This window comes from Lycorma delicatula, chromosome 2 (assembly GCF_047948215.1).
Source record: "Lycorma delicatula isolate Av1 chromosome 2, ASM4794821v1, whole genome shotgun sequence".
NCBI lineage: Eukaryota > Metazoa > Arthropoda > Insecta > Hemiptera > Fulgoridae > Lycorma > Lycorma delicatula.
Window position 1 is genome coordinate 55,173,522 of NC_134456.1, and position 144,179 is coordinate 55,317,700.

The 144,179-nt window shown below is 32.7% G+C and overlaps 1 long non-coding RNA gene across 1 annotated transcript; it reads left to right on the forward strand.

The window, feature by feature from the left end:
• Window positions 1-31,285: 31,285 nt before the first annotated feature.
• On the forward strand, window positions 31,286-99,214 carry LOC142320177 (uncharacterized). Its single transcript, XR_012755309.1, has 3 exons — window positions 31,286-31,347; window positions 32,608-32,815; window positions 99,016-99,214. It is a non-coding gene; the product is annotated as an uncharacterized LOC142320177 (long non-coding RNA).
• Window positions 99,215-144,179: the final 44,965 nt, after the last annotated feature.

Below are 144,179 nucleotides of genomic sequence, written 5' to 3' on the forward strand. Positions count from 1 at the left end.
GGTCGTCAGTAGATCGAAGATGACCCTCGTCTAGGAAGGCATACATTCGACTTTCACTGATGACAACCGCGTTCAGAAAATCAACGATTGCAAATCGGCAATTGATTGCCAGATTTGCCATTTTAACTAAAAAACTGAACATGCATCGAGTTACAGCAAAGTGTGTTCCTGGTTTGACGGCCGAACAGCAGAAGAACATCGAGTGGACGTTTACCGGCAACTTCTTAAACAAGCCGATGACGATGAAACATTCGTGGAAAGGATCATGATTGTCCTCCGTCAGCCTCCCTATTTTCTTATTTCCAAAATTAAAATCGGCGATGAAAGGACGCCGTTTTAAGGCTATTGATGACATAAATAACTGTTAAAATACAATATTAAAAATCGTAAACAAAGAAAAATAATTCATAAGCGATTTAACACTACTATTGTTTCGAGCAAAATAATCGTTTAATATGACAGAGAAAAGACTTGTTCCAAGATCAACGTACTCCACCGTAAAGAATTATTTAATACCACTGTTAGGTACAATACAAGTCCCGACATTGCAAGAAAACATTCTTTCACGTTTTACCACCCTATGTCACGTCACACGACAGCCAAGTTCTAACATAAGATGAAAGAAAGTATAAGTGAATTCGATAATAATTTAACAGAATGTAATCAAGATAATCATTACTTTTACTGTATGTTTTTTAAAAAAAAAATTAAATAGCAATTTGGATTTTTTTTATCGGTCAGTTATAATCTCCATAAATCAAATTCGCGTAGACTTACAGCGGAATTAGTTTGAAAAAATAAAACATGGAAAGTACCATAAAGAAATACCCACGTGTTTTAGTACTAACGACCTCGGTCTCTTTCATTCAAAAGGAAAGTTTCCTTCATATTCGTATAAGCTGCAAAATTCATGTTGTCACCCCCAACACGCCTTAAGCTCACAATGTGAATTATCACAAAAAAATCTGATGTGGACACCAGATTTCCTTGTACGCCTATTAAATTACATATACACATATTTTTAAAATTAAAAGTATATAAAATTTTATTTCATTAATAACTTCTTGATATTTTTTTTTATTGTTATAATTGAATTATTTATCGTTATTTGAAACTCAACCACCAAAGAACACCGGTATCCCACGATCTAGTATAGAAATCCGAAACATAGCAAGGCAATATTGATGGTAGGGAGAGCCGATCTAGGTTTAAAATAATTGTTTTTTTTTTAATTTCTTTTTAAAACCTTTATTTATTTAAAATTTTCATAATAATGACAATAAATGTTAGTCATAATTCACCCCCTTCCCACCGAAAAAAATTCTTTGCTAACTTTTGGTTGTACATTTTTTCACTAGAATTTTTTTTAGTTTCCTCCATTTAATATAGTAAACGTAGAACTATAAAAAAAAAAAACATTTTGAAATGTGATTTTGGAAATGAGGGAACAGGTAAAAAATAAAAAATACCGAATATTTGAATTTTTTAAACTATTTTTTGGTTTATTTAAATTTATAATGATAATTTTACAAACCATCATCGATTACCCCAACCCCAAAAAATTATGGTTTTTTCATATACAATTATTTTTCCATTATATAAAAATAAGAAACCGATGCCAGGAAACTTCGTTGTAACCAATGTCACTTTGTCGTTGTTATATGCGTACCTCGATAACAACGCATACGTAAATTAATTGTTTGCAATTCTTCGTAAAATGTCGACGGTCAGAAGTAGGCATAATAAAGAGTACATTTCATATTAATGGTTTCTATTTAATTTTACAAATTCAATTAGTTCAATTCAATTCGAAACATTCAAAATTAAAAAAAAAAACTAGTTTAAAAAATTCTTGTTTTTTTTTTCTTACCTTAATTTTTATTGATAAAATTTACTTTATATTACATTTTCTAAATTCAATAGCCCGTTTGTACGAAAAAAGCTGCATCTAGATAAAAATAAGAAAAGGAACGCCGAAATAAACTATTAAAGCGATTAATATGAGAACGTAGGCTAAGGATGTGTAAAGAAAGCGAGAATATTTATCGGGAAAATTAACGTAACTAATTTTAATTAGAAAATCAAACAAACAAATTTGTTTGAGATGATCAGGCCGGCCGTATATCTCGATGTTAAGCAACGATGAAAAGAATAAAATGAAAAATATTTTCAAATAGTTTACGCGGATGAAGTATTTTTTCGTTTAAAATATCTACCAAAAATACATAGAACGGGATTACCACTAGAAAATAGAGTAAGCGTTATCAACCAGAAACGACCCGGTTTGTGAAGAAAATAACAAATTGAACATACAAATGTATATAAACAAAACATTAATAATATGTGGGAGCGTTTAAATAACTTTTTAACTGTTCTGCTTGGAAACGATCTATTTTTTTACGGTTATCAGAAAAATATAACGTTATGAGGTAATTAAGTGTAACTTTGATGTCTTTAAGTATATCACACAAAAATAATTTTATTATGTTGTTCAAGTTTTACCGTTTAGACAAACACAGCAAACAACATTCAAGGTTATGACTTTTAAAAAGAGCATCATTAAATAAGATTATCATCGATTGAATGCTGTAACCGATCTAACAATGTCTACAGTATTATCGTTAATACTTTTCATTCATTCACAATTTTTTAAGCATTCTTTATATAGAGTTTTATAATAACCTGATGAAATAAATAATTATCAAATAAATTATGTAAAATTATTACAACGAGGATAAAAGTGGATTATACTTCTTTTTTTTTTACCGAATTTATAATAAAATTACAACAAAGAACAAAAAATTGCAATAACACCTTTCAGTAATAATAATAATAATAATTTATTTTTTTTATTTATTAGTTTGTATTTTTTGTGCAATAGGACAGCCTTTGTGTATTACACAATAGTACATAAAAAAGAATATCTATATACATTAAATATAAATTAAAAATGTCAATATAAATTAAAAATACAAATTTTAATCATTAGTTCATAATAATTATTAGTCATTGGTTCATAATCATAGCTCATATAATTATTAGTTCATAAAAATAAGAGTAATACTGGTGTTTTAATTATGTTACACAATTATATTATTATATGTCTTTGCATAAATACAAGATTACAGATAAACATATACACTTAATTAAAAATACACATAATTCAGGAAACAAAATTAAATAATATAGTTTAATAACAATAATAACATTAGTTACAATTCAAAAATTTACATCTTATCTCCTTCATCCAATTACATTTAATTAGAATTTCAGTTACTTATACAGCACTGTCAATATATATATATACATACACACACACATATATATATGTGCAGGTAAAAGAGACACAAAAGAAATTTACGTCATTGTTATACAATATAATTGATTTTAATTATTAAAATATTTATTTATTTATTAATAGAAAATTGTTTTAATTTATATAACTTAACTACGGTCAAGCAGAAGAGGGTTAGTGAAGTTCTGTAGTAATCTAGTATTATGGGTTTTTATACTTTTAATATCTATATTATATCGGAGTAAAACCTACTCAGTTCAAAAACGAAATTCTTCCTCGGTTGAAAAAAGTCTATTTTATCATATTTTTTTACAGCAGTTAAAGCGCATCTTTAAGAGATAATGTGTAGAGTATGCAAGAGGACAAACGTTTTGAATATTGCTTCCGGGTGTACGTAACTGTATTTCGTTTTCGATGTATAGTCTCTTCAAGAATTCCAGGTTGAGGTTTTATATTCAAACTGGCTTCGAACAAGTGACTTGAAGAGTAAGACACAAGGTCGAGGATCAACAAAAGGTCTCGCAATCCATTTCAACAGACCAAGATTTCTCTTCGCTCGGCTCACAATCATGTCTGCGTGTTTAGAAAGGTATAGCTTGGAGTCAAGGAGTATGCCTAGGTCGGTGACGGAGTTCACAGTATTAATGGGAAGAGAGTTTATTAGAGTTTATTAGAGAGATTATACCAAGCAATGTTAGTTTTTCGGGAGAACGGAATATGTTTAATTTTTGAGAAATTTAGCGGCATGTGATTTCTCATTGCCCACTGGTAAATATGGTTAATATAGCGTTGTAACATTAGGTGATCATGTAAGCTTTTAATCTGAAGAAATATTTTAAGGTATTCGGCATACATACTCAGACCAACAGAGACGGATTCAGTAATATCATTTATAAAAAGTAGAAACAGCAACGGACCAAGGTTGGAACCCTGTGTAACTCCAGAGATTGCAGAGAATTCTCTTTGGGAAGAGCATCCAGCATACCTAACAGCAAAAGTTCTGTTATTCAAGTATGAAGAGATCCACTTGACAAGACGCTCATTGAACCCAAATTCAGCCAACTTCTTTTGGAGCAGGTAATGGGGCATTTTGTCAAATGCTTTTTGAAAACCAAAATAGATAGCATCCACCTGACCTTGAGACTCAACAACAGGACCAATTTTATTAAGGAAACAATTGAGGTTTTTTGGTTGTGGAACGGAATTGCATGAAGCCGTGTTAAGAAGCGTAGATTTTATGTTGGATGTTTTGAGGTATACGAGATGTTAGGATTGATTCAAAAATTTTAGAAAAGGAGGATAGGACGGAAATAGGGCGGAAATTAGAAATAAGGGGGACACTAGGTTTGGGAATTGGAGTAACGATCGCCTTTTTCCATAGGCTGGGGAAGGTACCTGATTTCAAGCTCCAGTTGCACAATGAGGCCAGAATAGGAGCGATCACGCTGCTGACGCATTTAATAATAAATGGTGGTATGCCATCAGGTCCACTGGGCGCCTTGTGATTAATTCCGTTAATGGTGGTTAATACTAATTCGACGCTGACATAGGGTATATCAAGCTCAGCACACTTCATCCGATCTTTGGACGTTGAAGAGGTATCCGCTTGTACATCCTCTGGAAAAGACTGAAACACAGATTGAAAGTACTCCCCAAAACGAGTACATAGCACTTGAGGATCGGTGACTGGTTCATTATCGATCAGAGGTGCAACTACTCTTTCTGGGTTAGATCTGTGTTGTGAGACGTATTTACAAAACCTTGAAGGCTTAAACGTTAGATCGCTTTCGATGAACCTTGCGTGGTTATAATTATCCCTAGAAAGCATCAGTTTAACTTTCTTTCGTAGCTCTGAAAACGAGCGATAGTCAGAAGTAAGTCTCGTTAATTTAAATCGTCGATGTGCTACTTTTTTCTTCTTAATCAGCGCTATAAGGTCGGCTGAAAACCAGAACGGAAACTTAGGCGATCGACGACGAGTGATGGAATATTCTTGGCTATAGCTTTTCTGAACACCTGATGGAAATTCGTCACAGCTTCGTCCAGGTTAGGACACAGAAGAACATTGGCCCAATCTGCGTTCGTCACGTCTATAAAGAAAGATTTAAAGTCTCCCTTTCTGAAATTATACGTGGAACGATTTGTAACATGATCATGAATGAACGAAGAGTCGTGTAAGATTATTGAGAACGGAGGATGATGTTTATCCGGGTGCACAACACCGTCCGAAGAAAGAGTTGACACAGTTACATTCGTCAATACAAAATCTAGGCTAGTTCCTTGTGCAAAGTTATGGTTATAAAAACCTAGGTTCAAAAAATCGACTAGATTGAAGATGTGGTTAGATCGACGTAAAATATGATCAATGTTATGTTACTTTACTAGCAGACCCGGCAATGCTTCGCTATTGCTAGATTTGTGTGTGTGTGTGTGTGCGTGCGTGTGTGTGTGTGTGTGTGTGTGTGTGTGTGTGTGTGTGTGTGTGTGTGTGTGTGTGTATGTGTGTGTGTGTGTGTGTGTAATATATATAAACACACAATTGAAAGTTTGATATAACATTAAAAAAATGAATATTACGGAACTTCACTAAATTTTACCTCTCACTTTATAAAAGTTAGAACGTAATTAAATCCAATGGGCAAAAAAATAGCACCACCTATTGGATGTAATTCAAACCGCTCACTAAACACAGTAATCGGTAGAAAATAACTGTTTAATAAAAAGAGATACGGCTATAAAATCATCACAGTTAATAGTGAACATAAAGAAACTTACAAAACATTACGGAACTTCACAATATTAACCTTTTACTTAATAAAAGTCAAAATGTAAATAAATCTAATTGTCAAAACAGCACTAACCATCGGATTTAATTCAAACTACTCTCTAAACATAGTACTCTGTTCAAAATACCCCTAACTTAATTTCTACTAATCAGATCGAGGATTTCAATAGCTTTAAACCTTCTACGAACAACGCGGACCACCTTGCAAAAACCTGCGCGTAAATTGGTCCAGTAGTTTTTTAGTTTATAGCAGACAATTATACAAACATTGCCATTTATGTATATAGAAGAAGAAAGTTTGTATGTTTGTTTCGTAAATATCTGGACACCCTCACCACCTAGCGGGTAAAGTTTTTGCAAAACGTTATCTTTTCTCGTAACTAATATATTCTGAAAATAAACCAAATCGGTTCATAAATACAATTTTTCTAAATATTTCAACCCGAGCGCCACCTAGCCGATCCATTTTTTGCAAAAATATTTATTTCCACCTAACTAATATATATTCTGAATATGAACCAAATCGGACCGTAAATGCAATTATTCCAAATATCTCAACTCCAACGCTATGTAGCGGGTCCATTTTTTACAGAGGTATTTATTTCCATGTAACACATATTCTGAATATGAGCTAAATCGGACATAAAATACAATTTTTTGAAATATCTCGACCCCTGCGCCACCTAGCGGATCCAAACTAATTCAGAAACGTTCGCGGGCGTACACAACAACTCGCCAAAATTTGTTCGGAATCGGATGAATGGTATAGAAACGCATACGGGACAAACAAACAAACAAACTCATTTTTACTTCTTTTTTACGACGTAAAGGAAGTATTGTGATCGCGAAAAATGTCGGTTTTCAGATTTCAACGGAAATATCCATTTTGACCATCTTTGAATCCATTTCGAATAGATTCGGCGTGACGTCTACATGTACGTACGTATGTATATCGCATAACTCAAAAATTATTAGCCGTAGAATGTTGAAATTTTGGATTTAGAACTGTTGTAACGTCTAGTTGTGCACCTCCCCTTTTGATTGCAATCGACTGGACCAAAAGTGTCCAAAAAAGTCTAATTTCAATTTTTTTTTATTTTGGAATTTTTCTTAACTGTAGTAATAAAGCCCCCATTGGAGAAATTTTCAACGTTAAATCATAAGTAGTACTTATTTTCATTGGTTCCAGAGTTATAGCTAAATAAAATATTAATTATTGAAATATTTGGCTCTTTCAAGAGGAAGCCAGGCACATCAGTTCAAATCCCAGTTTCCCCTTTTTTTTTAACTATATTAATTTAATAATAATTATTAATCTCTGATTGTAACAAAAATTTTACTATAAGCAATAATTCAGTAATAATAATAATAATAATATATATATATTATATATATGAAAAAATAACAGAAGTTATTAATGAAATAAAATTTTATCTAATAAAATGTATATTTGTAATTTAATAGGCGTACAAGCAAGTCATGTGATGTCACATCAGATTTATATATATATTGATAACACTTCATTTCATTGCGAACAAGATTACCTTTTGTTACCGATAAATAAGAACAAAATATTTAAATGATATTAATGATTTTATAATATTTGTCAGAAATATATAATTTTAAATGCAAAGAATTTTTTTGATTTCAGAACTAATTAAAATAAATTATATTAGGTCATACAAAACTACCAAAATAGATACCGAAAAACATAGAAACCTAGGAATATAAATTAAACTGAAGATACTGAACTAAAATTACATAAGACAGGCAGAATATATATATACCCACAGACAACTGAAACACAACAGAATCAGCTTTTGTTAATTACCTCTTATATACAGGATACTCAATGGCAATAACACTACACTGCAAAATTAACTAAGATCTTAAGAGTTTAAATTTGCTAATAGAGTAAATTTGACAAAAAAATAGATGATCAAACGAAATATAATATAATATACATTATTATTCAATTATATACTTTAGGGATTTCGTAACTTTTTTGAGATGATCGCCATTAAAAACAGTGCTTTCGGAAATTTTTCTGAAAAACGTGCTGACAATTAGGTTCAGAAACTAATTTTTTCAAAGAAAAATGTTTCAATTATTTGACAACTATTAGGTTTCCTAATAATTTTTAAAAAATATTAACATCTTTGTCGTATTGCACAGAGAAAGCAAATTGAAATATGGAATAGTTATAGGTAAAATTCTAAGATTAACCGCTAATTAGATTTCAGAATATTAGAACACGTGATTAGAGAGAAATTTGAAGTACAATAAAATAGAGAGTTATTCACAGTAACATTTATTGTTAAACATAGTATAATATAATAAAAATGAATGTTGTATTAATAGAATGGAATGGAGAATACCATAAAATAGTCAAATGAATGATAACGAAAAATAAAAGATAATAAATGTGGGCTTAAATTTTCAGTTAAATAGTAAAGAAAAGAGAATTTTTATTTTAATAGCAATTATTTAATAAATGAACAATTATTAATTATTTTGAAAGTTACATTTTCATAAAAAATAACCAACCGAAATTTAATTAAATTTTGATATGCTGTATATTTTAATTTTCATGTCTATAAACATATTATTTTAATTAATTATTTTATCGGTTTTTATTCCATATTTGACTTTTAATTCACAAATCTATTGTAATTTTGACTGACTTTTGATAAAAAATATTAATTTTCTTTGTCATGTAACTTCTTTTGTCACAGGGATACGTTTAATGATGACTTAGTGTCAAAGATACCCCAATAGTTAACAACTTATTGTTAAGTACATTCCATTATTTTTGGAATACAAATATTTTTGTTTTGATATTTACTATTAAAGTTCTATTAAATTAAGAAGAAAAAGGTTTTATATCGTAAAGTATCGCATACTTACTCATATTATGTTTGCGCGGGTGAACGCACACACATCTAGTATGTAGATATAAAATGTTCAATGATTAATGAACTTTTGGGAAGCTTTTGTCCGTTTGTAGCAACATCACGCGAGAACCAATCGACTGATTAATTTCAAATTTTCAGAATACATTCATGTTATCCTAGGGATAACATGAATAACAGAGATATTTTAAGCCATAGATCAAGGCCTTAGTCCCCTTGGGGCTGAAGTTGTGAATTGTTCCTCTTGGATGACGATATAATTCTGTTTTTGATGTTTTTCTATGTAAAGATAATAGACCAACAAATTGATGTGCGTTTTATAACTCATTCGATTTTCAACTGTCTACCTTGACCTCTTCCCAAGATGTATAGGGTATCGTAGTTTAACGGAAAGGGAATCGTAAGAAGATATTTTCATCTACAGCAGTAGCGTATTAGAGCTTCTATGTCAAGAACGAGGGAAACGGTGTAGGAAAGAGAGCTTTTCGGCTTTAATCGTTATTTATCAGTATTATTCTCACAAACATGAGGATAACGCAGCGGGGTTCAAAGGGTGGAGATTCCGAGATAAATGGGAAGGGCTTGCTTTGCTCGCCCTGATAATATAATGTAACGGTTAGTGTAATATAAAACTAAAACTAACCTGTTATCATCTGACTGTTTCCTCTAATACTTTTGTAATGTACGTCTTTTACTTAACGAAAAATTAATTTTAAAAAGTATTTTTTTTTTTTGTATTTTTAAATAAATTTCAAATTTATAGGACTGGAAGATGTTAATCCGTCCGTTTTGGAAGAAGAAAAAGAATAAAAGTCGTGTGTTTTTCAGAATCATTTTATTAGGAAAGTCATTTTTTTTAATTTAAAAAAAAATATTTTTTTTTTAATATCTCGTTCTGTGGTAGTTTACCAGCTTATTTTAACCTGCTAATATTAGAATCTAAAAAATTTAAACATCGTTAAGGTGAAACTTTACATAAAATTCTTAACCGAGATTTCTTTATATATAAATGTTCTCCAAAGTTAAATTGAGAATAAATCACGTTATCTAAATATAAGCTTACTTATTATTAATTAAATTAAATTAAAAAAATATTTATTCGGCATAAAATTTGTGTTTCATCATCTACGATATGTTGTTAGAAAAGCAGATTTCTTAGAAATTAATATCATTAAGATTTTTGTAGTTAATGATAATAAAAATGGTTAGTAATTTTTTTTAGAAGCTAATTTAATTTTCTATTCTTTTAAATTTTGTGTCTGTTGCCACAAAATACATTAGAAATACATTTCTACAAATATTTTTATTTTTACATGTTAATTAGCGAAGAAGTAATAAAAATTTTTAAAAACACGCCGACGAATGCTGTTGATAATAATACTTCAAATTCATATTTTTGTTAAATAAACATTTTTTTTTTGTCTTCAGTCATTTGACTGGTTTGATGCAGCTCTCCAAGATTCCCTATCTAGTGCTAGTCGTTTCATTTCAGTATGCCCTCTACATCCTACATCCCCAACAATTTGTTTTACATACTCCAAACGTGGCCTGCCTACACAATTTTTCCCTTCTACATGTCCTTCCAATATTAAAGCGACTATTCCAGGATGCCTTAGTATGTGGCCTATAAGTCTGTCTCTTCTTTTAACTATATTTTTCCAAATGCTTCTTTCTTCATCTATTTGCCGCAATACCTCTTCATTTGTCACTTTATCCACCCATCTGATTTTTAACATTTTCCTATAGCACCACATTTCAAAAGTTTCTAATCTTTTCTTCTCAGATACTCCGATTGTCCAAGTTTCACTTCCATATAAAGCGACACTCCAAACATACACTTTCAAAAATCTTTTCCTGACATTTAAATTAATTTTTGATGTAAACAAATTATATTTCTTACTGAAGGCTCGTTTAGCTTGTGCTATTCGGCATTTTATATCGCTCCTGCTTCGTCCATCTTTAGTAATTTTACTTCCCAAATAACAAAATTCTTCTACCTCCATAATCTTTTCTCCTTCTATTTTCACATTCAGCGGTCCATCTTTGTTATTTCTACTACATTTCATTACTTTTGTTTTGTTCTTGTTTATTTTCATGCGATAGTTCATGCGTAGGACTTCATCTATGCCGTTCATTGTTTCTTCTAAATCCTTTTTACTCTCGGCTAGAATTACTATATCAACAGCAAATCGTAGCATCTTTATCTTTTCACCTTGTACTGTTACTCCGAATCTAAATTGTTCTTTAACATCATTAACTGCTAGTTCCATGTAAAGATTAAAAAGTAACGGAGATAGGGAACATCCTTGTCGGACTCCCTTTCTTATTAGGGCTTCTTTCTTATGTTCTTCAATTGTTATTGTTGCTGTTTGATTCCTGTACATGTTAGCATTTGTTCTTCTATCTCTGTATTTGTACCCTAATTTTTTTAAAATGCTGAACATTTTATTCCAGTCTACGTTATCGAAAGCCTTTTCTAGGTCTATAAACGTCAAGTATGTTGGTTTGTTTTTCTTTAATCTTCCTTCTACTATTAATCTGAGGCCTAAAATTGCTTCCCTTGTCCCTATACTTTTCCTGAAACCAAATTGGTCTTCTCCTAACACTTCTTCCACTCTCCTCTCATTCTTCTCTATAAAATTCTAGTTAAGATTTTTGATGCATGACTAGTTAAACTAATTGTTCTGTATTCTTCACATTTATCTGCCCCTGCTATCTTTGGTATCATAACTATAACACTTTTTTTGAAGTCTGATGGAAATTCCCCATTTTCATAAATATTACACACCAGTTTGTATAATCTATCAATCGCTTCCTCACCTGCACTGCGCAGTAATTCTACAGGTATTCCGTCTATTCCAGGAGCCTTTCTGCCATTTAAATCTTTTAATGCTCTCTTAAATTCAGATCTCAGTATTGTTTCTCCCATTTCATCCTCCTCAACTTCCTCTTCTTCCTCTATAACACCATTTTCTAATTCATTTCCTCCGTATAACTCTTCAATATATTCCACCCATCTATCGACTTTACCTTTCGTATTATATATTGGTGTACCATCTTTGTTTAACACATTATTAGATTTTAATTTATGTACCCCAAAATTTTCCTTAACTTTCCTGTATGCTCCGTCTATTTTACCAATGTTCATTTCTCTTTCCACTTCTGAACACTTTTCTTTAATCCACTCTTCTTTCACCAGTTTGCACTTCCTGTTTATAGCATTTCTTAATTGCCGATAGTTCCTTTTACTTTCTTCATCACTAGCATTCTTATATTTTCTACGTTCATCCATCAGCTGCAATATATCGTCTGAAACCCAAGGTTTTCTACCAGTTCTCTTTATTCCGCCTAAGTTTGTTTCTGCTGATTTAAGAATTTCCTTTTTAACATTCTCCTATTCTTCTTCTACATTTTCTACCTTATCTGTTTTACTCAGACCTCTTGCGATGTCCTCCTCAAAAATCTTCTTTACCTCCTCTTCCTCAAGCTTCTCTAAATTCCACCGATTCATCTGACACCTTTTCTTCAGGTTTTTAAACCCCAATCTACATTTCATTATCACCAAATTATGATCGCTATCAATGTCTGCTCCAGGGTAAGTTTTGCAGTCCACGAGTTGATTTCTAAATCTTTGCTTAACCATGATATAATCTATCTGATACCTTCCAGTATCGCCTGGCTTTTTCCAAGTGTATATTCTTCTATTATGATTTTTAATTTGGGTGTTGGCAATTACTAAATTATACTTCGTGCAAAATTCTATAAATCGGTCCCCTCTTTCATTCCTTTTGCCCAGCCCGTATTCACCCACTATATTTCCTTCCTTGCCTTTTCCAATGCTTGCATTCCACTCTCCAACTATTATTAAATTTTCATCTCCTTTTACGTGTTTAATTGCTTCATCAATCTCTTCGTATACACACTCTACCTCATCATCATCATGGGCGCTTGTAGGCATATAGACGTTAACAATCGTTGTCGGTTTAGGTTTTGATTTTATCCTTATTACAGTGATTCTATCGCTATGCGTTTTGAAATACTCCACTCTCCTCCCTATCTTCTTGTTCATCACGAAACCTACTCCTGCCTGCCCATTATTTGACGCTGAGTTAATTACTCTAAAATCACTAAACATATTCTATAACAATAAACATATTGTTTAAAATTAATGTACTTAATTGATCAGTGATGCATTTTTAACCGGTTTATCAGTTTATTTTCAATTTTTTTTTTGTTATAGATGAGTCTGATAAATGTCATTTTCGCATCCCCCAAAAATGGGGGAGTGTTGGACTCGCAAGGGTTCGGCTAAATGTTATTAAGAGCCTATGTGTATCCGCACCTTACCGACTAAAACTCCTATCTCACCGTTTTCCCCTTCCGAGGCCGGTCCTGTAATTAAGCATTGCACGGCGCCAGGAGATGTCTTTAGGCTCCAGGGGTCCAGAGTCCCCGCGCTGCATCACCGTCCCTCATCTGCACAAGTGCAGACGCACGACGGCTCCACACGGGGTTATCCTGCGCCCCTTCATCATCAGGTCACTTTCTTCACCCGAGTCTCATATGCAACTCTCATTCGTTGCTGGGTGATCTTCAGTCCTCTTACTGATCTGGGTCCTAAATGAGGCTCTATCCTATACTCTAGCTATTATCAATTTACATTAGACATAAAATAGATTTATGATCCCTGTAGGGATATGTGTAATATATGATATTCTTTCTTATGAAAGATATTGGTTGAAAAATAGTTTGTACGTATAGGAATGCTTAAGGATTTTGTTAGGAATAGAGTTTTACTACATGACGTCATATCTGAGTACTTTTACAAATTCAACCGTCAACGGCTGATATATAAAATAAAATGGTTAACTTATTACATACCTATATTTACTGTCTGTTGAAGTGATATATTACAGGTGCTGGTTGGAAATAAGAAAAGCAATTTATTTTAAACCCATAATCGATGTGAATAATTACCATCGAGTAAATAGGTTATAAATATCACAAAACTACTAACATTTATAGTTCTGATAATTGATCTGATTGTTTAACACAAGTGTATTTTTTGCACTAATTGTTCAATCTCGCTTTTTACTTATTCTTTTTTTGTACGATAAGACGAAGTTACTTCCGAAGTGCCTTTCTTATAGTCCAAACAAAAATAATTAATAAAAATCAACATCCACGGAGGTGGACTGTTGAAAAGGCAGATTGGGATGGATATTATAAAGCCTTCCAATCGCAGTATGACGTCGGTGCGAACATCCTTGAGCAACTTTCCTCTTTTACGCCTATAATACTCGAAACAGCCAGCAGATATGTCCCAGAAACATCGGGCAATCCTAAACGTTCTTCCATTCCGTGATGGAATGATGATTGCAAACGTGCTATTAAGAATCGACGGCGGGCACTACGCAAATTCAATAATAGACCTACAACTGAACATCTAAATTTGTACCGCAGGGCTAGAGCGGTGTGCCGTCGGGTCTTCTTGAACGCTAAGAGAAATTCATGGACGAAATATGTGAACACCATCTCACGTACTACTCCCACGTCTTCTGTGTGAAAAAAATCTATGCAATTTTCAGGTCGCCAAGGCAATCTATTCTCGGTCTCATCGATGAAGGAGAACTCCTTACATCATCTTCGGCTGTAGCAAATACTTTAGCAAAATCTTTCCGCTCGGTATCTCTCACTTCGTCATATAGTAACGACTTTCAAAGGTACAAAACACAGATGGAAATATTGGCGTTACATATTGGTGTTTCGGTTGGTGAATTGAACACTCCATTCTTACTTAAAGAATTGTTGCACGCACTTAAGAACTCACGTGACACTTCCCCTGGACCAGACAACGTTCGCCTTTGTGTGCATTCACACCTTCCTAAATCAGCACTACAACTTCTTTTGAGTATTTACAATGGTTTATTCTCCGTACAAGTCTTTCCGCCCGGCTGGTCAGGAGCATTTATTATACCACTACTAAAGCCTGGTAAAGACAAAACCTATCCCTCAAGCTACTTTAGCTAATTACCTAATAAGCTACTTATTTCTTTAACAAGCCTGTTGTGTAAAATAATGGAGAGAATGGTAAACCGTAAGCTTGCATGGTACTTTGAGAAACATGGCTTTCTTTCTTCGAAGCAGTGTGGTTTCCGACAAGGGAGATCTTCCATTGACCATTTGGTGTCAATGGAGACAGCCATACAAAACGCCTTCCTGAACCGCCAACACCTTGTTGCTATCTTCTTCGATATAAAAAAGGCGTACGACACGGCCTGGCGACATGCATTCTTAACACCCTTAGGAGGTGGAAATCAACGGCAATATGCTTGTTTTTATCCGGGAATTCTGAAATCACCAAACGTTTCGTGTTCGTGTAGACGATTCACTTTCAGACAGTGTCGTCTCGGAAAATGGAGTACCTCAAGGTAGTGTATTAATTGCCACCTTGTTTTCTGTGGCCACATACAGCCATTGCCAATTGTGTACATGCACTTTTCTCTTGTTCTCTTTTCGTTGATGATTTTGCTATTTACGTTGCGAGCCGCTCTACACCCACTGCGGAGTGACTGATGTAGAACACTATATTTCCCCTTGAGGCTTGGTCAAGAACTATTGGTTTCACATTTTTACCCGACAAGACGAATTGTGTAGACTTTTCTCGGCTACGGAACCCTTCTAATCCGCGGGGTTTTCTGAACAGAGAGCTTATTGCTGTCTCTCCTTACGTCAGGTTTCTAGGTATGCTTTTTGATAGCTATTTTACCTGGATCAAACATATAAATGAATTGAGGACAAAATGTTCCAAACATTTAGATATGATGCGGGTCCTTAGTAACACTAATTGGGGAGCCGATCGGTCATGTATGTTGCGTTTTACCTATTCCCTTTTTCGTTTCCTTTTGGATTGTGGTTGTATCGCCTATTCTTCAGCTCGTCAAACCGTGCTTAAAATGCTGGAAGGGGTACACCGAAGAAAAGCATTCTTCGGCTTGCCACCGGTGCGTTTAGATCGAGCCCTATCGCAAGCTTACTTGTAGACACTGGCGAGCCATCACTTTGTGATAGACGAGACCAGCTTCTGTTATCTTATTTTGCCTGTCTCAAAAGACAGCCAAATCACCCAGCTTTTAACCCAGTTCTTAAGAATCCTAATGTAAGGAAATATGAGGACCGTCCACATTGTACTGCGTCTGTGGGTGTCCGTACACGACGTCTGCTGCAGCGTATAAATGTTGACACTCCCTCGTTCTTTCCACCATGTCCGTGCTCGAATCCTCCGTGGAGAATAAACCTTGTAAATTTTACATTTGACCTTACAACATACGATCAACGATCAACACCACTTACTGTTTTCCGGCAGATGTTTCAGTTTATTCTCACCAAGTTGAACCCAGACACGGTGATATACACTGATGACGGTAACGTTGGTTGTGCTTTTGTTATCAGTGCAAAGACTTATATGTTTTTCCTACCCGAAATTACGAGTGTGTTCACCGCAGAACTACTCGCTGTGAATAGGGCTCTAAGTATCGTTAGCCCTAAATATAGGAGCATTCTTACTTGCAGTGACTCGTACAGTGCTCTCCAGGCGTTAGAAAACTTTTATTCCAAACATCCACATCCTGTCGTCATTGACATTTATGATAAAATCGCTGAGTTAGATAAACGCAACAGAGAGGTAGGTTTTTGCTGGATCCCTAGCCACGTTGGGATTCGAAGTAACGAGAGAGCAGATTCTGCGGCCAAAGAAGCGTGTATTCAACCTGCTTTCACCATCCGAGTTACTACCTTTTATTTTATCAGTCGTGTAAAACAATCACCGAGAGCAAGGTGGCAAAGTTACTGGGCGACTACCGTCGACAATAAACTCCGACGGCTTAAAGATTCAGTTTTGCCTTGGGGCTCCTCTGCCGGTTACGTTTAGGACATACGAGGATCACACACGAATACCTAATGTCAGGAGAAGCCCCACCCCTATGCACACGATGCAACTGCCGCATGACTGCGCATCATATTCTCGTGGACTGCATATATTATGCGGCGTTGCGACGTCAGTTTGATATACATGGAACCATCCGTGATATCTAGTGCAATAATAACGGAATTTTGGGCCGGATGTTTCTCTTTTTGCATAGTACCAGGTTACTGTAAAGAGTTTAATATTATCATGTATGTTTTTCTGTAAGAAGATTTTTTTAATAATTTTAACCTTTACTTTCAATTTTGATTTTTTTGTTTCTATGTATTTAATTTTACTATCCAGGGAGGGGACTTTTGCACAACCCATTGAAATTAGTTAAGTTTTATATAGTTTCTTTATTCGAACTTTTTATTTTAACTTTTATGTGTTAACAACTTCGTCCGTGGTATTAGTTTTGAGTTTTATTTTGCCTTCTTGGCTTGTTTTAATAAATTTTTATTATATGATTAATATTACGTTTACACCTGATATACTTTAGTATTTTGGAGTTATTTTACCCGTTTATTAATAAAATTTCGGGCGCTGATAACGCCCAGGCGTTTTTCGCCCACAAACAAAAAAAAAACAAGGCTTGAAAGATGTCTTTATATCAAGCCAGGTTCCAAACTACTTTGCCCTACCTACAGTCACAATCTCCGCTCCACCTTCTATTAAACTTATTGGAGCCAACTGCCTCCTTCTGCCATAGCCAAAACTTGGGTCTTCTCTAAGGCTAAATGAAGACCGCTCTCCTCCAACCAAGCATGTACCATCCGCATGGCCTCATTGCCCTTCCTCACCAATTCAGTCTCCGTTTTAGCAGCTATAACGAGTGACAAATCATCGGCAAAACCAGTCGGGTACACGCCCTCTGGATAATCCAGGGGGAGTACTCCAATCATAGGCTACATTCCACAAGGTTGGCCCAAACACTGAACCCTGGGGTACTCCGGCCTGCGTCTCAATCTGAATCTGGGCCCCCTCTGCACAGCCTATCACTACTACCTACACTCTTAAGTAATCTTGAATAAGGGCCGCAAATATGGGCTCACCCCTCTTCTCTTAAGTTCACTCAGGATCCACCCAAACGGCAGTGAGTTAAACGCTTTACTCACGTCCAACAAAAAACACTGCCAGGATAGACCTGATTCTCCACGTCCCATACGCAGCTTCATCAATCCATTTATCTTCATGAATCCATTTATCGCCGCCGACCAACATTTAGCCGTCCTCGCAAGTCCCGGTGAAAAAAAGACACGTCTATAAATGACACTCCATTTACGCGGACCAAGGTTGGTAACTCACCATTACTGAGTCAGATAAGTCCCAACTCCGCCATCACCTCCTCTTCTAAAAATAGACCCTGTCTATCTGTTCCCCATGCAACATTCTTGGCTTTGAAGTCATCAGATATTACCACATCCTTACACACAACATTTCTCAGCCTACTCAACTCATCCAGAGTCTCTTCAAAATCCCCTAAATCAACATTTGGGCCCCCTCTGCACAGCCCACTACACTGCAAACTTAGTGTGCATTCTAGTTTTACACTGCAAACTAGAATGTCTGCAGTCGGTAGCCACACGTGCCCCAATCCGGCAACTTGTCTTACAATAGGAGTATTACTATTGAAACTACACACAGCCGCACTGCAAGTAGCATCATGCAGCCAACTATCATCCTGCATCTTCCTATCATTAGGCTCCGACAACTAGATCCACACCTCTACACTTAACAATTTCCATTATGGCATCATGAGAGGCTAAACTTTTTTTCATGTTTACTTGTAGTAAACTTACCATTTTTCTTTGCACATTGTACTCCTCCGATTTTGTATCCAACTTCACCACACATCAAATACATAGGATTCTTCTTACATTCTTTGGCCTTATCCAGCATCCTTGCATAAAAAACATATCCTCGACCTATCAGGACCGACACATCTGGCAGCTAAATGCCCTCCCTCATGGCAACGAAAACATCTCACCTCAAAGTCACTCATTGCGATCCGGCACATTACCCATCCAACCTGCAATATATTCCGACAATATATCTCTATCAGACACGTCCAGCTCAAGATATCATGTATCAAGTCTATTTAATGAATATGGACGCCAGTTTACCTCTCATTTCTCTCGTAATTTTCACACCAGCGAGCTTCTCTTTGACCACGTTAACCTTCTCCACCGGCCCTCTTGGTCTTTTATGCAAAGCCTCACCACCTCCCTATTTAATTGATAATACTTCACTCAATTCCTCCTTACTAACCTCCTTTTTAATTTTTTTCAACAAGTCCGAATAAGAGGTAACCTGCTCCTTAAAACTATTACATTAAACCCCTCACTTCTGATCTCTTGCTCACCCTTAAGATCCATCACTCGTAACTTATTTTCCTCCATAAAAATCACCTTCTCATTTCGTCTTCTGTCCACCTACTCCAAAACCTTTTTACAATGCCAACCAGTACTGTTACTTACAGCCCCGTAAACAACATTTAATTTAAGCTGAGTGATCTTCCTTATGACCCGATATAGGTATTCAGCCACCAACCTCTCTCCCACAGATGTATCTACGACAATTGCATAGCAGGTCCCAACTTTTATTCCTCAAGCTCACCCAATAATACCTCCGTTTGGCCCTTTTCCACCACCAATTGGCCTCGCTTCAATTTATCATTTCTCAACAGTCTTTTTAACGACATAGTGCGCTCTAAAATCCTCCTCCCATACTCCGTTTTAGAGTCTTTGGCTAGATCAAAAATATCGACAAAGTCGTCATTCGACACACCAAAAACCGATTCTTTCCTCTCCTCGCACTTCTCAAAAAACGAGGTAGGCCATCTCTTAATCATCAAATCAGGAACCTCCTCTTCTAGTACTCCCTCCTCCACCTGGCCAAGCAGCCTCTTACTCTCAATCTGCGCAGTCTGGATAGCCGCGTCCACTGCACGACCACTTATAGCACCTCCACACGAATATCCAGAATCCGTCAACTCGATTATCTTTTTCAATAGCTCAGTAAGCCAGAGAGATCACTCCTTTATCTCCAACTTCGTGTTGACATTCGCACCCATTAATTTTGCCAACTTCGTGACCTGGACTACGACTTCCTCTAACGGCTGTTCATGCGAACACGCCTCACCCGATGCTACCTCTCTATCATCAGTTTCTTTCCTACGCCTTTTCATCAGCCGATCCAACGACCTACTCGTTAATTAAATTGCTCTTAGGCAATTTAATTAACACTCTAGTTGCCACAGGTTACATCACAACAAAGGATACTCCTTCTTCCTCGCGCGGCAAAAACTTCAATTGCTCTCTAACAGGTGACCTAGGCAGACTCTTCCTCGGTCTGAACCCCTGTTTCTCTTCCATGCTCTTAACACCAGCAAAATTACAATGTCGCCTTGAACTCTTCACAAAAAGTATTTTTCTTTAAATTCTGACTTCAAAAACGTGTTCAGGGCTCAATTCCGCGTAAATTGAGTACCCACTTGTCACTTTTTGAGGGGTGGTATCAGTGGATCGGAGAGACCGAAAATGTATCCACCAAAATCCGAGGTCGGATTTGGGTGACGGGGGGTCGGTATTCGTCGAGATACTGTAGGATTCGGGTACGGATCAAAGAATTCGGAAGTTATAAAAAAAGGAAATTCCCCTTATAATTCACCTCTAACACTTAGAAAATTTTCTCAAAACCCACGAAAATTTCGTGGGTTTTTTGAATTTTGCCTGGTGAGTTGAGAAAAGTTGGAGAAGTCCAACTTTTGCCTGGTGAGTTGAGAAAAGTTGGAAAAGTCCAACTTTTAGACGTAAACAACTGATGTCACTAATCTGCCTCAAATAAACAAATAACTTAGAAATTTTTTACTAAATTACCAGGTTATGTTGTCCTTTTATACACTGTTCCTTATGAAAGAATAAAATACTTTTTGAAAAATCACAATAACTAATCAATCTGTCAACGAAAATTCTTAAAATTTCGCACACGTGTCCAGTAATAGTCTGCCAACATTTGCGTAATACGCAAGACAGAAAAGACAACCAAAAAATTTATCAAAATTTGCCAAAAACGCTGATCAGTATTCAGCACGTATTACCACAGTATATTCACAAACTCGACTCCTTCTTTGGTGGTAGAGTTTCAATTAATCACACTTCTCAGGACTGGTCGACCTGAGACTGTACAAGACTCTACTTCATTCACATTGATACATATCATCCTCATTCGTTCTCTGAACTAATACCTTACGGTGGTTCCGGTGACTAAAAAAAAAAAAAGAGAAAACGGGTTTACTCTCGCTCTTTATTACTCGTAAAAAACCAAATCCAACATAAAAAGAGGTTTTCAATTCATTTTTTGCTTGTTTATTTATGTCCGTGCCTTAAAATTCAGAAAATAGAAAAATAACTGTTTCATAAAGGAATTTTCTTCAGTGTCACTAGCTAGGCTACATCGATTTTCATTAGTATTAATTAGTTTCGATTGTTATAACATAGTAATGAATAGCGTGATATTTTTCAGGTAGTTTACTTATTTTTCCAGGAAACCGTAGAAAGTTAGCTGAAGTAAAAGAATTATGCAAATTCAAACATTTCAAACGGTCTTAGCTCACATTCAGTGATAGTTATTAAATGTCATTTCATATAAAGTCCTTTTTCAGTTTTACCGACACTTAGATCTCTTATCTAACTACTTTTCTTTTGTATTTCGTTTATAATTATACGTATAATTTTTCTTCAAGCACTTTTAACATGTTTGAGAATTTTTTTTATGTCTACTTTTATTTTAAATAGAAAATAAAGTTAATAAATGGACAAAATTTAAAGAAATAATAACAATCCAAGAGTACCAAGTAAAAAGTAACCAATAACACGATCCTATTTATTTTTTTCAGTTTGTATTAATTCACCAGGTAAGCTTGAAGTGTATGAAAGAGGCTGTACTAGGCCAGGAAATTTAATCTTAACTTAAAGTGGACTTTTATGTTGGTGTTAAATTATAATCTTATGAATAGTAATATTTAAGTTAAGATTGTCTAAAAATTCAAATTCAAAGATAGTAGAGAAAGTATTAAACAATTTTTAATTTATCCTTGGTACAAAAAAATAATACCAAATTAAAGTGTAGGCGAAGAATAGTCACAGTCGCAAATTACCAATTTTATAGGAGAGTAATTTGAAAGTTTCCAAATTCTCTATCTTTCTTAACATATGTTTAAACTTTCCCATTTGTATTTTTTTTTAATTACGAGTTTATTATCTACTGATTCGAGTAATTTTCTTTTATTATAATTAGTAACACCGATGTTAAATAACTTTTTTAAATTTTGAAACAGGTTCCTACTGATTGTAAAATATTTGTTTTTCACGTACGGTTCATAAGATATGTACAATTAATATACAACTATTTCAAGTAATCAGAAACTATTAGGTCAAGTACGATATAACATCAATAAGACTTAAGTTACTCCTTGCAATGTAAATTTATACACCTCATCTTTGAGGGCGTGAAATGCAATGTGGAATACACTGGTTATTGTTGGTTTCATACAGAATGCTTCAAGGCGTCAGATGAAGCTTGTTTTATTTAAATTAATATATTTACATTTTTTAAGATAAAATAATTATAAATATTCATAAAACGAACAAGTTGCAAGTTACCACCTTGCGTAATTTAACTCTCCAAAATTCTTGGAGGACTCTCTGTCTTTGCTTTTCACCCGGAACGTTAAAGAAATTATTTCAACTTAAAATATATATATATAATGTAAATCCAAAACAGAGGTAGTAAAATACCTGGTAACATAAACTACCTTAGTAAATTACTTTATATAGTAGAAATTAAGTAAAAAAAACTGATTAATTCTTTGGAATTTCCTAATCAGTAATATTACATTTTGGTGAACGAAACTTAATCGTACCTCCCCTTTTGATTGCAATCGACTGAACCAAATGTGTCCAATAAAGCCCAAAATAAAAAAAAAAAAGATCCAAAGAAAATTGGATTTTGGAATTTTTCTTACTTGCAGTACTAAGCTCTCATTGAGAGCTATTCAACGATAAATCGTAAGTGGTATTTATTCGAGAGTTATAAGCAAATGAAATTATAATTAATGAAATATTTGGATCTTATAAGGGGAAGGTACATCAGTTCGGATCAGACTTCACCTCCTTTTTTTTTAACTTTCTTTTTATTTAAATATATTGATTTATTAATAATTAAGAGGTTAATAGAAATTAATTAATCTCTGATTATAGAAAAAAAATTAGGATAAGTAATAATTCAGTAATAACTATGAAAAAATATCAGAGGTTATTAATGAAATAAAATTTTATGTACTTTTCATTAAAAATTATATATATATATATATATATATATATATATATTATTATATATATATATATATATATATATATATTTGTGTAATTTAATAGCCGTTGGTAAAAAGGTGTCAACAAAACAAGGAAGTGATTTGGTGTCCACATCAGATTTTTTTTTACAGTATTATCTGTTTTTAAGGATGTAGTATTTTTTCCATGTTTGGCCTAGCAATTTATTATTGGTTGTCTGTAAACTTAGAAGTGTTAATTAACTGTTTTATTGTTTTATAGGAAGTAACATGTTGGATTTCTTAATTCCCTCCCTTAGATCTTAGATTTTAAAGAGAAATTATTCTCTTAGTCACATTTGGTGTTAAACAATAATTTGAACTACTAAGCCTGAGATTACAGCAATCTAGCCACAATTATTATACAATCTTTTTGGTTAAATAATTCAAATTTCACGTTAGGAACAAACTGAAAAATACTTTAGATTAGTTATGTTTTTAATTTGTCAAAATAATTGCCTTTTTATTTTACTTTCAAAGAAATCAACAATGTACGGTATCTTACTAAAAGAAAAAAAAGAAATCAAAAATATGACTACAGAAGCTGTATTGGTACATTAACTTTTATAACCTTCTTAATATAAATAATATAGCTTGTTTTTTTCAAAATATATATCATTGAGGGAACTGAACAGTATACAAACATGTAAGATTTAGGTAAAGGAAATTTTGGCACAGAGCTCAATATAGGGTGGTAGGATTTAGGTAGTTCGTGTTTGTTGGTATAACGTAAGGTGCAGAGTTTACATGGTCTCTGCTCTACGATAGAACAACAAATACTTCTCTGTGAAAAGCACCGGGGTGAAACTTCTTGTTATAAATTGACCTTACCCGGAAAGTTTTCTGTCAACAAAATTGGACAACCTCAAATTTTTTTTTTCTTGATGATTTCGCCACATGAGTTTCAAGCTCGTGGAATATGGAAATGGAATTTTGTAACGTATGAAAAATGCCATGCCGGACCGGGATTCGAAACCGGTACCTCTGGATAATTTTATGTTACTTGTCATCAGATTTGGTTTTTGTTTCTCAAAAATGGTTTTTTAAACATAAAAATAGCATTCTTAAAAAGCATAAACTGAAATGAATTTACACTTAATGATGGAAAACCCTGTCTCAAAAAATTAAAACTATTTTTTGTACTATATTTATGTACTATGTCTTTTGAAAATACGTGAATTTAAATTTCAAGAATATTAAACATTTTCCAGTAATCAAACTAAAGGATTGCACTTCATATAGTCTGTGTTTTTATGCTGTAAGATATTTACAGTTTTACCGTTTTTTATTGATTTTGTGGGTCGATGTTCCATTTATAACTTCTCATTATAAAGTTACCGTATTTATTCGAGTACCCCCCGCTACGATTAGCCCCGCACCTCGATTTTTCGGACCGAAAATCGAAAAAAATATCGAATATATACCGGTATTTTCAAGTGCAACAGATATGATAAAAAAATACGTAAATACGAAAACATTCACAAAGTAAAACATTTAATTAGTTCATTTAAATTACAATATTAATTACCGTAAGTACTAGTTTAGTTCAGAATCAGTAGGCCAGTAAAACGAAAAGAAAGTATCGTGTTGAAAAGGATTATTTCAATACACGTTTTAATATGGGATTTTATTTTTAATTAATCACTGTCACTGTCAATGTCTGTAGGAGAGTTACCACGTAGTCTCCACGTCGCTCTGCCAAACGTCTTCACCACCATCAAGTTCATTAGATATTCCGCATTTTTTAAAACTTTTCCTTACTAATTCCTTGGAAATACCTTCCCAAGCATCTTTTTAGCCAAACAGAAATCTGGGCGTTTGATTCTTCCTGTAGGCGTGAGAAAAATATGTTCATCAGCCATCCATTTACTGTACAGTTGTTTTAATGCAGATTTGAACGGTTTATTAATGCAGACATCTAGTGGTTGCACTTCTATAACCCGCAGTTTTTCATTTACTGTAAAAGATCGTAGACGCTGTCCTTTTGTACTCATTTTAATGCCGTAATTAAAATAAATCACCGTATTAAACTTTACAAGATAAACTAAACAGATAAAATGTATATAACCGTCCATATATACAAACAGTACAATGACTATGACGAATAGACAAGACGACGATGGGTAACTGATACTGTATCTGTAGTGTCATTAGTACCTGATGCAGCCTATACAGAATGAATCAGTTTTATAAAAATACTGTAACTTCATTCCTATCGATAATATGAACAGGATGTTAATAATTAAGGATGTATTCTGTATAAGCGGCATCCGGTATTGATAAACGAAAGCGTAATGTTACTACATTTTTGTGATGTTAGGTACATTTTTGTGAATTTAGGTACTTGTAAGAAAACGTTTACATTACATAAATTATCCTGGCTAAAGACTATGTTTCAAGTAAGCCCCACACCCTTATTTTTTCTCTCCAATTCCAAGAAAAATGTGCGGGGGGTACTCGAATAAGTACGGTAATCTTTACAAAAAAATAAAAAGAATTGCAACTTATTTAATATTTACAAAAATTAATTATCCTTTGCTAAACAAATAAAAGTACTAAAGCCATAATACTCAAATAATGAACGACTGATATAAATAAATAACAGATCTCACAGCTAGAAAATCCAGATTCCGTAAGAAGAATGTAACTTGAAGAATTTAAGGAGGATGTAACTGTTCACCTAAGTTCATCCTCTAAATCATTCTTAATTTTTGTATTCTACTTTTACTAAAATATAAATATTAATAATGATCCCGAAAAATTAGTAAAAAAGAAAAAAATAATCTGCCTAAATCAGAGCACCTTTGGGCCGCCATATCAAAAATGGTGTCACTTTTGTATTTATCCTTAAATTACCTATATGCATACACAGAAATCAAATGGAAATCTAAAAAAAAAATCCGTCTCATAATTTTTGTACATCCTGTTTTTGTGATTACACTAACACTAAATTTTATTTAGTATTAATTTTATTTATTTATTTTTTATTTTTGGTGTGGTAGTAGGGAAATTGTTTATTTAATTGTATGATCCCCTTCTTAATTATTTCCATATTCTCAACATATGGAGTGTGACAGATAATATTAATCGATAAAGAGGTTCTTTAAGGAATAAAATCTCTTCATTCTACAAAAATAGTAGGCTAAGAATTAATTAATGCAAACGCAGTTGTAAAAAATAAAATTTTTAATAAATAAACGTCTAAAAATAAAATATAACAATTTAAACATAAAGTTTTATGTTTATGAGATTATAGACTAATCTTACAAAAATGTCATACTTCTTATTTTAGGTTTTCATTTTCGAAAATTTAAGATATGAAAGTTTTTAAACCTTTTAATTAAGCTTAAAAAATTTTAATTTTTTTAAAAATATTTTTATTTATCTTTTTATATTTATTTTGTGAAATTCGTCTGAAAGTAAGGTGCTTTATTTTGAAGTTATTAGGTAAATACGATTATATAGTTTACGTAAATTGTCAAACTGGAAGTGGTGAAGTAAATAAGTGACAATTGTGTAACGAGTCGAGCAAAGTGGAAAATATTTTTCCAAAAAAAATTGTATAATAAGATCAAGAAGGCGCTGCAGCTCCAGCTGCGTCGTCTGTTGCTATAGAAACGAGAGAGACTGGCGCCAATTTAGTCTAGACAGACTGGAATTAATGCGAAAATGTATTGTAGTACAAAATACGGGACATACTGTAATGGAGTATACCGTTTGCTTTCGGAGTTCACTCTATTTGTTTTATTTGGTAAGGAACAGCGCACAGAAAAATAAATTATTTTTCTGCGCTGTATCGATTAACTTCACCATACATGGGTATATATTTGTAGTCCTCCGTTATTGTGGGAGAATCCAATAACCTATTGGCATTAGCTTTAGTTTTGTTCATTTCATTTAAAAACCCTTCAGAGTAATGCAATAATATTAAATGCTTTTTTTTTAGTGTTTGTGTATGTGTGAGTATCTATATCTAGGGAATCAAAACTTAGAAAAGATTAATTTCTAAAATGCATATTTGATCCAACCGTAATAAATTAAAGTAATGATCCCGAAAAATTAGTGAAAAAGAAAAAATAATTTACCTAAATAAGAGCAAGATATATTAATATTACACAGTTCAAGACATAAACATTTTTTTGTTTTATTTTATAATTAAGATTAAAATGCGTTTATTCGCATTAAAATATTATTTTGTCATGATGTGATATTGCATGATAATTATGTGATATGTGATAATTTTTTTTTTGTTTCCCTATACACACACACGCGCGGGCGCGAACGCACATACGCGAACCCATGATACGTGTATGTATTTAACCAGAGAAATCATTGACAAAATTTGTTTTTCCGAACTGTAATTTGTTAATTTTTGCTATTCTAAATTAATTATTACGGCTGGATCAAACATGCACTTGAGAAATATAATTGTAAATTAATTTGTCCAAAATTTTACATGTTAGGGCAGTAGGTACATCTGTTATTCGAAATTAAAGAACATTAATTTTAGATTTCTGTTAATGATATCTAAATATTAAACCAGAAACTGAAAATCATTCTGATTTAATAACTGTAGTGTACTAGCTCTTGTGCTGTGATGGTTCCCTCATAGGTGTGTTACCTATGGTAATACAATCTACTAATCGTAGGTAATTAAAACAAGATGACTTCAAAAAATATCTCCTATTCTTCAAGCAGGTAATAATTTATGTTATTCGAAAATTGCTGCGTATCTAAGTTATCAATTGATGTACATCCTCCTTAAATTTCTAATACATTTAAAATTTAAACATTCAAATTGATATTGATATCTGTGCTTATATGATTAAAAAAAAGAAGAAAAGTATTTTAATAGCTACAGCTTTATGGTTGATAAATGTCTGAAATATTTATATAAAATAAGTGGATTCTAAAAAATATAAATAAATATCAATATAAAAAATATAATTATGTACTTATCAATCCTAACGTGCGAAATTGCTCAGAATAATTGGTTTAGAATTAATCAGAAGTAGAGTAATTAATAAAATCTGATATTTATTTGTTTGTAGGAAGGAAATAAAAATGTTTTATGCCGGCTTTCATAATTGGGTCCTCTATTTTTTCTTTTACATCTGAATGAAATTTCAAATACAGAATATATAAATAACGGTGAGATATCCTAGAACGCAATTGGGACTTGCTTGATAGTTTCTGGCAAAATTAAAAATTATCATTAATTTTTTTGTCTATTGGTGCATGAAAAAAACAATTCACTTTCTCCTCAAAAATGTATTAAATATTAACAAAATTTATTAAATAATTTGTTTTAAAAACTAATGGTAAAATTGGATTACTTAACACTCTGCAATACATTTGATCTGAATTGAGTAACTTCATTAAAGTTTTAGGGAATAATTTTTAGTCACCTTTGGAGAATATCTTCTATTCGCTGTCTATTCCGGAAAAAACAATTGAGGTGTGAAAGAAATATTTTAAAGATGGTGAACTCTGCCTGTGATCAATTCATTTGCAAGTACGGTATAATCCTTTGGGATAATTCAATAGAATTCCAGTGAATACTGAAACTAAAAATAGGCCGTATAAAGTATGTTTAGTTTGGCTTATCGGGCCCACAGCGCAAGTTGTTTTATCCAGCTACAATCTCTAACAATCCGTACACTTTTAATATGGAACGTTGTAAAAGGTTTTTTAATAATAAATGGTGGTTTATGAATGATCTTTTTCCTCAACTAAATTTACGGAAAAGAACTGTCTAGGTCTCTCGATTTCATGTAGTCATATAGATTCTCAAAAAAAATAACTTCTTTTTATTCCGTTATATGTTTTTAACAAAAAAATTTCTTCTATCGAGGGAAATACATGAAATTCACTATGAAAAGCAATTTCTGAAAAATTTAAAAAGAAAATTTTTTCGTGTTGCTCAGTATACAATGGAAAAATTACTGGATGACTAATGGAATAGTGTTTTCTATGTTCTATCTTATTTATTACTATTTTGTAATAATAGTATTTAAATGTTTTCGTTGAAAATTGTGAACACTTCAGTCTAATAAACAAGTGCAAGAAGTTTATTATTTACGCCAATACATTCTTTCCATTATCAAATATTTTTCAGTATTGTTGCTAATATTTACGAATTTATTGGACTGACATAAGAATTTCTCGATAATCAATATTAATTAATATACACTGCTTTGAAATATCAAAAAGTAAATTCTTGTTTATTTTGCTTTATTATGGTTAATCTCTTTCAAATTTAATGTTGTCAGAGGGGTAAAAAATGTCATGAGAACTAACTATTAACCGAATCAACCGAATCATTTAATAGGTATTTTTTTATTAACATTAAAAATGATATTATAAAATTCTGTAGTTATTTACAAAAATTTTGTATAATTTACAAAAACATTATTTCTTATCTGAAATAAATATTATATTTTAATTATATTTTTAAAAATTCTTGTTTTTTATTATTTTTCATATTGTTACTTTTTTAGTTTTACTTTTAGTTTTACTTTTTTGAAAGTGTATGTTTGGAGTGTCGCTTTATATGGAAGTGAAACTTGGACAATCGGAGTATGTGAGAAGAAAAGATTAGAAGCTTTTGAAATGTGGTGCTATAGGAGAATGTTAAAAATCAGATGGGTGGATAAAGTGACAAATGAAGAGGTACTGCGGCAAATAGATGAAGAAAGAAGCATTTGGAAAAATATAGTTAAAAGAAGAGACAGACTTATAGGCCACATACTAAGGCATCCTGGAATAGTCGCTTTAATATTGGAAGCACAGGTAGAAGGGAAAAATTGTGTAGGCAGGCCACGTTTGGAATATGTAAAACAAATTGTTAGGGATGTAGGATGTAGAGGGTAAACTGAAACAACTTTTTTAGTGTTTTATTATTAAGTTCATTGAGTATATTGAAAAGAACAATATAAATTGTTGTTTGGTATTGATAAGGAGATAATTATTAAAGATGAATTTGAAATTGATGACTATGTAAGATTTAAATAAAGGTTGAAAAAGATTTTTATTGGGTTTTTTTATTCCTGGAATTGGTCTTAAGATTAGTGATCTAATTACACAAGCCTGCGATGGTTGTGTTGTTTATTTTTTGGTAATCGATTCTTATGTATTTTTTAGCGCTGAATCGGAAAATAACCTTCAATTTTTCCATCACATCAGAATTTTTTGCAAATCGCAAATTTCAAAATTTTTTAAAAGTTAAAAAATTGTGAAAATGTGATACAATAAAGTAGATATAACAACGAATATTTTGTAATAAATTAAAATAATATGTTCGCCGGCTTCCGTGGCACGAGTGGTAACGTCGTAGCCTGTCATCCCAGGTTCGAATCTCGGTCAGGCATGGCATTTTCACACACGTTACAAATCATTCATCTCATCCTCTGAAGTAATACCTAATGGTGGTCCCGGAGGTTAAACAAGAAAGAAAAAAAAATTACTTTGTTGGATTATATTTTGCATCCTTGTAGCTAAATAGTTTAATGGCCTAAAGAGAATGGCAGGGGGGTGTCATTGACTTCTTAATTTCTAATGAAAATTGCCACAAAATAAGCCTAATTCTATTATACTGCATTTTTTAATTTATTTTTATTTAATTAATTTTTATGACGTATGTCATGCTTTTGGAAACCACTGCTCCTTTTCGCCCATCCTTAATGACGAATTATGTAAAATATTACAATTTTTTTTCATGTGTCGAAATTTCTTTGAACGAATTATACTCTGTTTTACGCTTTTCCCTCTATGTTCTCTATAGGGTTCATCTCGTTTCAACATCCAGCAATAGTCTGCCATCATCATAGTAGTCCACACTTTCCTTGATACGTCCTTTTATACGTTTACTTCATGTGCTGATGAGATCTCTCACCCATCTCTTGGCTAACGTCACCCAGATTTTCGTGAAAATCTTCCACATGTGAATTTAGAAAGTGAACCTTCAAGCTTATGGAACTTTGAATTTTGTAAGCCTTGGTAAGGTTTAGAATTCTATGAAAGTTTTTTCTATCATTTAATAATTTGCTTCTTTAAATTATCATCATTAGAGGGGGTATATTATAACCTAGTAAATTAGATTGTACTTTTATCCCAATCTGCTCGGTACATTATTCTAAGCAATTGTTATGAATTTTGGAAAGTGATTCGTTTTTTCTACCGACCAAAACGAATGTTTTTTTTGTACTTTTTAAACATTTAAATAAGTACATAATTGTTAAACGCTTTTACTGTGGTGAGAAAACGTGCTAAAAATTACGATGAAGTAGAGCGGAACATGCTGAATTGTACGAACATAATTCCTAATTTTCTTTAAGTCTACAGTAGCAGGTGATGAAACAGAGTTTTTGAGCCCGACACATAACCGTTGGTCATTGATCGGAATAAAGATATTAAAAATCTACTGAGTTAAAAAAGAGACAGTTGAAAAGCAAAGCTAAAATGATGTTGAAAGAATTTTTACTGTCTTAGATTTAGAGACGCCCGTACGCTCCAGGATGTGGAACAGTCGGTAAAGGTTTTATGTCGTTTCAAATACGTTACTCGTGGGGAATGAAAAAAAGATCTATGAAAATTAGGAAATTCTTTATGAAAACACCTCTACCTATTTTTTGCACGTAATCAAGTCATTTTTAAATAGATAATCGTATATGATTTCCTTAATTCATCCCGATTACACTTCACATGGTTTCTTTAGTAACTTTCTTTTGCTGAAAATATCTGAGAGGATATGAAAATCCCAACATGGCCTAAGTTGTTGAATGACCTTCTGAAAAAACAAAAATGTTTCGAATAAAAGTAAAAGAAAGATGTGTACAGTGCATTAGTTAAATTATACTAATATTCATGTGTTTGCAGACTATGAAAAGTTTTTTCATTGTTTAGGGTAGGATGTCATGTTTGTTACACGAGGAGTGTTATGAGTTTAAGTCCGTATTCTATTATAATTTTCTGTCAGGTAGAGAATTTACGAATAAAACTGAGTTTAAATATGCCCATAGCAGGACTCATGCTTTTAGAGACGATGTTCAGTTGTCAAGTAAGTTTAGCATGGACCTTATTACATAAAAATAAACTGTTTAAGTGGCTGGCAGTCTGTTGGCATACAATTGTACTGACGGTTGTTACAGATGGTTGGTTCTTCATATCTATAGTTAGGAGGAGTAATTAAAAAGACCGTAGAACGTAATTATAATTGTCATGAAGCAATGAATTTTTTGTTTTGATTTTTTGTTGCAGGTATTAATTTTAAATTCCATTCATCGATCACTATCGTTAGTGCTTTATAGAAATGAATTTCAGACTCATACTTGATAGGGCTGAAGGTTCTATTTACAATAAGCCTAAAATTACAAGTAATTGGTTTAACGTTATACTGAAAATGCAGTGTTTCAAGGAAGAAATATGACAACTGACAACGGTCGTTATGACCAGTAGTTGGTGACTGGTAAGATAAGCTTCTTATTACCTCACAATTAAAGTATTATTATTATATACTATATATAACTAATATTATTTCTTTTAAAATAACTTTACCGTAATTACATTAGTTAAGTGTCTTTGTTTTAAGATATCGTTTTCATTTTATTAATATTACCATTATAAAAATATTAAATGAAATTTAATTAAGTAATTAAAAGATCATATTTCGAAAGGATCTGCCATATTTGTGTTCAACCTAGTATTGACTATTATACTTATCACCGCTGTTTTTAATCCATAAAAAAATATATTGCTTGAATTTTTCACTACTTTCTTGAATTTGATATAGGACTCGACATTTTCGAGAAAATTCATAATTTATTTAGATTTTTTGAATTAATTAAATTGTTCCTGTGTCACTTTGGCTATAACAGAAAAAATATGTTCTACATGTCTGCGACCAAAAAAATCGAATCACAGTTGAACTATTAAATTTAAGATCAAGCAGTTCAAAATTTATAATGAAATATACATGAAGTTCCAAAAATCATAAACCTTCGTTTTTGGTTTTACCACTGATTTGATAATAAAATAAATAAAAAATATTTTATTTTGTATGTTTTTTAAAAATTATATTTTAAATCAGTATGTCTATTATTCAAACGATTGATAACTGGATGCCACACCTTAACCTAGTCCTAGTTATGTATGTCTTTTAAGTACAATATGAAACTATCTCTGGGAACGAAAACCGATTATATTAAAGTAATTCTGTTTAAGTAAAACCTTCCATTGATCTGTTCTTTTCATGAATTCCATCTAAATAATAAATTGTCTTATTCTCTTCACAGAATTGTTTATGTACTCTTAAGTATTCCGTACGCTACGAAATAACATCTACACGTTAATCAACAAACAATTATTTTATTTAGACATGAAACAAATTCCGTGAATTTCAAGTACGATGATTTAATGTACTTCTAGAAAAATTCGGCAGTCCAGAATCTGTATTCGTGGCATTTAATATCTTGTTCAAGTTAGGAAGCTTGTTACTAAAATAAAAGGAATGAATTTTTCTCTGATAGCGGTTTTAGTAAAATTATCCAATTTTTCAATCCTTTTCACACATTTTCGAATTTTTTTAGGGCTAAAATGTTTACCATAAATTTTGTGTTTCTTTATTATATTAAAAATTGTTCTTTCGTTAACGCCTGTTGCACTACTATTTTTCCGAGCAATGCCTCTGACAAACAGTTTCAGGGTTATCTTGTTTCAGCGTGAGAGCAGCCATCAAAGATAACTGGATGCTGCATCAGGAAAATGCACACCTTGACACACTGCAGTCTCAAGTAATTAGTTTTTGGCACAGAAAAACATTCCTGTAATTCCTCAACCTGACTTGAAGGACACAATTTTGGAAAATTAGAAAATTTTTAAAAAATGTATCCGACCACGTGAAGGACATTCCGGTTTCTGAATTCCAAAACTAATATGAAGAGAGGGAAAACCATTTGAAGCGTTGCGTGGCTACCAATGGGAACTATTTCGAAGGAGATAGAATTTATGTATAATTGGATTGTTTAAAAAAATTTTTTTTATCAGTCTCATTACTTTATTTAAAGACCTCGTATGTAAAATATAATGATTATTGTTATAATATAAAATATTATTTTAAATTAAGATCAATTATTATTTATTAATTTATAATAATTTATTATATCTAAATAATTATAGTCTCTACAACAATATAGAACCGACTAAGAACAAGATGAATGACCAACATTAAATCCATTTCATATCTACCTTTCATCCCTGTTACACTTACAAAAAATCCTAAAAAAATATTAGATGTCAATCTTTTTTTGGAATAAATATATTATTTAAATGAATCAAAGTAATTTTTCAATATTGATAAAGAAATACAGGCAATAAATTTTACATTAATTTATAGTTTGGTTTTTTATTACTTTAGTTCTGGTATTTACAATTTACAAGTCTGATTTCTTGTTTTTCTAGGTTTTAAAAACTTCCTTTTGAACAGTAAAAATTGTTTTCTTAGAACAGTAGAGAAAAATTTCTAGTGTTGCTAATTAACTGATTCAACCTTTTTCGACTAGTCTTGTTTCTGTGTAAATATTTTGTTTATAACTACAGTGTATTATTCACTTAAAAGAAGAAGAAAAATGAATGAAATTTTAGTAAAATTAGTTTGAAAACTATCAGCCTTTCGAAAATGAATGACGTACCAACAAAATAAAAATCATAAGAAATTAAACCCTGATGTTTAAACGTTTGGTTCAACAGTTAAAATGTGATTTTTTTTTTAAATTAAGAATAATCAAACTTGTATAAATATTTTTCTCTTTATTAAATATATTGGGTTTATAAAAGTAAATTAACTGAATTGCAAAATAATTTACTTAACAATTTAGTACAAAAATTAAGAACTTATTAAAAATTTTATTAAAAAGTAAAATATTTTCAATACAAATAATCTCGCAGCTTGGAATAAATGTCTTCAATTTCATTAGTTACTTTCGTTTAAAAATAATTCATTAAGATCTTAAATTTTCACCATAGAGGCCCTCCATTACCATTATGGTTTTATTTCTGTTTATTTTTTTATTTATTAATTAAAAAGCTTTTTCTTCTTACATTATTAGTGTTAACTAGTTTCTTTCCGTTTAATAATTCTTTCCTTTTCCCACCTCAGAATAACCATGTTATTCATCCATTTCTGATTAGTCTTCACTTCTTGATTTATGATTTAATGTAAATTTTTAGAAGTGGGGGTCCTCCTCACCAACCTCAATTTATCCTCACCCCAGAATAACCATGTTATTCATCCATTTCTGTTTCCTGTTCACTTCCAGATTTATGAATAAGTAAAATTTTTTAGAAGTGGGAGCCGTCCTCCCCACCTCACTTTATCAACACCCCAAATAACTAAGTTATTCATTCATTTCTGTTTCTTCTTCACTTCCAGATTTCTGAATTATTGAACATTTTCAGAGGTGGGGGCCCTCCTCCCCACCTCACTTTATCACCACCCCAGAATAACTACGTTATTCATCCATTTCTGTTTCTTCTTCACTTCCAGAATTATGAATTATTGAAAATTTTTAGAGGTGGGAGCCCTCCTCCCCACCTCACTTTATTTTCACCCTAGAATAACCATGTTATTCATCCATTTCTGTTTCCTCTTCACTTCTTGATTTATGAATTATTGGTAATTTTGAGAGGTGGGGACCCTTCTCCCCACCTCACATTATCACCACCCCAGAATAACTATGTTATTCATCCATTTCTGTTTCTTCTTCACTTCCAGATTTCTGAATTATTGAAAATTTTCAAACTGGGGGGCCCTCCTCCCCACCACACTTTATCACCACCCCAGAATAACTAAGTTATTCGTCCATTTCTGTCTCTTCTTCACTTCCAGATTTATTAATTATTGAAAATTTTCAGAGGCGGGGGCCATCCTCCCCACCTCACTTTATCAACCACCCCAGAATAACTAAGTTATTCGTACATTTCTGTTTCTTCTTCACTTCCAGATTTTTTAATTATTGAAAATTTTCAGAGGTGGGGGCCCTCCTCTCCACCTCATTTTATCACCACCCCAGAATAACTATGTTATTCATCCATTTCTGTTTCTTCTTCACTTCAAGATTTATGAATTATTGAAAATTTTCAGAGGTGGGGGCCCTCCTCCCCACCACACTTTATCACCACCCCAGAATAACTAAGTTATTCATCCATTTCTGTTTCTTCTTCACTTCCAGATTTATGAATTATTGAAGATTTTCAGAGGTGGGGCCCTCCTGCCCACCTCACTTTATCATCACCCCAGAATAACTATGTTATTCATCCATTTCTGTTTCTTCTTCACTTCCAGATTTATGAATTATTGAAAATTTTCAGAGGTGGGGGCCCTCCTCCCCACCACACTTTATCGCCACCCCAGAATAACTAAGTTATTCGTACATTTCTGTTTCTTCTTCACTTCCAGATTTAAGATTTATTGGAAATTTTCAGATGTGGGGGCCCTCCTCCCTACCTCACTTTATCACCACCCCAGAATAACATGTTATTCATCCATTTCTGTTTCTTCTTCACTTCCAGATTTATGAATTATTGAAAATTTTCAGAGGTGGGGGCCCTCCTCCCAACCACACTTTATCACCACCCCAGAATAACTAAGTTATTCGTCCATTTCTGTTTCTTCTTCACTTCCAGATTTTTTAATTATTGAAAATTTTCAGAGGTGGGGGCCCTCCTCTCCACCTCATTTTATCACCACCCCAGAATAACTATGTTATTCATCCATTTCTGTTTCTTCTTCACTTCCAGATTTATGAATTATTGAAAATTTTTCGTGGTGGAGGCCCTCCTCCCCACCTCACTTTATTATCACCCCAGAATAACCATGTTATTCATCCCTTTCTGTTTTGCTGTTCACTTCTTTATTCATGAATTATTGTAATAATGAGCATTGAAAACTATCATGGAAAAATTTACGCCGCCACAAATTTTATATATTTATTATTACACCATTTATAATTTAAAACATCGATGTTGTCAGTGATAGTTCAAGAAGATCGGAAATATCTAAACCAGATACTGCTACCAAATTATTCCAGTTATTTAAACAATTTTGCGACCAAATTATTCGACGTAATGTTCTAGTGAATTGTTCTCCAAGCTCATGTGACTTAACACCAGTGGATTATTTTCTTTGGAGATGTTTTGCTCTCTGTTTATGCTGATAAACCAACAACAATTCACCCTTTGGAAGCAAACATAACTCTTGTTATTAACAGCATAGGTCCTGAATTACTTTTTATTTGGTTCAAATTTGGAATTATCGAATCTAACTCATCGTGGTTGACATATGCCGGAAATTATTTTCATAAATTTAACGGAAAAATTATCTTTGAGATAAAAACAAAATTGTCTTCTAACTTACCTTTTCATGTGTTTTATTTCAATTCAAAATTGATTACTCTAAAACAAACAACCATTATAAATGTTGTAAATGTGTACCACTTGTCTTTTCCACGTCTTCTTTATCACGTCTTTTGTTTACTCTTCTTATAAATATTTTTTTTTTAATTTATGTAACTTGTAATTATTTTTAGTTTTTAACCGAGATTATACACATGCACGTTTATTAGATATTTGAATAGAATTAAATATTTAAATTACATGACGTTGCTGTGTTACGAATTGAACACTGTTTAATAATTTATTATTTTAATTTTTATTAATAAAAAATAAAAATACTTTATTTAGTTCGTATGTAATAAAAAAATTCTAATGTAATATTTTTTATAGATCCATTGAAAGTAGTACCAGAAATGCTGCTGACTGTTGTATTGTGATCGCGATAATTTGGTTTTTCAGATTTCAACGGAAATATTCATGTTGACCATCCTTGAATCCATTTTGACTAGTTTCGGCGTGCCGTCTGTACGTACTACGTACGTACGTATATATCTCGCATAACTGAAAAACATTTAGCCGTAGGATGTTGAAATTTTGGTTATAGGACTGATATAACATCTGGTTTTGCACCTCCCGTTTTGATTGCAATCGACTGGCCAAAAGTGTACATAAAAGCCCAAAATCCAAAAATATTTGAATTTTGGGCTTTTTCTTAACTGCAGTAATAAGCCATTTTGGAGAGCTTTTCAACAATATATCATAAGTGGTACGTATTTTTATGCTTTATGAAAAAAAGTACCACTTAATGGTTAAATAAGAGTTAAATAACTCTTGACTTCAGAGTTATAACCAAGTAAAATTTTAATTAATGAAATATTTGGATCTTAATAAGGGAAGACACATCGGTCGAATCAGACTTCATTTTTTTTTTTACAGCTTACATTGTTTACTTTGTTATATAATCTGTCATTTTCAACAAAAAAAAAAAACGAATTTTGTTTTGATGGAGAAGTAATTTAATCTATTTAAATCTGTTTTAATGAAAATTGCTTTAGGTTAAGATGACAGCAATGGCGCAAAGGCTAAAATTCTTCTCTCAACGACAACACCAGTCTAAACTGGTGTTGTCTAAACGCATTGAAGAACGTTTATGTTTCTGCCACTTGTAGAGATGCATTTGCATACATGCATACGCTATTAGACTTAAGTATATTTGTTCACGCGCTCTCTTGCGCACCCCACATCCACAAACATTTGTCACACACATATCATATTTTTTACGTGAATAAGTTGTCACATGTAAAACCGTGTGCTAGTGCGCTAAATAGATGCATAAAATAAACCTCTGGTTGTTGAATTGCCTTTACAATCACTTTAAAACGTGATTGTAATGGTAAAGCAGAATGTTTTTATTGCGTGACAACATACGTTTTACCTTATTCCATGATTCAGTCAATATATTCATACTGTTTAATTACAACTGACTGGAACGAGAACAAGCCTATTCATAGTTTTTTTTTTTTTTTTTAATTTTATAATCTCTGCATTCGGAATACGATTATTTATTTATTATCAAAAGGCGTATCTTAAAAAGTTTTTTTAAAAATTTTATTCAGATTTATTTTTTCTTTCAATTTTCACCACTTATTTTATGTAAGACGTTCTGTAAAGTACCAGGTAATTTTGTTTTAAGCAGTGTTACTTGGTTTTCCTGAGTCTTTGATTATTTACACATTATTCTTTATGTCGATTGTAAATAACACTTCTTTTTTCTATATTTCAATCAATTTTCTGTAAAAGTTTTATAATTTATTCCATTCTGTTTTATTTAATAATGGATAAAGATCATCGTAATCTCAATCAGGTAGCGTTTTCTTTTTTTTATCTTGATTTCGATGACAAATATATTAATTAAAAATGTTTTCTTTGTATTTTAATTTTTTTTGAAAATGAACCGGCTTCATCGAATATACCGGTGACTACAAACTAACCTAGATAGTGTAGTGTGGCTACGTTAGATTTCAAGTGGATGGTGGAGTAGCTGTCATATTTATCATTTATCTGCTCCTACTTTGTTTAATTTTTTTATTTAATTCAGTGGACTCTTAACTAGTGTGGCTTACATAGTTTTATATTAGCTATATTTTTTCAATTGTACTTAGTTTTAAACAAAATAATTGAGATACGAGAAATTACCTAAGGTAGCGTACCGTAATATTATGTAAAAAATTTCTCTGGAGATTGCTGGTCTTATATTTTAATTGAAAAAAAAGATTAATTGTCATTACACCAGACAGAATGAAAAGATATTTTTTTTTACATGTTTATAAAAATAGTTACTTAGATTATTTTTATGCATATACCAAAAATCAAGATGATATATTTATTTTTTAAGGAGAAATTTCAAAATAGTAAATTTCATTATTACACCATTTTAGTAAAATAGGATATTTTTAGTTATGACCATGTGTTCTTTAAAAGTTGTATGATAATACTGTATATTATTAAAGTGTGTGTGTGTGTGTGTGTGTGTGTGTGTGTGTGTGTGACGGGGGAGTGTGCACGCGCAATTTATTGAAAAAAAATAATTTGTGATGAAAATTCCTATACATTACGAAGATTAATAAGTAAAATTTTTTTTCATAGCAGAGGATCGCAAATATCATTACGTAATAAACAACTGCTGTACTCAGCGATTTGGGCCTATGGATTCCAACTGTGGGGTACGACAAGCGAGAGTATCATTAAAGTCGTACAGAGATTCCAGATCGAACTCTTCTGAAATATAATAGAAGCACAGTGGTGTGCAAAAAACACTGAAATACACGATTGTCTGGGGGCTAACCGTTCGAGAGGAGATGCGGCGATTCGGTACAAGATACAAAACGAGACTGAACAGACATATGAACTGGCTTGCAGTTAACCTCCTGGATAACAGCGAGGACGTAAGGCGCCGAAAGCGATAGCATATTGGTGTGTTTGGCATGTCTACAGCCACCACCCCAACACGGTCCGACAATGTGGCTCTCGCCACATCGACTCGCCGCTTGTGAGTGGTCAGTTTTCCTCTTGATCTCAAGGTTCCAGGGTGGCCCGGTCTCTGGCACTCCCAAGAGCAGGGCAGTCAAACATCAGGTGTTCATTTGACAGGACCTCCCCGCAGACACACAGCTCATCAGCTGCCCGGCGGAACCGATACAGATAACGGTTCAAGTTGAGGTGGTTCGTGAGCATCTGGGCAGCCGTTGCCCTTAGAAACGAACTCGAAGCATACCGTCCACCCAGATCCTGTATAAACTTGTTCAAAGATCTTCCCTTAGTCATGGTGTCCAATTGCAGCTGCCATGCTTCCATCGCGTGGCTCTGCAGCCTCTTCCGCAGGCGGGAGATGGACAACTAAACGAAATTTAGATTTGGTGTGTTATGATTACCGTGTATTATTGCTCAGGAACTGCCAGGGCTCGAAACCGCATCCCAAATATCTCAGCCTCCCGGCCTCTTTGCAATCTCCACATGGCTGCCTGAACTTTCACCACTAAATCGATTGGCAGAGCCTTTCCCAATACGGTGGTAGCCTCGTAGGAGGTTGTTCTAAAAACACCATACAATTAAGGCTATGCGCTGGGCACTCCTTAAATTTTGAAGAAGTGCTCTCTTCATATCCAACCTATGCGCCAAAATGGGTGCAGCGTACCTCGGAACACCATGTACATTTGACAGCCTGATAACCCATAGTCTTTCCGACCAATCCTCCTAAGTTTGTGCATCACGGAGATGGCTTCTGCCGCTACTTGCCTAATGTGGTTCCTAAAATGCAAATTTTCATCAAACAAAACACTTATGAACTCTAAATCGGCTGATTACACAGCCTTTATATTTAATAGGATGGTTACGATTGTACGATAATTTTTCTGCACCCTTGAGAATCATAAACTTCGTGTTGGGCACAGAAATCTTTAAATTTTGTATGTCCATCCAGCTCTCTGCGGTGAATAAGGCTGCCTGCGTCCAGTATTTTAGCTAAGATCGTGAATTACCACAAACTAAATGGATACAGTTATCGGCGAAAGCCTGGTCCGTGACCCCTTCTGGAAATTTCAATCCCAGAAATCCGTCGAATACCAGGTTCCACAGAAGAGGACTGAGAACGGAACCTTGCGGGCTTCCCCTGGTAACGGAGTTTTCCACAACTAGGTGCGCATCCTTAAACAAATTATTACGGTTATACGGTTATACAAATTATCACGTACCACGGCCTGCAGGGCTACGAAAGGATTGCATATATTAAATCTGTGAGTTTTCCGGAATTTGAGATGAATCAACTACCCTAAGATGTTGTGCATTGCTTTCATTTTATTTCGCCACTTACTTTTGATGGTTTTTTGATTTTTTGTTTGTTTGATTAATGTAATAGATGTAAATTTGTGTAATTGATAATACTATTTTTTGATGTTAATGCTGTTTTTTCTGAACTTGATTAATTTTCTTTGGTCTCATCTTTGTATGTAATTATTTATGTTTATGTGTACAGTACAAGATATGTATATATACATTGTATATATACAATGTATATATACATTGTATATATACAATGTATATATACATTCTTCCAGTTATTTCAATTGAAACCCTTCTTTTCATATCATTTCTTTTTGTATTCAAATTTACTTATAATTCAGGTAATTTGGAACTGATTTAAATTAAACACTGCGCCCAAAAAATCTTCTGTTTAAGTTATCTCGAAAAAACTTCTTAATGGACCACCATATATATATCGAAGCACTACCCGGTTAGCACTGAAGTCGAACACGCGTCGAATGACTTGATGAATGGGATATTGAGGGCGAGACGACGGGCAATGCGATTAGTTGTTCGTTTCAACCACGATGCTCCGCCACCACCATCATCAGCATCACCATCTAACCATCAAGAAGAAGATGCAGAATCCGATGGGTCCGTAACGGATTTCAATCCGAACGACAACAACAGCAATAACAATGATAATCAGCCACCATCATCGCCATTACCAGATAATGAATTACAAAACATACATGAAATTATCGATGGTGTTAATGGACAGAGTAGTAGTACCAATCATTGTGTTCGTCGTGGACATCAATGTCGACGTCGACATGTTCGAGTGTGTCGTCTTCCGGAGGTCACAATCGTGAATGTTAGTTCGACACCATGTCCACGTCGATCTCATTGTAGAACTCTAAATAGAATTCTACAACAGGTCGACGCTAATTAAAGCCAGTCTGTTGAGGTCAATGATGGAAACTCATCAACCGACAGATTTCCGATCTGTTTAACAGAATCAATAACTGTCGAGTTGTTGGTTTGCAGTCATCGATACTGCGAAGGCTGTATGCGAAAATTAGCGAGGTACAGCAGAAATTGTCCCGTCTGTCGACGAGATGTATTGGGCTACCGCAGAAAAGTAATTTTTTAAAAAAATTATTCATATTATTTCATATTTTTTACATATAATTTTTTCACTTACAATAAAAGAAAGGCAATATATAGCCGCACAAAAATGAACAATAGTCGTGATCAATAATTTATTACATAATGGTTTTTTTAAATAAACGTAAGTCAATATATATTCGCATGATAAAAAAATGAACAATAGTCATGGTCGAGGACTACTAGGGTTTTGTTGGACTACAATAGTCATGTCCGTTGGCTATGAGCACTTTGTTTACGATACTTGGTCTCTTTTGTGGAGTGTTGTCGTCATTTTGCAAAGGGTTTTCCTACAGTATCCATTGCAAAAGATTTTAGACACTGTGCAAAAAAAGTCTTTTTAATGATTCCATTATGTACACAAGCGCGTACGGGATCAAAAGCACTTTGCACAATATATTTTCTATTAACAAGTCAAAATTCTTCTCCTTCTTGTTGAAATCGAGAATGCTATATATCTTAGCACGAAGTCAAACAAATTCACGAATAGCTTTTCCATTCATTTCGTCTTTGAATTTACCAAGTCGTTTCTTATTGGTATTACTAAAACATACGTGATCGCAAGGGTAATATGAAGTCGCGATCGATAATGTGAAGAATATCGTTGTAAACGTTATCGGTCACGATATGATACATCAGACTGTCCTTATCGGTCATTAGAAGATTTATATTATGACCGTACTTTTCCACCATGTAATCATAGTGGAATTCGTACATGATCATTTTGCTAATGTCCAATATGGTAAAACCGATGTAGATCGGACGATTGAGGAATATCTCCGTTTTCTTCAGACTTACCCCGACGAGATCCTTGTTATAGATGTACCAAGCCTTAACTATCGGTTTTGCAATCACCTTATCCAGCTTACGTTCGTTAGTGACCAGTTTGAAGTCTATTCTGTTTCGTACGTTTTCGAAGGACTTGCCGTACAACGCGTTGTTCATTAACTTGAAAATGTCCTTTTCAAAACTGTTTCGTGCTTGCGCACGCGTTTCAGTATTGAAGTCGATGTACGGTTTCAACCAAGGAGACTGGGAGAATTCCAGAACTCTGTAAACGTTTTTCACTTTCAGTCCTAGTCGAGTGTACAACTTTAGGTTTCTGTAATGTAAAACATATCGTGCCTTGTCGTACAATGTTGTCATTAATTTCTTTACGGGACATCTCTTTATGTCCTTCAAATAGGGGAACAACATGTCATCGGTTGGTACTAATCGTTCTGGTGCGAGAGGGTAATCTTTGTGACGATCGTGCAGTTGTTGTGGATACTCGAGATCCACTTCTAAGATGTAGCCCTTTTCGCCTAGATCGTCAACCCCGTTAATATCGATATTGTCAATCTCTTCAGTACTCAACCACCTAAAATTAGCTTGTGGTAAGGGCTCAACCATGGCTCACCCGTAAAGGTTGTTGGAATCATAATATTGAACTTAGGACGTGGGGTCGGATGGGTCATATTGATCCGGAATATTTGGGTTGTTCGCCTTTCCGTACCCGTGTGAAATCATAGCTATACCACCGTGTGTGCCTTTTTCAACAAACAGATGCATATCTATGTCTGTCAACAGTTCCAATTTTTGACAGGTAAATTTTAACATGGCATTCCACGTGAAATGGGGGGTGGAATAAAAGTGACAGGGGTCCAAACCGTAATATTGCATAGACGTACTTCGGAAATTTTCAAATACGTCCGCCAACAATAATACATCGCTAAGAAGGTAAAGATAGTGATAATCGCCTAACGTATTGCAGTCAAATATTTCCCACACGTTTTTGGTGTGGGTGTAATCTTTGGCTGTTATGTTCTCTCTTCTTAGCGTGCTGTAGAATGCCGTCTGCTGTGGAAGTTCGGTTTCGGAAAACTTGTTTACATGGGTCATGTATTCGTATGGGTAAACGCCTTTAGGGATTAAACAATCTCTTTTCTCGGGTAATGGGTAACAGTGCGTGAGACGTTTAAATACGGTGTCTTTGCCCTGACAATCTTTTACTAGATTTTCTACAAGTTTTTCGAGGTACGACGAAAGAAATTGTAAAGAGTCCAAGAACCTCAATGGACCAACGGACAGTGACTGTATCCGCTCAGACGTGTTGGCGATACAGTTAATTTTTACGTCGTCCTTGTATTTTCCCAAAGCTTGAACTATGTGATGGCTATCGTAACCGCGGAGGTTATAAAAAAATACTGGAATATGCTCGGTGCGTTTACAATTTAAATTGCACTGATAATGACATGCACCAAGAAACCGCCCTGTGGTATGCGAGTGATGACGTACACGATTGTCGTTCAACTTGCAAAGACAAAGAAAACACTCGGTAGCCCTTTGAAATGGATCCCTGTCTTCGGGCGTCATCACTATCGGTTTTCGACAATCATAATTTTGTGCAATATATCGGCGTGTTAGAGCAAATCATCCAGCATCTTTTCAACGATATTTTCACCATCAGTTCTCGCTTGGTAGACTACAGGACCTTCGGAAATCTGCCCGTCCTCATCAACGATTACATAGGCGTAACCGGATAGAAGATGATGGGCTACCTTATCGGTAAAACTAGTGTTAGAATTAGGGGTGGCAGTGTCCATCGGATGAACAAACGATTCGAAATCCGCATACACCGCATACGGAACGTAGAGTGTGGACGAGTAGACCCTAAACTTCATCACGCATTCCCATTCTTTAACAGGATCGGGTAATCTTATCCTTTGTGCACCGTGTCGCTTGCACTCGATGAAATGTTTGTTTAGGTTTTGTGTAGCGACGAGTGAACCTGATGAACTAAAACGGCGCAGACAATACGGACTATATTGACTGCTGCATCGACTCTATGTTAAACATGAATGGAGACGAGATAGCCCGTTCATACCAGGTTTGGTATTTATAAGGCAATAATGGAATTTATCTCTCGTGCGCGCTGATTCCCGACGCTGCGATTGGACAGCTTCAGACCGCGTCGGATCCACAATTCTTCAGTCGAGCGCCACGTCCCGCACTGTAAACATCTTTCTCTACGTCTGTCCGCTGACGCACGCACGCGCACACACCGCCGCCTCACAGTGCACGATCCACGACGAGATCCTCACTCTGTGACGCGCGCTTCCCGACGCCGTCGCATGGACGACCAGGATCATTCTCGAGGTACGTCGTCAAAAAACACGTCAAAATCCAAGATGGCCGTCCACCGCCATCTTGGCGGGCTACGGCGTCACTAACGTCACTATCCAAGATCACCGACCACCTCCATCTTTTCCACCATCATAGTCGCTATCTTAAATTGGCGGATAAGATGGCCGCCAAGATAACCGACGGTCGCCATCATGGATTCCAAGATGGCGGACGGCCGCCATCTTGGAAGGACGTCATTTTTGACGACGTACCCCTATTTCCGTACTACTATTGGTCTAGTGGTTGGGAGGCTCTGTCAAGAATTCTGCCAATTATTTTAAATACATATAGATTAATAACCAGTTATTCAATTATTTTCTTATTAACCAAACATTAACTTAGAAAATTTTAGGTAAGTAATCTAAATAAAATAGAGTTTATCCTTATTTTATTATTTTATCTGTTTTTATTTTATTTTTATGAACTAAGTGATGCAGTAAGCCTTCAACTTCGATCGAAGATTCTTAATATTTTTTTAATATTTAGTTAGAAAAGATTAAAAAATAAAATATTATCTGCCATCGGTCGTTCTTTACTTTGATTTTCAGCGGTATGCGTATAGAATGAATTTTAAGTATGGAATACGCTAAATGAAAGAAACGAGTATAACGATTTATTTTTAATATTCATATGTCATCCATCAATAAAAAATGTCTGCAAGGTTATCAGTAGGCGTATGGTGGATATAAATTTGAAAAGCATTATAAGTGATTAACTATTCTTGTGTAGGTTATTTTTTTAGATATAAAGTATAATCCTCAGAGAGTCGGTTCGTTCGCTGAGTTACCTCTTATGCTTTTTTCTACTACATCATTTTCAACAATAAAAGTCTTTTAATATTATTTTAAAAGAATAATTAAATTTGTCAAGCAATTGGGTGTTTCCGCAATTATCACAAATTTAATAACGTTTTTACTGTTTATCCTAAGTTAATCGTTTACCATGAACTATAATTATAAAAAAAAATAAATTTTGCGCTTATAAAATATGTATCACGATCTCGAGTTATACGACTAAAGCTAATATTCTTGCATATTATGATAACCTCACTAATTTGAGTATTGTAAAGGTAAGTCCAGATTTGGATTCATATTCAGAAGAAAATTCATTATAATAAAACGTTTCTAAAAAAAAAATATAAACACTCCTCCACCTGGATGTTTTGTTTGTCTTATTTTTAATATTATTTCAAAAAATTACTGTTGAATTGTTATTTAACATGTTATTAGATTTGCTACCTTATGCATTTTTGGTTACACAATGTTATATTCACACTTGTTGACTGCGAAAATAAGAAGACATTTTACGTTTATGATTTGCGAAACTGGATCTTACGTCATTTTTAACACTTCTATTTGTTGTATATTTTTTTAAGATATTGCCGGATTTGATAGGTTAAATATCAGATCAACTTAAAACTGTAAACTATAACTGAGACAAGAGTTTACCTAAAGTTATGTTATTAAATTTTCTCTAAAATGTCTAAACGTCTTTCTGCCTTTTTAATTAAGGTTGACGTTGTTAAAAACAAATAAAATCAAGTCGGTGCAAATTAATTGAATTACATAAGCTTAAATATTTTTATAAGAAAAATACATTTTTGCAGTTTTATTGTAGAAATAAAAAAAGGAAGGCCTCTAAAAATTTAACATTTTATTAAAATTAAGAAAAAATTTGCGTGATTAAACATAACCAAATATATCATTTAAAAAATGCTTTACGTATTTAAAAAAAAAAATTCACAACTTCACCCCCAACTGGGCTGTGTCCTCAAGCTGTTGCTTAAAAACTTCTCTGGGATAACACGAATGTCTCCTGACAGTTTGAAAGCAATCGGTTGGTAGGATTTCGTGTGATCTTGTTGCAAATAGACAGACAAAATTTCGCATGTAGCTATTATATTAGAAAAATGAACTTTTTTAAAAGAAATCCTATTTTTAACTCTTTGTAATTTTCCTCCGTGGTGAACTGATAACTTGTGAATTCTGTTTTTAACTGAATGTTCATTTTAGTTTCTTTTTTTTTTCTCTGGATTCACATATTTATTTGCTTTTTGCTAAACTGAAAAGATATTGTATCTAGACTGCATCTACAGTCTTACCGAAGATCTAAATTCTATGTTATGCAGTCTTCTGACTGTTAGAAACTAAAAGAAGAAAGAAAAAAACTTTTTCAACACTTTCGGGCTGTAAATATCTGATCACATTTGCGCTCTTTTTTCATATTGCAATTGAAACAGGAATTTTTTATTAAACAGTAACTGTTATAAGTTTTTTTTTTAATGTTTTTCTTTATGGCACATGTTGAAGTTTTATGATAACGTTAATTGGTATAGACTGGACGTAAGTCGTTATTTAAGCGATAATTAAGAGTAACATACCTTGCTACTGGTGTATAAGGCCCTTAAAATAGGCCTTAAAGATAAAGTGCGTCTTTTATCGTAAAGGTTTCGATTATTTTTTTTTCTCAAAGCCTTGCGCGTTGACTTTAAAGATGTGTATCGTGGCACTCCTTCAGATATATTAAGAACTTTATTGAGAGAGATAACGCAACAGCGTTCTTGACCTTCTTGAGACTTCTCGCATAACACGGGCTGTCATTGGAGGAATCCTGCTGAAGTTCTCTCACCCGATTAATGAATTACTGAGTCGAGTTTACGAATGTATGTATACTGTGTTTTTATCGTTAGTACTATGGAAAGTACTAACAGGTGACGTTCGTATCATCATCCAAAACTATAAATTGCAGGATGTGAAATATACAGAAAAACGTGAGAATAGGAACGCTAAAAGACATTTTGGACCACCACTAACAGAAAAAATGATTAAAACATGACGAGATCAGGACATTTTGAAAAAACTGTGCAAAGGGAAACGCAAAAACGCGGAAAACGTTCGAAGTGGCTAGAAGTAGAAAGTGAAGTGTTGAAATCGAAAAATGGCATTGCGATTTCAACAAAAATGATTCGCACATACGCGGTTAAAACAACTTGTTAACGGTCATTTCACAATTTCGAAGGGGGTATCATGGTGTTATCGATTTACTAAACTTAATGGACTCGCTATGCGTACCAAAACTAAAATTTGTTACATAATGTCAGATTAATTTTAAAATATTAATGTGGAGCAGTTGCTTAACACGATAGCACCAAGTCTTGCGACGATGATTGAAAGAATCATTGATTCAAAGATTGAGTCGACTCATCGGAGAAAACAAAGTAAAGATGAGAAGGCTCATCCCTGAACTGACGCTGTTGACATGAGACACACCAGCGCCGTTTAAAAAAACAGCTAAATCTGCGATTGTAAAGTCACCAACTTGTGTAAGAATTAAAAATCTTGATTTATCTGACAAAGAGAAACAGATCGCTCGGCCGTGTAGTCACAAATCTAAAGAAATTGTGACAAGAAAACCTGAATCTGCGGAAATGGAGGTGCAAGTTATTATAGAAAAAGCACCAGGCGCAGATGAAATAAAACCTGTACCAATAGAGCCTCCAAAAGCTCTATAGCTATCAGCTTCGGTGAGAGCATCTATTTCAGCTGGACCCAGTACTGCAGTAGAGATAGAGTCCGGCTCATCCGCCGCGGAGACATCATCGCACATTAATTTAGATTCTTTAGCAAAGATGCTAACAGCACCGGCGAAAGTTTCATCAACTGACGTCAGTCGAAGAACGTCACTGGCATCCGAAATAGAGGAAGACGATGCCATGTTTGAGGCCTCAGATACGCTGTCATCAGAGGTTGAGGCCGTCAGAAGAATGGAGAAACATAAAAAAGGATGGCCGAAAGGAAAGCCTAGAAAGTAATTTTATTGGATCAGAAGTTATAAGAAAAGTAAAATTTTGTTCATTTTTTTTTCGACATATGAAAATGTGAAATATTGAACCCTTTTTTTATTTTTTTTTGAAGTGGGATGGGGCTAATGACCAAAGTAGTCGATGCCCCTAAAAACCTCAAAAAAACAAAAAAAAAACATGTCAAATCTCAGGAATCTGTATTATTCTTTTTTAAACCTCATTTTTTCAGTGGTAAAAAAATACTCTCCCTTTATTGTAGATAGATGAGCCAAAATCCTAAAAAATAACACAAGTAGTACCTAAATGTCTTTTTTTCACCACTAACCTATAGAATTTCAAGACTTTGGTGTTACGTTACGGCGGCCATATTGGATTTCCCCCACCTCTTCACCAGGAGCCTATAAGATTGCTGGCTGCGTCCCTTTCCCTCAGGTAGACTATTTATACCAAAAAATAACGCACAATCCTGTTCTCTACACTTTCAAAACTCCCAACACGATGATTTGGATAGCATCTAGTAGGATAATGCAGTCCCTCCGAATGCACCTGTTTATCGCAATATCTAGAAGGTCTGCTCGGAAGTCATACCGTCCAAACAGTATTGCACACTGACGTCCAACATATTCGCTCCTACAAAGACGTTATGCCTTTGGCAAATATAGAGTAGTAATGAGCAGTGTAACAATTTGCAAAAAGTAAATTGCTGCAATGGGTTAATTATATACATGGGAAAAATATATAGATATTTAATTCGTTTGTAAATTGCTTGTATGGTTAATTGTATACAAGGAAAAAGATAATTAAATAAAAAATACATAGGTATGTTATTTGTGTTTGTGTGTGAAAAATTAAGCATTTTTTTATTTAAATAAACAATTATATTTAATTAAATTAAAATTAAATATATATAATTATATTTTTTTATGGTTATATCATACAAATGCGTATATGTTCCCCTCACCATTTATATCAAAAGATGATTGCACACACTCAGTCAAATTTTCATAAAAGCTTTGGAACTTGTTCATCCAGTTACGTGTTTAAACTAATTTTTGAAGAAATTTTTGATTTTTAATAAACTAGTAATATATATCGGGAGGGGGGTCTTTAGCTCACCTTTTTACCGTTTACGGGTAGGTGTAGGATTAAGCAACTCAATCTGTATGGTCTTGCTTAAGACCACTGAAAGACAGTTTAATTAGGTTAGTGGTATTACACTGACGGGAATGTCCTTCGTGGCATTTACATCGGTGGCATCCTGACTCAGGATACATTTGAGACTGAAAGATGTCTGTTGCTGAAGTATTGAAGATGACCTCCGGTAAAGAGTCTAAGAGCTAGATACGGTGATACGGTAGGTTTAGTTATTGGGCCATTAAGGTGTCAAAGGATAATTAGTAGTTTTAATTGTTTTACAATAACTTCATATTTGTATAAGAAAAAAGGACGAGGAAATTGTAATATAATCTTTTTTTTTAGAGTACAAATAAAATATTAATTTTAAAAACAAAACTTGGTAGTAAACTAATCGAATTTGTTTTGGGTAGGATTTAAAATGTAAATTTTCTACATATAGGAAGGTGTAGTTACTTTATCGTTAAACATCTAAAAAAAAAATTATTTTTAAAAAGAAACGTAAATATTCTATATTTATTTATTAGACTACGGTAATTTATCAAAGATATGTAAAGGAAAGGAATTATAATTATATTGTCACACTATATTATTTAAAATAGATAAAGTTTCCCTAAATAAAGAAATTAATCTTTATAATTATAAAGAAATTATATTATAAGAAATTATATAATAATTAAAATATTGCTCATACAAATGGATATAATACTAATACAATAAATAAATTATAACATAGAATATATAATAAAATTAATACGATGAACAGTATAAAATTATTACCAGAAAAAATACATATAAAAAATGAATACACGCCAAAAAATCAGAAGATTTTACAAAAAAATTATCATAACACCGCGTATACTACAAATAATAAACTACTTAAATATATTAATAATAATTATAAGAAAATAATAAACAACGATTCTAAATTTAATAAACAAGGCGTACATAAATTGTAAATATTGTGATATGATATATATCGGTATGACCAACAGTATATTTTCCGTACGCTCAAAAGAACATACTTTAAAGAAACTTTTAAAGATTTTTAGAAACTTGCTTTATACTTTTCAGTCATAGAATAATCAGATTATTATCATATATTGCACGAGTTTAATTAGTAGGTTAATTTAGATTTTAAACCCTGCATATTCGGTTTGCAAATTTTGTTGTTTTTATATCCGCACCCTTAATTTACTCCGGTCGGGGGGATGTTTGCAAAAATAATGCTGGAATAATGTATTGCCACCCGACCTTAGTAACTGTGAGAAATTTTATCGATCGGCGGCAATATTAGGAAGTATGTTAAATTAAGGATGCAAGATTTGAGGACACACATGAAAAAAAATTGAATAAACTTTGGGAGTTTTAATAAGGCAAGTAAAAAAAAAAAAAAAATGTTCAATTTGGGGGCTCCGTATACTCAAGGAGAAGCATTGAAGTAAAATTAATTTTCAAGGAAATAATCCCTAAGGGGAAATAATAAATTTAAATATGACTTTTTAAAATTGTTTAAAATCACATAGATACAGCCATAATTCTAAATAAACAAAATTTTATTTTTCTAGGAACGGGATGAAATTTTTGGGTTAATTTGTTTGTTTTTTCAAGAAATATTTAGGCGTAACGGTTATCAAGAAATTAAGATTTCTATATTTAAAAAAATATGAAATGTAAAACAAATTGTTAGGGATGTAGGATGTAGAGGGTATACTGAAATGAAACGACTAGCACTAGATAGGGAATCTTGGAGAGCTGCATCAAACCAGTCAAATGACTGAAGACAAAAAAAAAATATTTTAAAAGCAAAGGGTAACTTGCGAGATGGATTTAAATTTAAAATATTGTTTTTTTTTAGGTTATAAAAGATATATATTTTTTTTACCACAGACTATTGGAGTGGGATGGGCAAACCATTTCTATTATTGTTTAAACACCCACTGATTCACCCACTGTATTAGAAAATACAAATGGGGAAAAATTCCCATTAAGCCTTTTACCGAAGTATAATATATGGGTAAGAAAAAGCAAAAATATATAGTCACTTTAGGAAGGGGTAAATATTAAATAAAAATTGATGGTGATTTGTCATTTTGATAAAAAAACTTCAAATTTGAAAGAAATTTTTATTTCTAAAGTGTCCTAGTATAGATTTGAAATTTTATTTTGGTCAAAATACCCCATACCCCCGTTTTTCCAATTTTTGCAAAAATTTAATTTAATACTAGGTACCTTTCTACCAAGTTTGAAGAAAATCGATCAGCGATGTTCAGATTTATAAGACATACATACATACGTACGTACATACTGTACATACGTACAAATGTCCATCTGACAAAAATAAATGTTTTGAACTTCAGAGCATTGGAATTTTGGTGATTTTTACAATTTATTTAAAAATTTTTATCGTTAAAAAAGATTTTTCCACTTAAAGACAGAAAAGTTAAAAGAAGACCTTTTTTTAATTTTTTTGATCGATATATATTTTTTTCCTTTATAGTAGTTGCTATAGCTGCTATTTACATAGTAGCATAGTAGTTACTGATATAGTATATACTATTAAAGAGTAAAGAGCAACAATAGGCAGTGTACGCATGTATCAGTAATACGTATATAAATTTAACAATAAATACTATTGGTCAACTCAAAAAAAGGAGGTACTTACAAAAAAATAAGAAGCCCATCTCACATCCATACGTTCAACAACGGCGAACTATTCAAGTCTAATCGATTACTTAAAAGTAAATTAAAATTTTTAAGTTTATTCATTTCCAATGTCCCTAAAAGGTAGTTTGAAATCTTTTTTCTCAACATGAAGTATTTTGAAATTAGAAAATATTTACTGTTAAATTTTTATATTAGAGTTGCATGTATGCACTTCATATTATTGTTCTTTGTCTCTCTGTATTTTATCTCTTGTGGTTTTTGCATTTACCTTTTTCGTTGTAAGTACTTTTAGCTTTAGTATTCTGTTTGTAACACTAGAGGAAGATACTATTTACAGAACAGCTGTTGTGGTTTCATTAAAATAATTTTTTGAAAATCAAATAACATTTATTTATTTTTATTTGTCATGATGGATTTTCATAGTAATTGTTTCATCCATCGATTATGAGTGAATGGATATTTTACATTTCAGTTATACCTCGTATAAGCAGGTAATAAGCTACAAAAGTACATATTAAAGTAATAATTATTATAAACATAATAATTACTATATAAAGTATATATTTTTAAGACACCTGTGTGTCCAGCACAACTAGATGTTACCAAAGTCTTAAATCCAAAATTTCGAAATTCTACGGCTAATCATTTTTGATTTATGCATGATACGTACGTACAGACGTCACGCCGAAACTAGTCAAAATGGATTCAGCGATAGTCAAAATGGATATTTCTGTTGAAATCTAAACCGAGATTTTCGCGATCACAGTACTGTCTTTACTTCGTACAAGGAAATAAAAAAGAAAAGGAATCTATTAAATGTTGCTAATATTTATTTATAAAGTGTGAACTAAAAACTAATCACAAAAATTGACTTTTTTCAGTATAAAACTCTTGACGTTACCGACTACTACTTTTTAAGTCTTAACTAGGGATTTAAACTCTAATACGTAAGAAATTGTTCATATATTTTCTTGAAAAATTAAATAAAAAAAATAAAAATCAAGACACAGTTGCTATACTTTCCTTACAGTGCGAAATTTTTTTAAAACTGATTTCTTGAATGATTTTCCCTTAAAGTTTTTTTTTTAATTTTTATTTAAACTATTATTTAAAGAAAATAAATTAAGTTTATATATATATACACCAAATATTTAAGATTACCAAAAAAGGGCCGAACAACAGTTTTCTACATTTATGTACGTAATATATTCGTATATAAGATTGAGTGCCACTCCTGTCAGTATATAATTGTTGTGTTAAAATAATTAAATAAAATATACACATGTAAACGTATAAGTATGTTCTCTGAGTTATACTAAATATTGTGAAATTATGTAGTTGCATATATAACATTATAAACCTACCTTTTACGACCTGTTTTAAATTAATAATTATAATACTAAAAATATTAAATAGGTTCAGAAAATTGATGGATGCCCATTATTTTTTTAAAGCTTAAACGAAATGAGTATTTTCCAGGTAACAAGAGAACTACAAGTCATGACATAATCTAAAGTGTAGTAATAATAAATGCATGTACATTAAGAAAACGAATTTTTTTTCTTTTCTTTTTATCTGTTTAGCCTCCGGTATTTACCGTTCAGATAATACTTCACAGGATGAATCAGGATGATATGTATAAAGTGTAGTCTTGTACAGTCTCAGTTCGACCATTCCTGAGATGTGCGGTTAATTGAAACCCAACCACCAAAGAACACCGGTATCCACGATCTAGTATTCATATCCGTGTAAAAATAAGTGACTTTACTAGGACTTGAACGCTGGAACTCTCGACTTCCAAAGGAAGACGCGTTCACTACAAGTCCAACCCGGTAGGTTGAGATAACGAGTTTAATCTGTTCATACCGTAAGTAGCACAGGCGAAATGAGCTTTCAGTCAGAAATACAATTTGTTTACATCAAAAATTAATTTAAATGTCAGGAAAAGATTTTTGAAAGTATATGTTTGCAGCGTCGCTTTATATGGAAGTGAAACTTGGACGATCGGAGTACCTGAGAAGCAAAGATAAGAAGCTTTTGAAATGCGGTGCTATAAGAGAATGTTAAAAATCAGGTGGGTGGATGAAGTGACAAATGAAGAGGTGTTGCGGCAAATCGATGTAGAAAGAAGCATTTGGAAAAATGTAGTTAAAAGAAGAAACAGACTTATAGGCCACATATTAAGGCATCCTGGAATAGTCGCTTTAATATTAGCGGGTCAGGTAGAAGGAAACAATTGTGCAGGCAGGCAAGTTTGGAATATGTAAAACAAATTGTTAGGGATGTAGAATGTAGGGGGTATATCGAAATGAAACGACTAGCACTAGATAAGGAATCTTGGAGAGCTTCATCAAACCAGTCAAATGACTGAAGACAATAAAAAAAAATTGTAAGGTGAAACTACAGTCTGTACTAGTAACACTCACTACTGCCATCTGTCGTTTTATTAACAAATAAAATGTTAATTTTTTTTCTTTCAGGCTAATTGTATACGTTTATGACATCTCGGTTAACCTTTTTTTTAATATGTAAAAAAAAAATAACGACACTCAATCATTTAAATTTAAATTAAACAGGAAACTTTCCTTGTCGTATCTAGATTACCATTCCGCAAAAGAGATTTTATTTCTTACTGTTGGGTGAAGAGGGTAATAATCGTCAAATTTTGTCTGCAGGAGATGGAGATTAATCGTACCAAAATGTTGATCGACGCATTTACTGTGAGTAAAGTTTTGCCCACAATATTACAAACAATCCCTTGTAATCGGGGAGCTCGGTGAAAACTTGTTCTCACGTCAAAATCATAATATCCGAGGATCTACCTCAGCAATGAGTTTAAGCTGTATCTGCCGTGAACCTAAAGAATGTTTTCTGGTCGCTGTACAGGACAGAAGTGCAAAAACGTTACTGCCTCTCATAGCAAATTATAACCGGCCGGAACGGTAATTTTCTCAGACGAGTGGCTCGCATTTGAAACCTACCGAATAATTATAACCATCAAACGGTCAATCACTCGGAAAATTTAGTTTACCAGAAAAGAGGGGCTCGTGCTTAAACGACAGAAATTGCTTGGAGATGGGTAAAACAACGGAATAAAACAAACACCTTGTAGAACACTGCTTGAATCGTATCCCGTTTCAGTTTATTCGACGCCAGTGCTACCAAGATCGCGATTTTTTTCAACGAATCCTAAGAGATATTGCCGCTTATTGACATTCACAATGATAAATAAGGGGAGTTTTTAATTTTTTTTTTTCTTTTAAGTACATGGCAATTTAATATAATAATATTACGTAATTACTGAAAACAAACGTATTTTGACACTTAACGGAAATTATACAAAACTGGTACGAAATTAATCGACATATTCTTTTCAAATAAAAATAGGTATAAAAAAAAAAAAGGTGATATCATTTCTTCTTTTCCATTAAAATTAAACATACTGTTCATAAAGTTACTCAAATTTAAAATAGGACGATGATTATCCAAACCCCAATTTTTCGGACGATTAACTACCCGGATTGTTTACATCTGCATTGGACAGAAAAATAGTTATACTATGTAAAAAAAATTAAATTACTATTCAAATAACGCTTTTCTTTTACAGAAATTCTATGATCTTTTATTTTTACTGGGTTTTTAAATGAATTTTTTGTAATTCTTATCGCATGAAACGTAGTACATTTAGGCCTATGTTAAAGTAATTAAAATTAATTTCTGAAAATATTAATGGAAACTGGTCAAATTAACTGGTCAAGCGTGTGATGTAATTATGATAGTTGTTTTAATTCTGCTGCGCACATACATTAGATCAAAAGAAATGACATCATTATTATATTCTTTGCCAGATTTTTTTAAAAGAAATAGTGTTTTTAAAGGTAAGTTTTTATTACTGACTGTCACTAAGTTTTATTCTATCTATTAAACAACAAACAAATCCAGTTTTGTAGAAGATAGAATTTTTGTAAATTTTGATGCTTTTTTCAGCAAGTTTCTATAATTGGGAGACCTTTTACAATAGGCGGCAACATTTCTGTTTTTGTTGGAAGTTGTGTAAACGCGCCACGATATGGGATGGAATGACATCGTAGCCGCATGGCGTGACATTACCGCCGCCACCACGCAGTAATTAATTATTTATAATATTCCATTCCTCAGAAATCATACATGCGAGTTGAATCCTTCATTGATTGTTGTCATATGTTTATTTTTGCATAGTGTACGATGATTATTATTGATCATGTATTCTGCGACGTAGAGCTCCGTGAATTGCCTGCGGTTGCTTATCTATTTCCTGAATGTGTTCGGTAATGTTTGTCTTCAATTACTGCAGGATGTATGGATTGCTCCAATAAAAATTTTCTTTAAAATTACCCACAGAAAGAAGAAGTCTGAACTAGTTAGATCAGGAGATGTTCGTGACCACAATCGTTTAGAAATCATTCTTCTAACGAAAAAACCTGTAGTATCTCCATAGTAGAGCAACCTCTATGATAAGTGGCGCTGTCCTGTTACAACTAGCAGTCACACTCATCCTCTTGTAGTAACCCTATGAATAGTTGATTAATTTGTCTATGGACGGAAGCATCCTCAGTTTTTCCAAAAAACAAGGGTTCTATTATTCATCGCCTTAAAACCGCACACCATACGCCAATTTTTTTGTGGGTGGGAGAGATTCAAAGAAATTTGTGGGCTTTCAGTATTCCATGTTCGGTAGTTCTGACTATTAACATACCCACCAAGATGAAACCACTCTTAATCTGTGAAAAACACTTGATCTAAAACCCCAGTGTTACCTCTGACAAAGTTCCTGAACCGTTGACGATAATGAATCCTTTTAGCATAATCAACATTAGTTAGCTCATGGATAATCTGTATTCGATACGAATAACATTTCAACATACTCCTCGCTGCAGTGTGACTGAACCTAGTGAAATGTACTTTTCCTGACTTAGTCTTCGTAAAAAATTTATGAGGAGATCTTAATTAACTGCAGCATTAATGTCCTGTACGACCTGTACAATTAAAAGGCTGACCTGTGTCGGCATGTTTCTGATCTAACAGCAAACCTGTTTCGTGAAATATTTTAATTAATTTCTGAGTAAGATTTTTCACTTGCGCTTCCTTTTTTAATCTCTTCCTGAAATTTCGCCGACATACAACATGAGATTTCGTCTCTAAGTAAGTTTTCATCACGAATATACGTTCTTCAACAGTAACCGCGTTTTAACAAACGAAATATGATTACGCAATCTTGTTTAAATTCCACAGAGATTGGCAATACTCAAATGTGCAGGCAATAAACAGTCCTTCTCAATCCAGCTCCAATCATAACAATATCTAATAATTATTTTATACATCTCACATCAATATATGCATTTTAACAATTATATGCATTCAGTTTCTAAGAGATGAGGCCTCTTTTAACATTCTGTAATCTTATAAGTAACTCTTAAATAGCTACCTAATAGCAAAAAATAAAGAAATAGAATTTAACTAATCCTCTTACCTTCATTCAATTTTTAGATATGAAATTACTACTTGGAATATAATGTAGGTCACTTTTGAAAAAAGTTGTAAATAGTCTTAAATGACTGCCATTTTGGTTACATACCTAACATAATAGTAAGGTGTATGTAAACGGTTACGTAGCCCTTAGTAGCCTGAAGTAAAATTTTTTTTCATTGCTTCTTAAAATATCCATTTAAAATTTTTGATTTGCTCACCTCTGCGAGTCCCTGTTGGCTTTTAAGTGTGATGGTCTCATACAGAAAAATAGATCGTTTTGAGAAAGGAGAATTTGCTAAATTGTACTTTTTCTCAGTTGAAAAAGTTTCTTTTAAACATTTTCATACTTTATTCTCATTTATGAATGTGTGTGTGTGTGAATTTATATATATATACATACTAGCTTCCTGTCTCAGCTCGCGGTAAATAGTTAAATAGTTACTTGCGTTTCCCGTAGTGGTCAATATTTTTGTTTTATATTCATTAGTCAGGTAATTGGAGGCAGGTACAGCCAGTCACAAATACAGTAATGGTCACAGTGGCTGTATTCGTTGAGCCACAGCGCCGTATACTTTCACATCCCTAAAAAAAAAAACCGAAAGTGGTTTTTAAATATTTATCTGAAGAGTATTTGCAAGCCCAGATCTACTGAATATCTCGTTTACTGTAGTCGGGATTGGGAAAATTTACAATCGTTTTTCAAAAATTTTTTTACCTTTCTTCATTCCCTTTCAAGGACGAATTGCAAAAATCAAGAAATCGGTTTATTGACATGAAAATTATTCTCACCAAAAATCAGGTTGATTTCTACATTTGTTACAATGAAATTAAAAAAAATTACAGGTTTAAAAAACAATTTTAACCTTCGAAAACTCGGAATGGAACTCAAAAAATCTAGAAATTGATTTTAGATGTTCATAATCAATCAGTTCAAACCCAGCTCACACAGAAATAGACACTCACAGTTCACAATACATTAATTCAACTCATTAAAGCTTTCGCTTTAATGAAGTGAATTTAAAAAACCCTCTTCCTCTTTTACACACACATACACACACACATATATATATATATATATGTGTATATATATATATATATATATATATATATATATATATATATATATATATATATATATACATTTTTTTAATTTGTTTATATTTTTTACTTCTAAAATATATTAATTTTTTTTTTTTTAAGTTAGGACAACAATGAAGCAAGCAAATATCATTTCTTCTTCTTTATTTTTCTTTTCTCTCAATATATATTCTTTCATCCTTTCCGCGTGTTTTTATCTTTCTTTTTTCCGGCCATTTCATTTTTGTGTAATTCTTTACTTTCCTCGCCGTTATACGTACCCATGGTTGCTCTTTTTCTTCCAGAGTTTAATGAATGTTTGTTTATTTACTCTCTGTTCATCCATTCTGTGTAAATATGGCCCAGGTATCTCAGTATCCTTTTTGTTACCGCTCTTTAACAGAGCCCAGTCGGTAAGGTATAACGTTTCACCTCTATGGTATCGTTCTCATTACTGTGGCGGATTGGCTGGGTTTGAACCTTTTAAGAAGTTCTTTATATTATAGATTTCTTTGATCAGGCAACGTACAGGCGGCGCAACGAATATTCATGTTTACGGCAGCGACAGCCGCAGTTCCGTTTATTCTACTCGTGCCATGCTTTTAGCATAATATTTGCTTCATTACCTAACAACGAATAGGCCTTCTTAAGATGTGTTGTGTTGTTATTATTGAATCGCAGAACACAATTTTTTTATATTTTAATCACCTCAATGTTAATATTTCGAACATTATTACATTTTTAATTTTAATTTAATTTAATTATATATATATATATATATATATATATAGATTTTTTATGTCAAATTTAATTTCCTAACTGAAACCTTTTAATTAATATCCGACCATTTTCTTCGAAAGAAATTATTATTATGCATTTTTCAAAATGGAAAACGTGCTAAGAATTACAAAAGCGCAGCGCTTATGTGAAGCGGGAAATTGTGAAATAGAGAGCCTACTCTTAAAAGGTATAATATCAAAATCATTTTGATTCGCAATAAAATAAATCATTCTATTTTCAAACAGATATTGAAAAGTAAATGCAAGATAATGATTACAAACAGTAAATAATGGAATAATAAATTACAGCAGAAATTAATTATTTTTAAATGGTAGAACAAAACAAAACTATTTTAATAATAAAACGATGAACGCCATCCACTTTGCAAGAATTATTAGAATTTACGATGTTACTGTCATCAGAATCATCATCGTAATCATCGATGTCACTTTCATTATCTTCTAGTAAAAAAATAATAAATGATTCAATAGCATTGTCAAAAATGCGTCCTTGTGGCATAAATTCAGCTTCTGTTTCCTTAACTTTATTAAAATACAGCTTCCCGTTTTTTTTCTTTCAAACCCGCCACTTTATTTTCACATAGCTTTTGAATATCTTTGATATCAAAAGTTACAGTATGATTTGTTACGTCCGTTAACTTATGACCATCTCGATAGGATTTAAATTTGAGTGGCATGGAGGTATTTGGAGAACATCATGCCCATTATTTTTGTAAAAGTTCGTCAAACGCATAAACAGAAACGTTTTCTGTTTGCTTTTACCAGATTGTACAATTGTTGTTTCAGAAATCAAACGGCAGGAATGAATGAAGAACATAATGCTTCTGAAACCGATTATCATATCTTCTTTTATAAATTGGAAATCTGAAATTTTTCTAAAACGGCCTTGCGACAGGGTGTGTTGTAAAAAATTACAACACAATTATTGGGAAGGTTGGAATTAACAATTCTTCTGTCCATTTTAAGTAATTTTCCGCTTTTATTTGACCTCTGTAATTACCACTTTTTAAACTTGCTTGCCAAATTAGTAAGGCGTTTGGTATAAAATCCATTTCTCCTCCGACACGCACTATAATAAATTTGCTGCCTTTCGAAACAGTAACTTTTATCCATCACCTGAATCAAAACACTACGATGTAGTGAGAGAAAGATTTTTCGAGATATATTCTCGGCCTATTTTCGGTTCTAAACATTTTTACGGTAGTCACGATACTGAATACGCTTAAATCTTATGTCATGTCGCTCTGAGAACTTTTCCGACATTTTCGACTTTTTTTCAAATAAGTCTCTATTCCTGAATAACCAATGGCATCTTTAATCGCTAACCTTATCTTTTTCACCGTCGGCAGTTGTTTGTGAATTTTGTGAAATTTTTTTTGGTCCGTCCCGCCACACACTTGAATGATTCTGAGAAAGGTGATTGACTCATTTCCTGAGTTATAATGCTTGGCTTGTACGTATTATTTTTACAATAACTAAAATCACGATAGCTTATAAACTGTAGTTATATACCTTACTTAGGCCTTTAGGCCAGATCTGTGCCAATTCGGCTTGGACAAGCTATAATTTGTGTATAGGTATGAATATGAAACATTTGTGTGCTTTTGAAGACAAAAATTAATGTTAGTCATCAACTTAGATAATCGGGATGGACTTTAAATACAAATGATCTTGTATTTACGCATACAGTTGAAATAGTAAAGTTTGATAGAAAAAGCATAATCAAATGAAATTTTCTTTAAAATATTACATTCGTATGGTTGTGATTAAATTTTGGCTGTATAAAGAGAAAATTTACCGAGATAGTTCTGCGTTTAACCATCATTTTTACTCGATAATTTTTACTAAGTTATGTTCCTATACCGTAGATTGAAGGTATAACGAAGTAAAAATTTAAAACTCTTCTTTTTAAAAATTTTTAAATACTACCCATATATAGACGACCCATATAATAATTGGGCAAAATTTGTAGAAAATAGGTTCGGTCTATCCTGAGATATAAGGTCAAAAGCGGTGCAAAACACACATATATTAGCAAAACATTTGACACCCAATTTTTGGGACATCATATTTTGTCATGCAAGTCTGTCACAAGGAGAGCCATGCAGTATTTGTCCCTTACAAGAGCCATCAACTTTTTTACTACTTTCACTGGATCTATAAAAAATATAACATTAGAGCTTTTTTATTACATACGATCTAAATAAAATATTTTTATTTTTTATTAATAAAAATTAAAACAATAATTAACAGTGATAATTAACAATAATTAACAATAATTAAACAATAATTAAGCAGTGTTTAATTCGTAACACAGCAACGTCATGTAATTTAAATATTTAATTCTATTCAAATATCTAATAAAAGTGCATGGGTCGGTTAAAAACTGTCGGTTAAAAAAGTCGGGTAAAAACTAAAATAATAACAAATTACATAAATTAAAAAAAATAATTTTATAATAAGTAAAGAAAACAAAAGCTTCAAATAAGGTAAATGCGTGATACAGAAGACCTGGAAAAGACAAGTGGTACACATTTACAACATTTATAATGGGTGTTTGTTTTAGAGTGATAGAATTTTGAATTGAAATAAAACACATAAAAAGGTAAGTTTGAAAACAATTTTGTTTTTATCAAAGATAATTTTTCCGTTTATTTTTGAAAATAATTCCAACCACGATTAACTTAGATCAACAGGACTAGACAATTCCAATTTTGAACCAATTTAAATGTAATTCGGGACCTATGTTGTTAATAACAAGAGTTATGTTTCCTTCCAAAGCGTGAATTGTTGTTGGTTTATCAGCATAAACAAAGAGCAAAACATCCCCAAAGAAAATAATCTACTGGTGTTAAGTCACATGATCTTGGAGGACAATTCACTAGAATATTACGTCAAATAATTCGGTCGCAAAATTGATTAAATGAATGGAATAATTTGGTAGCAGGATGTGGTTTAGATACTTCCGATCTTCTTGAACTATCACTGACAATACCGATATTTTCGTCTGTACTTACAGGTCTTGTTGGTTTTTCATGAAGTAGAATTAATGTTTTTCAAAAATTATCAACATTCGGACGAATAAGTTGCTCTGATGGACGATAAGGTGCACCATAAAAATTACTAAATACTCTACAAGTTTGGCTAACAGAACATTGATTTTTTTAATTATAAATGGTGTAATTAGAAACATATAATATTTGTTGCGGCCTCATTTTCTCCATGCTAATTTTCCAATGCTCATTATTACGAAAATTCATGAATAAAGAAGTGAACAATAACACAGATATGGATAAATGACATGTTTATTCTGGGGTGGAGATAAGAGTGGTGGTGAAGAGGGCCCCCACCTCAAAAACTTTACAATAATTCTAAATCAAGAAGTGAACAGTCACACAGAAACGGATGAATAACATGGTTATTCTGGGGTGGCGATAAAGTGAGGTAGGGAGGAGGGCCCCACCTCTAAAAATTTCCAATAATTCATAAATCAAGAAGTGAACAGTCACACAGAAACGGATGAATAACATGGTTATTCTGGGGTGATGATAAAGTGACGTGGGGAGGAGGGCCCCCACCTCTAAAAATTTCCAATAATTCATAAATCAAGAAGTGAACAGTCACACAGAAACGGATGAATAACATGGTTATTCTGGGGTGGCGATAAAGTGTGGTGGGGAGGAGGGCCCCCACGTCTAAAAATTTCCAATAATTCATAAATCAAGAAGTGAAGTCGCACAGAAACGGATGAACAACATGGTTATTCTGGGGTGGCGATAAAGTGAGGTAGGGAGGAGGGCCCCCACCTCTAAAAATTTCCAATAATTCATAAATCAAGAAGTGAACAGTCACACAGAAACGGATGAATAACATGGTTATTCTGGGGTGATGATAAAGTGAGGTGGGGAGGAGGGCCCCCACCTCTAAAAATTTTCAATAATTCATAAATCAAGAAGTGAACAGTCACACAGAAACGGATGAATAACATGGTTATTCTGGGGTGGTGATAAAGTGAAGTGGGGAGGAGGGCCCCCACCTCTAAAAATTTCCAATAATTCATAAATCAAGAAGTGTAGTCACACAGAAACGGATGAACAACATGGTTATTCTGGGGTGGTGATAAAGTGAGGTGGGGAGGAGGGCCCCCACCTCTAAAAATTTCCAATAATTCATAAATAAAGAAGTGAAGTCACACAGAAACGGATGAATAACATGGTTATTCTGGGGTGGTGATAAAGTGAGGTGGGGAGGAGGGCCCCCACCTCTAAAAATTTCCAATAATTCATAAATCAAGAAGTGAAGTCACACAGAAACGGATGAATAACATGGTTATTCTGGGGTGGTGATAAAGTAAGGTGGGGAGGAGGGCCCCCACCTCTAAAAATTTCCAATAATTCATAAATCAAGAAGAGAAGTCACACAGAAACGGATGAATAACATGGTTATTCTGGGGTGGCGATAAAGTGAGGTGGGGAGGAGGGCCCCCACCTATAAAAATTTCCAATAATTAATAAATCAAGAAGTGAAGTCACACAGAAACGGATGAATAACATGGTTATTCTGGGGTGGCGATAAAGTGAGGTGGGGAGGAGGGCCCCCCCCCACCTCTAAAAATTTCCAATAATTCATAAATCAAGAAGTGAAGTCACACAGAAACGGATGAATAAAATGGTTATTCTGGGGTGGTGATAAAGTGAGGTGGGGAGGAGGGCCCCCACCTCTAAAAATTTCCAATAATTCATAAATCAAGAAGTGAAGTCACACAGAAACGGATGAATAACATGGTTATTCTGGGGTGGCGATAAAGTGTCATGGGGAGAAGGGCCCCCACCTCTAAAAATTTCCAATAATTCATAAATCAAGAAGTGAAGTCACACAAAAACGGATGAATAACATGGTTATTCTGGGGTGGCGATAAAGTGAGGTGGGGAGGAGGGTCCCCACCTCTAAAAATTTCCAATAATTCATAAATCAAGAAGTGAAGTCACACAGAAACGGATGAATAACATGGTTATTCTGGGGTGGCGATAAAGTGAGGTGGGGAGGAGGGCCCCCACCTCTAAAAATTTCCAATAATTCATAAATCAAGAAGTGAAGTCACACAGAAACGGATGAATAACATGGTTATTCTGGGGTGGTGATAAAGTGAGGTGGGGAGGAGGGCCCCCACCTCTAAAAATTTCCAATAATTCATAAATCAAGAAGTGAAGTCACACAGAAACGGATGAATAACATGGTTATTCTGGGGTGGCGATAAAGTGAGGTGGGGAGGAGGGCCCCCACCTCTAAAAATTTCCAATAATTCATAAATAAAGAAGTGAAGTCACACAGAAACGGATGAATAACATGGTTATTCTGGGGTGGCGATAAAGTGAGGTGGGGAGGAGGGCCCCCACCTCTAAAAATTTCCAATAATTCATAAATCAAGAAGTGAAGTCACACAGAAACGGATGAATAACATGGTTATTCTGGGGTGGCGATAAATTGTGGTGGGGAGGAGGGCCCCCACCTCTAAAAATTTCCAATAATTCATAAATCAAGAAGTGAAGTCACACAGAAACGGATGAATAACATGGTTATTCTGGGGTGGCGATAAAGTGAGGTGGGGAGGAGGGCCCTCACCTCTAACAATTTCCAATAATTCATAAATCAAGAATTGAAGTCACACAGAAACGGATGAATAACATGGTTATTCTGGGGTGGCGATAAAGTGAGGTGGGGAGGAGGGCCCCCACCGCTAAAAGTTTTCAATAATTCTAAATCAAGAAATGAAGAGGAAACAGAAGTGGATGAATAACATGGTTATTCTGGGGTGTTGATGAAGTGAGGTGGGGTGGAGGGCCTCCACATCAAAAATATCGACAATATTTCAGAAATAAAGAAGTGAAGAGTAAAGCAGAAATACAACAATATAGAACTTATGTAATAGGTTAGAGACTACCCAAAGGAAAAAATTATTAATCGGAAAGAAACCAGTTAACACTAATAATGTAAGAAGAAAGCTATCTAAGTAATAAATAAAAAATAAACAGAAATAAAACCATAATGATAGTGGAGGGCCACCGTGCTGAAAATTCAAGATCTTTATGAATTATTTTTTATTGAAAGTAACTAATGGAATTGAAGACATTTATTCGAAGTTGTGAGATTATTTGTATTGAAAATATTTTACTTTTTAATAAATCTTCTTAAGTTTTGTACTAAATCTTTTAATTATTTTGCAATTTAGTTAATTTACTTTTATAAACCCAATATATTTAATAAAGAGAAAAATATTTACAGAAGTTTGATTATTCTTAATTTAAAAAAAAAATCACCTCTTAAATGTTGAACCAAACGTTTAAACATCAGGGATTAATTTCTTAAGATTTTTATTTTGTTGGTACGTCATTAATCTTCGAAAGGCTGATAGTTTTCAAACTAATTTTACTAAAATTTCATCCTTTTTTCTTCCATGTCTTGTTTTTAAAAGCGTAAATAACGTTTCAGTTATTTTATATTACAAGTGGTTGGAGTCTCCCCGAGATCCGTTTTCAAGTACTACTTTTAAGTGAATAATACACTGTAGTTATGAACAAAATATTTACACAGAAACAAGACTAGTCGAAAAAGGTTGAATCAGTTAATTAGCAACACTTCAGAAAAACATTTCTGTACTTTTCTAAGAAAACCCTTTTTACTGTTCCAAAGAAAGGTTTTAAAACCTAGAGAAACAAGAAATCAGACTTGTAAATTGTAAATACATTTAAAGAACTAAAGAAATAAAAAAAAAACAATAAATTAATGTAAAATTTATTGCCTGTATTTCTTTATCAATATTGAAAAATCACTTTGATTCATTTAAATAATATATTTATTCCAAAAAAACATCGATATCTAATATTTTTTGTAAGTGTAACAGGGATGAATGGGATTTCATGTTGGTCATTCATCTTGGTCTTAAGTCTATAGTGGGTTCTATATTTTTGTAGAGATAAAAATTATTTAGATATAATAAATTATTATAAATTAATAAATAATAATTGATCTTAATTTAAAATAATTTATATTATTATAATAATAATTATATTTTACATACGAGGTCTCTAAATAAAGTAATGAGACTGATTCAAAAAACTTTTTAAACCATCCAATTACACATGGATTCTATCACCTTCGAAATAGTTCCCATTGGTAGCAACACAACGTCCAAACGGTTTTCCCCCTCTTCATAACAGTGTTGGAACTCAGAAACCGGAATGTCCTTCATGTGGTGGCATACATTTTTTCAAAAATTTTCTAATTTTCCAGAATTGTGTCCTTCAAGTCAGGTGATAAAGGTGGTTGAGTAATTACAGGAATGTTTTTCTGTTCCAAAAACTAATTACTTGAGACTGCAGCGTGTCAAGGTGTGCATTTTCTTGATGCAGCATCCAGTTATCTTTGATGGCTGGTGTCACGCGGGCAAATCTTTTCCGTAGTCTTTGAAGAATTTCTCGGTAAACATACTGATTTACAGTCTGTCCTGTAGGCTCCTTATGGACAATGACATTACTACTGTTTTATATTCACTTTTATTTAGTCGCAAGCCGTTGAATGGCACTTTTTGTGGGATGGATTTTAATAACCAACTACGATATAAGTTTCCTATGTACTTAATAGCCACCTGAACTATCCTAGAACAACTCCAGTTTTTTTATAGGGAAACTAACAAAACTCCTGTCTTCTATATGGTTTGTTATTCAACATTACTGGATTAATAAAGCAGTAAATAAGTTTTAGATACGGTCATCACCATGTCCACTTTATTCTTTACAATTAGGAATGTTTAATTTTCAATTCATATAAATAATCATCTCCACTCCAAACTAAAGACTGTTTTTTAATTTTTAACTGTTTCTATAATAAGACTATTTTTTTTAACAACTAGCTTACAATAAAATAATAGGTCGTTTATTAAAGCCTTTTAGGCAAGACAAGCCTAATAAATTTCATGTTTTTATCTGCCATTATTAAAAGAATTAGCGTACTTTGTTAAACACTCTGTATATTTTGCATAAAGCTACCTGTAAAGTAGACTTTTTTATTTGTTTGACGAAAAATTCGACACGTAAGCTCCAAACATGTGCATGATAAATCCCATGGCAATTTTGTAGCGATTAAAACCGCCATGTCTGACAGGGATTCGAACCGAGAAAAACGAACAGGGTAAATAAAGTATTTACTATTTATGTAAATAAACTATTTACTTACTAGTAAGTAGGCAGGAATAATAAGAATTTTCAGTTTTATCACTTGACGGGATCACAATTCCGGGAAGGATGACCAATATATATATATACGAAGGCTGTTCAGAAAATAACAGAACATATTCAGTTACGCGCCAATGGAGATATTTAGTGACGTGCGGTTGGCAGCATTGTATTCCACATAATCTTTTCTGTAACCACATGATCTTGCATTATTGATATTTGTCTTAGTTTTCTTTTTATTGTTATTTGAGTGCAACATGTTTAAGTATTTGTAGCGATTTTCAAAAGCAACGATACAAATAACATTTTGCGTGAAACTAAAAAAAACTTTCATCACATAAACGTTTTAAATTTTGAAACAAGCTTACGGAGATGTTGCTCTGGGTCTTATGTAATGTTACGAATGGTTTTCACGATTTAAAAGCGGTCGTCAGTAGATCGAAGATGACCCTCGTCTAGGAAGGCATACATTCGACTTTCACTGATGACAACCGCGTTCAGAAAATCAACGATTGCAAATCGGCAATTGATTGCCAGATTTGCCATTTTAACTAAAAAACTGAACATGCATCGAGTTACAGCAAAGTGTGTTCCTGGTTTGACGGCCGAACAGCAGAAGAACATCGAGTGGACGTTTACCGGCAACTTCTTAAACAAGCCGATGACGATGAAACATTCGTGGAAAGGATCATGATTGTCCTCCGTCAGCCTCCCTATTTTCTTATTTCCAAAATTAAAATCGGCGATGAAAGGACGCCGTTTTAAGGCTATTGATGACATAAATAACTGTTAAAATACAATATTAAAAATCGTAAACAAAGAAAAATAATTCATAAGCGATTTAACACTACTATTGTTTCGAGCAAAATAATCGTTTAATATGACAGAGAAAAGACTTGTTCCAAGATCAACGCACTCCACCGTAAAGAATTATTTAATACCACTGTTAGGTACAATACAAGTCCCGACATTGCAAGAAAACATTCTTTCACGTTTTACCACCCTATGTCACGTCACACGACAGCCAAGTTCTAACATAAGATGAAAGAAAGTATAAGTGAATTCGATAATAATTTAACAGAATGTAATCAAGATAATCATTACTTTTACTGTATGTTTTAAAAAAAAAAATTAAATAGCAATTTGGATTTTTTTTTATCGGTCAGTTATAATCTCCATAAATCAAATTCGCGTAGACTTGCAGCGGAATTAGTTTGAAACAATAAAACATGGAAAGTACCATAAAGAAATACCCACGTGTTTTAGTACTAACGACCTCGGTCTCTTTCATTCAAAAGGAAAGTTTCCTTCATATTCGTATAAGCTGCAAAATTCAGGTTGTCACCCCCAACACGCCTTAAGCTCACAATATGAATTATCACAAAAAAATCTGATGTGGACACCAGACTTCCTTGTACGCCTATTAAATTACATATACACATATTTTTAAAATTAAAAGTATATAAAATTTTATTTCATTAATAACTTCTTGATATTTTTTTTTATTGTTATAATTGAATTATTTATCGTTATTTGAAACTCAACCACCAAAGAACACCGGTATCCCACGATCTAGTATAGAAATCCGAAACATAGCAAGGCAATATTGATGGTAGGGAGAGCCGATCTAGGTTTAAAATAATTGTTTTTTTTGAATTTCTTTTTAAAACCTTTATTTATTTAAAATTTTCATAATAATGACAATAAATGTTAGTCATAATTCACCCCCTTCCCACCGAAAAAAATTCTTTGCTAACTTTTGGTTGTACATTTTTTCACTAGAATTTTTTTTAGTTTCCTCCATTTAATATAGTAAACGTAGAACTATAAAAAAAAAAAACATTTTGAAATGTGATTTTGGAAATGAGGGAACAGGTAAAAAATAAAAAATACCGAATATTTGAATTTTTTAAACTATTTTTTGGTTTATTTAAATTTATAATGATAATTTTACAAACCATCATCGATTACCCCAACCCCAAAAAATTATGGTTTTTTCATATACAATTATTTTTCCATTATATAAAAATAAGAAACCGATGCCAGGAAACTTCGTTGTAACCAATGTCACTTTGTCGTTGTTATATGCGTACCTCGATAACAACGCATACGTAAATTAATTGTTTGCAATTCTTCGTAAAATGTCGACGGTCAGAAGTAGGCATAATAAAGAGTACATTTCATATTAATGGTTTCTATTTAATTTTACAAATTCAATTAGTTCAATTCAATTCGAAACATTCAAAATTAAAAAAAAAACTAGTTTAAAAAAACATGTTTTTTTTTTTCTTACCTTAATTTTTATTGATAAAATTTACTTTATATTACATTTTCTAAATTCAATAGCCCGTTTGTACGAAAAAAGCTGCATCTAGATAAAAATAAGAAAAGGAACGCCGAAATAAACTATTAAAGCGATTAATATGAGAACGTAGGCTAAGGATGTGTAAAGAAAGCGAGAATATTTATCGGGAAAATTAACGTAACTAATTTTAATTAGAAAATCAAACAAACAAATTTGTTTGAGATGATCAGGCCGGCCGTATATCTCGATGTTAAGCAACGATGAAAAGAATAAAATGAAAAATATTTTCAAATAGTTTACGCGGATGAAGTATTTTTTCGTTTAAATTATCTACCAAAAATACATAGAACGGGATTACCACTAGAAAATAGAGTAAGCGTTATCAACCAGAAACGACCCGGTTTGTGAAGAAAATAACAAATTGAACATACAAATGTATATAAACAAAACATTAATAATATGTGGGAGCGTTTAAATAACTTTTTAACTGTTAAAAAAAATGAAGTATAACAGATGTTCCTGCTTGGAAACGATCTATTTTTTTACGGTTATCAGAAAAATATAACGTTATGAGGTAATTAAGTGTAACTTTGATGTCTTTAAGTATATCACACAAAAATAATTTTATTATGTTGTTCAAGTTTTACCGTTTAGACAAACACAGCAAACAACATTCAAGGTTATGACTTTTAAAAAGAGCATCATTAAATAAGATTATCATAGATTGTATGCTGTAACCGATCTAATAATATCTACAGTATTATCGTTAATACTTTTCATTCATTCACAATTTTTTAAGCATTCTTTATATAGAGTTTTATAATAACCTGATGAAATAAATAATTATCAAATAAATTATGTAAAATTATTACAACTAGGATAAAAGTGGATTATACTTCTTTTTTTTTTACCGAATTTATAATAAAATTACAACAAAGAACAAAAAATTGCAATAACACCTTTCAGTAATAATAATAATAATAATAATAATAATTTATTTTTTTTTTTTATTAGTTTGTATTTTTTGTGCAATAGGACAGCCTTTGTGTATTACACAATAGTACATAAAAAAGAATATCTATATACATTAAATATAAATTAAAAATGTCAATATAAATTAAAAATACAAATTTTAATCATTAGTTCATAATAATTATTAGTCATTGGTTAATAATCATAGCTCATATAATTATTAGTTCATAAAAATAAGAGTAATACTGGTGTTTTAATTATGTTACACAATTATATTATTATATGTCTTTGCATAAATACAAGATTACAGATAAACATATACACTTAATTAAAAATACACATAATTCAGGAAACAAAATTAAATAATATAGTTTAATAACAATAATAACATTAGTTACAATTCAAAAATTTACATCTTATTATCTCCTTCATCCAATTACATTTAATTAGAATTTCAGTTACTTATACAGCACTGTCAATATATATATACATACACACACATATATATATGTGCAGGTAAAAAAGACACAAAAGAAATTTACGTCATTGTTATACAATATAATTGATTTTAATTATTAAAATATTTATTTATTTATTAATAGAAAATTGTTTTAATTTATATAACTTAACTACGGTCAAGCAGAAGAGGGTTAGTGAAGTTCTGTAGTAATCTAGTATTATGGGTTTTTATACTTTTAATATCTATATTATATCGGAGTAAAACCTACTCAGTTCAAAAACAAAATTCTTCCTCGGTTGAAAAAAGTCTATTTTATCATATTTTTTTACAGCAGTTAAAGCGCATCTTTAAGAGATAATGTGTAGAGTATGCAAGAGGACAAAAGTTTTGAATATTGCTTCCGGGTGTACGTAACTGTATTTCGTTTTCGATGTATAGTCTCTTCAAGAATTCCAGGTTGAGGTTTTATATTCAAACTGGCTTCGAACAAGTGACTTGAAGAGTAAGACACAAGGTCGAGGATCAACAAAAGGTCTCGCAATCCATTTCAACAGACCAAGATTTCTCTTCGCTCGGCTCACAATCATGTCTGCGTGTTTAGAAAGGTATAGCTTGGAGTCAAGGAGTATGCCTAGGTCGGTGACGGAGTTCACAGTATTAATGGGAAGAGAGTTTATTGTATGATTATACCAAGCAATGTTAGTTTTTCGGGAGAACGGAATATGTTTAATTTTTGAGAAATTTAGCGGCATGTGATTTCTCATTGCCCACTGGTAAATATGGTTAATATAGCGTTGTAACATTAGGTGATCATGTAAGCTTTTAATCTGAAGAAATATTTTAAGGTCATCGGCATACATACTCAGACCAACAGAGACGGATTCAGTAATATCATTTATAAAAAGTAGAAACAGCAACGGACCAAGGTTGGAACCCTGTGTAACTCCAGAGATTGCAGAGAATTCTCTTTGGGAAGTGCATCCAGCATCCCTAACAGCAAAAGTTCTGTTATTCAAGTATGAAGAGATCCACTTAACAAGACGCTCATTGAACCCAAATTCAGCCAACTTCTTTTGGAGCAGGTAATGGGGCATTTTGTCAAATGCTTTTTGAAAACCAAAATAGATAGCATCCACCTGACCTTGAGATTCAACAACAGGACCAATTTTATTAAGGAAACAATTGAGGTTTTTTGGTTGTGGAACGGGATTGCATGAAGCCGTGTTAAGAAGCGTAGATTTTATGTTGGATGTTTTGAGGTATACGAGATGTTAGGATTGATTCAAAAATTTTAGAAAAGGAGGATAGGACGGAAATAGGGCGGAAATTAGAAATAAGGGGGACACTAGGTTTGGGAATTGGAGTAACGATCGCCTTTTTCCATAGGCTGGGGAAGGTACCTGATTTCAAGCTCCAGTTGCACAATGAGGCCAGAATAGGAGCGATCACGCTGCTGACGCATTTAATAATAAATGGTGGTATGCCATCAGGTCCACTGGCTGCCTTGTGATTAATTCCGTTAATGGTGGTTAATACTAATTCGACGCTGACATAGGGTATATCAAGCTCAGCACACTTCATCCGATCTTTGGACGTTGAAGAGGTATCCGCTTGTACATCCTCTGGAAAAGACTGAAACACAGATTGAAAGTACTCCCCAAAACGAGTACATAGCACTTGAGGATCGGTGACTGGTTCATTATCGATCAGAGGTGCAACTACTCTTTCTGGGTTAGATCTGTGTTGTGAGACGTATTTACAAAACCTTGAAGGCTTAAACGTTAGATCGCTTTCGATGAACCTTGCGTGGTTATAATTATCCCTAGAAAGCATCAGTTTAACTTTCTTTCGTATCTCTGAAAACGAGCGATAGTCAGAAGTAAGTCTCGTTAATTTAAATCGTCGATGTGCTACTTTTTTCTTCTTAATCAGCGCTATAAGTTCGGCTGAAAACCAGAACGGAAACTTAGGCGATCGACGACGAGTGATGGAACATTCTTGGCTATAGCTTTTCTGAACACCTGATGGAAATTCGTCACAGCTTCGTCCAGGTTAGGACACAGAAGAACATTGACCCAATCTGCGTTCGTCACGTCTATAAAGAAAGATTTAAAGTCTCCCTTTCTGAAATTATACGTGGAACGATTTGTAACATGATCATGAATGAACGAAGAGTCGTGTAAGATTATTGAGAACGGAGGATGATGTTTATCCGGGTGCACAACACCGTCCGAAGAAAGAGTTGACACAGTTACATTCGTCAATACAAAATCTAGGCTAGTTCCTTGTGCAAAGTTATGGCTATAAAAACCTAGGTTCAAAAAATCTACTAGATTGAAGATGTGGTTAGATCGACGTAAAATATGATCAATGTTATGTTACTTTACTAGCAGACCCGGCAATGCTTCGCTATTGCTAGATTTGTGTGTGTGTGTGTGTGTGTGTGTGTGTGTGTTGTGTGTGTGTGTGTGTAATATATATAAACACACAATTGAAAGTTTGAAATAACATTAAAAAAATGAATATTACGGAACTTCACTAAATTTTACCTCTTACTTTATAAAAGTTAGAACGTAATTAAATCCAATGGGCAAAAAAATAGCACCACCTATTGGATGTAATTCAAACCGCTCACTAAACACAGTAATCGGTAGAAAATAACTGTTTAATAAAAAGAGATATGGCTATAAAATCATCACAGTTAATAGTGAACATAAAGAAACTTACAAAACATTACGGAACTTCACAATATTAACCTTTTACTTAATAAAAGTCAAAATGTAAATAAATCTAATTGTCAAAACAGCACTAACCATCGGATTTAATTCAAACTACTCTCTAAACATAGTACTCTGTTCAAAATACCCCTAACTTAATTTCTACTAATCAGATCGAGGATTTCAATAGCTTTAAACCTTCTACGAACAACGCGGACCACCTTGCAAAAACCTGCGCGTAAATTGGTCCAGTAGTTTTTTAGTTTATAGCAGACAATTATACAAACATTGCCATTTATGTATATAGAAGAAGAAAGTTTGTATGTTTGTTTCGTAAATATCTGGACACCCTCACCACCTAGCGGGTAAAGTTTTTGCAAAACGTTATCTTTTCTCGTAACTAATATATTCTGAAAATAAACCAAATCGGTTCATAAATACAATTTTTCTAAATATTTCAACCCGAGCGCCACCTAGCCGATCCATTTTTTGCAAAAATATTTATTTCCACCTAACTAATATATATTCTGAATATGAACCAAATCGGACCGTAAATGCAATTATTCCAAATATCTCAACTCCAACGCTATGTAGCGGGTCCATTTTTTACAGAGGTATTTATTTCCATGTAACACATATTCTGAATATGAGCTAAATCGGACATAAAATACAATTTTTTGAAATATCTCGACCCCTGCGCCACCTAGCGGATCCAAACTAATTCAGAAACGTTCGCGGGCGTACACAACAACTCGCCAAAATTTGTTCGGAATCGGATGAATGGTATAGAAACGCATACGGGACAAACAAACAAACAAACTCATTTTTACTTCTTTTTTACGACGTAAAGGAAGTATTGTGATCGCGAAAAATGTCGGTTTTCAGATTTCAACGGAAATATCCATTTTGACCATCTTTGAATCCATTTCGAATAGATTCGGCGTGACGTCTACATGTACGTACGTATGTATATCGCATAACTCAAAAATTATTAGCCGTAGAATGTTGAAATTTTGGATTTAGAACTGTTGTAACATCTAGTTGTGCACCTCCCCTTTTGATTGCAATCGACTGGACCAAAAGTGTCCAAAAAAGTCTAATTTCAATTTTTTTTTATTTTGGAATTTTTCTTAACTGTAGTAATAAAGCCCCCATTGGAGAAATTTTCAACGTTAAATCATAAGTAGTACTTATTTTCATTGGTTCCAGAGTTATAGCTAAATAAAATATTAATTTTTGAAATATTTGGCTCTTTCAAGAGGAAGGCAGGCACATCAGTTCAAATCCCAGTTTCCCCTTTTTTTTTAACTTTTTTTAATATAAATATATTGATTTATTAATAATTATTAATCTCAGATTGTAACAAAAATTTTACTATAAGCAATAATTCAGTAATAATAATAATATATATATATTATATATATGAAAAAATAACAGAAGTTATTAATGAAATAAAATTTTATCTAATAAAATGTATATTTGTAATTTAATAGGCGTACAAGCAAGTCATGTGATGTCACATCAGATTTATATATATATATATTGATAACACTTCATTTCATTGCGAACAAGATTACCTTTTGTTACCGATAAATAAGAACAAAATATTTAAATGATATTAATGATTTTATAATATTTGTCAGAAATATATAATTTTAAATGCAAAGAATTTTTTTGATTTCAGAACTAATAAAAATAAATTATATTAGGTCATACAAAACTACCAAAATAGATACCGAAAAACATAGAAACCTAGGAATATAAATTAAACTGAAGATACTGAACTAAAATTACATAGGACAGGCAGAATATATATATACCCACAGACAACTGAAACACAACAGAATCAGCTTTTGTTAATTACCTCTTATATACAGGATACTCAATGGCAATAACACTACACTGCAAAATTAACTAAAATCTTAAGAGTTTAAATTTGCTAATAGAGTAAATTTGACAAAAAAATAGATGATCAAACAAAATATAATATAATATACATTATTATTCAATTATATACTTTAGGGATTTCGTAACTTTTTTGAGATGATCGCCATTAAAAAAAGTGCTTTCGGAAATTTTTCTGAAAAACGTGCTGACAATTAGGTTCAGAAACTAATTTTTTCAAAGAAAAATGTTTCAATTATTTGACAACTATTAGGTTTCCTAATAATTTTTAAAAAATATTAACATCTTTGTCGTATTGCACAGAGAAAGCAAATTGAAATATGGAATAGTTATAGGTAAAATTCTAAGATTAACCGCTAATTAGATTTCAGAATATTAGAACACGTGATTAGAGAGAAATTTGAAGTACAATAAAATAGAGAGTTATTCACAGTAACATTTATTGTTAAACATAGTATAATATAATAAAAATGAATGTTGTATTAATAGAATGGAATGGAGAATACCATAAAATAGTCAAATGAATGATAACGAAAAATAAAAGATAATAAATGTGGGCTTAAATTTTCAGTTAAATAGTAAAGAAAAGAGAATTTTTATTTTAATAGCAATTATTTAATAAATGAACAATTATTAATTATTTTGAAAGTTATATTTTCATAAAAAATAACCAACCGGAATTTAATTAAATTTTGATATGCTGTATATTTTAATTTTCATGTCTATAAACATATTATTTTAATTAATTATTTTATCGGTTTTTATTCCATATTTGACTTTTAATTCACAAATCTATTGTAATTTTGCCTGACTTTTGATAAAAAATATTAATTTTCTTTGTCATGTAACTTCTTTTGTCACAGGGATACGTTTAATGATGACTTAGTGTCAAAGATACCCCAATAGTTAACAACTTATTGTTAAGTACATTCCATTATTTTTGGAATACAAATATTTTTGTTTTGATATTTACTATTAAAGTTCTATTAAATTAAGAAGAAAAAGGTTTTATATCGTAAAGTATCGCATACTTACTCATATTATGTTTGCGCGGGTGAACGCACACACATCTAGTATGTAGATATAAAATGTTCAATGATTAATGAACTTTTGGGAAGCTTTTGTCCGTTTGTAGCAACATCAGGCGAGAACCAATCGACTGATTAATTTCAAATTTTCAGAATACATTCATGTTATCCTAGGGATAACATGAATAACAGAGATATTTTAAGCCATAGATCAAGGCCCTAGTCCCCTTGGGGCTGAAGTTGTGAATTGTTCCTCTTGGATGACGATATAATTCTGTTTTTGATGTTTTTCTATGTAAAGATAATAGACCAACAAATTGATGTGCGTTTTATAACTCATTCGATTTTCAACTGTCTACCTTGACCTCTTCCCAAGATGTATAGGGTATCGTAGTTTAACGGAAAGGGAATCGTAAGAAGATATTTTCATCTACAGCAGTAGCGTATTAGAGCTTCTATGTCAAGAACGAGGGAAACGGTGTAGGAAAGAGAGCTTTTCGGCTTTAATCGTTATTTATCAGTATTATTCTCACAAACATGAGGATAACGCAGCGGGGTTCAAAGGGTGGAGATTCCGAGATAAATGGGAAGGGCTTGCTTTGCTCGCCCTGATAATATAATGTAACGGTTAGTGTAATATAAAACTAAAACTAACCTGTTATCATCTGACTGTTTCCTCTAATACTTTTGTAATGTACGTCTTTTACTTAACGAAAAATTAATTTTAAAAAGTCTTTTTTTTTTTTGTATTTTTAAATAAATTTCAAATTTATAGGACTGGAAGATGTTAATCCGTCCGTTTTGGAAGAAGAAAAAGAATAAAAGTCGTGTGTTTTTCAGAATCATTTTATTAGGAAAGTAATTTTTTTTAATTTAAAAAAAATATTTTTTTTTTAATATCTCGTTCTGTGGTAGTTTACCAGCTTATTTTAACCTGCTAATATTAGAATCTAAAAAATTTAAACATCGTTAAGGTGAAACTTTACATAAAATTCTTAACCGAGATTTCTTTATATATAAATGTTCTCCAAAGTTAAATTGAAAATAAATCACGTTTCTAAATATAAGCTTACTTATTATTAATTAAATTAAATTAAAAAAATATTTATTCGGCATAAAATTTGTGTTTCATCATCTACGATATGTTGTTAGAAAAGCAGATTTCTTAGAAATTAATATCATTAAGATTTTTGTAGTTAATGATAATAAAAATGGTTAGTAATTTTTTTTAGAAGCTAATTTAATTTTCTATTCTTTTAAATTTTGTGTCTGTTGCCACAAAATACATTAGAAATACATGTCTACAAATATTTATATTTTTACATGTTAATTAGCGAAGAAGTAATAAAAATTTTTAAAAACACGCCGACGAATGCTGTTGATAATAATACTTCAAATTCATATTTTTGTTAAATAAACATTTTTTTTTTTTGTCTTCAGTCATTTGACTGGTTTGATGCAGCTCTCCAAGATTCCCTATCTAGTGCTAGTCGTTTCATTTCAGTATGCCCTCTACATCCTACATCCCCAACAATTTGTTTTACATACTCCAAACGTGGCCTGCCTACACAATTTTTCCCTTCTACATGTCCTTCCAATATTAAAGCGACTATTCCAGGATGCCTTAGTATGTGGCCTATAAGTCTGTCTCTTCTTTTAACTATATTTTTCCAAATGCTTCTTTCTTCATCTATTTGCCGCAATACCTCTTCATTTGTCACTTTATCCACCCATCTGATTTTTAACATTTTCCTATAGCACCACATTTCAAAAGCTTCTAATCTTTTCTTCTCAGATACTCCGATTGTCCAAGTTTCACTTCCGTATAAAGCGACACTCCAAACATACACTTTCAAAAATCTTTTCCTGACATTTAAATTAATTTTTGATGTAAACAAATTATATTTCTTACTGAAGGCTCGTTTAGCTTGTGCTATTCGGCATTTTATATCGCTCCTGCTTCGTCCATCTTTAGTAATTTTACTTCCCAAATAACAAAATTCTTCTACCTCCATAATCTTTTCTCCTTCTATTTTCACATTCAGCGGTCCATCTTTGTTATTTCTACTACATTTCATTACTTTTGTTTTGTTCTTGTTTATTTTCATGCGATAGTTCATGCGTAGGACTTCATCTATGCCGTTCATTGTTTCTTCTAAATCCTTTTTACTCTCGGCTAGAATTACTATATCATCAGCAAATCGTAGCATCTTTATCTTTTCACCTTGTACTGTTACTCCGAATCTAAATTGTTCTTTAACATCATTAACTGCTAGTTCCATGTAAAGATTAAAAAGTAACGGAGATAGGGAACATCCTTGTCGGACTCCCTTTCTTATTAGGGCTTCTTTCTTATGTTCTTCAATTGTTATTGTTGCTGTTTGATTCCTGTACATGTTAGCATTTGTTCTTCTATCTCTGTATTTGAACCCTAATTTTTTTAAAATGCTGAACATTTTATTCCAGTCTACGTTATCGAAAGCCTTTTCTAGGTCTATAAACGTCAAGTATGTTGGTTTGTTTTTCTTTAATCTTCCTTCTACTATTAATCTGAGGCCTAAAATTGCTTCCCTTGTCCCTATACTTTTCCTGAAACCAAATTGGTCTTCTCCTAACACTTCTTCCACTCTCCTCTCAATTCTTCTGTATAAAATTCTAGTTAAGATTTTTGATGCATGACTAGTTAAACTAATTGTTCTGTATTCTTCACATTTATCTGCCCCTGCTATCTTTGGTATCATAACTATAACACTTTTTTTGAAGTCTGATGGAAATTCCCCATTTTCATAAATATTACACACCAGTTTGTATAATCTATCAATCGCTTCCTCACCTGCACTGCGCAGTAATTCTACAGGTATTCCGTCTATTCCAGGAGCCTTTCTGCCATTTAAATCTTTTAATGCTCTCTTAAATTCAGATCTCAGTATTGTTTCTCCCATTTCATCCTCCTCAACTTCCTCTTCTTCCTCTATAACACCATTTTCTAATTCATTTCCTCCGTATAACTCTTCAATATATTCCACCCATCTATCGACTTTACCTTTCGTATTATATATTGGTGTACCATCTTTGTTTAACACATTATTAGATTTTAATTTATGTACCCCAAAATTTTCCTTAACTTTCCTGTATGCTCCGTCTATTTTACCAATGTTCATTTCTCTTTCCACTTCTGAACACTTTTCTTTAATCCACTCTTCTTTCACCAGTTTGCACTTCCTGTTTATAGCATTTCTTAATTGCCGATAGTTCCTTTTACTTTCTTCATCACTAGCATTCTTATATTTTCTACGTTCATCCATCAGCTGCAATATATCGTCTGAAACCCAAGGTTTTCTACCAGTTCTCTTTATTCCGCCTAAGTTTGCTTCTGCTGATTTAAGAATTTCCTTTTTAACATTCTCCTATTCTTCTTCTACATTTTCTACCTTATCTGTTTTACTCAGACCTCTTGCGATGTCCTCCTCAAATATCTTCTTTACCTCCTCTTCCTCAAGCTTCTCTAAATTCCACCGATTCATCTGACACCTTTTCTTCAGGTTTTTAAACCCCAATCTACATTTCATTATCACCAAATTATGATCGCTATCAATGTCTGCTCCAGGGTAAGTTTTGCAGTCCACGAGTTGATTTCTAAATCTTTGCTTAACCATGATATAATCTATCTGATACCTTCCAGTATCGCCTGGCTTTTTCCAAGTGTATATTCTTCTATTATGATTTTTAATTTGGGTGTTGGCAATTACTAAATTATACTTCGTGCAAAATTCTATAAATCGGTCCCCTCTTTCATTCCTTTTGCCCAGCCCGTATTCACCCACTATATTTCCTTCCTTGCCTTTTCCAATGCTTGCATTCCAATCTCCAACTATTATTAAATTTTCATCTCCTTTTACGTGTTTAATTGCTTCATCAATCTCTTCGTATACACACTCTACCTCATCATCATCATGGGCGCTTGTAGGCATATAGACGTTAACAATCGTTGTCGGTTTAGGTTTTGATTTTATCCTTATTACAGTGATTCTATCGCTATGCGTTTTGAAATACTCCACTCTCCTCCCTATCTTCTTGTTCATCACGAAACCTACTCCTGCCTGCCCATTATTTGACGCTGAGTTAATTACTCTAAAATCACTAAACATATTCTATAACAATAAACATATTGTTTAAAATTAATGTACTTAATTGATCAGTGATGCATTTTTAACCGGTTTATCAGTTTATTTTCAATTTTTTTTTTGTTATAGATGAGTCTGATAAATGTCATTTTCGCATCCCACAAAAATGGGGGAGTGTTGGACTCGCACGGGTTCGGCTAGATGTTATTAAGAGCCTATGTGTATCCGCACCTTACCGACTAAAACTCCTATCTCACCGTTTTCCCCTTCCGAGGCCGGTCCTGTAATTAAGCATTGCACGGCGCCAGGAGATGTCTTTAGGCTCCAGGGGTCCAGAGTCCCCGCGCTGCATCACCGTCGCTCATCTGCACAAGTGCAGACGCACGACGGCTCCACACGGGGTTATCCTTCTCCCCTTCACCATCAGGTCACTTTCTTCACCCGAGTCTCATATGCAACTCTCATTCGTTGCTGGGTGATCTTCAGTCCTCTTACTGATCTGGGTCCTAAATGAGGCTCTATCCTATACTCTAGCTATTATCAATTTGCATTAGACATAAAATAGATTTATGATCCCTGTAGGGATATGTGTAATATATGATATTCTTTCTTATGAAAGATATTGGTTGAAAAATAGTTTGTACGTATAGGAATGCTTAAGGATTTTGTTAGGAATAGAGTTTTACTACATGACGTCATATCTAAGTACTTTTACAAATTCAACCGTCAACGGCTGATATATAAAATAAAATGGTAATGAAATCATAAAGTTTTCATTAACTTATTACATACCTATATTTACTGTCTGTTGAAGTGATATATTACAGGTGCTGGTTGGAAATAAGAAAAGCAATTTATTTTAAACCCATAATCGATGTGAATAATTACCATCGAGTAAATAGGTTATAAATATCACAAAACTACTAACATTTATAGTTCTGATAATTGATCTGATTGTTTAACACAAGTGTATTTTTTGCACTAATTGTTCAATCTCGCTTTTTACTTATTCTTTTTTTGTACGATAAGACGAAGTTACTTCCGAAGTGCCTTTCTTATAGTCCAAACAAAAATAATTAATAAAAATCAACATCCACGGAGGTGGACTGTTGAAAAGGCAGATTGGGATGGATATTATAAAGCCTTCCAATCGCAGTATGACGTCGGTGCGAACATCCTTGAGCAACTTTCCTCTTTTACGCCTATAATACTCGAAACAGCCAGCAGATATGTCCCAGAAACATCGGGCAATCCTAAACGTTCTTCCATTCCGTGATGGAATGATGATTGCAAACGTGCTATTAAGAATCGACGGCGGGCACTACGCAAATTCAATAATAGACCTACAACTGAACATCTAAATTTGTACCGCAGGGCTAGAGCGGTGTGCCGTCGGGTCTTCTTGAACGCTAAGAGAAATTCATGGACGAAATATGTGAACACCATCTCACGTACTACTCCCACGTCTACTGTGTGAAAAAAATCTATGCAATTTTCAGGTCGCCAAGGCAATCTATTCTCGGTCTCATCGATGAAGGAGAACTCCTTACATCATCTTCGGCTGTAGCAAATACTTTAGCAAAATCTTTCCGCTCGGTATCTCTCACTTCGTCATATAGTAACGACTTTCAAAGGTACAAAACACAGATGGAAATATTGGCGTTACATATTGGTGTTTCGGTTGGTGAATTGAACACTCCATTCTTACTTAAAGAATTGTTGCACGCACTTAAGAACTCACGTGACACTTCCCCTGGACCAGACAACGTTCGCCTTTGTGTGCATTCACACCTTCCTAAATCAGCACTACAACTTCTTTTGAGTATTTACAATGGTTTATTCTCCGTACAAGTCTTTCCGCCCGGCTGGTCAGGAGCATTTATTATACCACTACTAAAGCCTGGTAAAGACAAAACTTATCCCTCAAGCTACTTTAGTTAATTACCTAATAAGCTACTTATTTCTTTAACAAGCCTGTTATGTAAAATAATGGAGAGAATGGTAAACCGTAAGCTTGCATGGTACTTGGAGAAACATGGCTTTCTTTCTTCGAAGCAGTGTGGTTTCCGACAAGGGAGATCTTCCATTGACCATTTGGTGTCAATGGAGACAGCCATACAAAACGCCTTCCTGAACCGCCAATACCTTGTTGCTATCTTCTTCGATATAAAAAAGGCGTACGACACCTTAACAATTTCCATTATGGCATCATGAAAGGCTAAACCTTTTTTCATGTTTACTTGTAGTAAACTTACCATTTTTCTTTGCACATTGTACTCCTCCGATTTTGTATCCAACTTCACCACACATCAAATACATAGGATTCTTCTTACATTCTTTGGCCTTATCCAGCATCCTTGCATAAAAAACATATCCTCGACCTATCAGGACCGACACATCTTGCCGCTAAATGCCCTCCCTCATGGCAACGAAAACATCTCACCTCAAAGTCACTCATTGCGATCCGGCACATTACCCATCCAACCTGCAATATATTCCGACAATATATCTCTATCAGACACGTCCAGCTCAAGATATCATGTATCAAGTCTATTTAATGAATATGGACGCCAGTTTACCTCTCATTTCTCTCGTAATTTTCACACCAGCGAGCTTCTCTTTGACCACGTTAACCTTCTCCACCGGCCCTCTTGGTCTTTTATGCAAAGCCTCACCACCTCCCTATTTAATTGATAATACTTCACTCAATTCCTCCTTACTAACTTCCTTTTTAATTTTTTTCAACAAGTCCGAATAAGAGGTAACCTGCTCCTTAAAACTATTACATTAAACCCCTCACTTCTGATCTCTTGCTCACCCTTAAGATCCATCACTCGTAACTTATTTTCCTCCATAAAAATCACCTTCTCATTTCGTCTTCTGTCCACCTACTCCAAAACCTTTTTACAATGCTAACCAGTATTGTTACTTACAGCCCCGTAAACAACATTTAATTTAAGCTGAGTGATCTTCTTTATCACCCGATATAGGTATTCAGCCACCAACCTCTCTCCCACAGATGTATCTACGACAATTGCATAGCAGGCCCCAACTTTTCTTCCTCAAGCTCACCCAATAATACCTCCGTTTGGCCCTTTTCCACCACCAATTGGCCTCGCTTCAATTTATCATTTCTCAACAGCCTTCTTAACGACATAGTGAAAAATCCTCCACCCATACTCCGTTTTAGAGTCTTTGGCTAGATTAAAAATATCGACAAAGTCGTCATTCGACACACCAAAAACCGATTCTTTCCTCTCCTCGCACTTCTCAAAAAACGAGGTAGGCCATCTCTTAATCATCAAATCAGGAACCTCCTCTTCTAGTACTCCCTCCTCCACCTGGCCAAGCAGCCTCTTACTCTCAATCTGCGCAGTCTGGATAGCCGCGTCCACTGCACGACCACTTATAGCACCTCCACACGAATATCCAGAATCCGTCAACTCGATTATCTTTTTCAATAGCTCAGTAAGCCAGAGAGATCACTCCTTTATCTCCAACTTCGTGTTGACATTCGCACCCATTAATTTTGCCAACTTCGTGATCTGGACTACGACTTCCTCTAACGGCTGTTCATGCGAACACGCCTCACCCGATGCTACCTCTCTATCATCAGTTTCTTTCCTACGCCTTTTCATCAGCCGATCCAACGACCTACTCGTTAATTAAATTGCTCTTAGGCAATTTAATTAACACTCTAGTTGCCACAGGTTACATCACAACAAAGGATACTCCTTCTTCCTCGCGCGGCAAAAACTTCAATTGCTCTCTAACAGGTGACCTAGGCAGGCTCTTCCTCGGTCTGAACCCCTGTTTCTCTTCCATGCTCTTAACACCAGCAAAATTACAATGTCACCTTGAACTCTTCACAAAAAGTATTTTTATTTAAATTCTGACTTCAAAAACGTGTTCAGGGCTCAATTCCGCGTAAATTGAGTACCCACTTGTCACTTTTTGAGGGGTGGTATCAGTGGATCGGAGAGACCGAAAATGTATCCACCAAAATCCGAGGTCGGATTTGGGTGACGGGGGGTCGGTATTCGTCGAGATACTGTAGGATTCGGGTACGGATCAAAGAATTCGGAAGTTATAAAAAAAGGAAATTCCCCTTATAATTCACCTCTAACACTTAGAAAATTTTGCCTGGTGAGTTGAGAAAAGTTGGAAAAGTCCAACTTTTGCCTGGTGAGTTGAGAAAAGTTGGAAAAGTCCAACTTTTAGACGTAAACAACTGATGTCACTGATCTGCCTCAAATAAACAAATAACTTAGAAATTTTTTACTAAATTACCAGGTTATGTTGTCCTTTTATACACTGTTCCTTATGAAAGAATAAAATACTTTTTGAAAAATCACAATAACTAATCAATCTGTCAACGAAAATTCTTAAAATTTCGCACACGTGTCCAGTAATAGTCTGCCAACATTTGCGTAATACGCAAGACAGAAAAGACAACCAAAAAATTTATCAAAATTAGCCAAAAACGCTGATCAGTATTCAGCACGTGTTACCACAGTATATTCACAAACTCGACTCCTTCTTTGGTGGTAGAGTTTCAATTAATCACACTTCTCAGGACTGGTCGACCTGAGACTGTACAAGACTCTACTTCATTCACATTGATACATATCATCCTCATTCGTTCTCTGAACTAATACCTTACGGTGGTTCCGGTGACTAAAAAAAAAAAAAGAGAAAACGGGTTTACTCTCGCTCTTTATTACTCGTAAAAAACCAAATCTAACAAAAAAAGAGGTTTTCAATTCATTTTTTGCTTGTTTATTTATGTCCGTGCCTTAAAATTCAGAAAATAGAAAAATAACTGTTTCATAAAGGAATTTTCTTCAGTGTCACTAGCTAGGCTACATCGATTTTCATTACTATTAATTAGTTTCGATTGTTATAACATAGTAATGAATAGCGTGATATTTTTCAGGTAGTTTACTTATTTTTCCAGGAAACCGTAGAAAGTTAGCTGAAGTAAAAAAATTATGCAAATTCAAACATTTCAAACGGTCTTAGCTCACATTCAGTGATAGTTATTAAATGTCATTTCATATAAAGTCCTTTTTCAGATTTACCGACACTTAGATCTCTTATCTTACTACTTTTCTTTTGTATTTCGTTTATAATTATACGTATAATTTTTCTTCAAGCACTTTTAACATGTTTGAGAATTTTTTTTATGTCTACTTTTATTTTAAATAGAAAATAAAGTTAATAAATGCACAAAATTTAAAGAAATAATAACAATCCAAGAGTACCAAGTAAAAAGTAACCAATAACACGATCCTATTTATTTTTTTCAGTTTGTATTAATTCACCAGGTAAGCTTGAAGTGTATGAAAGAGGCTGTGATAGGCCAGGAAATTTAATCTTAACTTAAAGTGGACTTCTATGTTGGTGTTAAATTATAATCTTATGAATAGTAATATTTAAGTTAAGATTGTCTAAAAATTCAAATTCAAAGATAGTAGAGAAAGTATTAAACAATTTTTAATTTATCCTTGGTACAAAAAAATAATACCAAATTAAAGTGTAGGCGAAGAATAGTCACAGTCGCAAATTACCAATTTTATAGGAGAGTAATTTGAAAGTTTCCAAATTCTCTATCTTTCTTAACATATGTTTAAACTTTCCCATTTGTATTTTTTTTTAATTACGAGTTTATTATCTACTGATTCGAGTAATTTTCTTTTATTATAATTAGTAACACCGATGTTAAATAACTTTTTTAAATTTTGAAACAGGTTCCTACTGATTGTAAAATATTTGTTTTCCACGTACGGTTCATAAGATATGTACAATTAATGTACAACTATTTCAAGTAATCAGAAACTATTAGGTCAAGTACGATATAACATCAATAAGACTTAAGTTACTCCTTGCAATGTAAATTTATACACCTCATCTTTGAGGGCGTGAAATGCAATGTGGAATACACTGGTTATTGTTGGTTTCATACAGAATGCTTCAAGGCGTCAGATGAAGCTTGATTTATTTAAATTAATATATTTACATTTTTTAAGATAAAATAATTATAAATATTCATAAAACAAACAAGTTGCAAGTTACCACCTTGCGTAATTTAACTCTCCAAAATTCTTGGAGGACTCTCTGTCTTTGCCTTTCACCCGGAACGTTAAAGAAATTATTTCAACTTAAAATATATATATAATGTAAATCCAAAACAGAGGTAGTAAAATACCTGGTAACATAAACTACCTTAGTAAATTACAATATATAGTAGAATATATATATACATACATCAGTTCGGATCAGACTTCACCTCCTTTTTTTTAACTTTCTTTTTATTTAAATATATTGATTTATTAATAATTAAGAGGTTAATAGAAATTAATTAACCTCTGATTATAGAAAAAAAATTAGGATAAGTAATAATTCAGTAATAACAATAAAAAAAAATTATGAAAAAATATCAGAGGTTATTAATGAAATAAAATTTTATGTACTTTTCATTAAAAATAATATATATATATATATATATATATATATATATATTTGTGTAATTTAATAGCCGTTGGTAAAAAGGTGTCAACAAAACAAGGAAGTGATTTGGTGTCCACATCAGATTTTTTTTTACAGTATTATCTGTTTTTAAGGATGTAGTATTTTTTCCATGTTTGGCCTAGCAATTTATTATTGGTTGTCTGTAAACTTAGAAGTGTTAATTAACTGTTTTATAGGAAGTAACATGTTGGATTTCTTAATTCCCTCCCTTAGATCTTAGATTTTAAAGAGAAATTATTCTCTTAGTCACATTTTGTGTTAAAAAATAATTTGAATTACTAAGCCTGAGATTACAGCAATCTAGCCACAATTATTATACAATCTTTTTGGTTAAATAATTCAAATTTCACTTTAGGAACAAACTGAAAAATACTTGAGATTAGTTATGTTTTTAATTTGTCAAAAAATTGCCTTTTTATTTTACTTTCAAAGAAAGCAACAATGTACGGTATCTTACTAAAAGAAAAAAACAAATCAAAAATATGACTACAGAAGCTGTATTGGTACATTAACTTTTTCAACCTTCTTAATATAAATAATATAGCTTGTTTTTTTTCAAAATATATATCATTGAGGGGACAGAACAGTATACAAACATGTAAGATTTAGGTAAAGGAAATTTTGGCACAGAGCTCAATATAGGGTGGTAGGATTTAGGTACTTCGTGTTTGTTGGTATAACGTAAGGTGCAGAGTTTACATGGTCTCTGCTCTACGATAGAACAACAAATACTTCTCTGTGAAAAGCACCGGGGTGAAACTTCTTGTTATAAATTGACCTTACCCGGAAAGTTTTCTGTCAACAAAATTGGACAACCTCAAATTTTTTTTTTCTTGATGATTTCGCCACATGAGTTTCAAGCTCGTGGAATATGGAAATGGAATTTTGTAACGTATGAAAAATGCCATGCCGGACCGGGATTCGAAACCGGTACCTCTGGATAATTTTATGTTACTTGTCATCAGATTTGGTTTTTGTTTCTCAAAAATGGTTTTTTAAACACAAAAATAGCATTCTTAAAAAGCATAAACTGAAATGAATTTACACTTAATGATGGAAAACCCTGTCTCAAAAAATTAAAACTATTTTTTGTACTATATTTATGTACTATGTCTTTTGAAAATACGTGAATTTAAATTTCAAGAATATTAAACATTTTCCAGTAATCAAACTAAAGGATTGCACTTCATATAGTCTGTGTTTTTATGCTGTAAGATATTTACAGTTTTACCGTTTTTTATTGATTTTGTGGGTCGATGTTCCATTTATAACTTCTCATTATAAAGTTACCGTATTTATTCGAGTACCCCCCGCTACGATTAGCCCCGCACCACGATTTTTCGGACCGAAAATCGAAAAAAATATCGAATATATACCGGTATTTTCAAGTGCAACAGATATGATAAAAAAATACGTAAATACGAAAACATTCACAAAGTAAAACATTTAATTAGTTCATTTAAATTACAATATTAATTACCGTAAGTACTAGTTTAGTTCAGAATCAGTAGGCCAGTAAAACGAAAAGAAAGTATCGTGTTGAAAAGGATTATTTCAATACACGTTTTAATATGGGATTTTATTTTTAATTAATCACTGTCACTGTCAATGTCTGTAGGAGAGTTACCACGTAGTCTCCACGTCGCTCTGCCAAACGTCTTCACCACCATCAAGTTCATTAGATATTCCGCATTTTTTAAAACTTTTCCTTACTAATTCCTTGGAAATCCATTCCCAAGCATCTTTTTAGCCAAACAGAAATCTGGGCGTTTGATTCTTCCTGTAGGCGTGAGAAAAATATGTTCATCAGCCATCCATTTACTGTACAGTTGTTTTAATGCAGATTTGAACGGTTTATTAATGCAGACATCTAGTGGTTGCACTTCTATAACCCGCAGTTTTTCATTTACTGTAAAAGATCGTAGACGCTGTCCTTTTGTACTCATTTTAATGCCGTAATTAAAATAAATCACCGTATTAAACTTTACAAGATAAACTAAACAGATAAAATGTATATAACCGTCCATATATACAAACAGTACAATGACTATGACGAATAGACAAGACGACGATGGGTAACTGATACTGTATCTGTAGTGTCATTAGTACCTGATGCAGCCTATACAGAATGAATCAGTTTTATAAAAATACTGTAACTTCATTCCTATCGATAATATGAACAGGATGTTAATAATTAAGGATGTATTCTGTATAAGCGGCATCCGGTATTGATAAACGAAAGCGTAATGTTACTACATTTTTGTGATGTTAGGTACATTTTTGTGAATTTAGGTACTTGTAAGAAAACGTTTACATTACATAAATTATCCTGGCTAAAGACTATGTTTCAAGTAAGCCCCACACCCTTATTTTTTCTCTCCAATTCCAAGAAAAATGTGCGGGGGGTACTCGAATAAGTACGGTAATCTTTACAAAAAAATAAAAAGAATTGCAACTTATTTAATATTTACAAAAATTAATTATCCTTTGCTAAACAAATAAAAGTACTAAAGCCATAATACTCAAATAATGAACGACTGATATAAATAAATAACAGATCTCACAGCTAGAAAATCCAGATTCCGTAAGAAGAATGTAACTTGAAGAATTTAAGGAGGATGTAACTGTTCACCTAAGTTCATTCTCTAAATCATTCTTAATTTTTGTATTCTACTTTTACTAAAATATAAATATTAATAATGATCCCGAAAAATTAGTAAAAAAGAAAAAATAATCTGCCTAAATCAGAGCACCTTTGGGCCGCCATATCAAAAATCGTGTCACTTTTGTATTTATCCTTAAATTACCTATGTGCATACACAGAAATCAAATGGAAATCTAAAAAAAAAAATCCGTCTCATAATTTGTGTACATCCTGTTTTTGTGATTACACTAACACTAAATTTTATTTAGTATTAATTTTATTTATTTATTTTTTATTTTTTGCTGTGGTAGTAGGGGAATTGTTTATTTAATTGTATGATCCCCTTCTTAATTATTTCCATATTCTCAACATATGGAGTGTGACAGATAATATTAATCGATAAAGAGGTTCTTTAAGGAATAAAATCTCTTCATTCTACAAAAATAGTAGGCTAAGAATTAATTAATGCAAACACAGTTGTAAAAAATAAAATTTTTAATAAATAAACGTCTAAAAATAAAATATAACAATTTAAACATAAAGTTTTATGTTTATGAGATTATAGACTAATCTTACAAAAATGTCATACGTCTTATTTTAGGTTTTCATTTTTGAAAATTTAAGATATGAAAGTTTTTAAACCTTTTAATTAAGCTTAAAAAATTATAATTTTTTAAAAAATATTTTTATTTATCTTTTTATATTTATTTTGTGAAATTCGTCTGAAAGTAAGTGCTTTATTTTGAAGTTATTAGGTAAATACGATTATATAGTTTACGTAAATTGTCATAAACTGGAAGTGGTGAAGTAAATAAGTGACAATTGTGTAACGAGTCGAGCAAAGTGGAAAATATTTTTCAAAAAAAAAATTGTATAATAAGATCAACAAGGCGCTGCAGCTGCAGCTGCGTCGTCTGTTGCTATAGAAACGAGAGAGACTGGCGCCAATTTAGTCTAGACAGACTGGAATTAATGCGAAAATGTATTGTAGTACAAAATACGGGACATACTGTAATGGAGTATACCGTTTGCTTTCGGAGTTCACTCTATTTGTTTTATTTGGTAAGGAAATAAAAAAAAAGCGCACAGAAAAAGAAATTATTTTTCTGCGCTGTATCGATTAACTTCACCATACATGGGTATATATTTGTAGTCCTCCGTTATTGTGGGAGAATCCAATAACCTATTGGCATTAGCTTTAGTTTTGTTCATTTCATTTAAAAACCCTTCAGAATAATGCAATAATATTAAATGCTTTTTTTTTTTAGTGTTTGTGTATGTGTGAGTATCTATATCTAGGGAATCAAAACTTAGAAAAGATTAATTTCTAAAATGCATATTTGATCCAACCGTAATAAATTAAAGTAATGATCCCGACAAATTAGTGAAAAAGAAAAAATAATTTACCTAAAAAAATAATTTACCTAAATAAGAGCAAGATATATTATTACACAGTTCAAGACATAAACATTTTTTTGTTTTATTTTATAATTAAGATTAAAATGCGTGTTTTTTATTGCATGTTTTTTTTGTTTCCCTATACACACACACGCGCGGGCGCGAACGCACATACGCGAACCCGTGATACGTGTATGTATCTTGCCATGTATTTAACCAGAGAAATTATTGACAAAATTTGTTTTTCCGAACTGTAATTTGTTAATTTTTGCTATTCTAAATTAATTATTACGGCTGGATCAAACATGCATTTGAGAAATATAATTGTAAATTAATTTGTCCAAAATTTTACATGTTAGGGCAGTAGGTACATCTGTTATTCGAAATTAATGAACATTAATTTTAGATTTCTGTTAATGATATCTGAATATTAAACCAGAAACTGAAAATCATTCTGATTTAATAACTGTAATGTACTAGCTCTTGTGCTGTGATGGTTCCCTCATAGGTGTGTTACCTATGGTAATACAATCTACTAATCGTAGGTAATTAAAACAAGATGACTTCAAAAAATATCTCCTATTCTTCAAGCAGGTAATAATTTATGTTATTCGAAAATTGCTGCGTATCTAAGTTATCAATTGATGTACATCCTCCTTAAATTTCTAATACATTTAAAATTTAAACATTCAAATTGATATTGATATCTGTGCTTATATGATTAAAAAAAAGAAGAAAAGTATTTTAATAGCTACAGCTTTATGGTTGATAAATGTCTGAAATATTTATATAAAATAAGTAAATTCTAAAAAATATAAATAAATATCAATATAAAAAATATAATTATGTACTTATCAATCCTAACGTGCGAAATTGCTCAGAATAATTGGTTTAGAATTAATCAGAAGTAGAGTAATTAATAAAATCTGATATTTATTTGTTTGTAGGAAGGAAATAAAAATGTTTTATGCCGGCTTTCATAATTGGGTCCTCTATTTTTTCTTTTACATCTGAATGATATTTCAAATACAGAATATATAAATAACGGTGAGATATCCTAGAACGCAATTGGGACTTGCTTGATAGTTTCTGGCAAAATTAAAAATTATCATTAATTTTTTGTCTATTGGTGCATGAAAAAAACAATTCACTTTCTCCTCAAAAATGTATTAAATATTAACAAAATTTATTAAATAATTTGTTTTAAAAACTAATGGTAAAATTGGATTACTTAACACTCTGCAATACATTTGATCTGAATAGAGTAACTTCATTAAAGTTTTAGGGAATAATTTTTAGTCACCTTTGTAAAAATGGAAGGAGAATATCTTCTATTCGCTGTCTATTCCGTAAAAAACAATTGAGGTGTGAAAGAAACATTTTAAAGATGGTGAACTCTGCCTGTGATCAATTCATTTGCAAGTACGGTATAATCCTTTGGGATAATTCAATAGAATTCCAGTGAATACTGAAACTAAAAATAGGCCGTATAAAGTATGTTTAGTTTGGCTTATCGGGCCCACAGCGCAAGTTGTTTTATCCAGCTACAATCTCTAACAATCCGTACACTTTTAATATGGAACGTTGTAAAAGGTTTTTTAATAATAAATGGTGGTTTATGAATGATCTTTTTCCTCAACTAAATTTACGGAAAAGAACTGTCTAGGTCTCTCGATTTCATGTAGTCATATATATTCTCAAAAAAAATAACTTCTTTTTATTCCGTTATATGTTTTTGACAAAAAACATATAACATATATTCCCTATAAACATTCCCTATAAACATATATTCCCTCTATCGAGGGAAATACATGAAATTCACTATGAAAAGCAATTTCTGAAAAATTTAAAAAGAAAATTTTTTCGTGTTGCTCAGTATACAATGGAAAAATTACTGGATGACTAATGGAATAGTGTTTTCTATGTTCTATCTTATTTATTACTATTTTGTAATAATAGTATTTAAATGTTTTCGTTGAAACTTGTGAACACTTCAGCCTAATAAACAAGTTCAAGAAGTTTATTATTTACGCCAATAGATTCTTTCCATTATCAAATATTTTTCAGTATTGTTGCTAATATTTACGAATTTATTGGACTGACATAAGAATTTCTCGATAATTAATATTAATTAATATACACTGCTTTGAAATATCAAAAAGTAAATTCTTGTTTATTTTGCTTTATTATGGTTAATCTCTTTCAAATTTAATGTTGTCAGAGGGGTAAAAAATGTCATGAGAACTAACTATTAACCGAATCAATCGAATCATTTAATAGTTATTTTTTTATTAACATTAAAATGATATTATAAAATTCTGTAGTTATTTACAAAATTTTTTTATAATTTACAAAAACATTATTTCTTATCTGAAATAAATATTATATTTTAATTATATTTTTAAAAATTCTTGTTTTTTATTATTTTTCATATTGTTACTTAGTTTTACTTTTTTGAAAGTGTATGTTTGGAGTGTCGCTTAACATTAAAGTGTCGCTTTAACATTCTCCTATAGCACCACATTTCTAAAGCTTCTAATCTTTTCTTCTCACATACTCCGATTGTCCAAGTTTCACTTCCATATACAATCGGAGTATGTGAGAAGAAAAGATTAGAAGCTTTAGAAATGTGGTGCTATAGGAGAATGTTAAAAATCAGATGGGTGGATAAAGTGACAAATGAAGAGGTATTGCGGCAAATAGATGAAGAAAGAAGCATTTGGAAAAATATAGTTAAAAGAAGAGACAGACTTATAGGCCACATACTAAGGCATCCTGGAATAGTCGCTTTAATATTGGAAGCACAGGTAGAAGGGAAAAATTGTGTAGGCAGGCCACGTTTGGAATATGTAAAACAAATTGTTAGGGATGTAGGATGTAGAGGATATACTGAAATGAAACGACTAGCACTATATAGGGAATCTTGGAGAGCTGCATCAAACCAGTCAAATAACTGAAGACAAAAAAAACAACTTTTTTAGTGTTTTATTATTAAGTTCATTGAGTATATTGAAAAGAACAATATAAATTGTTGTTTGGTATTGATAAGGAGATAATTATTAAAGATGAATTTGAAATTGATGACTATGTAAGATTTAAATAAAGATTGAAAAAGATTTTTATTGGGTTTTTTTATTCCTGGAATTGGTCTTAAGATTAGTGATCTAATTACACAAGCCTGCGATGGTTGTGTTGTTTATTTTTTGGTAATCGATTCTTATGTATTTTTTAGCGCTGAATCGGAAAATAACCTTCAATTTTTCCATCACATCAGAATTTTTTGCAAATCGCAAATTTCAAAATTTTTTAAAAGTTAAAAAATTGTGAAAATGTGATACAATAAAGTAGATATAACAACGAATATTTTGTAATAAATTAAAATAATATGTTCGCCGGCTTCCGTGGCACGAGTGGTAACGTCGTAGCCTGTCATCCCAGGTTCGAATCCCGGTCAGGCATGGCATTTTCACACACGTTACAAATAATTCATCTCATCCTCTGAAGTAATACCTAATGGTGGTCCCGGAGGTTAAACAAGAAAGAAAAAAAAATTACTTTGTTGGATTATATTGTGCATCCTTGTAGCTAAATAGTTTAATGGCCTAAAGAGAATGGCAGGGGGGTGTCATTGACTTCTTAATTTCTAATGAAAATTGCCACAAAATAAGCCTAATTCTATTATACTGCATTTTTTAATTTATTTTTATTTAATTAATTTTTATGACGTATGTCATGCTTTTGGAAACCACTCCTCCTTTTCGCCCATCCTTAATGACGAATTATGTAAAATATTACAATTTTGTTTCATGTGTCGAAATTTCTTTGAACGAATTATACTCTGTTTTACGCTTTTCCCTCTATGTTCTCTATAGGGTTCATCTCGTTTCAACATCCAGCAATAGTCTGCCATCATCATAGTAGTCCACACTTTCCTTGATACGTCCTTTCATACGTTTACTTCATGTGCTGATGAGATCTCTCACCCATCTCTTGGCTAACGTCACCCAGATTTTCGTGAAAATCTTCCACATGTGAATTTAGAAAGTGAACCTTCAAGCTTATGGAACTTTGAATTTTGTAAGCCTTAGTAAGGTTTAGAATTCTAAGAAAGTTTTTTCTATCATTTAATAATTTGCTTCTTTAAATTATCATCATTATAGGGGGTATATTATAACCTAGTAAATTAGATTGTACTTTTATCCCAATCTGCTCGGTACATTATTCTAAGCAATTGTTATGAATTTTGGAAAGTGATTCGTTTTTTCTACCGACAAAAACGAATGTTTTTTTTGTACTTTTTAAACATTTAAATAAGTACATAATTGTTAAACGCTTTTACTGTGGTGAGAAAACGTGCTAAAAATTTCGATGAAGTAGAGCGGAACATGCTGAATTGTACGAACATAATTCCTAATTTTCTTTAAGTCTACAGTAGCAGGTGGTGAAACAGAGTTTTTGAGCACATAACCGTTGGTCATTGATCGGAATAAAGATATTAAAAATCTACTGAGTTAAAAAAGAGACAGTTGAAAAGCAAAGCTAAAATGATGTTGAAAGAATTTTTACTGTCTTGGATTTAGAGACGCCCGTACGCTCCAGGATGTGGAACAGTCGGTAAAGGTTTTATGTCGTTTCAAATACGTTACTCGTGGGGAATGAAAAAAAGATCTATGAAAATTAGGAAATTCTTTATGAAAACACCTCTACCTATTTTTTGCACGTAATCAAGTCATTTTTAAATAGATAATCGTATATAATTTCCTTAATTCATCCCGATTACACTTCACATGGTTTCTTTTGTAACTTTCTTTTGCTAAAAATATCTGAGAGGATATGAAAATCCCAACATGGCCTAAGTTGTTGAATGACCTTCTGAAAAAACAAAAATGTTTCGAACAAAAGTAAAAGAATGAGATGTGTACAGTGCATTAGTTAAATTATACTAATATTCATGTGTTTGCAGACTATGAAAAGTTTTTTCATTGTTTAGGGTAGGATGTCATGTTTGTTACACGAGGAGTGTTATGAGTTTAAGTCCGTATTCTATTATAATTTTCTGTCAGGTAGAGAATTTACGAATAAAACTGAGTTTAAATATGCCCATAGCAGGACTCATACTATTAGAGACGATGTTCAGTTGTCAAGTAAGTTTAGCATGGACCTTATTACATAACAATAAACTGTTTAAGTGGCTGGCAGTCTGTTGGCATACAATTGTACTGACGGTTGTTACAGATGGTTGGTTCTTCATATCTATAGTTAGGAGGAGTAATTAAAAAGACCGTAGAACGTAATTATAATTGTCATGAAGCAATGAATTTTTTGTTTTGATTTTTTGTTGCAGGTATTAATTTTAAATTCCATTCATCGATCACTATCGTTAGTGCTTTATAGAAATGAATTTCAGACTCATACTTGATAGGGCTGAAGGTTCTATTTACAATAAGCCTAAAATTACAAGTAATTGGTTTAACGTTATACAGAAAATGCAGTGTTTCAAGGAAGAAATATGACAACTGACAACGGTCGTTATGACCAATAGTTGGTGACTGGTAAGATAAGCTTCTTATTACCTCACAATTAAAGTATTATTATTATATACTATATATAACTAATATTATTTCTTTTAAAATAACTTTACCGTAATTACATTAGTTAAGTGTCTTTGTTTTAAGATATCGTTTTCATTTTATTAATATTACCATTATAAAAATATTAAATGAAATTTAATTAAGTAATTAAAAGATCATATTTCGAAAGGATCTGCCATATTTGTGTTCAACCTAGTATTGACTATTATACTTATCACCGCTGTTTTTAATCCATAAAAAAATATATTGCTTGAATTTTTCACTACTTTCTTGAATTTGATATAGGACTCGACATTTTCGAGAAAATTCATAATTTATTTAGATTTTTTGAATTAATTAAATTGTTCCTGTGTCACTTTGGCTATAACAGAAAAAATATGTTCTACATGTCTGCGACCAAAAAAATCGAATCACAGTTGAACTATTAAATTTAAGATCAAGCAGTTCAAAATTTATAATGAAATATACATGAAGTTCCAAAAATCATAAACCTTCGTTTTTGGTTTTACCACTGATTTGATAATAAAATAAATAAAAAATATTTTATTTTGTATGTTTTTTAAAAATTATATTTTAAATCAGTTTGTCTATTATTCAAACGATTGATAACTGGATGCCACACCTTAACCTAGTCCTAGTTATGTATGTCTTTTAAGTACAATATGAAACTATCTCTGGGAACGAAAACCGATTATATTAAAGTAATTCTGTTTAAGTAAAACCTTCCATTGATCTGTTCTTTTCATGAATATTAGAAACTAATTTTATACTAAATTTAACAAAATGATGTCCAAAGTGAAATAGAATTAGTATTGTGAAGACTTTTAAACTTTACAGCGCAAAAGGGAATTTCCGATCGTAATAGACTGTGGAAAGTGTAGATAGACCAAAAATAATGTTATTTTTTTAGTCATATATGAAACGCTATTTAATGTACAAGAGATGCAACTGAATTATGAATATCAAAGCTGTTTTTAGGGATTCGTATTTTTTTTTTTTAATAAGAAAATATAAGTATTTAAATATAATAATAATAATAATATTACAGTATAATATATACTTTATACTAGTATAGTATAATGTAATATACTACTAGCGCTAGCGCTGGATCTCGCTTTACGAGATTTTTCTTCACTTTTTTCGTTCATTTTAATTTTTTTAATTTGATATTTATTTTCTTTTATTTATTCATTTGTTTTATTTCAAAAGTATTGAAGTTAACTATTGATATACCAGTTTTAAAGGATGATGCAATACTATATCAGATTATTTATTCGATATCTCTCAAAAATGAGGTGGGCAGGCGATCATTGATAACATATATAGGGGTCATTAGCTTTCATATAAACAAAAATTTGGCGAAATTGGTCTGGCGGTTGGAGCTAGGGGACTCACTCAAGGTTTTACTTTGATTTCCCCGCAAGGAATAAACAGTAAATTGGGTTTTTGTAATATATATATATATCAAAAATGATGAAGTGGAGGGGGCAGGCGGCTCATTTTTTTAAATTTTGCTATATAATAAAAATATTTTTGTTCATCTGATTTTACTAATCTTATAAGTTCTATTTTTAACATTCCTTCGGTGTACTTGATTTTAACTATTCGGCAGTTTTCAATTTCGGGTTGAACCGTTTGGAATTTTTTTGTTTTCAATGGTACGGCTCATTATTACTATGACGGATCCTTCAACAACAATTTCGTACATGTCCCGCATTTACCCATTTCATCTAAATAATAAATTGTCTTACTCTCTTCAGAGAATTGTTTATGTACTCTTAATTATTCCGTAGGCTACGAAATAACATCTACACGTTAATCAATAAACAATTATTTTATTTAGACATGAAACAAAAATTCCGTGAATTTCAAGTACGATGATTTAATGTACTTCTAGAAAAATTCGGCAGTCCAGAATCTGTATTCATGGCAATTAATATCTTGTTCAAGTTAGGAAGCTTGTTACTAAAATAAAAGGAATGAATTTTTCTCTGATTGCGGTTTTAGTAAAATCGTCCAATTTTTCAATCCTTTTCACACATTTTCGAATTTTTTTAGGGCTAAAATATTTACCATAAATTTTGTGTTTCTTTATTATATTAAAAATTGTTCTTTCGTTAACGCCTGTTGCACTACTATTTTTCCGAGCAATGCCTCTGACAAACAGTTTCAGGGTTATCTTGTTTCAGCGTGAGAGCAGCCATCAAAGATAACTGGATGCTGCATCAAGAAAATGCACACCTTGACACGCTGCAGTCTCAAGTAATTAGTTTTTGACACAGAAAAACATTCCTGTAATTCCTCAATCTGACTTGAAGGACACAATTTTGGAAAATTAGAAAATTAAAAAAAAAATGTATCCGACCACGTGAAGGACATTCCGGTTTCTGAATTCCAAAACTAATATGAAGAGGGGGAAAACCATTTGAAGCGTTGCGTGGCTACCAATGGGAACTATTTCGAAGGAGATAGAATTTATGTATAATTGGATTGTTTAAAAAAATTTTTTGAATCAGTCTCATTACTTTATTTAAAGACCTCGTATGTAAAATATAATGATTATTGTTATAATATAAAATATTATTTTAAATTAAGATCAATTATTATTTATTAATTTATAATAATTTATTATATCTAAATAATTATAGTCTCTACAACAATATAGAACCGACTAAGAACAAGATGAATGACCAACATGAAATCCATTTCATATCTACCTTTCATCCCTGTTACACTTACAAAAAATCCTAAAAAAATATTAGATGTCAATCTTTTTTTGGAATAAATATATTATTTAATGAATCAAAGTAATTTTTCAATATTGATAAAGAAATACAGGCAATAAATTTTACATTAATTTATAGTTTGGTTTTTTATTACTTTAGTTCTGGTATTTACAATTTACAAGTCTGATTTCTTGTTTCTCTAGGTTTTAAAAACTTCCTTTTGAACAGTAAAAATTGTTTTCTTAGAACAGTAGAGAAAAATTTCTAGTGTTGCTAATTAACTGATTCAACCTTTTTCGACTAGTCTTGTTTCTGTGTAAATATTTTGTTTATAACTACAGTGTATTATTCACTTAAAAGAAGAAGAAAAATGAATGAAATTTTAGTAAAATTAGTTTGAAAACTATCAGCCTTTCGAAAATGAATGACGTACCAACAAAATAAAAATCATAAGAAATTAAACCCTGATGTTTAAACGTTTGGTTCAACAGTTAAAATGTGATTTTTTTTTTTAAATTAAGAATAATCAAACTTGTATAAATATTTTTCTCTTTATTAAATATATTGGGTTTATAAAAGTAAATTAACTGAATTGCAAAATAATTTACTTAACAATTTAGTACAAAAATTAAGAACTTATTAAAAATTTTATTAAAAAGTAAAATATTTTCAATACAAATAATCTCGCAGCTTGGAATAAATGTCTTCAATTTCATTAGTTACTTTCGTTTAAAAATAATTCATTAAGATCTTAAATTTTCACCATAGAGGCCCTCCATTACCATTATGGTTTTATTTCTGTTTATTCTTTTATTTATTAATTAAAAAGCTTTTTCTTCTTACATTATTAGTGTTAACTAGTTTCTTTCCGTTTAATAATTCTTTCCTTTTCCCACCTCAGAATAACCATGTTATTCATCCATTTCTGATTATTCACGTATTGATTTATGATTTAATGTAAATTTTTAGAAGTGGGGGCCCTCCTCACCAACCTCAATTTATCCTCACCCCAGAATAACCATGTTATTCATCCATTTCTGTTTCCTGTTCACTTCTTGATTTATGAATTATTGGAAATTTTTAGAGGTGGGGGCCCTCCTCCCCACCACACTTTATCACCACCCCAGAATAACTAAGTTATTCGACCATTTCTGTTTCTTCTTCACTTCCAGATTTATGAATAATTAAAAATTTTTAGAAGTGGGAGCCGTCCTCCCAACCTCACTTTATCAACACCCCAAATAACTAAGTTATTCATTCATTTCTGTTTCTTCTTTACTTCCAGATTTATAAATTATTGAAAATTTTCAGAGGTGGGGGCCCTCCTCCCCACCTCACTTTATCACCACCCCAGAATAACTAAGTTATTCATCCATTTCTGTTTCATCTTCACTTCCAGATTTATGAATAATTATTAAAAATTTTTAGAGGTGGGAGCCCTCCTCCCCACCTCACTTTATTTTCACCCTAGAATAACCATGTTATTCATCCATTTCTGTTTCCTCTTCACTTCCTGATTTATGAATTATTGGTAATTTTGAGAGGTGGGGGCCCTCCTCCCCACCTCACATTATCACCACCCCAGAATAACTATGTTATTCATCCATTTCTGTTTCTTCTTCACTTCCAGATTTTTGAATTATTGAAAATTTTCAAAGTGGGGGGCCCTCCTCCCCACCACACTTTATCACCACCCCAGAATAACTAAGTTATTCGTACATTTCTGTTTCTTTTTCAGTTCCAGATTTATGAATTATTGAAAATTATCAGAGGCGGGGGCCCTCCTCCCCACCACACTTTATTACCACCCCACAATAACTATGTTATTCATCCATTTCTGTTTTTTCTTCACTTCCAGATTTATGAATTATTGAAAATTTTCAGAGGTGGGGGCCCTCCTTCCCACCACACTTTATTACCACCCCAGAATAACTATGTTATTCATCCATTTCTGTTTCTTCTTCACTTCAAGATTTATGAATTATTGAAAATTTTCAGAGGTGGGGACCCTCCTCCTCACCACACTTTATTACCACCCCAGAATAACTAAGTTATTCATCCATTTCTGTTTCTTCTCACTTCCAGATTTATTAATTATTGAAAATTTTCAGAGGCGGGGGCCCTCCTCCCCACCACACATTATCACCACCCTAGAATAACTAAGTTATTCATCCATTTCTGTTTCTTCTTCACTTCCAGATTTATGAATTATTGAAAATTTTCTGTGGTGGGGGCCCTCCTCCCCACCTCACCTTATCACCACCCCAGAATAACTAAGTTATTAATCGATTTCTGTTTCTTCTTCACTTCCAGATTTAAGATTTATTGGAAATTTTCAGAGGTGGGGGCCCTCCTCCCCACCTCACTTTATCGCCACCCCAGAATAACTATGTTATTCATCCATTTCTGTTTCTTCTTCACTTCCAGATTTATGAATTATTGAAAATTTTTAGAGGTGGAGGCCCTCCTCCCCACCACACTTTATCATCACCCCAGAATAACCATGTTATTCATCCCTTTCTGTTTTGCTGTTCACTTCTTTATTCATGAATTATTGTAATAATGAGCATTGAAAACTATCATGGAAAAAATTACGCCGCCACAAATTTTATATATTTATTATTTATTATAATTTAAAACATCGATGTTGTCGGTGATAGTAAAAGAAGATCGGAAATATATAAACCAGATACTGCTACCAAATTATTCCAGTTATTTAAACAATTTTGCGACCAAATTATTCGACGTAATGTTCTAGTGAATTGTTCTCCAAGCTCATGTGACTTAACACCAGTGGATTATTTTCTTTGGAGATGTTTTGCTCTCTGTTTATGCTGACAAACCAACAACAATTCACCCTTTGGAAGCAAACATAACTCTTGTTATTAACAGCATAGGTCCTGAATTACTTTTTATTTGGTTCAAATTTGGAATTATCGAATCTAACTCATCGTGGTTGACATATGCCGGAAATTATTTTCATAAATTTAACGGAAAAATTATCTTTGAGATAAAAACAAAATTGTCTTCTAACTTACCTTTTCATGTGTTTTATTTCAATTCAAAATTGATCACTCTAAAACAAACAACCATTATAAATGTTGTAAATGTGTACCACTTGTCTTTTCCACGTCTTCTTTATCACGTCTTTTGTTTACTCTAAAATATTTTTTTTTTAATTTATGTAACTTGTAATTATTTTTAGTTTTTAACCGAGATTATACACATGCACGTTTATTAGATATTTGAATAGAATTAAATATTTAAATTACATGACGTTGCTGTGTTACGAATTGAACACAGTTTAATAATTTATTATTTTAATTTTTATTAATAAAAAATAAAAATACTTTATTTAGTTCGTATGTAATAAAAAAATTCTAATGTAATATTTTTTATAGATCCATTGAAAGTAGTACCAGAAATGCTGCTGACTGTTGTATTGTGATCGCGATAATTTGGTTTTTCAGATTTCAACGGAAATATTCATGTTGACCATCCTTGAATCCATTTTGACTAGTTTCGGCGTGCCGTCTGTACGTACTACGTACGTACGTATATATCTCGCATAACTGAAAAACATTTAGCCGTAGGATGTTGAAATTTTGGTTATAGGACTGATATAACATCTGGTTTTGCACCTCTCGTTTTGATTGCAATTGACTGGCCAAAAGTGTACATAAAAGCCCAAAATCCAAAAATATTTGAATTTTGGGCTTTTTCTTAACTGCAGTAATAAGCCATTTTGGAGAGCTTTTCAACAATATATCATAAGTGGTACGTATTTTTATGCTTTATGAAAAAAAGTACCACTTAATGGTTAAATAAGAGTTAAATAACTCTTGACTTCAGAGTTATAACCAAATAAAATTTTAATTGATGAAATATTTGGATCTTAATAAGGGAAGACACATCGGTCGAATCAGACTTCATTTTTTTTTTACAGCTTACATTGTTTACTTTGTTATATAATCTGTCATTTTCAACAAAAAAAAAAACGAATTTTGTTTTGATGGAGAAGTAATTTAATCTATTTAAATCTGTTTTAATGAAAATTGCTTTAGGTTAAGATGACAGCAATGGCGCAAAGGCTAAAATTCTTCTCTCAACGACAACACCAGTCTAAACTGGTGTTGTCTAAACGCATTGAAGAACGTTTATGTTTCTGCCACTTGTAGAGATGCATTTGCATACATGCATACGCTATTAGACTTAAGTATATTTGTTCACGCGCTCTCTTGCGCACCCCACATCGACAAACATTTGTCTTTTAATTTTTAAAGCACAAAATATCATATTTTTTACGTGAATAAGTTGTCACATGTAAAACCGTGTGCTAGTGCGCTAAATAGATGCATAAAATAAACCTCTGGTTGTTGAATTGCCTTTACAATCACTTTAAAACGTGATTGTAATGGTAAAGCAGAATGTTTTTATTGCGTGACAACATACGTTTTACCTTATTCCATGATTCAGTCAATATATTCATACTGTTTAATTACAACTGACTGGAACGAGAACAAGCCTATTCATAGTTTTTTTTTTTTTAATTTTATAATCTCTGCGTTCGGAATACGATTATTTATTTATTATCAAAAGGCGTATCTTAAAAAGTTTTTTTAAAATTTTATTCAGATTTATTTATTCTTTCAATTTTCACCACTTATTTTATGTAAGACGTTCTGTAAAGTACCAGGTAATTTTGTTTTAAGTAGTGTTACTTGGTTTTCCTGAGTCTTTGATTATTTACACATTATTCTTTATGTCGATTGTAAATAACACTTCTTTTTTCTATATTTCAATCAATTTTCTGTAAAAGTTTTATAATTTATTCCATTCTGTTTTATTTAATAATGTATAAAGATCATCGTAATCTCAATCACGTAGCGTTTTCTTTTTTTTATCTTGATTTCGATGACAAATATATTAATTAAAAATGTTTTCTTTGTATTTTAATTTTTTGTGAAAATGAATCGGCTTCATCGAATATACCGGTGACTACAAACTAACCTAGATAGTGTAGTGTGGCTACGTTAGATTTCAAGTGGATGGTGGAGTAGCTGTCATATTTATCATTTATCTGCTCCTACTTTGTTTAATTTTTTTATTTAATTCAGTGGACTCTTAACTAGTGTGGCTTACATAGTTTATATTAGCTATATTTTTTCAATTGTACTTAGTTTTAAACAAAATAATTGAGATACGAGAAATTACCCTAAGGTAGCGTACCGTAATATTATGTAAAAAATTTCTCTGGAGATTGCTGGTCTTATATTTTAATTGAAAAAAAAGATTAATTGTCATTACACCAGACAGAATGAAAAGATATTTTTTTTACATGTTTATAAAAATAGTTACTTAGATTATTTTTATGCATATACCAAAAATCAAGATGATATATTTATTTTTTAAGGAGAAATTTCAAAATAGTAAATTTCATTATTACACCATTTTAGTAAAATAGGATATTTTTAGTTATGACCATGTGTTCTTTAAAGGTTGTATGATAATACTGTATATTATTAAAGTGTGTGTGTGTGTGTGTGTATGAGGGGGGAGTGTGCACGCGCAATTTATTGAAAAAAATTAATTTGTGATGAAAATTCCTATACATTACGAAGATTAATAAGTAAATTTTTTTTCAAAGCGGAGGATCGAAAATATCATTACGTAATAAACAACTGCTGTACTCAGCGATTTGGACCAATGGATTCCAACTGTGGGGTACGACAAGCGAGAGTATCATTAAAGTCGTACAGAGATTCCAGATCGAACTCTTCTGAAATATAATAGAAGCACAGTGGTGTGCAAAAAACACTGAAATACACGATTGTCTGGGGGCTAACCGTTCGAGAGGAGATGCGGCGATTCGGTACAAGATACAAAACGAGACTGAACAGACATATGAACTGGCTTCCAGTTAACCTCCTGGATAACAGCGAGGACGTAAGGCGCCGAAAGCGATAGCATATTGGTGTGTTTGGCATGTCTCCAGCCACCACCCCAACACGGTCCGATAATGTGGCTCTCGCCACATCGACTCGCCGCTTGTGAGTGGTCAATTTTCCTCTTGATCTCAAGGTTCCAGGGTGGCCCGGTCTCTGGCACTCCCAAGAGCAGGGCAGTCAAACATCAGGTGTTCATTTGACAGGACCTCCCCGCAGACACACAGCTCATCAGCTGCCCGGCGGAACCGATACAGATAACGGTTCAAGTTGAGGTGGTTCGTGAGCATCTGGGCAGCCGTTGCCCTTAGAAACGAACTCGAAGCATACCGTCCACCCAGATCCTGTATAAACTTGTTCAAAGATCTTCCCTTAGTCATGGTGTCCAATTTGACAGCCTGATAACCCATAGTCTTTCCGACCAATCCTCCTAAGTTTGTGCATCACGGAGATGGCTTCTGCCGCTACTTGCCTAATGTGGTTCCTAAAATGCAAATTTTCATCAAACAAAACACTTATGAACTCTAAATCGGCTGATTACACAGCCTTTATATTTAATAGGATGGTTACGATTGTACGATAATTTTTCTGCACCCTTGAGAATCATAAACTTCGTGTTGGGCACAGAAATCTTTAAATTTTGTATGTCCATCCAGCTCTCTGCGGTGAATAAGGCTGCCTGCGTCCAGTATTTTAGCTAAGATCGTGAATTACCACAAACTAAATGGATACAGTTATCGTCGAAAGCCTGGTCCGTGACCCCTTCTGGAAATTTCAATCCCAGAAATCCGTCGAATACCAGGTTCCACAGAAGAGGACTGAGAACGGAACCTTGCGGGCTTCCCCTGGTAACGGAGTTTTCCACAACTAGGTGCGCATCCTTAAACAAATTATCACGGTTATACGGTTATACAAATTATCACGTACCACGGCCTGCAGGGCTACGAAAGGATTGCATATATTAAATCTGTGAGTTTTCCGGAATTTGAGATGAATCAACTACCCTAAGATGTTGTGCATTGCTTTCATTTTATTTCGCCACTTACTTTTGATGGTTTTTTGATTTTTTCTTTGTTTGATTAATGTAATAGATGTAAATTTGTGTAATTGATAATACTATTTTTTGATGTTAATGCTGTTATGTTCTGAACTTGATTAATTTTCTTTGGTCTCATCTTTGTTTGTAATTATTTATGTTTATGTGTACAGTACAAGATATGTTTACATTTTTCCAGTTATTTCAATTGAAACCCTTCTTTTCATATCATTTCTTTTTGTATTCAAATTTACTTATAATTCGGAACTGATTTAAATTAAACACTGCGCCCAAAAAATCTTCTGTTTAAGTTATCTCGAAAAAACTTCTTAATGGACCACCATAGAAATTTGTTCGCTAATAAAAAAAGATTCATTGAATACAGAATAAAATCCCGAATTGAGAACCTCTGTACGTTATAATTAATTATCAATTATATTATCACGCAGCAAAAATGTGAAAATCTATATATATAAAAGGCAATGTTCGTATGTGTATCGCTATAGAGTAAAAACTACTGGAATGATTTATGCAAAATGCACGACTTTTGCAAAATGGTTCGAAGAAGGTTTAAAGTTACAGAAATCCTCGATATGAACAGTAAAAAGAAGGTTAGGGGTATTTTGAACAAACTACTGTGTTTAGGGAGTAGATTGAATTAAATCTGATAGGTAGTGCTGTTCTGACAATTGCATTTTTTTACGTTGTGATTAGAAAGTGGAAGGTTAAATTTTGTGAAGTTCCGTAATGTTCAGTTTTTTAATGTTTTATCAGACTTTCATTTACGTTCATTTAATTTTTATATATATATATATATATATATATATATCGAAGCACTACCGGGTTAGCACTGAAGTCGAACACGCGTCGAATGACTTGATGAATGGGATATTCAGGGCGAGACGACGGGCAATGCGATTAGTTGTTCGTTTCAACCACGATGCTCCGCCACCACCATCATCAGCATCACCATCTAACCATCAAGAAGAAGATGCAGAATCCGATGGGTCCGTAACGGATTTCAGTCCGAACGACAACAACAGCAATAACAATGATAATCAGCCACCATCATCGCCATTACCAGATAATGAATTACAAAACATACATGAAATTATCGATGGTGTTAATGGACAGAGTAGTAGTACCAATCATTGTGTTCGTCGTGGACATCAATGTCGACGTCGACATGTTCGAGTGTGTCGTCTTCCGGAGGTCACAGTCGTGAATGTTAGTTCGACACCATGTCCACGTCGATCTCATTGTAGAACTCTAAATAGAATTCTACAACAGGTCGACGCTAATTCAAGCCAGTCTGTTGAGGTCAATGATGGAAATTCATCAACCGACAGATTTCCGATCTGTTTAACAGAATCAATAACTGTCGAGTTGTTGGTTTGCAGTCATCGATACTGCGAAGGCTGTATGCGAAAATTAGCGAGGTACAGCAGAAATTGTCCCGTCTGTCGACGAGATGTATTGGGCTACCGCAGAAAAGTAATTTTTTAAAAAAATTATTCATATTATTTCATATTTTTTACATATAATTTTTTCACTTACAATAAAAGAAAGGCAATATATAGCCGCACAAAAATGAACAATAGTCGTGATCAATAATTTATTACATAATGGTTTTTTTAAATAAACGTAAGTCAATATATATCCGCATGATAAAAAAATGAACAATAGTCATGGTCGAGGACTACTAGGGTTTTGTTGGACTACAATAGTCATGTCCGTTGGCTATGAGCACTTTGTTTACGATACTTGGTCTCTTTTGTGGAGTGTTGTCGTCATTTTGCAAAGGGTTGCAATAATTTTGCAAAGGGTTTTCCTACAGTATCCATTGCAAAAGATTTTAGACACGATCTGTACAAAAAAAGTCTTTTTAATGATTCCATTATGTACACAAGCGCGTACGGGATCATAAGCACTTTGCACAATATATTTTCTATTAACAAGTCAAAATTCTTCTCCTTCTTGTTGAAATCGAGAATGCTATATATCTTAGCACGAAGTCAAACAAATTCACGAATAGCTTTTCCATTCATTTCGTCTTTGAATTTACCAAGTTGTTTCTTATTGGTATTACTAAAACATACGTGATCGCAAGGGTAATATGAAGTCGCGATCGATAATGTGAAGAATATCGTTGTAAACGTTATCGGTCACGATATGATACATCAGACTGTCTTTATCGGTCATTAGAAGATTTATATTATGACCGTACTTTTCCACCATGTAGTCATAGTGGAATTCGTACATGATCATTTTGCTAATGTCCAATACGGTAAAACCGATGTAGATCGGACGATTGAGGAATATCTCCGTTTTCTTCAGACTTACCCCGACGAGATCCTTGTTATAGATGTACCGAGCCTTAACTATCGGTTTTGCAATCACCTTATCCAGCTTACGTTCGTTAGTGACCAGTTTGAAGTCTATTCTGTTTCGTACGTTTTCGAAGGACTTGCCGTACACCGCGTTGTTCATTAACTTGAAAATGTCCTTTTCAAAACTGTTTCGTGCTTGCGCACGCGTTTCAGTATTGAAGTCGATGTACGGTTTCAACCAAGGAGACTGGGAGAATTCCAGAGCTCTGTAAACGTTTTTCACTTTCAGTCCTAGTCGAGTGTATAACTTTAGGTTTCTGTAATGTAAAACATATCGTGCCTTGTCGTACAATGTTGTCATTAATTTCTTTACGGGACATCTCTTTATGTCCTTCAAATAGGGGAACAACATGTCATCGATTACATAGACGTAACCGGATAGAAGATGATGGGCTACCTTATCGGTAAAACTAGCGTTAGAATTAGGGGTGGCAGTGTCCATCGGATGAACAAAAGATTCGAAATCCGCATACACCGCATACGGAACGTAGAGTGTGGACGAGTAGACCCTAAACTTCATCACGCATTCCCATTCTTTAACAGGATCGGGTAATCTTATCCTTTGTGCACCGTGTCGCTTACACTCGATGAAATGTTTGTTTAGGTTTTGTGTAGCGACGAGTGAACCTGATGAACTAAAACGGCGCAGACAATACGGACTATATTGACTGCTGCATCGACTCTATGTTAAACATGAATGGAGACGAGATAGCCCGTTCATACCAGGTTTGGTATTTATAAGGCAATAATGGAATTTATCTCTCGTGCGAGCTGATTCCCGACGCTGCGATTGGACAGCTTCAGACCGCGTCGGATCCACAATTCTTCAGTCGAGCGCCACGTCCCGCACTGTAAACATCTTTCTCTACGTCTGTCCGCTGACGCACGCACGCGCACACACCGCCGCCTCACAGTGCACGATCCACGACGAGATCCTCACTCTGTGACGCGCGCCTCCCGACGCTGTCGCATGGACGACCAGGATCATTCTCGAGGTACGTCGTCAAAAAACACGTCACAATCCAAGATGGCCGTCCACCGCCATCTTGGCGGGCTACGGCGTCACTGACGTCACTATCCAAGATGACCGACCACCTCCATCTTGTCCACCATCATAGTCGCTATCTTAAATTGGCGGACAAGATGGCCGCCAAGATAACCGACGGTCGCCATCATGGATTCCAAGATGGCGGCCGTCCGCCATCTTGGAAGGACGTCATTTTTGACGACGTACCCCTATTTCCGTACTACTATCGGTCTAGTGGTTGGGAGGCTCTGTCAAGATTTCTGCCAATTATTTTAAATACATATAGATTAATAACCAGTTATTCAATTATTTTCTTATTAACCAAATATTAACTTAGAATATATATTTTTAGGTAAGTAATCTAAATAAAATAGTGTTTATCCTTATTTTATTATTTTATCTGTTTTTATTTTATTTTTATGAACTAAGTGATGCAGTAAGCCTTCAACTTCGATCGAAGATTCTTAATATTTTTTTAATATTTAGTTAGAAAAGATTAAAAAATAAAATATTATCTGCCATCGGTCGTTCTTTACTTTGATTTTCAGCGGTATGCGTATAGAATTAATTTTAAGTATGAAATACGCTAAATGAAAGAAACGAGTATAACGATTTATTTTTAATATTCATAAGTCATCCGTCAATAAAAAATGTCTGCAAGGTTATCAGTAGGCGTATGGTGGATATAAATTTGAAAAGCATTATAAGTGATTAACTATTCTTGTGTAGGTTATTTTTTTAGATATAAAGTATAATCCTCAGAGAGTCGGTTCGTTCGCTGAGTTACCTCTTATGCTTTTTTCTACTACATCATTTTCAACAATAAAAGTCTTTTAATATTATTTTAAAAGAATAATAAAATTTGTCAAGCAATTGGGTGTTTCCGCAATTATCACAAATTTAATAACGTTTTTACTGTTTATCCTAAGTTAATCGTTTACCATGAACTATAATTATAAAAAAAATAAATTTTGCGCTTATAAAATATGTATCACGATCTCGAGTTATACGACTAAAGCTAATATTCTTGCATATTATGATAACCTCACTAATTTGAGTATTGTAAAGGTAAGTCCAGATTTGGATTCATATTCTGAAGGAAATTCATTATAATAAAACGTTTTTAAAAAAATATATATAAACACTCCTCCACCTGGATGTTTTGTTTGTCTTATTTTTAATATTATTTCAAAAAATTACTGTTGAATTGTTATTTAACATGTTATTAGATTTGCTACCTTATGCATTTTTGGTTACACAATGTTATATTCACACTTGTTGACTGCGAAAATAAGAAGACATTTTACGTTTATGATTTGCGAAACTGGATCTTACGTCATTTTTAACACTTCTATTTGTTGTATATTTTTTAAAGATATTGCCGGATTTGATACGGTTAAATATCAGATCAACTTAAAACTGTAAACTATAACTGAGACAAGAGTTTACCTAAAGTTATGTTATTAAATTTTCTCTAAAATGTCTAAACGTCTTTCTGCCTTTTTAATTAAGGTTGACGTTGTTAAAAACAAATAAAATCAAGTCGGTGCAAATTAATTGAATTACATAAGCTTAAATATTTTTATAAGAAAAATACATTTTTTCAGTTTTATTGTAGAAATAAAAAAAGTAAAGCCTCTAAAAATTTAACATTTTATTAAAATTAAGAAAAAATTATGCGTGATTAAACATAACCAAATATATCATTTAAAAAATGCTTTACGTATTTAAAAAAAAAAAATTCACAACTTCACCCCCAACTGGGCTGTGTCCTCAAGCTGTTGCTTAAAAACTTCTCTGGGATAACACGAATGTCTCCTGACAGTTTGAAAGCAATCGGTTGGTAGGATTTCGTGTGATCTTGTTGCAAATAGACAGACAAAATTTCGCATGTAGCTATTATATTAGAAAAATGAACTTTTTTAAAAGAAATCCTATTTTTAACTCTTTGTAATTTTCCTCCGTGGTGAACTGATAACTTGTGAATTCTGTTTTTAACTGAATGTTCATTTTAGTTTCTTTTTTTTTTTCTCTGGATTCACATATTTATTTGCTTTTTGCTAAACTGAAAAGATATTGTATCTAGACTGCATCTACAGTCTTACCGAAGATCTAAATTCTATGTTATGCAGTCTTCTGACTGTTAGAAACTAAAAGAAGAAAGAAAAAAACTTTTTCAACACTTTCGGGCTGTAAATATCTGATCACATTTGCGCTCTTTTTTCATATTGCAATTGAAACAGGAATTTTTTATTAAACAGTAACTGTTATAAGTTTTTTTTTAATGTTTTTCTTTATGGCACATGTTGAAGTTTTATGATAACGTTAATTGGTATAGACTGGACGTAAGTCGTTATTTAAGCGATAATTAAGAGTAACATACCTTGCTACTGGTGTATAAGGCCCTTAAAATAGGCCTTAAAGATAAAGTGCGTCTTTTATCGTAAAGGTTTCGATTATTTTTTTTTTCTCAAAGCCTTGCGCGTTGACTTTAAAGATGTGTATCGTGGCACTCCTTCAGATATATTAAGAACTTTATTGAGAGAGATAACGCAACAGCGTTCTTGACCTTCTTGAAACTTCTCGCATAACACGGGCTGTCATTGGAGGAATCCTGCTGAAGTTCTCTCACCCGATTAATGAATTACTGAGTCGAGTTTACGAATGTATGTATACTGTGTTTTTATCGTTAGTACAATGGAAAGTACTAACAGATGACGTTCGTATCATCATCCAAAACTATAAATTGCAGGATGTGAAATATACAGAAAAACGTGAGAATAGGAACGCGAAAAGACATTTTGGACCACCACTAACAGAAAAAATGATTAAAACATGACGAGATCAGGACATTTTGAAAAAACTGTGCAAAGGGAAACGCAAAAACGCGGAAAACGTTCGAAGTGGCTAGAAGTAGAAAGTGAAATGTTGAAATCGAAAAATGGCATTGCGATTTCAACAAAAATGATTCGCACATACGCGGTTAAAACAACTTGTTAACGGTAATTTCACAATTTCGAAGGGGGTATCATGGTGTTATCGATTTACTAAACTTAATGGACTCGCTATGCGTACCAAAACTAAAATTTGTTACAAAATGTCAGATTAATTTAAAAATATTAATGTGGAGCAGTTGCTTAACACGATAGCACCAAGTCTTGCGACGATGATTGAAAGAATCATTGATTCAAAGATTGAGTCGACTCATCGGAGAAAACAAAGTAAAGATGAGAAGGCTCATCCCCGAACTGACGCTGTTGACATGAGACACACCAGCGCCGTTTAAAAAAACACCTAAATCTGCGATTGTAAAGTCACCAACTTGTGTAAGAATTAAAAATCTTGATTTATCTGACAAAGAGAAACAGATCGCTCCGTCGTGTAGTCACAAATCTAAAGAAATTGTGACAAGAAAACCTGAATCTGCGGAAATGGAGGTGCAAGTTATTATAGAAAAAGCACCAGGCGCAGATGAAATAAAACCTGTACCAATAGAGCCTCCAAAAGCGCAAAGATCAGCTTCGGTGAGAGCATCTATTTCAGCTGGACCCAGTACTGCAGTAGAGATAGAGTCCGGCTCATCCGCCGCGGAGACATCATCGCACATTAATTTAGATTCTTTAGCAAAGATGCTAACAGCACCGGCGAAAGTTTCATCAACTGACATCAGTCGAAGAACGTCACTGGCATCCGAAATAGAGGAAGACGATGCCATGTTTGAGGCCTCAGATACGCTGTCATCAGAGGTTGAGGCCGTCAGAAGAATGGAGAAACATAAAAAAGGATGGCCGAAAGGAAAGCCTAGAAAGTAATTTTATTGGATCAGAAGTTATAAGAAAAGTAAAATTTTGTTCATTTTTTTTTCGACACATGAAAATGTGAAATATTGAACCCTTTTTTTATTTTTTTTTGAAGTGGGATGGGGCTAATGACCAAAGTAGTCGATGCCCCTAAAAACCTCAAAAAAAACAAAAAAAAACATGTCAAATCTCAGGAATCTGTATTATTCTTTTTTAAACCTCATTTTTTCAGTGGTAAAAAAATACTCTCCCTTTATTGTAGATAGATGAGCCAAAATCCTAAAAAATAACACAAGTAGTACCTTAATGTCTTTTTTTCACCACTAACCTACAGAATTTCAAGACTTTGGTGTTACGTTACGGCGGCCATATTGGATGTCCCCCACCTCTTCACCAGGAGCCTATAAGATTGCTGGCTGCGTCCCTTTCCCTCAGGTAGACTATTTATACCAAAAAATAACGCACAATCCTGTTCTCTACACTTTCAAAACTCCCAACACGATGATTTGGATAGCATCTAGTAGGATAATGCAGTCCCTCCGAATGCACCTGTTTATCGCAATATCTAGAAGGTCTGCTCGGAAGTCATACCGTCCAAAGAGTATTGCACACTGACGTCCAACACATTCGCTCATTCGCAAGATGACCTCCGGTAAAGAGTCTAAGAGCTAGATACGGAGATACGGTAGGTTTAGTTATTGGGCCATTAAGGTGTCAAAGGATAATTAGTAATTTTAATTGTTTTACAATAACTTCATATTTGTATAAGAAAAAAGGACGAGGAAATTGTAATATAATCTATTTTTTTAGAGTACAAATAAAATATTAATTTTAAAAACAAAACTTGGTAGTAAACTAATCGAATTTGTTTTGGGTAGGATTTAAAATGTAAATTTTCTACATATAGGAAGGTGTAGTTACTTTATCGTTAAACATCTAAAAAAAAAATTATTTTTAAAAAGAAACGTAAATATTCTATATTTATTTATTAGACTACGGTAATTTATCAAAGATATGTAAAGGAAAGGAATTATAATTATATTGTCACACTATATTATTTAAAATAGATAAAGTTTCCCTAAATAAAGAAATTAACCTTTATAATTATAAAGAAATTATATTATAAGAAATTATATAATAATTAAAATATTGCTCATACAAATGGATATAATACAAATACAATAAATAAATTGTAACATAGAATATATAATAAAATTAATACGATGAACAGTATAAAATTATTACCAGAAAAAATACATATAAAAAATGAATACACGCCAAAAAATCAGAAGATTTTACAAAAAAATTATCATAACACCGCGTATACTACAAATAATAAACTACTTAAATATATTAATAATAATTATAAGAAAATAATATACAACGATTCTAAATTTAATAAACAAGGCGTACATAAATTGTAAATATTGTGATATGATATATATCTGTATGACCAACAGTATATTTTCCGTACGCTCAAAAGAACATACTTTAAAGAAACTTTTAAAGATTTTTAAAAACTTGCTTTATACTTTTCAGTCATAGAATAATCAGATTATTATCATATATTGCACGAGTTTAATTAGTAGGTTAATTTGGATTTTAAACCCTGCATATTCGGTTTGCAGATTTTGTTGTTTTTATATCCGCACCCTTAATTTACTCCGGTCGGGGGGATGTTTGCAAAAATAATGCTGGAATAATGTATTGCCACCCGACCTTAGTAACTGTGAGAAATTTTATCGATCGGCGGCAATATTAGGAAGTATGTTAAATTAAGGATGCAAGATTTGAGGACACACATGAAAAAAAATTGAATAAACTTTGGGAGTTTTAATAAGGCAAGTAAAAAAAAAAAAAAAAATGTTCAATTTGGGGGCTCCGTATACTCAAGGAGAAGCATTCAAGTAAAATTAATTTTCAAGGAAATAATCCCTAAGGGGAAATAATAAATTTAAATATGACTTTTTAAAATCACATAGATACAGCCATAATTCTAAATAAACAAAATTGTATTTTTCTAGGAACGGGATGAAATTTTTGGGCTAATTTGTTTGTTTTTTCAAGAAATATTTAGGCGTAAGGGTTATCAAGAAATTAAGATTTCTATATTTAAAAAAATATGAAATGTAAAACAAATTGTTAGGGATGTAGGATGTAGAGGGTATACTGAAATGAAACGACTAGCACTAGATAGGGAATCTTGGAGAGCTGCATCAAACCAGTCAAATGACTGAAGACAAAAAAAAAATATTTTAAAAGCAAAGGGTAACTTGCGAGATGGATTTAAATTTAAAATTTTTAAGTTATTTTAGGTTATAAAAGATATATATTTTTTTTACCACAGACTATTGGAGTGGGATGGGCAAACCATTTCTATTATTGTTTAAACACTCACTGATTCACCCACTGTATTAGAAAATACAAATGGGGAAAAATTCCCATTAAGCCTTTTACCGAAGCATAATATATGGGTAAGAAAAAGCAAAAATATATAGTCACTTTAGGAAGGGGTAAATATTAAATAAAAATTGATGGTAATTTGTCATTTTGATAAAAAAACTTCAAATTTGAAAGAAATTTTTATTTCTAAAGTGTCCTAGTATAGATTTGAAATTTTATTTTGGTCAAAATACCCCATACCCCCGTTTTTCCAATTTTTGCAAAAATTTAATTTAATACTAGGTACCTTTCTACCAAGTTTGAAGAAAATCGATCAGCGGGGTTCAGATTTATAAGACATACATACATACGTACGTACATACTGTACATACGTACAAATGTCCATCTGACAAAAATAAATGTTTTGAACTTGAGAGCATTGGAAAAAGAAATTTTTTGGTGATTTTTACAATTTATTTAAAAATTTTTATCGTTAAAAAAGATTTTTCCACTTAAAGTCAGAAAAGTTAAAAGAAGACCTTTTTTTAATTTTTTTGATCGATATATATTTTTTTCCTTTATAGTAGTAGCTATAGCTGCTATTTACATAGTAGCATAGTAGTTACTGATATAGTATATACTAGTAAAGAGTAAAGAGCAACAATAGGCAGTGTACGCATGTATCAGTAATACGTATATAAATTTAACAATAAATACTATTGGTCAACTCAAAAAAAGGAGGTACTTACAAAAAAATAAGAAGCCCATCTCACATCCATAAGTTCAACAACGGCGAACTATTCAAGTCTAATCGATTACTTAAAAGTAAATTAAAATTTTTAAGTTTATTCATTTCCAATGTCCCTAAGAGGTAGTGTGAAATCTTTTTTCTCAACATGAAGTATTTTGAAATTAGAAAATATTTACTGTTAAATTGTATTTACTGTTAAATTTTTATATTAGAGTTGCATGTATGCACTTCATATTATTCTTCTTTGTCTCTGTGCATTTTATCGCTTGTGGTTTTTGCATTTACCTTTTTCGTTGTAAGTACTTTTAGCTTTAGTATTCTGTTTGTAACACTAGAGGAAGATACTATTTACAGAACAGCTGTTGTGGTTTCATTAAAATAATTTTTTGAAAATCAAATAACATTTATTTATTTTTATTTGTCATGATGGATTTTCATCAAGTAATTGTTTCATCCATCGATTATGTGTGAATGCATATTTTACATTTCAGTTATACCTCGTATAAGCAGGTAAGAAGCTACAAAAGTACATATTAAAGTAATAATTATTATAAATATAATAATTACTATATAAAGTATATATTTTTAAGACACCTGTGTGTCCAGCACAACTAGATGTTACCAAAGTCTTAAATCCAAAATTTCGAAATTCTACGGCTAATCATTTTTGATTTATGCATGATACGTACGTACAGACGTCACGCCGAAACTAGTCAAAATGGATTCAGCTATAGTCAAAATGGATATTTCTGTTGAAATCTAAACCGAGATTTTCGCGATCACAGTACTGTCTTTACTTCGTACAAGGAAATAAAAAAGAAAAGGAATCTATTAAATGTTGCTAATATTTATTTATAAAGTGTGAACTAAAAACTAATCACAAAAATTGACTTTTTTCAGTATTAAACTCTTGACGTTACCGACTACTACTTTTTAAGTCTTAACTAGGGATTTAAACTCTAATACGTAAGAAATTTTTCATATATTTTCTTGAAAAATTAAATAAAAAAAAAAAAAATGAAGACACAGTTGCTATACTTTCCTTACAGTGCGAAATTTTTTTAAAACTGATTTCTTGAATGATTTTCCCTTAAAGTTTTTTTTTTTAATTTTTATTTTACTATTATTTAAAGAAAATAAATTAAGTTTATATATATATATATATATACACCAAATATTTAAGATTACCAAAAAAGGGCCGAACAACAGTTTTCTACATTTATGTACGTAATATATTCGTATATAAGATTGAGTGCCACTCCTGTCAGTATATAATTGTTGTGTTAAAAAAAATTAAATAAAATATACACATGTAAACGTATAAGTATGTTCTCTGAAATAAATAATGTGAAATTATGTAGTTGCATATATAACATTATAAACCTACCTTTTACGACCTGTTTTAAATGAATAATTATAATACTAAAAATATTAAATAGGTTCAGTAAATTGATGGATGCCCATTATTTTTTTAAAGCTTAAACGAAATGAGTATTTTCCAGGTAACAAGAGAACTACAAGTCATGACATAATCTAAAGTGTAGTAATAATAAATGCATGTACATTAAGAAAACGAATTTTTTTTCTTTTCTTTTTATCTGTTTAGCCTCCGGTATTTACCGTTCAGATAATACTTCACAGGATGAATCAGGATGATATGTATAAAGTGTAGTCTTGTACAGTCTCAGTTCGACCATTCCTGAGATGTGCGGTTAATTGAAACCCAACCACCAAAGAACACCGGTATCCACGATCTAGTATTCATATCCGTGTAAAAATAAGTGACTTTACTAGGACTTGAACGCTGAATCTCTCAACTTCCAAATCAGCTGATTTGGGAAGACGCGTTCACTACAAGTCCAACCCGGTAGGTTGAGATAACGAGTTTAATCTGTTCATACCGTAAGTAGCACAGGCGAAACGAGCTTTCAGTCAGAAATACAATTTGTTTACATCAAAAATTAATTTAAATGTCAGGAAAAGATTTTTGAAAGTATATGTTTGCAGCGTCGCTTTATATGGAAGTGAAACTTGGACGATCGGAGTACCTGAGAAGCAAAGATAAGAAGCTTTTGAAATGCGGTGCTATAAGAGAATGTTAAAAATCAGGTGGGTGGATGAAGTGACAAATGAAGAGGTGTTGCGGCAAATCGATGTAGAAAGAAGCATTTGGAAAAATGTAGTTAAAAGAAGAGACAGACTTATAGGCCACATATTAAGGCATCCTGGAATAGTCGCTTTAATATTAGCGGGTCAGGTAGAAGGAAACAATTGTGCAGGCAGGCAAGTTTGGAATATGTAAAACAATTTGTTAGGGATGTAGAATGTAGGGGGTATATCGAAATGAAACGACTAGCACTAGATAAGGAATCTTGGAGAGCTTCATCAAACCAGTCAAATGACTGAAGACTATAAAAAAAAAAATTGTAAGGTGAAACTACAGTCTGTACTAGTAACACTCACTACTGCCATCTGTCGTTTTATTAACAAATAAAATGTTAATTTTTTTCTTTCAGGCTAATCGTATACGTTCATGACATATCTCGGTTAACCTTTTTTTTAATATGTAAAAAAAAAATAACGACACTCAATCATTTAAATTTAAATTAAACAGGAAACTTTCCTTGTCGTATCTAGATTACCATTCCGCAAAAGAGATTTTATTTCTTACTGTTGGGTGAAGAGGGTAATAATCGTCAAATTTTGTCTGCAGGAGATGGAGATTAATCGTACCAAAATGTTGATCGACGCATTTACTGTGAGTAAAGTTTTGCCCACAATATTACAAACAATCCCTTGTAATCGGGGAGCTCGGTGAAAACTTGTTCTCACGTCAAAATCATAATATCCGAGGATATACCTCAGCAATGAGTTTAAGCTGTATCTGCCGTGAACCTAAAGAATGTTTTCTGGTCGCTGTACAGGACAGAAGTGCAGAAACGTTACTGCCTCTCATAGCAAATTATAACCGGCCGGAACGGTAATTTTCTCAGACGAGTGGCTCGCATTTGAAACCTACCGAATAATTATAACCATCAAACGGTCAATCACTCGGAAAATTTAGTTTACCAGAAAAGAGGGGCTCGTGCTTAAACGACAGAAATTGCTTGGAGATGGGTAAAACAACGGAATAAAACAAACACCTTGTAGAACACTGCTTGAATCGTATCCCGTTTCAGTTTATTCGACGCCAGTGCTACCAAGATCGCGATTTTTTTCAACGAATCCTAAGAGATATTGCCGCTTATTGACATTCACAATGATAAATAAGGGGAGTTTTTAATTTTTTTTTTCTGTTAAGTACATGGCAATTTAATATAATAATATTACGTAATTACTCAAAACAAACGTATTTTGACACTTAACGGAAATTATACAAAACTGGTACGAAATTAATCGACATATTCTTTTCAAATAAAAATAGGTATAAAAAAAAAAAAAAGGTGATATCATTTCTTCTTTTCCATTAAAATTAAACATACTGTTCATAAAGTTACTCAAATTTAAAATAGGACGATGATTATCCAAACCCCAATTTTTCGGACGATTAACTACCCGGATTGTTTACATCTGCATTGGACAGAAAAAATAGTTACACTATGTAAAAAAAATTAAATTACTATTCAAATAACGCTTTTCTTTTACCGAAATTCTATGATCTTTTATTTTTACTGGGTTTTTAAATGAATTTTTTGTAATTCTTATCGCATGAAACGTAGTACATTTAGGCCTATATTAAAGTAATTAAAATTAATTTCTGAAAATATTAATGGAAACTGGTCAAATTAACTGGTCAAGCGTGTGATGTAATTATGATAGTTGTTTTAATTCTGCTGCGCACATACATTAGATCAAAAGAAATGACATCATTATTACATTCTTTGCCAGATTTTTTTAAAAGAAATAGTGTTTTTAAAGGTAAGTTTTTATTACTGACTGTCACTAAGTTTTATTCTATCTATTAAACAACAAACAAATCCAGTTTTGTAGAAGATAGAATTTTTGTAAATTTTGATGCTTTTTTCAGCAAGTTTCTATAATTGGGAGACCTTTTACAATAGGCGGCAACATTTCTGTTTTTGTTGGAAGTTGTGTAAACGCGCCACGATATGGGATGGAATGACATCGTAGCCGCATGGCGTGACATTACCGCCGCCACCACGCAGTAATTAATTATTTATAATATTCCATTCCTCAGAAATCATACATGCGAGTTGAATCCTTCATTGATTGTTGTCATATGTTTATTTTTGCATAGTGTACGATGATTATTATTGATCATGTATTCTGCGACGTAGAGCTCCGTGAATTGCCTGCGGTTGCTTATCTATTTCCTGAATGTGTTCGGTAATTTTTGTCTTCAATTACTGCAGGATGTATGGATTGCTCCAATAAAAATTTTCTTTAAAATTACCCACAGAAAGAAGAAGTCTGAACTAGTTAGATCAGGAGATGTTCGTGACCACAATCGTTTAGAAATCATTCTTCTAACGAAAAAACCTGTAGTATCTCCATAGTAGAGCAACCTCTATGATAAGTGGCGCTGTCCTGTTACAACTAGCAGTCACACTCATCCTCTTGTAGTAACCCTATGAATAGTTGATTAATTTGTCTATGGACGGAAGCATCCTCAGTTTTTCCAAAAAACAAGGGTTCTATTATTCATCGCCTTAAAACCGCACACCATACGCCAATTTTTTTGTGGGTGGGGGAGATTCAAAGAAATTTGTGGGCTTTCAGTATTCCATGTTCGGTAGTTCTGACTATTAACATACCCACCAAGATGAAACCACTCTTAATCTGTGAAAAACACTTGATCTAAAACCCCAGTGTTACCTCTGACAAAGTTCCTGAACCGTTGACGATAATGAATCCTTTTAGCATAATCAACATTAGTTAGCTCATGGATAATCTGTATTCGATACGAATAACATTTCAACATACTCCTCGCTGCAGTGTGACTGAACCTAGTGAAATGTACTTTTCCTGACTTAGTCTTCGTAAAAAATTTATGAGGAGATCTTAATTAACTGCAGCATTAATGTCCTGTACGACCTGTACAATTAAAAGGCTGACCTGTGTCGGCATGTTTCTGATCTAACAGCAAACCTGTTTCGTGAAATATTTTAATTAATTTCTGAGTAAGATTTTTCACTTGCGCTTCCTTTTTTAATCTCTTCCTGAAATTTCGCCGACATACAACATGAGATTTCGTCTCTAAGTAAGTTTTCATCACGAATATACGTTCTTCAACAGTAACCGCGTTTTAACAAACGAAATATGATTACGCAATCTTGTTTAAATTCCACAGAGATTGGCAATACTCAAATGTGCAGGCAATAAACAGTCCTTCTCACTCCAGCTCCAATCATAACAATATCTAATAATTATTTTATACATCTCACATCAATATATGCATTTTAACAAATATATGCATTCAGTTTCTAAGAGATGAGGCCTCTTTTAACATTCTGTAATCTTATAAGTAACTCTCAAATAGCTACCTAATAGCAAAAAATAAAGAAATAGAATTTAACTAATCCTCTTACCTTCATTCAATTTTTAGATATGAGATTACTACTTGGAATATAATGTAGGTCACTTTTGAAAAAAGTTGTAAATAGTCTTAAATGACTGCCATTTTAGTTACATACCTAACATAATAGTAAGGTGTATGTAAACGGTTACGTAGCCCTTAGTAGCTTGAAGTAAAATTTTTTTTCATTGCTTCTTAAAATATCCATTTAAAATTTTTGATTTGCTCACCTATGCGAGTCCCTGTTGGCTTTTAAGTGTGATGGTCTCATACAGAAAAATAGATCGTTTTGAGAAAGGAGAATTTGCTAAATTGTACTTTTTCTCAGTTGAAAAAGTTTCTTTTAAACATTTTCATACTTTATTCTCATTTATGAATGTGTGTGTGTGTGAATTTATATATATATACATACTAGCTTCCTGTCTCAGCTCGCGGTAAATAGTTAAATAGTTACTTGCGTTTCCCGTAGTGGTCAATATTTTTGTTTTATATTCATTAGTCAGGTAATTGGAGGCAGGTACAGCCAGTCACAAATACAGTAATGGTCACAGTGGCTGTATTCGTTGAGCCACAGCGCCGTATACTTTCACATCCCTAAAAAAAAAACCGAAACTGGTTTTTAAATATTTATCTGAAGAGTATTTGCAAGCCCAGATCTACTGATTATCTCGTTTACTGTAGTCGGGATTGGGAAAATTTACAATCGTTTTTCAAAAATTTTTTTACCTTTCTTCATTCCCTTTCAAGGACGAATTGCAAAAATCAAGAAATCGGTTTATTGACATGAAAATTATTCTCACCAAAAATCAGGTTGATTTCTACATTTGTTACAATGAAATTAAAAAAAATTACAGGTTTAAAAAACAATTTTAACCTTCGAAAACTCGGAATGGAACTCAAAAAATCTAGAAATTGATTTTAGATGTTCATAATCAATCAGTTCAAACCCAGCTCACACAGAAATAGACACTCACAGTTCACAATACATTAATTCAACTCATTAAAGTTTTCGCTTTAATGAAGTGAATTTAAAAAACCCTCTTCCTCTTTTACACACACATACACACACACATATATAAATATATATATATGTGTATATATATATATGTGTATATATGTATATATATATATATATATATATATATATACATTTTTTTAATTTGTTTATATTTTTTACTTCTAAAATATATTAATTTTATTTTTTTTAAGTTAGGACAACAATGAAGCAAGCAAATATCATTTCTTCTTCTTTATTTTTATTTTCTCTCAATATATATTCTTTCATCCTTTCCGCGTGTTTTTATCTTTCTTTTTTCCGGCCATTTCATTTTTGTGTAATTCTTTACTTTCCTCGCCGTTATACGTACCCATGGTTGCTCTTTTTTTTCCAGAGTTTAATGAATGTTTGTTTATTTACTCTCTGTTAATCCATTCTGTGTAAATATGGCCCAGGTATCTCAGTATCCTTTTTCTTACCGCTCTTTAACAGAGCCCAGTCGGTAAGGTATAACGTTTCACCTCTATGGTATCGTTCTCATTACTGTGGCGGATTGGCTGGGTTTGAACCTTTTAAGAAGTTCTTTATATTATAGATTTCTTTGATCAGGCAACGTACAGGCGGCGCAACGAATATTCATGTTTACGGCAGCGACAGCCGCAGTTCCGATTATTCTACTCGTGCCATGCTTTTAGCATAATATTTGCTTCATTACCTAACAACGAATAGGCCTTCTTAAGATGTGTTGTGTTGTTATTATTGGATCGCAGAACACAATTTTTTTATATTTTAATCACCTCAATGTTAATATTTCGAACATTATTACATTTTTAATTTTAATTTAATTTAATTATATATATATATATATATATATATATATAGATTTTTTATGTCAAATTTAATTTCCTAACTGAAACCTTTTAATTAATATCCGACCATTTTCTTCGAAAGAAATTATTATTATGCATTTTTCAAAATGGAAAACGTGCTAAGAATTACAAAAGCGCAGCGCTTATGTGAAGCGGGAAATTGTGAAATAGAGAGCCTACTCTTAAAAGGTATAATATCAAAATCATTTTGATTCGCAATAAAATAAATCATTCTATTTTCAAACAGATATTGAAAAGTAAATGCAAGATAATGATTACAAACAGTAAATAATGGAATAATAAATTACAGCAGAAATTAATTATTTTTAAATGGTAGAACAAAACAAAACTATTTTAATAATAAAACGATGAACGCCATCCACTTTGCAAGAATTATTAGAATTTACGATGTTACTGTCATCAGAATCATCATCGTAATCATCGATGTCACTTTCATTATCTTCTAGTAAAAAAATAATAAATGATTCAATAGCATTGTCAAAAATGCGTCCTTGTGGCATAAATTCAGCTTCTGTTTCCTTAACTTTATTAAAATACAGCTTCCCGTTTTTTTTTCTTTCAAACCCGCCACTTTATTTTCACATAGCTTTTGAATATCTTTGATATCAAAAGTTACAGTATGATTTGTTACGTCCGTTAACTTATGACCATCTCGATAGGATTTAAATTTGAGTGGCATGGAGGTATTTGGAGAACATCATGCCCATTATTTTTGTAAAAGTTCGTCAAACGCATAAACAGAAACGTTTTCTGTTTGCTTTTACCAGATTGTACAATTGTTGTTTCAGAAATCAAACGGCAGGAATGAATGAAGAACATAATGCTTCTGAAACCGATTATCATATCTTCTTTTATAAATTGGAAATCTGAAATTTTTCTAAAACGGCCTTGCGACAGGGTGTGTTGTAAAAAATTACAACACAATTATTGGGAAGGTTGGAATTAACAATTCTTCTGTCCATTTTAAGTAATTTTCCGCTTTTATTTGACCTCTGTAATTACCACTTTTTAAACTTGCTTGCCAAATTAGTAAGGCGTTTGGTATAAAATCCATTTCTCCTCCGACACGCACTATAATAAATTTGCTGCCTTTCGAAACAGTAACTTTTATCCATCACCTGAATCAAAACACTACGATGTAGTGAGAGAAAGATTTTTCGAGATATATTCTCGGCCTATTTTCGGTTCTAACATTTTTACGGTAGTCACGATACTGAATACGCTTAAATCTTATGTCATGTCGCTCTGAGAACTATTCCGACATTTTCGACTTTTTTTCAAATAAGTCTCTATTCCCGAATAACCAATGGCATCTTTAATCGCTAACCTTATCTTTTTCACCGTCGGCAGTTGTTTGTGAATTTTGTGAAATTTTTTTTGGTCCGTCCCGCCACACACTTGAATGATTCTGAGAAAGGTGATTGACTCATTTCCTGAGTTATAATGCTTGGCTTGTACGTATTATTTTTACAATAACTAAAATCACGATAGCTTATAAACTGTAGTTATATACCTTACTTAGGCCTTTAGGCCAGATCTGTGCCAATTCGGCTTGGACAAGCTATAATTTGTGTATAGGTATGAATATGAAACATTTGTGTGCTTTTGAAGACAAAAATTAATGTTAGTCATCAACTTAGATAATCGGGATGGACTTTAAATACAAATGATCTTGTATTTACGCATACAGTTGAAATAGTAAAGTTTGATAGAAAAAGCATAATCAAATGAAATTTTCTTTAAAATATTACATTCGTATGGTTGTGATTAAATTTTGGCTGTATAAAGAGAAAATTTACCGAGATAGTTCTGCGTTTAACCATCATTTTTACTCGATAATTTTTACTAAGTTATGTTCCTATACCGTAGATTGAAGGTATAACGAAGTAAAAATTTAAAACTCTTCTTTTTAAAAATTTTTAAATACTACCCATATATAGACGACCCATATAATAATTGGGCAAAATTTGTAGAAAATAGGTTCGGTCTATCCTGAGATATAAGGTCAAAAGCGGTGCAAAACACACATATATTAGCAAAACATTTGACACCCAATTTTTGGGACATCATATTTTGTCATGCAAGTCTGTCACAAGGAGAGCCATGCAGTATTTGTCCCTTACAAGAGCCATCAACTTTTTTTACTACTTTCACTGGATCTATAAAAAATATAACATTAGAGCTTTTTTATTACATACGATCTAAATAAAATATTTTTATTTTTTATTAATAAAAATTAAAACAATAATTAATAAAGCAGTGTTTAATTCGTAACACAGCAACCTCATGTAATTTAAATATTTAATTCTATTCAAATATCTAATAAAAGTGCATGGGTCGGTTAAAAACTGTCGGTTAAAAAAGTCGGGTAAAAACTAAAATAATAACAAATTACATAAATTAAAAAAAATAATTTTATAATAAGTAAAGAAAACAAAAGCTTCAAATAAGGTAAAGGCGTGATACAGAAGACCTGGAAAAGACAAGTGGTACACATTTACAACATTTATAATGGGTGTTTGTTTTAGAGTGATAGAATTTTGAATTGAAATAAAACACATAAAAAGGTAAGTTTGAAAACAATTTTGTTTTTATCAAAGATAATTTTTCCGTTTATTTTTGAAAATAATTTCAACCACGATTAACTTAGATCAACAGGACTAGACAATTCCAATTTTGAACCAATTTAAATGTAATTCGGGACCTATGTTGTTAATAACAAGAGTTATGTTTCCTTCCAAAGCGTGAATTGTTGTTGGTTTATCAGCATAAACAAAGAGCAAAACATCCCCAAAGAAAATAATCTACTGGTGTTAAGTCACATGATCTTGGAGGACAATTCACTAGAATATTACGTCAAATAATTCGATCGCAAAATTGATTAAATGAATGGAATAATTTGGTAGCAGGATGTGGTTTAGATACTTCCGATCTTCTTGAACTATCACTGACAATACCGATATTTTCGTCTGTACTTACAGGTCTTGTTGGTTTTTCATGAAGTAGAATTAATGTTTTTCAAAAATTATCAACATTCGGACGAATAAGTTGCTCTGAAGGACGATAAGGTGCACCATAAAAATTACTAAATACTCTACAAGTTTGGCTAACAGAACATTGATTTTTTTAATTATAAATGGTGTAATTAGAAACATATAATATTTGTTGCGGCCTCATTTTCTCCATGCTAATTTTCCAATGCTCATTATTACGAAAATTCATGAATAAAGAAGTGAACAATAACACAGATATGGATAAATGACATGTTTATTCTAGGGTGGAGATAAGAGTGGTGGTGAAGAGGGCCCCCACCTCAAAAACTTTACAATAATTCTAAATCAAGAAGTGAACAGTCACACAGAAACGGATGAATAACATGGTTATTCTGGGGTGGTGATAAAGTGAGGTAGGGAGTAGGGCCCCCACCTCTAAAAATTTCCAATAATTCATAAATCAAGAAGTGAACAGTCACACAGAAACGGATGAATAACATGGTTATTCTGGGGTGATGATAAAGTGACGTGGGGAGGAGGGCCCCCACCTCTAAAAATTTCCAATAATTCATAAATCAAGAAGTGAACAGTCACACAGAAACGGATGAATAACATGGTTATTCTGGGGTGGCGATAAAGTGAGGTGGGGAGGAGGGCCCCCACGTCTAAAAATTTCCAATAATTCATAAATCAAGAAGTGAAGTCGCACAGAAACGGATGAACAACATGGTTATTCTGGGGTGGTGATAAAGTGAGGTGAGGAGGAGGGCCCCCACCTCTAAAAATTTCCAATAATTCATAAATAAAGAAGTGAAGTCACACAGAAACGGATGAATAACATGGTTATTCTGGGGTGGCGATAAAGTGAGGTGGGGAGGAGGGCCCCCACCTCTAAAAATTTCCAATAATTCATAAATCAAGAAGTGAAGTCACACAGAAACGGATGAATAACATGGTTATTCTGGGGTGGTGATAAAGTGAGGTGGGGAGGAGGGCCCCCACTATAAAAATTTCCAATAATTAATAAATCAAGAAGTGAAGTCACACAGAAACGGATGAATAACATGGTTATTCTGGGGTGATGATAAAGTGAGGTGGGGAGGAGGGCTACCAATTCTAAAAATTTCCAATAATTCATAAATCAAGAAGTGAAGTCACACAGAAACGGATGAATAACATGGTTATTCTGGGGTGGCGATAAAGTGAGGTGGGGAGGAGGGCCCCCACCTCTAAAAATTTCCAATAATTCATAAATCAAGAAGTGAAGTCACACAGAAACGGATGAATAACATGGTTATTCTGGGGTGGCGATAAAGTGAGGTGGGGAGAAGGGCCCCCACCTCTAAAAATTTCCAATAATTCATAAATCAAGAAGTGAAGTCACACAGAAACAGATGAATAACATGGTTATTCTGGGGTGGCGATAAAGTGTGGTGGGGAGAAGGGCCCCCACCTCTAAAAATTTCCAATAATTCACAAATCAAGAAGTGAAGTCACACAAAAACGGATGAATAACATGGTTATTCTGGGGTGGTGATAAAGTGAGGTGGGGAGGAGGGTCCCCACCTCTAAAAATTTCCAATAATTCACAAATCAAGAAGTGAAGTCACACAGAAACGGATGAATAACATGGTTATTCTGGGGTGGTGATAAAGTGAGGTGGGGAGGAGGGCCCCCACCTCTAAAAATTTCCAATAATTCATAAATCAAGAAGTGAAGTCACACAGAAACGGATGAATAACATGGTTATTCTGGGGTGGTGATAAAGTGAGGTGGGGAGGAGGGCCCCCACCTCTAAAAATTTCCAATAATTCATAAATAAAGAAGTGAAGTCACACAGAAACGGATGAATAACATGGTTATTCTGGGATGGTGATAAAGTGAGGTGGGGAGGAGGGCCCCCACCTCTAAAAATTTCCAATAATTCATAAATCAAGAAGTGAAGTCACACAGAAACGGATGAATAACATGGTTATTCTGGGGTGGCGATAAAGTGTGGTGGGGAGGAGGGCCCCCACCTCTATAAATTTCCAATAATTCATAAATCAAGAAGTGAAGTCACACAGAAACGAATGAATAACATGGTTATTCTGGGGTGGCGATAAAGTGTGGTGGGGAGGAGGGCCCTCACCTCTAAAAATTTCCAATAATTCATAAATCAAGAAGTGAAGTCACACAGAAACGGATGAATAACATGGCTATTCTGGGGTGGTGATAAAGTGAGGTGGGGAGGAGGGCCCCCACCTCTAAAAATTTCCAATAATTCATAAATCAAGAAGTGAAGTCACACAGAAACGGATGAACAACATGGTTATTCTGGGGTTGTGATAAAGTGAGGTGGGGAGGAGGGCCCCCACCTCTAAAAATTTCCAATAATTCATAAATAAAGAAGTGAAGTCACACAGAAACGGATGGATAACATGGTTATTCTGGGGTGGTGATAAAGTGAGGTGGGGAGGAGGGCCCCCACCACTAAAAATTTCCAATAATTCATAAATCAAGAAGTGAAGTCACACAGAAACGGATGAATAACATGGTTATTCTGGGGTGGTGATAAAGTGAGGTGGGGAGGAGGGCCCCCACCTCTAAAAATTTCCAATAATTCATAAATCAAGAAGAGAAGTCACACAGAAACGGATGAATAACATGGTTATTCTGGGGTGGCGATAAAGTGAGGTGGGGAGGAGGGCCCCCACCTCTAAAAATTTCCAATAATTCATAAATCAAGAAGTGAAGTCACACAGAAACGGATGAATAACATGGTTATTCTGGGGTGGCGATAAAGTGTGGTGGGGAGAAGGGCCCCCACCTCTAAAAATTTCCAATAATTCATAAATCAAGAAGTGAAGTCACACAAAAACGGATGAATAACATGGTTATTCTGGGGTGGCGATAAAGTGAGGTGGTGAGGAGGGTCCCCACCTCTAAAAATTTCCAATAATTCATAAATCAAGAAGTGAAGTCACACAGAAACGGATGAATAACATGGTTATTCTGGGGTGGTGATAAAGTGAGGTGGGGAGGAGGGCCCCCACCTCTAAAAATTTCCAATAATTCATAAATCAAGAAGTGAAGTCACACAGAAACGAATGAATAACATGGTTATTCTGGGGTGGCGATAAAGTGAGGTGGGGAGGAGGGCCCCCACCTCTAAAAATTTCCAATAATTCATAAATAAAGAAGTGAAGTCACACAGAAACGGATGAATAACATGGTTATTCTGGGGTGGTGATAAAGTGAGGTGGGGAGGAGGGCCCCCACCTCTAAAAATTTCCAATAATTCATAAATCAAGAAGTGAAGTCACACAGAAACGGATGAATAACATGGTTATTCTGGGGTGGCGATAAAGTGTGGTGGGGAGGAGGGCCCCCACCTCTAAAAATTTCCAATAATTCATAAATCAAGAAGTGAAGTCACACAGAAACGGATGAATAACATGGTTATTCTGGGGTGGCGATAAAGTGAGGTGGGGAGGAGGGCCCTCACCTCTAAAAATTTCCAATAATTTATAAATCAAGAAGTGAAGTCACACAGAAACGGATGAATAACATGGTTATTCTGGGGTGGTGATAAAGTGTGGTGGGGAGGAGGGCCCCCACCGCTAAAAGTTTTCAATAATTCTAAATCAAGAAATGAAGAGGAAACTGAAGTGGATGAATAACATGGTTATTCTGGGGTGTTGATGAAGTGAGGTGGGGTGGAGGGCCCCCACATCAAAAATATCGACAATATTTCAGAAATAAAGAAGTGAAGAGTAAAGCAGAAATACAACAATATAGAACTTATGTAATAGGTTAGAGACTAAAACCCAAAGGAAAAAAATTATTAATCGGAAAGAAACCAGTTAACACTAATAATGTAAGGAGAAAGCTATCTAAGTAATAAATAAAAAATAAACAGAAATAAAACCATAATGATAGTGGAGGGCCACCGTGCTGAAAATTCAAGATCATTATGAATTATTTTTTATTGAAAGTAACTAATGGAATTGAAGACATTTATTCGAAGTTGTGAGATTATTTGTATTGAAAATATTTTACTTTTTAATAAATCTTCTTAAGTTTTCTACTAAATCTTTTAATTATTTTGCAATTTAGTTAATTTACTTTTATAAACCCAATATATTTAATAAAGAGAAAAATATTTACAGAAGTTTGATTATTCTTAATTTAAAAAAAAAATCACCTCTTAAATGTTGAACCAAACGTTTAAACATCAGGGTTTAATTTCTTAAGATTTTATTTTGTTGGTACGTCATTAATCTTCGAAAGGCTGATAGTTTTCAAACTAATTTTACTAAAATTTCATCCTTTTTTCTTCCATGTCTTGTTTTTAAATGCGTAAATAACGTTTCAGTTATTTTATATTACAAGTGGTTGGAGTCTCCCCGAGATCCCCTTTTACAATACTACTTTTAAGTGAATAATACACTGTAGTTATGAACAAAATATTTACACAGAAACAAGACTAGTCGAAAAAGGTTGAATCAGTTAATTAGCAACACTTCAGAAAAACATTTCTGTACTTTTCTAAGAAAACCCTTTTTACTGTTCCAAAGAAAGGTTTTAAAACCTAGAGAAACAAGAAATCAGACTTGTAAATTGTAAATACATTTAAAGAACTAAAGAAATAAAAAAAAAAACAATAAATTAATGTAAAATTTATTGCCTGTATTTCTTTATCAATATTGAAAAATCACTTTGATTCATTTAAATAATATATTTATTCCAAAAAAACATCGACATCTAATATTTTTTGTAAGTGTAACAGGGATGAATGGGATTTCATGTTGGTCATTCATCTTGGTCTTAAGTCTATAGTGGGTTCTATATTTTTGTAGAGATTAAAATTATTTAGATATAATAAATTATTATAAATTAATAAATAATAATTGATCTTAATTTAAAATAATTTATATTATTATAATAATAATTATATTTTACATACGAGGTCTCTAAATAAAGTAATGAGACTGATTCAAAAAACTTTTTAAACCATCCAATTACACATGGATTCTATCACCTTTGAAATAGTTCCCATTGGTAGCAACACAACGTCCAAACGGTTTTCCCCCTCTTCATAACAGTGTTGGAACTCAGAAACCGGAATGTCCTTCATGTGGTGGCATACATTTTTTCAAAAATTTTCTAATTTTCCAGAATTGTGTCCTTCAAGTCAGGTGATAAAGGTGGTTGAGTAATTACAGGAATGTTTTTCTGTTCCAAAAACTAATTACTTGAGACTGCAGCGTGTCAAGGTGTGCATTTTCTTGATGCAGCATCCAGTTATCTTTGATGGCTGGTGTCACGCGGCCAAATCTTTTCCGTAGTCTTTGAAGAATTTCTCGGTAAACATACTGATTTACAGTCTGTCCTGTAGGCTCCTTATGGACAATGACATTACTATCAAAGAAAAATATTAGCATGGTTTTGATTTTATCATTTTTGCTTTTTTGGGATGTGGTGAGTTTGAGGGTGCCACTCCATCTTCTGGCGTTTTGATTTCTGGGTCGTACTCAAAGTTAACCTACGCTCGTTTCGTGCGCTAACCTCGACTAATTAACAGTTGTGTTTTGATTAAATAATAAATAATTGCAATAATTACTGAATGTATTTACATATACAAAACTTTACTGTCTTAATTAGTCAAAGTTATCGAGCGTAAATTAAATTTGGTTAAATTATATTTTAAAAATAAACATAAATGGCTATAAAAATGGTAATATAATGGTTATATCGGGTGATATTAAGAATCACCTAAAAGAGTTTGCAATTCAATGGTCGATAAGCTAATACGTAAGAACCTAATAATGTTATCTTAATGATTTATTATAAATTATTTAGATTTTAATTAAATAGAGATTGAGGTTAAATTATTCCTAAGATCCTCGAATTGATTGAATCCAAGGTATACGACATGTTCACAGAACAGAAAGTTAATTGTATTTATACTGTTTTATATTCACTTTTATTTAGTCGCAAGCCGTTGAATGGCACTTTTTGTGGGATGGATTTTAATAACCAACTACGATATAAGTTTCCTATGTACTTAATAGCTACCTGAACTATCCTAGAACAACTCCAGTTTTTTTATAGGGAAACTAACAAAACTCCTGTCTTCTATATGGTTTGTTATTCAACATTACTGGATTAATAAAGCAGTAAATAAGTTTTAGATACGGTCATCACCATGTCCACTTTATTCTTTACAATTAGGAATGTTTAATTTTCAATTCATATAAATAATCATCTCCACTCCAAACTAAAGACTGTTTTTTAATTTTTAACTGTTTCTATAATAAGACTATTTTTTTTAACAACTAGCTTACAATAAAATAATAGGTCGTTTATTAAAGCCTTTTAGGCAAGACAAGCCTAATAAATTTCATGTTTTTATCTGCCATTATTAAAAGAATTAGCGTACTTTGTTAAACACTCTGTATATTTTACATAAAGCTACCTGTAAAGTAGACTTTTTTATTTGTTTGACGAAAAATTCGACACGTAAGCTCCAAACATGTGCATGATAAATCCCATGGCAATTTTGTAGCGATTAAAACCGTCATGTCTGACAGGGATTCGAACCGAGAAAAACGAACAGGGTAAATAAAGTATTTACTATTTATGTAAATAAACTATTTACTTACTAGTAAGTAGGCAGGAATAATAAGAATTTTCAGTTTTATCACTTGACGGGATCACAATTCCGGGAAGGATGACCAATATATATATATACGAAGGCTGTTCAGAAAATAACAGAACATATTCAGTTACGCGCCAATGGAGATATTTAGTGACGTGCGGTTGGCAGCATTGTATTCCACATAATCTTTTCTGTAACCACATGATCTTGCATTATTGATATTTGTCTTAGTTTTCTTTTTATTGTTATTTGAGTGCAACATGTTTAAGTATTTGTAGCGATTTTCAAAAGCAACGATACAAATAACATTTTGCGTGAAACTAAAAAAAACTTTCATCACATAAACGTTTTAAATTTTGAAACAAGCTTACGGAGATGTTGCTCTGGGTCTTATGTAATGTTACGAATGGTTTTCACGATTTAAAAGCGGTCGTCAGTAGATCGAAGATGACCCTCGTCTAGGAAGGCATACATTCGACTTTCACTGATGACAACCGCGTTCAGAAAATCAACGATTGCAAATCGGCAATTGATTGCCAGATTTGCCATTTTAACTAAAAAACTGAACATGCATCGAGTTACAGCAAAGTGTGTTCCTGGTTTGACGGCCGAACAGCAGAAGAACATCGAGTGGACGTTTACCGGCAACTTCTTAAACAAGCCGATGACGATGAAACATTCGTGGAAAGGATCATGATTGTCCTCCGTCAGCCTCCCTATTTTCTTATTTCCAAAATTAAAATCGGCGATGAAAGGACGCCGTTTTAAGGCTATTGATGACATAAATAACTGTTAAAATACAATATTAAAAATCGTAAACAAAGAAAAATAATTCATAAGCGATTTAACACTACTATTGTTTCGAGCAAAATAATCGTTTAATATGACAGAGAAAAGACTTGTTCCAAGATCAACGCACTCCACCGTAAAGAATTATTTAATACCACTGTTAGGTACAATACAAGTCCCGACATTGCAAGAAAACATTCTTTCACGTTTTACCACCCTATGTCACGTCACACGACAGCCAAGTTCTAACATAAGATGAAAGAAAGTATAAGTGAATTCGATAATAATTTAACAGAATGTAATCAAGATAATCATTACTTTTACTGTATGTTTTAAAAAAAAAAATTAAATAGCAATTTGGATTTTTTTTTATCGGTCAGTTATAATCTCCATAAATCAAATTCGCGTAGACTTGCAGCGGAATTAGTTTGAAACAATAAAACATGGAAAGTACCATAAAGAAATACCCACGTGTTTTAGTACTAACGACCTCGGTCTCTTTCATTCAAAAGGAAAGTTTCCTTCATATTCGTATAAGCTGCAAAATTCAGGTTGTCACCCCCAACACGCCTTAAGCTCACAATATGAATTATCACAAAAAAATCTGATGTGGACACCAGACTTCCTTGTACGCCTATTAAATTACATATACACATATTTTTAAAATTAAAAGTATATAAAATTTTATTTCATTAATAACTTCTTGATATTTTTTTTTATTGTTATAATTGAATTATTTATCGTTATTTGAAACTCAACCACCAAAGAACACCGGTATCCCACGATCTAGTATAGAAATCCGAAACATAGCAAGGCAATATTGATGGTAGGGAGAGCCGATCTAGGTTTAAAATAATTGTTTTTTTTGAATTTCTTTTTAAAACCTTTATTTATTTAAAATTTTCATAATAATGACAATAAATGTTAGTCATAATTCACCCCCTTCCCACCGAAAAAAATTCTTTGCTAACTTTTGGTTGTACATTTTTTCACTAGAATTTTTTTTAGTTTCCTCCATTTAATATAGTAAACGTAGAACTATAAAAAAAAAACATTTTGAAATGTGATTTTGGAAATGAGGGAACAGGTAAAAAATAAAAAATACCGAATATTTGAATTTTTTAAACTATTTTTTGGTTTATTTAAATTTATAATGATAATTTTACAAACCATCATCGATTACCCCAACCCCAAAAAATTATGGTTTTTTCATATACAATTATTTTTCCATTATATAAAAATAAGAAACCGATGCCAGGAAACTTCGTTGTAACCAATGTCACTTTGTCGTTGTTATATGCGTACCTCGATAACAACGCATACGTAAATTAATTGTTTGCAATTCTTCGTAAAATGTCGACGGTCAGAAGTAGGCATAATAAAGAGTACATTTCATATTAATGGTTTCTATTTAATTTTACAAATTCAATTAGTTCAATTCAATTCGAAACATTCAAAATTAAAAAAAAAAACTAGTTTAAAAAATTCTTGTTTTTTTTTTCTTACCTTAATTTTTATTGATAAAATTTACTTTATATTACATTTTCTAAATTCAATAGCCCGTTTGTACGAAAAAAGCTGCATCTAGATAAAAATAAGAAAAGGAACGCCGAAATAAACTATTAAAGCGATTAATATGAGAACGTAGGCTAAGGATGTGTAAAGAAAGCGAGAATATTTATCGGGAAAATTAACGTAACTAATTTTAATTAGAAAATCAAACAAACAAATTTGTTTGAGATGATCAGGCCGGCCGTATATCTCGATGTTAAGCAACGATGAAAAGAATAAAATGAAAAATATTTTCAAATAGTTTACGCGGATGAAGTATTTTTTCGTTTAAAATATCTACCAAAAATACATAGAACGGGATTACCACTAGAAAATAGAGTAAGCGTTATCAACCAGAAACGACCCGGTTTGTGAAGAAAATAACAAATTGAACATACAAATGTATATAAACAAAACATTAATAATATGTGGGAGCGTTTAAATAACTTTTTAACTGTTCTGCTTGGAAACGATCTATTTTTTTACGGTTATCAGAAAAATATAACGTTATGAGGTAATTAAGTGTAACTTTGATGTCTTTAAGTATATCACACAAAAATAATTTTATTATGTTGTTCAAGTTTTACCGTTTAGACAAACACAGCAAACAACATTCAAGGTTATGACTTTTAAAAAGAGCATCATTAAATAAGATTATCATCGATTGAATGCTGTAACCGATCTAACAATGTCTACAGTATTATCGTTAATACTTTTCATTCATTCACAATTTTTTAAGCATTCTTTATATAGAGTTTTATAATAACCTGATGAAATAAATAATTATCAAATAAATTATGTAAAATTATTACAACGAGGATAAAAGTGGATTATACTTCTTTTTTTTTTACCGAATTTATAATAAAATTACAACAAAGAACAAAAAATTGCAATAACACCTTTCAGTAATAATAATAATAATAATAATAATAATAATTTATTTTTTTTTTTTATTAGTTTGTATTTTTTGTGCAATAGGACAGCCTTTGTGTATTACACAATAGTACATAAAAAAGAATATCTATATACATTAAATATAAATTAAAAATGTCAATATAAATTAAAAATACAAATTTTAATCATTAGTTCATAATAATTATTAGTCATTGGTTCATAATCATAGCTCATATAATTATTAGTTCATAAAAATAAGAGTAATACTGGTGTTTTAATTATGTTACACAATTATATTATTATATGTCTTTGCATAAATACAAGATTACAGATAAACATATACACTTAATTAAAAATACACATAATTCAGGAAACAAAATTAAATAATATAGTTTAATAACAATAATAACATTAGTTACAATTCAAAAATTTACATCTTATCTCCTTCATCCAATTACATTTAATTAGAATTTCAGTTACTTATACAGCACTGTCAATATATATATATACATACACACACACATATATATATGTGCAGGTAAAAAAGACACAAAAGAAATTTACGTCATTGTTATACAATATAATTGATTTTAATTATTAAAATATTTATTTATTTATTAATAGAAAATTGTTTTAATTTATATAACTTAACTACGGTCAAGCAGAAGAGGGTTTGTGAAGTTCTGTAGTAATCTAGTATTATGGGTTTTTATACTTTTAATATCTATATTATATCGGAGTAAAACCTACTCAGTTCAAAAACAAAATTCTTCCTCGGTTGAAAAAAGTCTATTTTATCATATTTTTTTACAGCAGTTAAAGCGCATCTTTAAGAGATAATGTGTAGAGTATGCAAGAGGACAAAAGTTTTGAATATTGCTTCCGGGTGTACGTAACTGTATTTCGTTTTCGATGTATAGTCTCTTCAAGAATTCCAGGTTGAGGTTTTATATTCAAACTGGCTTCGAACAAGTGACTTGAAGAGTAAGACACAAGGTCGAGGATCAACAAAAGGTCTCGCAATCCATTTCAACAGACCAAGATTTCTCTTCGCTCGGCTCACAATCATGTCTGCGTGTTTAGAAAGGTATAGCTTGGAGTCAAGGAGTATGCCTAGGTCGGTGACGGAGTTCACAGTATTAATGGGAAGAGAGTTTATTGTATGATTATACCAAGCAATGTTAGTTTTTCGGGAGAACGGAATATGTTTAATTTTTGAGAAATTTAGCGGCATGTGATTTCTCATTGCCCACTGGTAAATATGGTTAATATAGCGTTGTAACATTAGGTGATCATGTAAGCTTTTAATCTGAAGAAATATTTTAAGGTCATCGGCATACATACTCAGACCAACAGAGACGGATTCAGTAATATCATTTATAAAAAGTAGAAACAGCAACGGACCAAGGTTGGAACCCTGTGTAACTCCAGAGATTGCAGAGAATTCTCTTTGGGAAGTGCATCCAGCATCCCTAACAGCAAAAGTTCTGTTATTCAAGTATGAAGAGATCCACTTAACAAGACGCTCATTGAACCCAAATTCAGCCAACTTCTTTTGGAGCAGGTAATGGGGCATTTTGTCAAATGCTTTTTGAAAACCAAAATAGATAGCATCCACCTGACCTTGAGATTCAACAACAGGACCAATTTTATTAAGGAAACAATTGAGGTTTTTTGGTTGTGGAACGGGATTGCATGAAGCCGTGTTAAGAAGCGTAGATTTTATGTTGGATGTTTTGAGGTATACGAGATGTTAGGATTGATTCAAAAATTTTAGAAAAGGAGGATAGGACGGAAATAGGGCGGAAATTAGAAATAAGGGGGACACTAGGTTTGGGAATTGGAGTAACGATCGCCTTTTTCCATAGGCTGGGGAAGGTACCTGATTTCAAGCTCCAGTTGCACAATGAGGCCAGAATAGGAGCGATCACGCTGCTGACGCATTTAATAATAAATGGTGGTATGCCATCAGGTCCACTGGCTGCCTTGTGATTAATTCCGTTAATGGTGGTTAATACTAATTCGACGCTGACATAGGGTATATCAAGCTCAGCACACTTCATCCGATCTTTGGACGTTGAAGAGGTATCCGCTTGTACATCCTCTGGAAAAGACTGAAACACAGATTGAAAGTACTCCCCAAAACGAGTACATAGCACTTGAGGATCGGTGACTGGTTCATTATCGATCAGAGGTGCAACTACTCTTTCTGGGTTAGATCTGTGTTGTGAGACGTATTTACAAAACCTTGAAGGCTTAAACGTTAGATCGCTTTCGATGAACCTTGCGTGGTTATAATTATCCCTAGAAAGCATCAGTTTAACTTTCTTTCGTAGCTCTGAAAACGAGCGATAGTCAGAAGTAAGTCTCGTTAATTTAAATCGTCGATGTGCTACTTTTTTCTTCTTAATCAGCGCTATAAGTTCGGCTGAAAACCAGAACGGAAACTTAGGCGATCGACGACGAGTGATGGAACATTCTTGGCTATAGCTTTTCTGAACACCTGATGGAAATTCGTCACAGCTTCGTCCAGGTTAGGACACAGAAGAACATTGGCCCAATCTGCGTTCGTCACGTCTATAAAGAAAGATTTAAAGTCTCCCTTTCTGAAATTATACGTGGAACGATTTGTAACATGATCATGAATGAACGAAGAGTCGTGTAAGATTATTGAGAACGGAGGATGATGTTTATCCGGGTGCACAACACCGTCCGAAGAAAGAGTTGACACAGTTACATTCGTCAATACAAAATCTAGGCTAGTTCCTTGTGCAAAGTTATGGTTATAAAAACCTAGGTTCAAAAAATCTACTAGATTGAAGATGTGGTTAGATCGACGTAAAATATGATCAATGTTATGTTACTTTACTAGCAGACCCGGCAATGCTTCGCTATTGCTAGATTTGTGTGTGTGTGTGTGTGTGTGTGTGTGTGTGTGTGTGTGTGTGTGTGTTGTGTGTGTGTGTGTGTGTAATATATATAAACACACAATTGAAAGTTTGATATAACATTAAAAAAATGAATATTACGGAACTTCACTAAATTTTACCTCTCGCTTTATAAAAGTTAGAACGTAATTAAATCCAATGGGCAAAAAAATAGCACCACCTATTGGATGTAATTCAAACCGCTCACTAAACACAGTAATCGGTAGAAAATAACTGTTTAATAAAAAGAGATATGGCTATAAAATCATCACAGTTAATAGTGAACATAAAGAAACTTACAAAACATTACGGAACTTCACAATATTAACCTTTTACTTAATAAAAGTCAAAATGTAAATAAATCTAATTGTCAAAACAGCACTAACCATCGGATTTAATTCAAACTACTCTCTAAACATAGTACTCTGTTCAAAATACCCCTAACTTAATTTCTACTAATCAGATCGAGGATTTCAATAGCTTTAAACCTTCTACGAACAACGCGGACCACCTTGCAAAAACCTGCGCGTAAATTGGTCCAGTAGTTTTTTAGTTTATAGCAGACAATTATACAAACATTGCCATTTATGTATATAGAAGAAGAAAGTTTGTATGTTTGTTTCGTAAATATCTGGACACCCTCACCACCTAGCGGGTAAAGTTTTTGCAAAACGTTATCTTTTCTCGTAACTAATATATTCTGAAAATAAACCAAATCGGTTCATAAATACAATTTTTCTAAATATTTCAACCCGAGCGCCACCTAGCCGATCCATTTTTTGCAAAAATATTTATTTCCACCTAACTAATATATATTCTGAATATGAACCAAATCGGACCGTAAATGCAATTATTCCAAATATCTCAACTCCAACGCTATGTAGCGGGTCCATTTTTTACAGAGGTATTTATTTCCATGTAACACATATTCTGAATATGAGCTAAATCGGACATAAAATACAATTTTTTGAAATATCTCGACCCCTGCGCCACCTAGCGGATCCAAACTAATTCAGAAACGTTCGCGGGCGTACACAACAACTCGCCAAAATTTGTTCGGAATCGGATGAATGGTATAGAAACGCATACGGGACAAACAAACAAACAAACTCATTTTTACTTCTTTTTTACGACGTAAAGGAAGTATTGTGATCGCGAAAAATGTCGGTTTTCAGATTTCAACGGAAATATCCATTTTGACCATCTTTGAATCCATTTCGAATAGATTCGGCGTGACGTCTACATGTACGTACGTATGTATATCGCATAACTCAAAAATTATTAGCCGTAGAATGTTGAAATTTTGGATTTAGAACTGTTGTAACATCTAGTTGTGCACCTCCCCTTTTGATTGCAATCGACTGGACCAAAAGTGTCCAAAAAAGTCTAATTTCAATTTTTTTTTATTTTGGAATTTTTCTTAACTGTAGTAATAAAGCCCCCATTGGAGAAATTTTCAACGTTAAATCATAAGTAGTACTTATTTTCATTGGTTCCAGAGTTATAGCTAAATAAAATATTAATTATTGAAATATTTGGCTCTTTCAAGAGGAAGCCAGGCACATCAGTTCAAATCCCAGTTTCCCCTTTTTTTTTAACTATATTAATTTAATAATAATTATTAATCTCTGATTGTAACA